Raw genomic sequence first — 141,056 nt, 5'->3', positions numbered from 1 at the left:
CAGGAAGGAGTGACCTCTATGACAACTCACTGGAGCCGCCTATACTTCATGACCTTCTACATTGTCACCATGGTGAGAGTTGTGTGTGTGTGCCTGCGTGTGTGCGTGCGTGTGTGTAATTTTCTCTGTCCTCTCTAGGTGGTGATGACCATCATCGTTGCCTTCATCCTGGATGCGTTTGTGTTCCGTATGAACTACAGCCGGAAGAACAAAGAACCACTGTTAGATCCTGAGGGTAAGTGTGTGCATGCGTGCAATGAAAAATGTTAGTAAAATGAGAACGGTATAGTGTTTGAGATGTGTGTAACGATGGTGTGTTTGTGTGTTGTAGATGAGAACGGTATAGTGTTTGAGATGTGTGTTTGTGTGTTGTAGATGAGAACGGTATAGTGTTTGAGATGTGTGTTTGTGTGTTGTAGATGAGAACGGTATAGTGTTTGAGATGTGTGTTTGTGTGTTGTAGATGAGAACGGTATAGTGTTTGAGATGTGTGTTTGTGTGTTGTAGATGAGAACGGTATAGTGTTTGAGATGTGTGTTTGTGTGTTGTAGATCAGAACGGTATAGTGTTTGAGATGTGTGTTGTAGATGAGAACGGTATAGTGTTTGAGATGTGTGTTTGTGTGTTGTAGATGAGAACGGTATAGTGTTTGAGATGTGTGTTTGTGTGTTGTAGATGAGAACGGTATAGTGTTTGAGATGTGTGTTGTAGATGAGAACGGTATAGTGTTTGAGATGTGTGTTTGTGTGTTGTAGATGAGAACGGTATAGTGTTTGAGATGTGTGTTGTAGATGAGAACGGTATAGTGTTTGAGATGTGTGTTTGTGTGTTGTAGATGAGAACGGTATAGTGTTTGAGATGTGTGTTGTAGATGAGAACGGTATAGTGTTTGAGATGTGTGTTTGTGTGTTGTAGATCAGAACGGTATAGTGTTTGAGATGTGTGTTGTAGATGAGAACGGTATAGTGTTTGAGATGTGTGTTTGTGTGTTGTAGATGAGAACGGTATAGTGTTTGAGATGTGTGTTTGTGTGTTGTAGATCAGAACGGTATAGTGTTTGAGATGTGTGTTGTAGATGAGAACGGTATAGTGTTTGAGATGTGTGTTTGTGTGTTGTAGATCAGAACGGTATAGTGTTTGAGATGTGTGTTTGTGTGTTGTAGATCAGAACGGTATAGTGTTTGAGATGTGTGTTTGTGTGTTGTAGATCAGAACGGTATAGTGTTTGAGATGTGTGTTTGTGTGTTGTAGATCAGAACGGTATAGTGTTTGAGATGTGTGTTGTAGATGAGAACGGTATAGTGTTTGAGATGTGTGTTTGTGTGTTGTAGATCAGAACGGTATAGTGTTTGAGATGTGTGTTTGTGTGTGTTGTAGATCAGAACGGTATAGTGTTTGAGATGTGTGTTGTAGATGAGAACGGTATAGTGTTTGAGATGTGTGTTGTAGATGAGAACGGTATAGTGTTTGAGATGTGTGTTGTAGATGAGAACGGTATAGTGTTTGAGATGTGTGTTTGTGTGTTGTAGATCAGAACGGTATAGTGTTTGAGATGTGTGTTGTAGATGAGAACGGTATAGTGTTTGAGATGTGTGTTTGTGTGTTGTAGATCAGAACGGTATAGTGTTTGAGATGTGTGTTGTAGATGAGAACGGTATAGTGTTTGAGGCAGAGGTGAGTCGTGACGAGGCGTTGGCTACTCTGGAGCTTTATAAGCAGACGTGCCCTGGACTCTCCTCACTCAACTCTCTACAGGGAGTACTGGTGGCCATGGACCGCAGCGGGGTGAGAACACACACAGACCTACACTCACAAATAGACAGACACACACACTTACTCACACAGCTTCACAAACCTTCCCCGTCCTACACTCTCAAAAATATAGACTGGTGTGTGTGTGTGTAGAGCTCGTTTCTGGTGTACCTGGGTCGGAGGTCGCGGACCAAGAGTGACCTCAGCATGAAGATGTATGAGGAAGAGATCCAGGTGAGCCTCGTGCTGCCATGACAACCAGAATCCTGCTGACTGCTCAATGCTAGATTTGTCACTTTAAATAAGACTTTAGCTAACGTGACCTAGCTACAAAGGTGATGTTAATCTTGCCTTTTTATCAGAGGAGGCTGGTGGAACGATTACTAGGAAGACAGGTTCAGTGTAAAGACTGGAATGGAATGAATGGACCAGTATCAAACATATACTTTGTTCCATTACAATGAGCAGGTCCACCTAGAGTGCCTCCTACCAGCTTCTTCTGCTGTCTAGCAAATTGGATTACAAATTTGTATATTTCTGATGTCAGCTGTGACAAGAAAAATTGTATGATTAATGTGTTATTGGTGTGTGTACAGGAGTGGTATGCTGAGTACTCCAGAGAGAACCTACCCCAGTCAGACCAAAGCCTCGTAGAAAGAGAGCTGGAAATCCCTCCTCCCTGCCCTGACCCTGAACCTCAACCCAACTCACAAGGACCACTTAGTATTAACTAACACTCACTCACTGTTTCGCTCTCTCTCTCTTACACACACACACCTCTTTAACTTCAGTCATCATGTCACAGAGCACTCTGTGAACTTAATGGTGATTGTCTTCCACAATGACAAGACCGATAACCCCTCAAGTCTCTATGTCTGTCTCCTTCCCTTCTTCCCCCTCCTCCCATCCTGAGGAAGTGTACTCCAGCAGCTTGGTCGGACAGTTGTGATGTGGACAGATGTGATGGTGTCACTGAACTAGAGCCTGGATCCTGGACCTGTTGAGATGCAGCAGGGATTTATGTTGATATGAATCATGTTCTCTATCTGAATGGATCTGTGTTCAAACAGGTTTAACAGCATTATCTAACCCCAACCCTGACAGGACCTTAGTTTGCTGATGCATTGACAGTCGAAGCAGAGCATCGATTTAGGGGTTAACGGGCAGGGTTTTAAGGGTCAGAGTTAGGCCCTCTAGCTGTGAGACAGAGCTAATGTTCAAGGCCAACACCGGAGTACGAGGAGCCACTAGAATTTTGAATTTCACACTGCTCTTCTTCACTGCTCTGACCACAGAGAGTACACACGTCTGGACAGTGAAAGGACACATACCTGTAGGTGAATACCAGGCTGCCTGTAGATACGTACAAACTCACACGATCCAGCTCCGTCTGCCAGCACTAGGCTAAGCCCCCTCAACAGCCACTATGCCCACCCACCCAACACACACCTCAAACCCCTGCACATGTCCAGTAACCTATAATATCTCCTAGCCAGCGTTTGAACAAACCTAAGAGAAGACTTTACTTTTATAACTTGTTATTCTGTAAGTGTATTATAATGTATTTGGTGTATTAAATGAGGAATCATTTAAATACATTGTTCACTTTGCCAAGTGTATTTGTGTAGCTACCTTTGCTTTAAAGTGGCAGGGCTCAGAGTAGCCCTGAGATATGGCTATAGACACCTATGGTATTTTAACCATATTCTCTGTGTGGATGTTACAGGAAGGATTTTGTATGTTTTTATTTATATCTTAAACGAGTACAATACACAATAATCATCATCTCAGAACCTAGACATGAGTCTATGCATAAGTGCTTTTTACCCTGATATCACCGCATACACACACAGCCCAGACAGCTTCAACAAGAGAATCCTTTACCAAAGGTGCTTTTTATATGCAACAATTTCACCTGCAAATATCTATCAGGGACGATAATGTACTACCTCTATAGCTATCGTACATCTGTAGTAGTAAAATAATGCAATTCCTTGATAAAAATGGATAACATTGTTTGATGCAACTGCATAAAGTAGCTTGTTTAGGGCCGTCTTCAAATGATTTAAATAGCTGTGCCTTGCTGTTTCACGATTGGTTCCCCTTCTCAGAAGTTGGAACTATATACAGTGGGGCAAAAAAGTATTTAGTCAGCCACTAATTGTGCAAGTTCTCCCACTTAAAAAGATGAGGCCTGTAATTTTCATCATAGTTACACTTAAAATATGACAGACAAAATGAGAAAAAAAATACAGAAAATCACATTGTAGGATTTTTTATGAATTTATTTGCAAATGATAGTGGAAAAGAAGTATTTGGTCAATAACAAAAGTTTCTCAATACTTTGTTATATACCCTTTGTTGGCAATGACAGAGGTCAAACGTTTTCTGTAAGTCTTCACAAGGTTTTCACACACTGTTGCTGGTATTTTGGCTCATTCCTCCATGCTAATCTCTAGAGCAGTGATGTTTTGGGGCTGTTGCTGGGCAACACGGACTTTCAACTCCCTCCAAAGATTTTCTATGGGGTTGAGATCTGGAGACTGGTTAGGCCACTCCAGGACCTTGAAATGCTTCTTACGAAGCCACTCCTTCGTTGCCCGGGTGGTGTGTTTGGGATCATTGTCATGCTGAAAGACCCAGCCACGTTTCATCTTCAATGCCCTTGCTGATGGAAGGTTTTCACTCAAATCTTACGATACATGGCCCCATTCATTCTTTCCTTTACACGGATCAGTCGTCCTGGTCCCTTTGCAGAAAAACAGCCCCAAAGCATGATGTTTCCACCCCCATGCTTTACAGCAGGTATGGTGTTCTTTGGATGCAACTCAGCATTCTTTATCCTCCAAACACGACAGGTTGAGTTTTTACCAAAAAGTTATATTTTGGTTTCATCTGACCATATGACATTCTCCCAATCTTCTTCTGGATCATCCAAATACTCTCTAGCAAACTTCAGACGGGCCTGGACATGTACTGGCTTAAGCAGGGGGACACGTCTGGCACTGCAGGATTTGAGTCTCTGGCGGCGTAGTGTGTTACTGATGGTAGGCTTTGTTACTTTGGTCCCAGCTCTCTGCAGGTCATTCACTTTTTTGCTCACCGGTCTTGTGATCATTTTGACCCCACGGGGTGAGATCTTGCGTGGAGCCCCAGATCGAGGGAGATTATCAGTGGTCTTATGTCTTCCATTTCCTAATAATTGCTCCCGCAGTTGATTTCTTCAAACCAAGCTGCTTACCTATTGCAGATTCAGTCTTCCCAGCCTGGTGCAGGTCTACAATTTTGTTTCTGGTGTCTTTTGACAGCTCTTTGGTCTTGGCCATAGTGGAGTTTGAGTTTGTTGACAGGTGTCTTTTATACTGATAACAAGTTCAAACAGGTGCCATTAATACAGGTAACGAGTGGAGGACAGAGGAACCTCTTAAAGAAGAAGTTACAGGTCTGTGAGAGGCAGAAATCTTGCTTGTTTGTAGGTGACCAAATACTTATTTTCCACCATAATTTGCAAATAAATTCATAAAAAATCCTACAATGTGATTTTTCTGGATTTTTTTTCTCCTTTTGTGTCATCGTTGAGGTGTACCTATGATGGAAATTACAGGCCTCTCATCTTTTTAAGTGGGAGAACTTTCACAATTGGTGGCTGACTAAATATTTTTTTGCCCCACTGTAGGGGCAAATATTATTTCAAATTCAGTAGGAAATCAAAATGATCTAATGTGTTGCAAATAGCATTTTTTTGTTGTTTTTAAAGAAGGGGGAAAAAAATATATTTTCCCAATTGGTAGTTTAGTCTTGTCCCATCGCTGTAACTCCCGTACGGACTCAGGAGAGGCGAAGGTCGAGAACAGTGCGTCCTCTGAAACACGACCAAACTGCACTGTTTCTTGACACAATAATGCCCACTTAACCCGGAAGCCGGCCACATCAATGTGTCAGAGGAAACACTGTACACCTGGGGACCTTCTCCGTGTGCACTGCGCCCGTCCTGCCACAGGAGTCACTGGTGCGCGGTGGGACAAGGACATCCCTGCCAATTGTGCGCCGCCCCATGGGTCTCTCGGGTTGTGGCCGACTGCGAAAGAAACTGGACTCGAACCCAGAATCTCTAGTGGCACAGGTAGCACTACTGTGTCACTCGGGAGGCCCACAAAAGAGCACATTTTATACAATTGACTCACATCAACCATTCCAGACAGCAGTGTTTCTCACTACGAGACACTACATTCACATTAATTTAAAGGAGAAAATTCCCTTAAAGTGCTACTGCATCTTTTTTTCATTTTTTTTTACTCCTTGTCAGTACATGGGTTACTTTAAAACTGTGTGTTACTGTTATTTCTGTATATGTGTGTAATTGTTTTGTGTGGACCCCAGTAAGAGAAGCTGGTCCTTATTTAACAGCTAATGGCGATCTAAATATAAAAAATATAGTCAGTGTAAACAGACAAAAGTTAAATCACAGTGTGATTGGTTCCAACTCCGTTAAGGCACAGTGTGATTGGTTCCAACTCCGTTAAGGCACAGTGTGATTGGCTGTGAATCCATCTCTCCCAGGAAGAGGAAAGTCTCTCAGGTCTCGAACCCGTCTGGTCAGTGTTCACAGGTGGCTCTATCAGACTGGTCCAAACCATCTCGTACAGGCTTCAGGTGTGGATAAAGCCGAACTCTGTGAGCAGCGCAACCAGGAGGAAGACGGCATAGAAGAGCAGGAGGAAGATTCCATAGGCCCGGCCCAGGTGGAAACAACGCAGAGGAACTAGGATGAAGGAGAAGACCAGAGAGAGACCCAGAGAACCTGCTAGAACCCAGGTCAACAAACCCTCTGGTTCCAACTGGGTGGTGTAAAGGGGTGGGGGTTAGAGCGAGAGGGGGGGTGGAGAAAATAAATTAGAAACTAACCTTTGGCACATTTTAACACACAAATAAAATCAAGCTGTTGCAAGAGGGGAGTGCCAGTCCAATTCAATTCTCTGGTCACTACCTCTACAAAATGCTTATTTCAGACAGTTACAAACAGCTTATATACAGTACCAGTCAAAAGTTTGGACACCTACTCATTCAAGGGTTTTTCTTTATTTGTATTTTCTACATCGTAGAATAATAGTGAATACATCAAAACTATGAAATAACACATGGAATTGTGTAGTAACCAAAAAAATTGTAAAACAAATCAAAATATATTTTATATTTGAGATTCTTCAAAGTAGACACCCTTTGCCTTGATGACAGCTTTGCACACTCTTGGCATTCTCTCAACCAGCTGCATGAGGTAGTCAGTCACCTGACATGCATTTCAATTAACAGGTGTGCCTTGTTAAAAGTTAGTGGAATTTCTTACTTTCCTTAAGGCACTTGAGCCAAACAGTTGTGTTGTGACAAGGTAGAGGTGGTATACAGAAGATAGCCCTATTTGGTATCACATTATGGCAAGAAAAAAATCAAATAAGCAAAGAGAAACGACAGTTGATCATTACTTTAAGACATGAAGGTCAGACAATCTGGAAAATTTGAGGACAGCCACAGGAAAGGAAGACCCAGAGTTACCTCTGCTGCAGAGGACAAGTTCATTAGTTACCAGCCTCAGAAATTGCAGCCCAAATAAATGCTTCAGAGTTCAAGTAACAGACACATCTCAACATCAACTGTTCAGAGGAGACTGTAGACAGGTGGAAATCTGTAATTTGGTCTGATGAGTACAATATTTTAGATTTTAGGTTCGAAAGACTGTGTCTTTGAGAGACGCAGTAGGTGAACGGATGATCTACGAATGTGTGGTTCCCACCGTGAAGCATGGAGGAGGTGTGATGGTTTCGGGATGCTTTGCTGGTGACACTATCAGTGATTTATTTAGAATTCAAGGCACACTTAACCAGCATGGCTACCACAGCTTTCTGCAGCGATACGCCATCACATCTGGTTTGCGCTTAGTGGGACTATCATTTGTTTTTTAACAGGACAATGACCCAACACACCTATAGGCTGTGTTAGGGTTATTTGACCAAGGAGAATGATGGAGTGCTGCATCAGATGACCTGGCCTCCACAATCACCCTACTTCAACCCAAATTAAATGGTTAGGGATTAGTTGGACCGAAGAGTGAATGAAAAGCAGCCAACAACTGCTCAGCATATGTGGAAAATCTTTCTAGACTGTTGGAAAAGCATTCCAGGTGAAGCTGGTTGAGAAAATTCCAAGAGTGTGCAAAACTGTCATCAAGGCAAAGGGTGGCTACTTTGAAGAATCTAAAATATATTTTGATTAGTTTAACACTTTTTTGGTTACAACATGATTCCATATGTGTTATTTCATAGTTTTGATGTCTTCACTATTATTCTACAATGTAGAAAATAGTAAAATGAAAGAAAACCCCTTAAATGGGTAGGTGTGTCCAAACTTTTGACTGGTACTGTGTGTATATATACACTGAACAAGAATATAACTAAAATAAAAGCAATATGTAATGTTTGTCCAATGTTTCATGAGCTGCACTAAAGGATCCCAACATTTTTTCATACGTACTAATTTTGCTCACATTTCTTTGCACAAATTTGTTTACATCCCTGTTACTGAACATTTCTCCTTTGCCAAGATAATCAATCCACCTGACAGGTGTGGTATATCATGAATCTGATTAAACAGCATGATCATTACATGGTGCACCTTGTGCTGGGGACAATAAAAGGCCACTAAAATGTGCAGTTTTGTCACAAACCACAATGCCACAGATATTTCAAGTTTTGAGGGAGTGTGCAATTGGCATGCTGACTGCAGGAATGTCCACCAGAGCTGTTGCCAGAGACTTTAATGTTAATTTCTCTACCATAAGCCGTCTCCGACGTTGTTTTAGGGAATTTGGCCAACCGGCCTCAACCGCAGACCACGTGTATGGCGGCGTGTGGGCGAGCGGTTTGCTGATGTATACATTGTGAACAGGGTGCTCGATGGTAGGGTTATGGTATGGGCAGACAACGAACATAATTGCATTTTAATGATGGTCATTTGAATGCACAGAGATACTGTGACGAGATCCTGAGGCCCATTGCCATGCCATTCATCCGACAGGATGTTCGTGGCACCTTAATTGGGGAATGGGCTCGTGGTAATGACTGGTGCGGAATCAGTGGAATGGTATCCATTTGCTCCCTTCTGGCCATTATTATGTGCCGTTCTCCCCTCAGCAGCCTCCACTGCTCATGTTTCAGCATGATAATGCACGGCTCCATGTCCCAAGGATCTGTACACAATTCCTGGAAGCTGAAAATGTCCCAGTTCTTCCATGGCCTGCATACTCATCAGACATGTCAGCCATTGAGCATGTTTGGGATGCTCTGGGTCGGCGTGTACGACAGCGTGTTCCAGTTCCTGCCAATATCCAGAAACTTCGCACAGCCATTGAATAGGAGTGGGACAACATTCCACAATCAACAGCCTGATCAACTCTACACGAATGAGATGTGTCGTGCTGCATGAGGCAAATGGTGATCACACCAGATACTGACTGTTTTTATAAAGGTATCTGTGACCAACAGATGCATATCTGTATTCCCAGTCATGTGAAATCCATAGATTAGGGCCTAATTAATGTATTTCAATTGACTGATTTCCTTATATGAACTGTAAGAACTCAGTCAAATATTAGAAATTGTTGCATGTTGCGTTTATATTTTTGTTCATATATGTGGTGAATGGTACTGAAGCTAAGAGCAGACGTACCGTCACCACTGGCTCGTTGTTAAACATCTGTATCAGACAGCCAATGCCCACTCCAATCAGCATGTCTGAAAGGAACATGATCAAGGGCAGAAACATGATGCACAAATGACTGCATAGACCTACACGTAGCAGACACACACGCACTCGCTTTTAACTTGCACAAACACATCCAGCAGACACACACACACACTCGCTTTTAACTTGCACAAACACACATCCAGCAGACACACGCGCACTCGCTTTTGACTTGCACAAACACACATCCAGCACACACACACTCGCTTTTAACTTGCACAAACACACATCCAGCAGACACACACACACTCGCTTTTAACTTGCACAAACACACATCCAGCAGACACACACACACTCGCTTTTAACTTGCACAAACACACATCCAGCAGACACACACACACTCGCTTTTAACTTGCACAAACACACATCCAGCAGACACACACACACACTCGCTTTTAACTTGCACAAACACACATCCAGCAGACACACACACACTCGCTTTTAACTTGCACAAACACACATCCAGCAGACACACACACACACTCGCTTTTAACTTGCACAAGCACACATCCAGCAGACACACACACACTCGCTTTTAACTTGCACAAACACATCCAGCAGACACACACACACACACACTCGCTTTTAACTTGCACAAACACACATCCAGTAGACACATACACACACTCGCTTTTAACTTGCACAGCAGGCACACAAAAGGATACTAAAGATGATTCCCCCAAAGCAGGCTGATAATGCCATCCGTGGGTAGCCCTGGCGAGCGATGGTGATGTCAGAAAAACAATCTAGGAACCGAAACAAACAGATTCAACACCACAATAAGTAAGCAGTCTGTTTTGTCTTTTGTATATCTTTTGTATATTTAGTAGGTGAGGGCAGCGGTAACCGCAGTGTGTGTGTGTCTCACCCCCAATGCTATTTCCCCAGGCCAGCAGTGTGAGACCCAGTAAATTGTTGGAAAGACTAAGGACAACACCGAGCATGTGCAGGATACTGACCACCTCCGAGGCTGCAGCACTGATCCACATCGCACTCACCACAAAGCCCAACAGAGAGAACACCTATTGAAAAAAAAAACACACATTATACAAACACCACAACACCTAGCAGAAACAAAAACATTGACAGAGTGAACGAATGAGTCCGTGTGTCTTACTAAGTGGTATGCCGGTGGCTGGTCATTAGAAGTGGTGAGGAAGACTATGGCGGAGAGGAAGAGGCCAAAGAGCAACGTCAACGCCCAGACAGGAAACTGACCCTCGATCAGATACAAACCGTCTACAGAGAGAGAGAACACCAGTCCAGTCAGTTAACACACTTCCTCTGGATAGGAATAGAGATGAAGGTTCTTTGACCCCACACAGGCGTGCAGACTCACACTCTCCGGAGCTGAAGGTGAGCACGCAAACCAGCGGCGCAGTGATCAGGTGAAGGCAGTTTAATGGTCTTCTCCAGTTCCTGTCTTCTTTGTCAGGATCCACCACTGGAACAGTCAGCAGCAGCAGCAACTCCAGTGGCATCTATGGGGGGAACTGCAGCTCAGCAAACCACTCGCACTCAAACACACACTGATGCTCCTGTCAAGCTCTAGCTCTGTTTCCAACCCTTGTCCATTCCCCTTACCCTTAACCCTAATTCCTACAGATCTGCAAATGAAAAGTGCAAAGACACACATTCAGATCTGCAACCAGCAAATCGCACACATACATTCATGCACACACACCTTCAGTATTTTCACAGTCCTCCAGCGCCAGGTCTTCCTCCTCCAGGTCCTGCTGTCCACCGGGTTTAGAGAATTCAGCAGGATGGAACTGGTCGACTCACAGTAGGGGAGCAGGGGACGGTACTCACTGTCTATACACGCACACACACACACACTCGACTGAATTGGTTCTCGTAGCACACCCCAGAGGTATAACTTAGTGGAATGTGCACAGTGACTGTGGTTGTTACCATAGTCCTCCTGGATGCTGCCATTAGATAAAAGAGGAGCCTGGTCTGACTCAGACGTCTGGAGCTCTGCAGAGAGAATCAACTGTCAGACACACAGGGTGTAGGTGTGTGTTAGTTCTGCTATACTTGTGGGGACCTAAAAATCCCCCAAAGTCCCCACAAGGTTAGTAAAACAAGGAAAATTCTCCCTCTGGGGAACATTTCCCACGTCCCCATGAGTACAAAGGCTATTTTAAGCTTATGGGATAGGTTAGGGTTAGGGCTACAGGTTAGGGTTAGCATTTGGGTTAGGGCTACAGTTATGGTAAGGGTTAGGCTTAAGGGTTAGGGTAAATAGGACTTTGAATGGATAATACAGTTTAGGTCCCCACGTGGACATAAGAACATAATATGTGTGTGTGTGTGTCACCTGGTACGTGTGTGTCAGCTGGTGCGTGTGTTGAGCTCTGGATGGAACTTCTAGTTGCTGAGTGTTTCTGATGACTATAGATGTAGGCACTCACAATGACTGTTACCACATACACCACATACAGCCCAAGGTATCCTGCAGAGAGAAACAGACAAACACTTATTCCACCCCAACCATCAGCGTGACTAGTCTTCCTACCTTCTGAAGTACACGGAACACAGTGTCTATGAATCAAGAAACGTCTGGTGTTGTTTACTGACTGACTGACTGACTGACTGACTGTCTGTCTGTCTGTCTGTCTGTCTGTCTGTCTGTCTGTCTGTCTGTCTGTGTACCTAGTGTCTCTCCCAGTGATATAGTTCCTCTGTAGAGGATGATGAAGGTCCAGAAGACTGCAGCCATGTAGAAGATGACATCCCGCAGGAAGGGGCGGGACGCTACAGTGAAGGGTTTGACCAATGACACAGACCCAGCGACCACCGTGGTTACAAAGATACCCGCTCCTATGAACGAAGGGAGCGAGGGATTAAACTCTCTGTGTGTTTACGGAACAGTGCACCTATAGCCAGGCAGTGTGTGTGTGTGCATGTACCAAACAGTGCTCCTATAGCCAGGCAGTGTGTGTGTGTGTGCATGTACCAAACAGTGCTCCTATAGCCAGGCAGTGTGTGTGTGTGCATGTACCAAACAGTGCTCCTATAGCCAGGCCAGCGGTGTGTGGACGGGAGAAGGCCACAGTGGCACTGAAGACATCTGGAGCTCCGTTTCCTAGCGCCAGGAACGTCACACCCTGACACACACATTTAGGGAAAATACTTCTGGTACTGGAGTAGAGTTTGTCCATGAGTATGTGTGTCTGTGTGTAACAATGGTGATTATTTAAGCACATTTAAATCAGACTGCATGGAAATATGTTGTGTGTATGTTGTGTGTATGTTGTGTGTATGTTTGTGTGTGTGTGTGTGTGTGTGTGTGTGTGTGTGTGTGTGTGTGTGTGTGTGTGTGTGTGTGTGTGTGTGTGTGTGTGTGTGTGTGTGTGTGTGTGAGAGAGAGAAAAGAGAGAGAAGAGAGAGAGAAAGAGAAAGAGAGAGAAGAGAGAGAGAGAGAGAAAGAGAGAGAAGAGAGAGAGAGAGAAAGAAGAGAGAGAGAGAAGAGAGAGAGAGAAGAGAGAGAAAGAAGAGAGAAAGAGAGAGAGAGAGAGAGAGAAAGAAGAGAGAGAAAGAGAGAGAAAGAGAGAGAGAGAGAGAGAGAGAGAGAGAGAGAGAGAGAGAGAGAGAGAGAGAGAGGCCTGTAGAAGGATACAGCCACGTTGTGTGTGAGTCGAAGGCTGGAGGAGATGGCTGAGAGGTTGGGACAGAAGCTGCAGAGGGAATAAACACAAAGATACACCTTCAACCAATCAATAGCTAACATAGAACACACCCTGACAGAGTCCAAGCACTGTCCAAATATTTCTGTGCCGTTTACTTTCAATCAAACACTGCTCTGTTCATTGGTTGATACCACTGCTTCTGCTTTCACTGTTCAAACACAAAGAGCAGCTGCTTTGTCTGTGATACATGTGATCAATCACATGACCTGATCACAAACATTAGAGGTGAACAGAAACACTGCAACTCTTATCTCCCTGAGAGGAAAACAAAAGACACACACACACCTTAACCATGACACACTTATCTCCAGTGGTCAAGTGACTACTGGGTGAACTGCTGGAGATACCACTGTTGTAACTGCAGTCAGCGGAACATACCACTGTTGTAACTGCAGTCAGCGGAACACAATTACAAACAATTACCTATCTCTTTACAGCCAGTGTACAGGTAACGAGAGAGAGTGTTACAAAACTCATGTTCAGTAAAGATATGTTGGAAACAGAACATGTGAGAGAAACTTACAACTTTGACGCCGTCAGTCCGAGAACTATGAACAAGATTAACAACCAGATAATCTGTAGAGAGGTGGGGAAAGAGATTAGTTAGATTAGTTTTCTGACATGGCTGAAATATCAGTGTTTATAAAAATAACTTTCATATCGACAAGCAGGTATTGAGTCTCTTTCTCCCCCCCAAAATCACTAGTATATACGACTAGGTTTATGGGCTAAGAACAGTGTAAAGTGTGCAATATTGAGCCTATAAGGTGAATACAGTATGGGGAGTAAGTAACCCAGACTAACTCAGCTCTGTGAGAAGAAGTCCTGAATTAAACCCTGACTCATGAGTTTTACTGCATGGCTCAGTTTGAGGAAGCTCTACTCAGAACAAGGGGAAGTGACAGCTTTTATTCGTGTTCATGATACTAGCCCCGATTGAGGTTGCTTCAGATTCCTTATTTGAATTCATGTAGGTAATTCTGATTAAGAACACTTGCTAATGACAAATGTGTGTATAATGCATGTAATAACGCATGTAATAGTGGTCTACGCGCACGCGCACACACACACACACACACACACACACACACACACACACACACACACACACACACACACACACACACAGTGTGCTTACGCAGAGTGTGATAGTGAGGGGTGTTAGGTTGGGTGGTAGTAGACAGAAGGCCATCTTGAGGTAGTTGATGAAGCTGTCTTCCATACTGCAGTCTGGAGTGGCCTTCACAAACGCACATCGATCAGCAGCACTCAGGTTCATCACAATGTCACACTGAAAGACACACACACAAATACTTAATTACTACATCACACTGGAAGAGAGGGGAAGCTTTCAAATAAATACATCGTCATCAATGATCTACTGCACTGAGCAGAACACACTTGTACGGAGAAGAAAAGAAAAAGTATGAAAAGATTGCACTCACTACTGTAAATCGCTCTGGGTAAGCGCGTCTGCTAAATGACTAAAATATCAAATGTTAACGTAAAATATAACAATATGGTGGATGTCATGTGTTATTTCATTGCAGTGCAGATGAAGGAAATGAGAGAAGGATTTAAAAACTCGAAAAATAATATCAAATTGAACTTAAAGCAAAAAGGTTGCCCTCACAAACAACGGTCACGAGACCAGATACAACATGCGCATGCATGCCTACTTGAATAGTTGGCCAGTTGTGCAGCTATTGCTCAACACCACTAAACGTGGCAAATCAGATCAACAATATTTTTTTCTGAAGAAAAAATGGCAATTTCAGGGTACATCTGTCGGGAAAATTGAGTTACAAAGCTTGAGATTCAAGGTTGAAATCTAATTCGTTACCAGTCTAACCTCGTCTGTGTTTCCCTGACGTAACATCGCGGAGTGTGTGTCCACCATGGTCCCCATAGAGAGCAGATCAGCACCGTCGGCGGATCGGTCTGGAGACGGAACTATCCCGGTCCCAGAATCACCGGAGCCCAAAACATGGCGACAGTGACACCACAACAGCAGCAACAAGGATATAAATACAACCCGAGATGTCATATTTTACTCCGTCCAGGAAATACATCCATTCCGATTCCTTGCCACATCAGACTGGTGGGAGGTGGGTTTGGTGGTTTGGATTAGACCTGAGAATAGAATACTGGAGAATTGAAAGTGTTCCTTGTTGCTGTAAACTAAATGTTGCAATGACAGATTGAAGGCACCCTGATCAGCAATAATTCATAACAGAGCTTGCTTGACCAACCCTTTGTGACAGCCAACTCTTTATGTTGTAGGCTACTCGCTACAAATAAGCGCGGAAAGCTCGTTTTTTTCTAGTTGTTGACATTATATCAGTTCTAGTTTTCAGAAACGTCCGTGAACAATATGTACCAAAACGTCTGACTCGCGGTCACTCCTCCAAGGGTACGTCATCAGTTAGACTAAACTCTGACGTCCAAATATAAACCCATCCCACTCTTTTAATGAGGAGCCGTCCAGACAGACGACTTCGGGTGTGTGTGTGAATGGGCAGACTTGGTGATTTGGAGGCCCCAGGTAGAGGCCAGTGAGACAACCACCCATTTAAAGCAATCATGGCTACTGAATGAAGAGCTGTTCGGAGCCAGGTCTTTTCTTTGATGAACAAAGAAGAATGAAAATACTAACTGAAATTATCACACTTGTAAAGGTCTTTGCATTGGGGTGAGTCCCCTGTGGATCAGTTGGTAGAGCATGGCACTTGTAATGTCAGGGTTGTGGGTTTAGTTCCCACAGGGGACCAGTATGGGAAAAAGTACAAAAAGGCACTCACTCACTACTGAAAATTGCCCTAGGCAAGTGCATCTGCTGAAGTGTAAAAAAAAAAATATACAGTATATATATGTAATTCTGCGCGCCCAATTTTTCAGTTTTTGATTTGTTAAAAAAAAGTTTGAAATATCCAATAAATGTCGTTCCACTTCATGATTGTGTCCCACTTGTTGATTCTTCACAAAAAAATACAGTTTTATATCTTTATGTTTGAAGCCTGAAATGTAGCAAAAGGTCGCAAAGTTCAAGGGGGCCGAATACTTTCGCAAGGCACTGTAGCCTTGTCCTAGGTTCATTATCATTTCTAGCCTGCATATTTTCTATCCGTTTTTACACTTTCAATTTAGGGATTCTGGGCCAATACAGGCCTTTATCTGATATTGACTTTGCAATATCGACCAATACTAATATTATTTCATTTTATGAACTTTTCAACCATTCTCGCACAGATACAAACTGCAACCAGGTTTCTATGTTCATAAGGCTAATAAGATAGTTCAAATGACTTGAATATGGGAAAGGTGTAATTATTTTTTTATTTGCATCAGAAAGGTATTGGAAAGTTTGGGAAAACATCAGGGAGATAAGTGTGTAGAAAAAAGATCTGCATCGTTTTCTATTGCGGTTTTGTCATAGTTTTCCGGCATGGGGTAATAACTAATAGACCCAACTGTTCAAAAACTAGAGACAAATTAGATCAGTTTGTCATCGGTGGACTCACGAGTGGAGGAGGGCCAGAGGAGGAAGATAACCAAAATAATGAATTATTAAACAAAACGATGCCCAGTTCACAAGGCACCCTTGTGTTATGAGGCCCCAGGCAATTGCATTAGTTGCCTAATGGTACTGTAAGTCCGACACCGTGTGTGTGTGTTTGCATGTGTGCTCTCACTGTCTGATAACCCACTGACAGCTACAGGTCAAACAGAAATGAGTCTGGGTGGTGATTCATGTCTTCATCAGAAAGTCTTTATTCTTCAACAGGTCAGGACATAGCATGCACTCATACATAATGGATAATTACAAGGTACAAATACATAAAGACACTTGTATGAAAAAAACATTCACATACCACATTCTGAAATTGGCAAAGACCCTGGCTGCATGGCAGACTTCCTTATTGACTTTTCGTAGGCTCAGTGTCCAGGGGCAAAGTCTCCTATGGCCCCCTTTACTGAACACAAGTCCTGCTCACAGCACAGCAAACACAGTCACAGATACAGACAGATTACAAATATGAAGTAACTGTAATCAGCCAGGATTGTAATTAGATTAAAATTACATTCTTAAACAGTTGATTACATTTGGGATCGAATTAATCTAATATAAAGAGGAAGAACTGATATATCTTTGTCAGCATTGCTGTCATTTAGCTCAAGTCCTCTCACATGCTCTCTAAGATGCTATTGTTCTGCTGATAGCCCATTAAGTGTGGATGGCTTCTTTTGTATTCAAACTGGTTGAACAAAAAGGTAAGGCTTCCAAAACATTTACCCCTGGCCTTCTGGTATTCCACAGAGTTCCTGCTTGCTGCTTTGTAGCAGTACACTTTCACTCTCTTCTTTGTGTGCTCCATAGAAAAAAAAGAAGAAGAAATGCTTTCTGATTGCACAATAAAAAACAAAATGCAACCAGGGGAAAAACACAGTCACATTATGTTAAAGGTTCCCAAAGCACACACATCCCTGGGTTGCTCATATTTTCAGTTCGCTGCAACTAGCAACTGGAACAAGCTGCAACAAACACTCTGACTGAACAGTTTTATCTCAATCTCTTCATTGAAAGACTCAGTCACGGACACTTACTGACAGTTGTGGCTGCTTTGCGTGATGTATTGTTGTCTCTACCATCTTGCCCTTTGTGCTGTTGTCTGTACCCAATAATGTTTGTACCATGTTTTGTGCTGCTACCATGTTGTGCTGCTGCCATGTTGTGTTGCTACACTGTTATTGTCATGTTGCTACCATGCTGTGTTGTCATGTGTTGCTGCCTTGCTATGTTGTTGTCATAGGTCTCTCTTTATGTAGTGTTGTGTTGTCTCTTTTGTCGTGATGTGTGTTTTGTCCTATATTTTTGTATTTTATTTATTTTTTAAATCCCAGTCCCCATAGGAGGCCTTTTGCCTTTTGGTAGGCCATCATTGTGAATAAGGATTTGTTCTTAACTGACTTGCCTAGTTAAATAAAGGTTAAATCAAAATTTAAAAAACACTGTCTTAAAAGAACCACTATTTTACTGTAGAAGAGAAGAGGGTCTTTCTGTAGGTCTGAATTGGATTTATCAACAAATATTGAACAAAGGGCACTCACGTCAGGGTTGCAATTCAAGGTGGGTGCATTGAACTTTAAATGTACTAATATTAATTACACGGCAAACTATCTGTAGCCTAAATATTAGAAATGAAAGTAATCAGATTACGTTACTCTTTTTGAGTAAATTATTACATTACAGATTATTTTTCATGTAACTATAACAATCGGTAAAGGATTACATTTTTCACGTAATCCGCCAAACACTGCACACACACAGTTACTGCTAGAACTATTAGCCAACAAGAAGTAAGGACGAGGGACTGATGTGTGGACAGGTAGTGGGGACTGATGTGTGTTCACATTTACATTTTAGTAATTTAGCAGATTCTTTTATCCAGGGTGACTTACGGTTAGTGCATTAATCTTGAGATGGTTAGGTGGAACAAGCACATATCACTGTCCCAGTAAGTACACTTTTCCTCAATGAAGTAGCTATCAGCAAAGTCAGAGCTGGAAGGTGGGGGGGGGTCAAGTGCAAGTGTTGGCCCAGGAAAGTTTTTGTTTTGTTTACCGGAGAACAGCATAGATGTCAGAGTGAGAAGCTCCCTCCCATGAGGCAGGGTCAATGAGCAGAGCACCCGAAACACACACAGCAGGAGTCACAATACATCCTCAGGGCAAGCTAACTGTGACAATGGTTAAGCCAGGAGATGGGCTATAAGTGCTACTCCTGTTATGCCAATGCTCAGAAATGATCATGAATTGCTCTGCTGTGTGTATAGTACCCATATAGATGCATGCCAGGCTGTATGGCCAGTCTCGTGATGCCAGGTGGTTTGAGAGCTGAGGCCTGCACAAACTTTCTCAGACCAGAGAAGGTGCGGTCTACTGATCTCACAGACAGGAAAGGAAGGCTGCTGCCAGGAAGGTCTGTGGGGGCAGTTAGATGGAGAATGTCAGAATTTATTTTGCAATTATATCAACAGAGGTTGTAATGGCATTTATAATTGTATTACTAGTAACAGTCTGTCCTGGCTACCATTCATTGTTGTTTCAAGGAAGACGATACTAGACAAAGGCTGCGGAAACTAACTTAATTATCCAAAATCTGATTTCAATGGTCATAGTCAGTTAACAACTAAACTCAGTAGACATGTATTTTAGATTGCTCTGAATGACTCTTTATCCCTTTAAGGGCCCCTAACCTGGATGTGTGTGACGTAGGCCTGAGCTCCGAGAGACGCACATCCAAAGACAGAATATTAGTGGTCCCCTCCCAGATACTCAACACCTAGAGAGAGAGAGAAGGTACTCTTACACGAAAATTAACTATTGCCACTCAGTTGTTGTTGAGTAACAAAGAGTGAGAGTAGGAAACCACTTCATCCATTAAGAGCAACATATTTACTCCATAACGTAAACCAGTAAGTCTGCCTTTAGACAGACAGATGTGTGTCATGTGATCACCTACCTGAGCACCTCTGAGAATTGCAGGTAGTCCTGTATCCTCGATGTAGCCCTGCCCCACACACAGACAAGCTTATGAATCCCAATATCACACCCAAATCAATCACATCACCTATTCCAACATGAGCAGTAATAATCAGTTCCATGAAAGTAAATTCAGACAGACAGACAAAAAGATAGACAGACACACACACACCTGTATAACCTTGGCAGCTCCATCAGTCATTGCCAGAGGACAGGCGTAGAGACCAGGAGGGAGAGTACAGGTACAGCTTACACATCTGGTATACACGACTGGAACAACATCATCATTAGTGTATGAATATGTAACTCTCTATGCATGGAATTTTCATAATGCCATGTCACAAAATTCCAATGAGTAGCTTCTGAGATTACGGTTACTGTTTTTATATTCTCTGTGTTGGTGACCGTCAAGTGAGGGCAGCATTTCTTCATCCTTGTCCTGAGGACCCAAATGGGTACGCATGTTTGTTTTTGTCCTAGCATTGCATACCTGATTCCATAAAGGTTTGATGAGGAGTTGATAAGTGGAATCAGGTGTGTAGTGCGAGGACAAAAACCTAAATGTTCACCCCTTGGGGTCCACAGGACAGGATTGGGAAAAGATGGGTTAATAAGTGAGGTTTCAGGGTGTGTAAGGGTCAGGTATCTCCCAACACCACTCCACGTATGTCCTCTCGTATCTGATGGCGACCAGCCCCTCCTGTGCTGATAGGTCCTTCATGTGTAGCCAGGCGGGGGAGGTGACGATGCGTTCGACATGGCAACCCCAGGGATCATTGGTCACCAACCGACCTCACTCCCAACCCGACCCAAGCACCAACTGCTCCCCAAACACACACAGGTCTGAACACACCACCATCACATTAGTGACTAACAGATAAAGCATCATCATAATGTTTTATCCATTCTGAAACATTAGTATGGGATACACGCACACCTCACTGGGCAGGTGTCTCCTCAGGTATCCCTATAGCAGAGCATCCTCCAGGAAGGGGTTCAGGTCTCTCCTGGATGAACCCTCCTATCCAGGCCCGGGAGAACTCTGGCTGCCCCTCTGCTCCGTGACATCTTGGGGTGACCAAGCCAGGCCCCGCTAAACCAGCTTGCAGAACTGCTGCTTGACAGCAGCGAAACATTCTAATACACAGCCGGTAACAGCGTCTGGTGGGCTCGAAGCCATGGTCCAGGAGCTCAGACGTCACTGGCCTAAATATGACAAGTAAACTGATAATTTTTCAAAACCAGCAGCTGCATTTCTTTAGTTAAATTTAAAGGCCTACTCCTTGATTTGAAAAATAACAAAACGGCAGCCCTTGCACTTGGTTTGCTATAAAGCCAGGTAGAGAAACGACACTCAAGTTTAAGGATCGACATTTATAAGAATCAATGAATATACACATGATTATTTAAATGATAAAAACGGCTGTAAGTACAGCACGCCCAATTTTTCTGTTTTTGATTTGTTAAAAAAGTTTGAAATATCCAATAAATGTCGTTCCACTTCATGATTGTGTCCCACTTGTTGTTGATTCTTCACCAAAAAAAATACAGTTTTATATCTTTATGTTTGAAGCCCGAAATGTGGCAAAAGGTTGCAAAGTTCAAGGGGGCCGAATACTTTCGCAAGGCACTGTATCACAGTGGGCCGTTAATAAGAAATCTTATGGATGTGCAGTAGTAGGAAACCTTAAGGATTTGCAGTAGGAAATCTTAATGCAAAATGCAAAAAAAAGAATTTATGTAACAGTCAACGCCTTTCATTTATGTGGTCAAACAACTTCAACATTGGGTTTAGTAATGGTCCTAATATGCAAATAATTGTTTGAAATAAAACATTACGCAATGCCAACATTTGTGATCCAAAAGTGTGTTAAAGTTCAGGCACTGTAGCAACAGAGCAATCTCTATGCTTCACGTTAGTCTGGCACTGGTTGTCAAAGAGTAACGTTTACAAATATCTGGTTTGGAAAGCTTAAAGGAAAACGTAGGTGTCTTAATCAACAATAACTTCTAGAATGTTGTTTTGTTTACTCACCTAGTTCCGACTTCCAAATCCCCATACTTCGTCTTCAAAATAACAGTCAGGAGTAAACACTGGCGTTAACATAAACATCTAGATCGACCTTCAAAGTAAACGACTGGAACATCAGACTAGACACCAGCTTTGTCCTGACTACTTTTGGTAATAAAATACACATAGCTTATGAAATAAAATAACAGTGACGGTCTACCCTAGTAAACAGCTAGATCTCTCAGATGAAAATCAACATGTGGCACAGGATACCTATGACTTCTAGACTTTGTGTAGCTTGATGAATAACCATGCATGTGGTGCACAGGGCCGGTTTAATGCAGGGGCTTACAGGGGCTGAAGCCCCTGGGTGACCCAAGAGGCAGCAAAAAAACAAACATATACAGTACCAGTCAAAAGCAGTAGTGGAAAAAGTACTTAATTGTCATACTTGAGTAAAAGTAAAGATATCTTAATAGAAAATGACAAGTAAAAGTAAAAGTCACCCAGTAAAATACTACTTGAGTAAAAGTCTAAACGTATTTGGTTTTAAATATACTTAAGTATCTAAAGTTAATATAATTGCTAAAATGTACTTAAGTTGAAAAGTAAAAGTACAGGTATAAACCATTTAAAATTCCTTATATTAAGCAAACCAGACAGCACAATTTTATTTTTCAATTTATTGGCAGATAGTCAGGGGCACACTCCAACACGGAGACATCATTTACAAACTAAGCATTTGTGTTTAGTGAGTCCGCCAGATCAGGGATGTTCTCTTGATAAGTGTGTGAATTGGACCATTTTCCTGTCAAAATGTAACAAAAATGAAAAAAGTATGGAGTAAAAATAACATTTTTTTTAAAGAATGTAGTGAAGTAAAAGTAATCAAAAATATAAATAGGAAAGGAAATTACAGATACCACAAAAAGCAACTTAAGGAGTACTTTAAAGTATTATTTCTTAAGTACTTTACACCACTGATCAAACATTTGGACACATAATAATTCAAGGATTTTACTTTATTTTAAAATATGAAATAACACATATGGAATCATGTAGTAACCAAAGTGTTAAAAAAAAAAAAAAAAATCGGAATATTTTTTTTTATTTGTGATTCTTCAAAGTAGCCACCCTTTACCTTGATGACAGCTTTGCAACACTCTTGGCAATCTCTCAACCAGCTTCATGAAGTAGTCATCTGGAATGCATTTCAATTAACAGGTGTGCCTTGTTAAAAGTTAATTTGTGGAATTTCTTAACTTCAGTTGTGTTGTGACAAGTTAGGGTCATTATACTGAAGATAGCCCTATTTGGTAAAAGACCAAGTCCATATTATGGCAAGAACAGCTCAAATAAGCAAAGAGAAACGACAGTCCATCATTATTTTAAGACATGGTCAAAGCGGAAAATAAAAATAACGAGGAGCACCACAGGAAAGAGTTCTCTGCTGCAGAGGATAAGTTCATTAGAGTTACCAAACTCAGAAGTTGCAGCCCAAATAAATGCTTCACAAAGTTCAAGTAACAGATACAAGTAACAGATACATCTCGACATCAACTGTTCAGAGGAGACTGCGTGAATCAGGCTTTCATGGTTGAATTGCTGCAAAGAAACCACTACTAAAGGACACCAATAATAAGAAGACTTGTTTGGTCCCTTCAGCCGTTTCCAGCTACAATAGACATTTACAACACTAACAATGTCTACACTGTATTGCTGATCAATTTGTTATTATAAATGGACAAAAAAGCATTTTTTCTTTCAAAAACAAGGACATTTAAGTGACCTCAAACTTCTGAACAGTAATATATATATATATATATATATATATATAAACAATTACAATAAACTGTATAATAAATAAATGTGACTGGTCAATTGAGTCAAGGTATTTCCGAAACGTAGCAATGTTTAAGACATGGACTTCATGTTTAAAAAAATATATATTTTACCTTTATTTAACCAGGTAGGCCAGTTGAGAACAAGTTCTCATTTACAATGTTAACAAATTGTAATGTTAACAAGGCATCCAAAAGTAGTTCCCCAATTAACATTTTCATTTTATTAGCTAAACAAAACTTGTTTAAACAGCAAAAGCAGAAATAAGCCTTGTTTGCATAGCGATGGTGAAAATAACGTAATTTAGGCTGTAATGATTTCAAATTCTAATCATTTGGGCATCACACCGTTGATATAGCAACGGATGCCAGTAGTTTGAATCCCATGACGACGTAGAAGGGCACACTATTTGGCCGGGGGACATTATTTGGCATGACAGGCCCAGGAGGCAAAAAATATATATAATTTATCCAAACCACAGGAGCCCGCTCTCAATGTTCAATAGTTTATAAAAAATAACTGTGGATTAAGTTATCACAAGCACATACAGGTATCTGCCAAAATTAAATCAACACCAACATAAACTGTCTTAAAAGGGTGTTGCGCCACGACGAGTTGCAAGCACAGCATCAATGCACCTTATATTTTATATTATATATATTTTACAAGTATACCTAAACATGCCAGGAAAATGCACCCCACACCATAACATACAGTGCATTCGGAAAGTATTCAGACCCCTTGACTTTCCACACATTTTGTTACATTACAGCCTTATTCTAAAATGGATTATCAAAAAAGTATCAATCTACACACAATATCCCATAATGACCATTTTTATATTTAAATAAATTCAGACCCTTTGCTATGAGATTCAAAACTGAGCTCAGGTGCATCTTGTTTCCATTCATCATCCTTGAGATGTTTCTACAACGTGATTGGATTCTACCTGTGGTAAATTCAATTGAAAGGACATGATTTGGAAATGCACACACCTGTGTACATCATATAAAGTTCCCACAGCTGACAGTGCATGTCAGAGCATAAACCAAGCCATGAAGTCGAAGGAATTGTCTGTAGAGCCCCGAGACAGGATTGTGACGAGGCACAGATCAGTGTAAGGGAACCACTTTTTTTCTTTTTTTTGCATTGAAGGTCCCCAAGAACACAGTGGCCTCCATCATTCTTAAATGGAAGTGTGTAACTACCAAGACTCATCCTAGAGCTGGCCATCTGGCCAAACTGAGCAATCGGGGGAGAAGGGCCTTGGTCAGGGAGGTGACAAAGAACCCGATAGTCACTCTGACAGAGCTCCTCTGTGGAGATGGGATAACCTTCCAGAGGGACAACCATCTCTGGAACACTCCACCAATCAGATCTTTATGGTAGTCTAGACGGAAGCTACTTCTCAGTAAAAGGCACATAACAGAGGGACATCAGAGACTGTAACGTTCTTTGCTTCACGGAAACATGGCTCACTGGAGACACGCTATCGGAGGCGGTGCAGCCAGCGGGTTTCTCCACGCATCGCGCCGACAGAAACAAACATCTTTCTGGTAAGAAGAGGGGCGGGGGCGTATGCCTTATGGCTAACGAGACATGGTGTGATGAAAGAAACATACAGGAACTCAAATCCTTCTGTTCACCTGATTTTAGAATTCCTCACAATCAAATGTCGACCGCATTATCTACCAAGAGAATTCTCTTCGATTATAATCACAGCCGTATATATTCCCCCCCAAGCAGACACATCGATGGCTCTGAACGAACTTTATTTGACTCTTTGCAAACTGGAATCCATTTATCCGGAGGCTGCATTCATTGTAGCTGGGGATTTTAACAAGGCTAATCTGAAAACAAGACTCCCTAAATTTTATCAGCATATCGATTGCGCAACCAGGGGTGGAAAAACCTTGGATCATTGTTACTCTAACTTCCGCGACGCATATAAGTCCCTGCCCCGCCCTCCTTTCGGAAAAGCTGACCACGACTCCATTTTGTTGATCCCTGCCTACAGACAGAAACTAAAACAAGAAGCTCCCACGCTGAGGTCTGTCCAACGCTGGTCCGACCAAGCTGACTCCACACTCCAAGACTGCTTCCATCACGTGGACTGGGATATGTTTCGTATTGTGTCAGATAACAACATTGACCAATACGCTGATTCGGTGTGCGAGTTCATTAGAACGTGCGTTGAAGATGTCGTTCCCATAGCAACGATTAAAACATTCCCTAACCAGAAACCGTGGATTGATGGCAGCATTCGCGTGAAACTGAAAGCGCGAACCACTGCTTTTAATCAGGGCAAGGTGACTGGTAACATAACCGAATACAAACAGTGCAGCTATTCCCTCCGCAAGCCTATCAAACAAGCTAAGCGTCAGTATAGAGACAAAGTAGAATCTCAATTCAACGGCTCAGACACAAGAGGTATGTGGCAGGGTCTACAGTCAATCACGGACTACAAGAAGAAAACCAGCCCAGTCACGGACCAGGATGTCTTGCTCCCAGGCAGACTAAATAACTTTTTTGCCCGCTTTGAGGACAATACAGTGCCACTGACACGGCCTGCAACGAAAACATGCGGACTCTCCTTCACTGCAGCCGAGGTGAGTAAGACATTTAAACGTGTTAACCCTCGCAAGGCTGCAGGCCCAGACGGCATCCCCAGCCGCGCCCTCAGAGCATGCGCAGACCAGCTGGCCGGTGTGTTTACGGACATATTCAATCAATCCCTATACCAGTCTGCTGTTCCCACATGCTTCAAGAGGGCCACCATTGTTCCTGTTCCCAAGAAAGCTAAGGTAACTGAGCTCAACGACTACCGCCCCGTAGCACTCACTACCGTCATCATGAAGTGCTTTGAGAGACTAGTCAAGGACCATATCACCTCCACCCTACTTGACACCCTAGACCCACTCCAATTTGCTTACCGCCCAAATAGGTCCACAGACGATGCAATCTCAACCACACTGCACACACCCATCTGGACAAGAGGAATACCTATGTGAGAATGCTGTTCATCGACTACAGCTCGGCATTCAACACCATAGTACCCTCCAAGCTCGTCATCAAGCTCGAGACCCAGGGTCTCGACCCCGCCCTGTGCAACTGGGTACTGGACTTCCTGACGGGCTGCCCCCAGGTGGTGAGGGTAGGCAACAACATCTCCACCCCGCTGATCCTCAACACTGGGGCCCCACAAGGGTGCGTTCTGAGCCCTCTCCTGTACTCCCTATTCACCCACGACTGCGTGGCCACGCACGCCTCCAACTCAATCATCAAGTTTGCGGACGACACAACAGTGGTAGGCTTGATTACCAACAACGACGAGACGGCCTACAGGGAGGAGGTGAGGGCCCTCGGAGTGTGGTGTCAGGAAAATAACCTCACACTCAACGTCAACAAAACTAAGGAGATGATTGTGGACTGGGCAGTATGCCTGCCAAATATAGCCTACAGCTTGTTGCATTGTGGCCAGGAAAAAGGCAGTTTGGAAATCAAATGCCTACTGCTGAAAAAGACTAATGCTTGTAGAACCAATAGAAAAAAATCAAAAGCCCCAGGGCCTATGATTTCTGAATCCAGCGGTGCAGTTGTCTGGGAACCCAATTTGTTTCTCCATATAGACAGACAAAAAATGAGAGTACACACACCAGACAATAACATACACCATTTAATAAAACGTTTCCTTGACATGTTAAAAATACCCATTAGAAGAAACATGACCACTGAATAATATGAACAGAGAACTTTAGATAACTAGGAACTCAATCACCTTTGAGACCAAAATGAAAACATTGAACTATCATGTCACAATGGCAAGAAGAAACAATAGGGACACAGTTGTATTGAGGAGACGTAAGAGATAATCGTACTGATAAAACCCAGTAAGTACTTCAGTCTCCAGGGCGTTGGGAGGACCAAACACCCTCAATAGTCTGGCTGGTAAACCCCATGGCTACACTGTCAGAACAGGATGCATGTTGACATTTACTGTCATGAAACTTGCCTTTGAGGCATAACTGAAAGATTTCTGCTAGATGGGCCAGCTGCAAAGTCAAAATGATCTAGATTGTAAAAATTCATGAAAACAAATGTGCTTTTTGGCTTTAAGGTTAGGAGTAAAATCAGATTTTATGACTTGGTGGCTGTGCCAGCTAGTGACCACTCTACACAGCTGCCTCTAGAACAAGATTCATGGTCAAACACACTGAGGAGGCTAGGGTGTGAGAGAGAGAGGAGGCTAGGGTGAGAGAGAGAGAGGAGGCTAGGGTGAGAGAGAGAGAGGAGGCTAGGGTGAGAGAGAGAGGAGGCTCGGGTGTGAGAGAGAGGGGAGGCTCGGGTGTGAGAGAGAGGGGAGGCTCGGGTGTGTGAGAGAGGGAGGCTAGGGTGTGTGAGAGAGAGGAGGCTAGGGTGTGAGAGAGAGAGGAGGCTAGGGTGAGAGAGAGAGGAGGCTAGGGTGTGAGAGAGAGAGGAGGCTAGGGTGTGAGAGAGAGAGGAGGCTAGGGGTGTGAGAGAGAGAGGAGGCTAGGGTGTGAGAGAGAGAGGAGGCTAGGGTGTGAGAGAGGGGGCTAGGGTGAGAGAGAGGGGAGGCTAGGGTGTGAGAGAGAGGGAGGCTAGGGTGTGAGAGAGAGGGGAGGCTAGGGTGTGAGAGAGAGGGGAGGCTAGGGTGTGAGAGAGAGGGAGGCTAGGGTGTGAGAGAGAGGGGAGGCTAGGGTGTGAGAGAGAGGGGAGGCTAGGGTGTGAGAGAGAGGGGAGGCTAGGGTGTGAGAGAGAGGGGAGGCTAGGGTGTGAGAGAGAGGGGAGGCTAGGGTGTGAGAGGGGAGGCTAGGGTGTGAGAGAGAGGAGGCTAGGGTGTGAGAGAGAGAAGGCTCGGGTGGGAGAGAGAGAAGGCTCGGGTGGGAGAGAGAGAAGGCTCGGGTGGGAGAGAGAGGAGGCTAGGGTGGGGAGAGAGAGGAGGCTAGGGTGGGAGAGAGAGAGGAGGCTAGGGTGGGAGAGAGAGAGGAGGCTAGGGTGGGAGAGAGAGAGGAGGCTAGGGTGGGAGAGAGAGAGGAGGCGAGGGTGGGAGAGAGAGAGGAGGCTAGGGTGGGAGAGAGAGAAGGCTAGGGTGGGAGAGAGAGAAGGCTAGGGTGGGAGGGAGAGAGAGGCTAGAGGGGAGAGAGAGGCTGGGGGGGAGAGAGAGGCTAGAGGGGAGAGAGAGGCTAGAGGGGAGAGAGAGGCTAGAGGGGAGAGAGAGGCTAGAGAGAGGCTGGGGGGAGAGGTGATTGAAAGCAGCTAGGCAACACTGATTCGTTTTTTCAACACTGGGTTAAACATAACGCTTTAACACAGGGTAGAAAAGGCTTGACCATCTGATGGCAACTATAACATCAAATCTGGCACTCAACGGGACTGGATTTGCATCGGACTGTGACTGGTGGTAAAAGGGGTTATGGGTCAGGACGCTATTATGGGCTTATGATTCATGTAATTTCTCTCCACCTGATCACAGATCAATATGGAGAATACATATGAATCTTACCTGTTCCATAGTTTAGATTACCATCAGACCCTCTTCTGAAATCACAGAATCGCCCGTCATCTACATCACAGGAACTTTGATCGGAGACGCTTGGTGCCGTACTTGGACTGGCGTGCGTATGTATGTATGCGTGTACACGGCACATGATCAGAACATAGCAACAAGAGCAGAATCTGATCCTCACCTACAGATTGAGAAGAGTTCAGTTCGGCAGTCAATCAGGACTGGTTGGTGTAACCTACAGTATCTTAACAGAGCTTGTAAATAACATAATAGATTGTTGATATAAAAGGACTAAAAAGAGATGTCCGTTACGTGCTATTCTCAGAATGGACCATCCAAAACCAGAGCATGCTAATGTTAAATAAACAAGAACAGACAGAGAAACAGAAAACCATACTGCAGTTTTATAAAAACAAACTTGGGGACCAAACGGCAACAGCAGTAGGTCAGGCAGCAGCTGCCTCTCTCCTCTCCATCTGCAGAGCGGGGCGGGCACGAGGGAGGGTTATGGGTAAAGGGCGTCTGTAGAGGAGCTACAGAGCTACAGTACTTTGGGAAGTACAGACGGACAAATGTTCTGAGAGCAAGACAGGGTTCCGAGAGCCTGTCTCCTCACTAGTCCCCCTTGGTCAGCAGGTCTTCTATGTAGGCATCCAGTTCGTCATCGGTGTTTATGTCAATGTCCTGCAGGAGGAAAGGAGCGACATTCCTTTTCAGTTTGTCTGTGTGTGTGAGTGCATGTGGGTTATCGTGTCTTCTCCGTAGCTAAGCTTCGATTTTGGTGCGTCTTACCTCCTGTACTTTCTGCAGCAGTTGTACGATGTTGGTTCGTAGTTTCTGTAGCTTCTCGTCTGCCTCCCTGAGTTTGGTCTCAGCGCTGGTACTCTTCTCCTCCACAGCTTTGGCTCTGGCGTCAGCTCTGCTCTGGTATGAGTTACACAGAGACTGGAGACCCAGCTCATACTGCTGGAAGTACTCCTTCTGCAGACACATGCATAGATATAGATCATATAGATATATACACTACCGGTCAAAAGTTTGGGGTCACTTAGAAGTGTTTTTTTTTGTTTGTTAAATGCAAAAAGACAGTCCATTGAAATAACATAAAATTGATTAGAAATGCAGTGTAGACATTGTTAATGTTGTAAATGCCTATTGTAGCTGGAAACGGCAGGTTGTTTATGGCCCATTATCAGCAACCATCACTCCTGTGTTCCAATGGCACGCTGTGTTAGCTAATCCAAGTTTATCATTTTAAAAGGCTAATTGATCATTAGAAAACCCTTTTGCAATTATGTTAGCGCAGCTGAAAACTGTTGTTCTGATTAAAGAAGCAATAAAAATGTCCTTCTGTAGACTGGTTGAGTATCTGGAACATCAGCATTTGTGGGTTCAATTACAGGCTCAAAATGGCCAGAAACAAATAACTTTCTTCTGAAACTCATGTCTATTCTTGTTCTGAGAAATGAAGTTTTATTGCTTCTTTAAACAGAACAACAGTTTTCAGCTGTGCTAACATACTTGCAAAAGGGTTTTCTAATGATCAATTAGCCTTTTAAAATGATAAACTTGGATTAGTTAACACAACGTGCCATTGGAACAAAGGAGTGATGGTTGCTGATAATGGGCCTATGTAGATATTCCATTAAAAATCAGCCGTTTCCAGCTACAATAGTCATTTACAACATTAACAATGTCTACACTGCATTTCTGATCAATTTGATGTTATTTTAAATTGACATTTTTTTTGCATTTAAAAAAGAGAAAAAATACATTTCTAAGTGACCACAAACTTTTGAACGGTAGTGTATACACACATACATACGATTTTGCTATGGTATGATTTACAATGATATGACTGCAGCAGACTCCAGGGCAGGTCTCTAGAAGACATGGGTTAAAGTTAGAGGTCAGGAATTAAAGGTCAGTCTCACCATAGGGAAAGCCACTAGCTCTTCTGCGGTCATGCTGTTGACATCGTCCTTCGGGATCCGGAAATCAGGAGGGAAGAAATAACGCAGCAGCGTCCTAAAGAGAACACACAAAATTAGAGTTGTGACATCCACATTCCATTCTCCCTCTGAAAAAAAGGCAATTGGAGGCCAAAAACCAACAGACAGAGTATCGGGTAGTCATGGTTACCTCATCATGTTGACCAGATTGTCAGTCACCTCTCGACTGGTTCCTGGTTGGGTGGTGTCAGGTTCCATGGGGGCGGGCCCCTTTTCAGTCCCCTCCCCTTGCTGTGTGTCAGGGGTCTGGGAGAGGGGAGAGGGGGGTCGCATCAACCTCACCTCCTCACTGCCTTTGAAAACCCTAATAACAACAACCATAAATTATACCAACAACCTCACCTCCTCACTGCCCTTAACCACCAAAATAACAGCACCCCAAAACTCCTGAGAACACTAACTTATCAAAACAGTTGGAAATTAAATAGAAACTGACACATCATTGGCCACTGGTACAGCATACTGATGGGGGGGGGGGTCTGTACAGTTCCATATTGCAATATCATTTTTTTGACAATACTATACTGATATTTTACTCCAAGTAACCGATTTAAATAAATAGAATAGCTATAACTTATTCTCTATGTTTAAAAAAAATAGTGAGCCAACAGGTTCAGCACTTATTTGCCTGACTGATCAAAACTTGTTTTCTCATGCCCCTCTTGTCTCTCTGCAGCAGACATAGTTCGCAATGTAATAAAATTGCAGTATTAAATCACAATACATATTAAACCGTGAGAATCGCAATACATATTGTATCGGCACCTAAGTATTGTGATAATATCGTATTGGGAGGTCCATAGCAATTCCCAGCCCCAGTACAACACACACATAAACGTAAGACAACAAAGCACAAAGACTGAGTTGGTGAGCCTACCATCGGTCCTTGGGGGTGGATCTGGGGACGTAGTCAAACTTCACCTTCCAGCGAACGCTCTGCTTGCTGGTTTCCACAGCAACCACTTTGCCTGTGAACCATTCCTTATTCACACGTACCTCCACCAACATACCCTTATCTACAGGAGACAACACAGAGGAATTGTGAAGCTTTGTCCTGTCTATGTCATTGCTGATAGAAAATCTTCTCAGCAAATCAACTATCATCAAGAACGTAATAAAAATCACCTTTCTGAGCATTCTTCGGTTCATTCTCTGGGTGCTCGTCCTCTGCGCTGCCTGTCACCTAAAAACATTACACACAGAAAACACACTGATCAAATTGTCTAGTAGTAAGTGTGTGTGAAGAAATACAAGAGTGGTGTGTTATTGAGAAAAGAGAGCAGGAGAGAAAGAAGAAGCAGGAGAGCAGAATATAAGCAACTATATATAGAATAGTTAAGAGACAGATAGGACCCAACACAAAGGTTCCCAGGTTTGCTTGTCAGTATTCCCACACCACACACTAGACTACTGCAACAGTTTCCCCTGCCATAAACCCTCACATTGGTGCCACAACAGAGAGATGTGCAGATACATTGAAAAAACATGCAATTTTTGGATATTGATTAGAGATTGCCATTGATGCACACAAACTCCAAAATATTAGTTCAGATTATTTGGCTTGCAATATGTGATCTATAGGTTGAGAGCTTCGAAAACTGTATATTCGATTCTGGGATTTGAATAGTGACAATATTTGGTGAGAATCCCAATTTGGGGTGCAAAATCAATTCTAGCTCTTAAAGGGGCAGTAGCCTACATTAGCATGATTTAATCTGCAGTTATTCTTCCGCCATTTATTCTGTTAATAATAATACATCAATGTTAATAATATCTTCAGATTACAATGACGTCTCTTAACTAAATGCAATCTATTAGCTTCCAAAATTTAAATAGATATATCTAGCTGTAATATAACACATTCTGATGGAATGGCTTGTCCTGCACTTCGTAAAAAACTCACAGTGCATTGAGTGAATGTTGGAAAAAGATCTTGGTTCCTTTCTAATCACAGCAATGTGAATGTAGAGAGGAAAAATAAGTGAAGTGGCAAAAGAGTTGAGTCCTCATTCAAAGGCAAGATAAGAGTTTTTTTTGTTTCTTAACCCCAAAGTTCACTTTAACAAAGACTGAGATCAGTTATTTTAAAGAGGACTATATGCGAAAACACCCTTAAGAGTAGAGTAAGGAGACAGACAGGACCCATTCCATTCAGAGTAGAGAGAAGGGGATAATCTATTCTATTATGATTAGAGTTAGGAGAGAGGGATAGGACAGATAACATTATGAGTGGAGAAGGTGTAGCCTCTTGCGCCGTGGCTGGTGGGTACCTTGGCTCTAGCCCCACCCGAGGGCTTAGGCGGGGCGGGGATGGGTTTGGCTGGTGGTGGTGTTGCAGGGGGCAGCCGTGTTGGTATGGTAGCACTCCTCTTCTCAGGCGGTGGGGGTTTGGTGCTGAGTGGGGGGGTGGGGACCTGTGGGGTCGATGACATCACATGACCTCTGAACTATGGGTCAACCTCTGACCTATGGGTAAACTCTTTGTTCTTCCTCCAAAAGAGCTTTCCCCCTCTCCGTACCTAACATCACCTCTCTGTCCTCACTCGTCTTCAGGAAACATCCATCTGTCCTCTTCTTCCAAACATCCCTTCCCCTTTATCTTTCCGTTCCCTCTCCTCTTACACATGCAGTGCTTTCCTGTGTCTGTCTGATACATTGTATACATATATTCTATAGATTGACAGATTGATAGTCTGAGCAGTGAAAATGTATATGTGAGAGTGTACCTCTGTCACTTTTCCCCGCTTGAGTGGAGCTTTCTCAACATTTTTCCCACGATTCCCCACTGCAGCTGCCATCTTGGATTTCTTGGGCTGAGGCTCCTTCTCCTCCTCGCTGTCCTCTTCTTCTTCTTCTTCTTCCTCCTCCTCCTCCTCACTCTCCTCCTCCTGCTCCATCACTCTCTTGCGCTGGCTGCTAGCAGGTGTGGTTGCTTTGGCAGTGGACGATTTGGCTTGAATCTGTAGAAACACCATAGATATTACTGATACTGGACCCTAAAATTATTTTGCGATTTGGCAATTAACTCATGGATAGCATTTTTATGTCTCTGCATCCAGTATGAAGGAAGTTAGAGGTAGTTTTGCGAGCAAATGCTAACATTTACAAACATTTCTAAAAATCTAAAAATCTGTTTTCAATAGTGCAATGACAAAGTCTACATCAGACTCTGGGTAAGTAGATAAATGGCTTAATTGCCAAAGTCTCACACTATCCTTTTAACATAACCGTAATATATTTGATAAAGGACAACACACAAACATACTCACCCGTGAGCTGCGGCTTGGAGGGGTGGGTTTGGTGGGGATTTTGGCTGGGGCTTTGGGGGAGGGCTTAGCTGGAGGGGGTGATGGCTTCGCTGCAGCTCTGGCTCTAGATTGGTCGATTCTGGAGGCTGGGGCAGCAGGCCGGGTGGTCGGTCGAGGGGAATTGGTGAGTTTGCGGTTGGGGGCTGGCGGCTGGCTGGGGGCGTTCTTGAGGAGGGCGGGGAGAGGGGGGGAGCGAGGACGTGAAACACGCTCTGAAGACCTGGTTGCCTAGGAGACAGAGAGACCATGAAACATTATATTCAGATATCAGGAGACAGTATGTGTTATTGTGTAAAACCAGTAGAGGGTAAGTATGTCTGTATACATGTAGTGTATGTTTACCTGTAGATGGGGAGTATTTGTGACTGTGTGTGCGTGTACCTGGGAAGAACTGTCATTCATGGGTCTCATGCTGACGTCCAGAGGCAACTTCTTCACATCTGCTGCTGATTTGATGGTGCTGGTTTTCTGCAGAGCCTCTAGTTTCTCCTGCTGCTGTCTGATCTTCTCTGTCAGTTCTTTCTGTTTGTCCTCTGCTGTCTGTCTGTCCTTCTTCAGAACTCCACATGGAAGGTTCTGTTTCTGCTCCGCTGCATCACACCTACAACACACACAACATTTGAGATATACTGTATGTGGTGTTCCTGCAGGTGTGTGTGTGTGTGTGTGTGTGTGTGTGTGTGTGTGTGTGTGTGTGTGTGTGTGTGTGTGTGTGTGTGTGTGTGTGTGTGTTTACCTGTCCTGAGTGCTGTCAGGGTTCATCAGACACACCCAGCTGTCCGGGTAACGTTTATCCACCGCATCCATCTGGAATGGCAGAGTCCTCCACTTCAGACATTTATCTACAGAGAGAGAGGGATTGAAAGACAACTCTGAGCTTGTCTATTTATTAATTTATTTATTTGTGTGTGTGACTTGACACACTTTAAAGTGTCTCTGTATGTGTACAACTCACCACACTGTATGGTGAGGGGTATCTCCATGGCGCGGCGTCTCTTGTATCTCTGCTCAGCCGAGGGGAGTGAGGACCAGCTGGCCGACAGGTACCCAAATTCATCCCAGAACTTCACTATGCCCTTCTGAGCTAAAAGTGGGAAAAGCAGAAACATGCTAGACATATGGACTAAGGCTGTTGTAGTAGCTATACAACCACGTATAACTATGCACATTAACAGTAGTGTGTCTAACTAGAGCTATACACAGATTTAATAGTTACATTATTTTGCTACCGTTTTAGCCTACTAAACATAAACAACCTGCCTACATTCATTCATTGTTGTCCCCCCCATGTTGCACCCTAGACAGGGTGCGCAAGGAGGAGGGGCATGGTAGACAGAGCGAGGGGCATGGTAGACAGAGCGAGGGCGAGGGGCATTGTAGACAGGGCGAGGGGGCGGGGCATGGCAGACAGGGCCAGGCATGGCAGAAAGGGCCAGGCATGGCAGACGGTGCGAGGGGCGGGGCATGGTAGACAGGACGAGGGGGCAGGACATGGCAGACAGGACAAGGGGCGGGACATGGTAGACAGGGCAAGGGGTATATTGTAGCATACACTTGGGTAGGGAATTAACTGTATTCCTTTAAGAAGTTTTTGATATTCTTTCAATGCTTTAGCTTACAATGTTAGTTGTATACTGTAAAAAAGTGGAGAATGTCAACTGTAACGCTAGAATGACTAATTTAATGTAACCCTGAAGCTATATTTTTTATTTAACTAGGTAAGTCAGTTAAGAACAACATCTTATTTACAATGACGGCCTACCAAAAGGCCTCCTGCTGGGACGGGAATAAAATAAAATAAATTATGAAAATATAGGACAAAATACACATCACGACAAGAGACACCATAACACAACATAAAGAGACCTAAGACAACAACAACAGCATGGGAGCAAAACATGGCGGCAGCAGCATAAAACATGATACAAACATTACTGGGCACAGACAACAGCACAAAGGACAAGATGGTAGAGACAACAATACATCACGCGAAGCAGCCACAACTGCCAGTAAGAGTGTCCATGATTGAGTCTTTGAATGAAGAGATTGAGATAAAAAGGTCCAGTTTAAGTGTTTTTGCAGCTCCTTCCAGTCGCTAGCTGCTGCGAACTGAAAAGAGGAGCGACCCAGGGATGTGTGTGCTTTGGGGACCTTTAACAGAATGTGCCTGGCAGAACAGGTGTTGTATATGGAGGATGATGGGGAGTGAGGCCTAAGAGGGTTTTTATAAATAAGTGACGTGTATACAGAGATGACCAGTTTACAGAGTGCAGTGATGTGTGCTATAAGGAGCATTGGTGGCAAAACTGATGGCCGAATGGTAAAGAACATTTAGCCGCTCGAGAGCACCCTTACCTGCCGATCAATAAATTACATCTACATAATCTAGCATGGGTAGGACGGTCATCTGAATCGGGGTTAGTTTGGCAGCTGGGGTGAAAGACGAGCAATTACGATAGATGAAGCCAAGCCTAGATGCAACCTTAGCCTGCAGCTTTGATATGTGCTGAGAGAAAGGCAGTGTACCGTCTAGTCATACTCCCAAGTACTTGTATGAGGTGAATACCTCAAGCTCTAAACCCTCAGGAGGTAGTAATCACACCGGTGGGGAGAGGGGCATTCTTCTTACCAGTCCACATAACCTTGTTCTGAACACCTCCAAAACAAAAAGGTAAAGGGCAGAGAAAGCTTGTTGGACAGTAAGAAAGCTTTGTTTTAGAGTGTTTAACACAAAATCTGGGGACGCGCCAGCTGAGTATAAGAATGAATAATCTGCATATAAATAGATGAGAGCTTCCTACTACTTGAGCTATGTTGTTGATGTAAATTTATCAGAATGTGGGGCCTAGGATCAAGCCTTGGGGTACTCCCTTGGTGACAGGCAGTGGCTGAGACCGCAGATGTTCTGACTTTATACACTGTACTCTTTGAGAGAGGTAGTTAGCAAACCAGGCCAAAGAGCCCTCCGAGACACCCATACTCCTTAGCTGACCCACAAAAATTGAATGGTCTACCGTATCAAAAGCTTTAGCCAAGTCAATAAAAATAGCAGCACAACATTGCTTAGAATCAAGGGAAATTGTGACATGATTTAGGACCTTTAAGGTTGCAGTGACACATCCATAACCTGAGCAGAAACCAGATTGCATACCCGAGAAGAAACCAGATTGCATACCCGAGAATACTTTTGATAAGCAGAGCAAAATAGAAATGGGCCTATAACAGTTAGGATCAGCTTGATCTCCACCTTTAAATATAGGACACACCGTGGCTACCTTCCAAGCAATAGGAACCTCCCCCGGAGGAGAGACAGGTTAAAAGGGTCAGAGATGGGCTTGGCAAAGATAGGGGCAGCAACCTTAAAAAAGGGTCTACTCTAAACCATCTGACCCAGCTGTTTTTTAGGGGTCAAATTTAAGGAGCTCCTTTAGCACCTCGGACTCTGACTGCCTGAAGGGAGAAATTTTGTAGCAGGGCAGGGGAGAAAGAGGGAGGAGCGTCAGGGATAGTCACATTAGAAGGGGTGGGAGAAGAGGAAATCTTGAATGGGCAAGGAGGCATGTAAGAGTCAAATAGGAATCCTGACTTAATAAAGTGGTGATTAAAGGGCTCAGCCATGTGCTCCTTGTCAGTAACAACCACATCATCAACTTTAAAGGACATGGGCAGCTGTGAGGAGGGTTTATTCTCCAGACCTTTAACTGTTTTCCAGAACTTCTTGGGGTTAGACCCACAGAGAGAAAACTGCCCCTTAAAATAACTAACTTTGGCCTTCCGGATAGCCGGAGTGCACTTATTTCTAATTTGCCTGAACGAGAGCCAGTCAGCATGAGTTTGCACGTGCCGAGCGATTTGCCAAATGTAATTCTTGAGCTGGAGTAACTCTGCCACATCACGGTCGAATCAGGGGCCGAACCTGTTTTAAATTCTTATTTTCTTTATGAGTACGTATTTGTTAACGATACCACTGAAAATATCAAAAAAGGGCAGGTCCAAGAGACTTCGTCAGAGGGTATTAAGTTGATTCTACACCAATTTATGGAGGACAGGTCATGAAGGAAATCTGCTCGTTTCACTGAGCAGCCTTTATGAACACAGGTTGTACAACAGTGATCACTAAGGTCATTACAGAAAACACCAGACTGATAACCATCAGGATTATTTGTAAGGATAGCATTGAGGAGAGTAGCCTTTTCTGGGTGTTTGGAGTCATATACCACCCTGCATACCACTGCTAGCTTGCTTGTAAAGCTAAGCAGGGTTGGTCCTGGTCAGTCCCTGGATTGGAGACCAGATGCTACTGGCAGTGGTGTTGGAGGGCGAGTAGGAGGCACTCTTTCCTCTGGTCTAAAAAAAATATCCCAATGCCCCAGGGCAGTGATTGGGGACACTGCCCAGTGTAGGGTGCCGTCTTTCGGATGGGACGCTAAACGGGTGTCCTGACTGAGGTCATTAAAGATCCCATGGCACTTATCGTAAGAGTAGGGGTGTTAACCCCGGTGTCCTGGCTAAATTCCCAATCTGGCCCTCAAACCATCACGATCACCTAATAACCCCCAGTTTACAATTGGCTCATTCACCCCCCTCTCCCCTGTAACTATTCCCCAGGTCGTTGCTGTTAATGAGAACATGTTCTCAGTTAACTTACCTGGTAAAATAAGATACATTTAAAAAAAATCAAATATAATATGGTAATAATCTGAGGAAGAGTTAGGGAGTCCCATTACTTTAGGATTTGCAGGGTGGTTTAAGCATGTCCCAGTTTGTCACCTAGCAGGACAAATTCAGACTATGTGTAAGGGGCCAGGAGAGCGCTTAGGGTACAGGCCGGTGCTGATGTTGGCCGATAACACCCAACAACAGTCAACAAAGAGCTATTTGAAAGTTTACTGCTTAATACCAGCAAATCAAATTGTTTGGGGACAGACTTGGAGGAGATAACAGAGCACTGAAGGTGATCCGTGGTAAATATTGCCACCCCCCCCCCCACCTTTGGATCTCAGTAATCTCGCTTTCAATTGATCAATTTTTGGTAACAAGCTTCTAGTGTTAACGTGCAGAAAACCCAGGCTTTTACGAGAGCAGAAATCAGTGAAGCAGATATCAGAGCACAAATCAGATTTGGGGCTAGCAACAGTAGATGGGCCAGGGTGTACATGCACATTTCCAGATATAATCAGCGGTAATACAATCAGAGCACAGTAGAGGACAGGGAGAGCTCTGCAGTGCTGATTTATAACATTTGAATGTGCATTCGATGGCAACAAGATCATATTGTAATGCAATTCCACCATGAATACAAAGCTGGCAAGAGGTGGTTAGAATAGGATGGAAGGTCAAGAGTCCGTGTAACCAATAGAGAGTCAGAGTCTGGGAACAAACAGTCTGTCCCACAGTTGGGTAAACAAGCAAGTTCCTAGTCAACAAAGCACAAGAGAAAAATATAACAACTTGGGGCTAGCCATTGTAAGTTCATTGTCACTTGCCCCAACAGTGTGTGTGTGCTGGAGGCGAACGAAAGCTCGGAAGAGAGGCAGAGGTATCTGTACCAGACAGAAGGAGACAGGCCAGGGCGGACGGTGAACAGATCACCAGGTGGAATCCAAGCAGCAGTGCAGCAGGCAACGGGAGTAGGTATCACACCTATGTGGGAGAAGCTTTTTTCGGGAGATAGATTCCTTGTAGAAAATCTAGCATGTCTCTGTCCACCATCTTTTCCACGTGGAAAAGAAAGTTGGTTGTTAGCTGGCTATATATTTTCAGTTTCGGCAAATGACCCTTTACGACCTACAAACAAAGTTGTCCTGTGGCTGTTGTATTTTGTGGATTCTGAGGGTATCTTCTGATGTGATCAAATCAACAATATTGTTTCTTATTGAGGTCATTTACAATTGAAGTGTTCTGGCTACATCTCAGTTAAAAATAGAGATGAATCCAGGGGGTTCTGTATTGTAGTTACCTCTGCACAGATCGAAAGGGCTTCGAAGGCCTCTGCATTTGGGTGGGGAGGGAGGCTGTGAAACTCTCCTGGCATTGTTAGGCTCAAGAGTTTTCACACCTTACTTCACACTTCAGTGCTAATTTTAGTCAGTTTCTTTCCTAGCAGCTTGGTAGCTTAGTAGCTTTCTTTATTTATTTAAACAATAAAGCCCGAAGGGGTGTGGTATCTGGCCAATATACCACGGCTATGGGCTATTCTTAAGCATGACGCAAAGTGGAGTGCCTGGTTACCAACGTAATTAGAGCAGGAAAAAGAAGTGATTTGTCATACCCGTGGTATATGGTCTGTGAGCCAATCAGCATTCAGGGTTCAAATTACCCAGTTTATAATGAATCAATAAGGCACGGGGGGTGTGGTATATGGACAATATACCACAGCTACGGGCTGTTCTTAGGCACGGCGCATAGCAGAGTGCCTGGACACAAACCCGAGGTGCCTTATTGCTATTATAAACTGGTTTCCAACATAATTAGAGCAGGAAAAATAAATGTGGCATACCCGTGGTATACGGTCTGATATACCACGGCAGTCAGCCAATCAGCATTCAGGGCTGGAACCACTCAGTTTATAATAAGCTTTAAACAACAAAATTACCTAGAGATGATAGGTTGGTTCAGGATGGTAGGTTCAGATTCAACATTACTCACTCACTTTTGTGTTAGATGATATCTCCATGTTCCGCTGTGTTTCTTCTGCACGTTTTGGTTTGTTAGAAGTTTTGTTCTTGATAATCCTTGGTAGCAATAGTCCATTCGGGTAAATTTGTCCCAAATCAAGGTTTTAGGTATGGAATTGTGATTTGGAATGAAGGTTTTGATGTTGAGGTTAGTGTTGTGTATAAATCTTTGCGAAACAATTCAAGTTAATCTACATCATTTATCCAACTGTAATTCTATCTTTTCACAGAACTCAGGAACCAATAGCTCTCTGTCTGTTTGTGCTCTTTCTCGTTAGCTACCCCCTCCTCCCCCCTGTAACTATTCTCCAGGTCGTTGCTGTAAATGAGAAAGTGTTCTCAGTCAACTGACCTGGTAAAGTAAGGGTTAAATTCCACTATCGTGGTAATATAATCAAATCAAATTTTATTTGTCACATACACATGGTTAGCAGATGTTAATGCGAGTGTAGCGAAATGCTTGTGCTTCTAGTTCCGACAAAGCAGTAATAACCAACAAGTAATCTAGCTAACAATTCCAAAACTACTACCTTATAGACACAAGTGTAAGGGCATAAAGAATATGTACATAAAGATATATGAATGAGTGATGGTACAGAGCGGCACAGGCAAGATACAGTAGATGGTATTGAGTGCAGTATATACGTATACATATGAGATGAATAATGTAGGGTATGTAAACATTATATGAGGTAGCATTGTTTAAAGTGGCTAGTGATATATTTGACATAATTTCCCATCAATTCCCATTATTAAAGTGGCTGGAGTTGAGTCAGTGTGTTGGCAGCAGCCACTCAATGTTAGTGGTGGCTGTTTAACAGTCTGATGGCCTTGAGATAGAAGCTGTTTTTCAGTCTCTCGGTCCCAGCTTTGATGCACCTGTACTGACCTCGCCTTCTGGATGATAGCGGGGTGAACAGGCAGTGGCTAGGGTGGTTGTTGTCCTTGATGATCTTTATGGCCTTCCTGTGACATCGGGTGGTGTAGGTGTACTGGAGGGCAGGTAGTTTGCCCCCGGTGATGCGTCCAATTTGTAAGTCGCTCTGGATAAGAGCGTCTGCTAAATGACTTAAATGTAAATGTAAATGTTGTGCAGACCTCACTACCCTCTGGAGAGCCTTACGGTTGTGGGCGGAGCAGTTGCCGTACCAGGCGGTGATACAGCCCGACAGGATGCTCTCGATTGTGCATCTGTAGAAGTTTGTGAGTGCTTTTGGTGACAAGCCAAATTTCTTCAGCCTCCTGAGGTTGAAGAGGCGCTGCTGCGCCTTCTTCACGATGCTGTCTGTGTGGGTGGACCAATTCAGTTTGTCTGTGATGGTACGCCGAGGAATTTAAAACTTACTACCCTCTCCACTACTGTTCCATCGATGTGGATAGGGGGGTGTTCCCTCTGCTGTTTCCTGAAGTCCACAATCATCTCCTTAGTTTTGTTGACGTTGAGTGTGAGGTTATTTTCCTGACACCACACTCCGAGGGCCCTCACCTCCTCCTTGTAGGCCGTCTCGTCATTGTTGGTACTGAAGCCTACCACTGTTGTGTCGTCCGCAAACTTGATGATTGAGTTGGAGGTGTGCGTGGCTACGCAGTCGTGGGTGAACAGGGAGTACAGGAAAGGGCTCAGAACGCACCCTTGTGGGGCCCCAGTGTTGAGGATCAGCGGGGTGAAGATGTTGTTGCCTACCCTCACCACCTGGGGGCGGCCCGTCAGGAAGTCCAGTACCCAGTTGCACAGGGCGGGGTCGAGACCCAGGGCACTATGGTGTTAAATGCCGAGCTGTAGTCGATGAACAGCCTTCTCACATAGGTATTCCTCTTGTCCAGATGGGTTAGGGCAGTGTGCAGTGTGGTTGAGATTGCATCGTCTGTGGACCTAAGACATTAATTTTTGTAATCCGTGATTGACTGTAGACCCTGCCACATACCTCGTGTCTGAGCCGTTGAATTGAGATTCTACTTTGTCTCTATACTGACGCTTAGCTTGTTTGAGTGCCTTGAGGAGGGAAGTTACACTGTTTGTATTCGGTTATGTTTCCGGTCACCTTGCCCTGATTAAAAGCAGTGGTTTGCGCTTTCAGTTTCACGCGAATGCTGCCATCAATCCACGGTTTCTGGTTTGGGAATGTTTTAATCGTTGCTAAGGGAATGACATCTTCAACGCACGTTCTAATGAACTCGCTCACCGAATCAGCGTATTCGTCAATGTTGTTGTCTGACGCAATACGAAACATATCCCAGTCCACGTGATGGAAGCAGTCTTGGAGCGTGGAATCAGATTGGTTGGACCAGCGTTGAACAGACCTCAGCGCGGGAGCTTCTTGTTTTAGATTCTGTCTGTAGGCAGGGATCAACAAAATGGAGTCGTGGTCAGCTTTTCCGAAAGGAGAGCGGGGCAGGGCCTTATATGCGTCGCGGAAGTTGGAATAGCAATGATCCAAGGTTTTTCCAGCCCTGGTTGCGCAATCGATATGCTGATAAATAATAATAATAATATATGCCATTTAGCAGACGCTTTTATCCAAAGCGACTTACAGTCATGTGTGCATACATTCTACGTATGGGTGGTCCCGGGGATCGAACCCACTACCCTGGCGTTACAAGCGCCATGCTCTACCAACTGAGCTACAGAAGGACCACTCTATAAAATTTAGGGAGTCTTGTTTTCAGATTAGCCTTGTCAAAATCCCCAGCTACAATGAATGCAGCCTCCGGATATATGGATTCCAGTTTGCAAAGAGTCAAATAAAGTTTGTTCAGAGCCATCGATGGGTCTGCTTGGGGGGGAATATATACGGCTGTGATTATAATCGAAGAGAATTCCCTTGGTAGATAATGCGGTCAACATTTGATTGTGAGGAATTCTAAATCAGGTAAACAGAAGGACTTGAGTTCCTGTATGTTGTTGTGGCCACACCACGTCACGTTAACCATGAAGCATACGCACCCGCCCCTTTTCTTACCAGAAATATGTTTGTTTCTGTCGGCGCAATGCGTGGAGAAACCAGCTGGCTGCACCAACTCCGATAGCGTCTCTCCAGTGAGCCATGTTTCCGTGAAGCAAAGAACGTTACAGTCTCTGATGTCCCTCTGGAATGCTACCCGTGCTCGGATTTCATCAACCTTGTTGTCAAGAGACTGGACATTGGCGAGGAGAATGCTAGGGAGTGGTGCACGATGTGCCCGTCTCCGGAGTCTGACCAGAAGACCGATTCGTTTCCCCCTTTTACGAAGTCGTTTTTTTGGGTCGCCGGCTGGGATCCATTCCGTTGTCCTGGGTGAAAGGCAGAACACAGGATCCGCTTCGCGAAAGTCATATTCTTGGTCGTACTGATGGTGAGTTGACGCTGCTCTTATGTTCAGTTGTTCTTCTCGACTGTATGTAATGAAACCTAAGATGACCTGGGGTACCAATGTAAGAAATAACACGTAAAAAAACGTTGTGTGTGTTACCTATGTTGCTGTCCTTCCAGTACTGGGCTAGGTGTTCTCCCATGGCTCTCAGAAGGTGTCTGTATTCTTTAGCGTCCGCAAAGTCCTGCTTGTTGTGAGTGGGCTCCAGAACCAGGTATGGAACATCTACTACCCCCACAACACCTCCACACGCCCTGCACACACACACACTTCATTAGAAAGCATTTCTGGTCGTCTCACTGGTCACTGACTAGCCAATAAGAGGACAATCGAAGGGAGTGTATGTGTGTTACTCACATTCCTCCCTCCAGCTGAGGTCCAGTCTTCTCGTACATCTTAATGAGGCGAGAGCAGTTATACACAAACATCCCATCCAGGTCTCTCTGCTCAATGTTCACCCCGAAGATAAAACTCAGTTCCTTAGGCTCCTTCAATGCTCTGGGGGAAGGAGAGGGAGCAGTGTTAACGTTTTATTGTTTGGTTTGACTTTCATTTGTTTGTAAAGTTAACATTTTTATTTTGACTGACTTCTGTTTGGACTCCTGAATCATCTTTTTCACTTCCGCCTCCCGTCGAAGCATCATGGACCCATCCTGTGCCTTACGCAACATGACCTGGAGCAGAGAGAAGAGAATTTGAATAAGGGAGGAGAGGAGTCAGGCCATTGGGTCAATATATTGCTAATCTTGCCGTGTGTGTTGGTTCTTACCCGTGACTCTTTGGACAGGTCGTCTCCCAGTTTGGCCTCCAGAGACAGACTTTTGCTCTCCGCCTCACGAGCCTTCTCCTCCGCTGGAACACACACACAGAGAGGGGAGCGGGTTCTAAAGGCAGAACTGGTTCTGTGTGTGTGCGTGTGTCTTATCCATCTTGGCCAGGTGATGTGTGTGTGTGTGGGCAACTCACCTATCTTAGCGAGGTGATCAGCCTTTTTTACTTCCTGCTCAGCACGGGTTTTGAATCGAGTCGATGTGTATTTATATACCCTGAGAGACAGACACAGACTTAGCTGAATGGACACAAACAGGATTTAGGATTTTAGTCTCAGTGATGTCTCTAGACAGGAGAGTCTCTGGATGCAGTAGTGTGTATATATATATATAGTGCCTTGCGAAAGTATTCGGCCCCCTTGAACTTTGCGACCTTTTGCCACATTTGAGGCTTCAAACATAAAGATATAAAACTGTATTTTTTTGTGAAGAATCAACAACAAGTGGGACACAATCATGAAGTGGAACGACATTTATTGGATATTTCAAACTTTTTTAACAAATCAAAAACTGAAAAATAGGTGTTCAAATTTATTCAGCCCCTTTACTTTCAGTGCAGCAAACTCTCTCCAGAAGTTCAGTGAGGATCTCTGAATGATCCAATGTTGACCTAAATTACTAATGATGATAAATACAATCCACCTGTGTGTAATCAAGTCTCCGTATAAATGCACCTGCACTGTGATAGTCTTAGAGGTCCGTTAAAAGCGCAGAGAGCATCATGAAGAACAAGGAACACACCAGGCAGGTCCGAGATACTGTTGTGAAGAAGTTTAAAGCCGGATTTGGATACAAAAAGATTTCCCAAGCTTTAAACATCCCAAGGAGCACTGTGCAAGCGATAATATAGAAATGGAAGGAGTATCAGACCACTGCAAATCTACCAAGACCTGGCTGTCCCTCTAAACTTTCAGCTCATACAAGGAGAAGACTGATCAGAGATGCAGCCAAGAGGCCCATGATCACTCTGGATGAACTGCAGAGATCTACAGCTGAGGTGGGAGACTCTGTCCATAGGACAACAACCAAGTCGTATATTGCACAAATCTGGCCTTTATGGAAGAGTGGCAAGAAGAAAGCCATTTCTTAAAGATATCCATAAAAAGTGTTGTTCAAAGTTTGCCACAAGCCACCTGGGAGACACACCAAACATGTGGAAGAAGGTGCTCTGGTCAGATGAAGCCAAAATGGAACTTTTTGGCAACAATGCAAAACGTTATGTTTGGCGTAAAAGCAACACAGGTCATCACCCTGAACACACCATCCCCACTGTCAAACATGGTGGTGGCAGCATCATGGTTTGGGCCTGCTTTTCTTCAGCAGGGACAGGGAGGATGGTTAAAATTGATGGGAAGATGGATGGAGCCAAATACAGGACCATTCTGGATGAAAACCTGATGGAGTCTGCAAAAGACCTGAGACTGGGACAGAGATTTGTCTTCCAACAAGACAATGATCCAAAACATAAAGCAAAATCTACAATGGAATGGTTCAAAAATAAACATATCCAGGTGTTAGAATGGCCAAGTCAAAGTCCAGACCTGAATCCAATCGAGAATCTGTGGAAATAACTGAAAACTGCTGTTCAAAATGCTCTCCATCCAACCTCACCGAGCTCGAGCTGTTTTGCAAGGAGGAATGGGAAAAAATGTCAGTCTCTCGATGTGCAAAACTGATAGAGACATACCCCAAGCTACTTACAGCTGTAATCGCAGCAAAAGGTGGCACTACAAAGTATTAATATTAATTAGTTAGTATTAATTTACAGAGGTTAGCTAGCCAGCTATTTGTCGTCCTTAACGTAGGAGACACTGCTAGCTAGCCAACAGCTAGCCAACTTCTACCGAATAGAACTTCCGCACTCAACAACCCGGTCGCATTCCGCTTCGCTCCACAGGTAGTATCACATTTTCATTTCATTTCATTACAGCACAACGGTTTGATTTGTTTGATCGTAGCTAGCTACATAGCTAGCTACATAGCCGTCTTTGTATCAAAGATAATTGTGTAGTCTAGAGCGATTTCCTAGGTTAGCTAGCCAGCTATTGTCGTTCTTTTAACGCAACGTAACGTAATCAACACTGCTAGCTAGCCCCCGAATAGCAGCACTGTAGAAACTATTACACTCAACGGAACGACTTGATTAGTGTAGTGTCAACAACGCAGCCACTGCCAGCTAGCCTACAAAGTCAACAACGCAGCCACTGCCAGCTAGCCTACTTCAGCAGTACTGTATCATTTTAATCAATAAGATTCTTGCTACGTAAACTTAACTTTCTGAACATTCGAGACGTGTAGTCCACTTGTCATTCCAATCTCCTTGCATTAGCGTAGCCTCTTCTGTAGCCTGTCAACTATGTGTCTATCTATCCCTGTTCTCTCCTCTCTGCACACACCATACAAACGCTCCACACCGCGTGGCCGCGGCCACACTAATCTGGTGGTCCCAGCGCGCACGACCCACGTGGAGTTCCAGGTCTCCGGTAGCCTCTGGAACTGCCGATCTGCGGCCAACAAGGCAGAGTTCATCTCAGCCTATGCCTCCCTCCAGTCCCTCGACTTCTTGGCACTGACGGAAACATGGATCACCACAGATAACACTGCTACTCCTACTGCTCTCTCTTCGTCCGCCCACGTGTTCTCGCACACCCCGAGAGCTTCTGGTCAGCGGGGTGGTGGCACCGGGATCCTCATCTCTCCCAAGTGGTCATTCTCTCTTTCTCCCCTTACCCATCTGTCTATCGCCTCCTTTGAATTCCATGCTGTCACAGTTACCAGCCCTTTCAAGCTTAACATCCTTATCATTTATCGCCCTCCAGGTTCCCTCGGAGAGTTCATCAATGAGCTTGATGCCTTGATAAGCTCCTTTCCTGAGGACGGCTCACCTCTCACAGTTCTGGGCGACTTTAACCTCCCCACGTCTACCTTTGACTCATTCCTCTCTGCCTCCTTCTTTCCACTCCTCTCCTCTTTTGACCTCAACCTCTCACCTTCCCCCCCTACTCACAAGGCAGGCAATACGCTCGACCTCATCTTTACTAGATGCTGTTCTTCCACTAACCTCATTGCAACTCCCCTCCAAGTCTCCGACCACTACCTTGTATCCTTTTCCCTCTTGCTCTCATCCAACACTTCCCACACTGCCCCTACTCGGATGGTATCGCGCCGTCCCAACCTTCGCTCTCTCTCCCCCGCTACTCTCCTCTTCCATCCTATCATCTCTTCCCTCTGCTCAAACCTTCTCCAACCTATCTCCTGATTCTGCCTCCTCAACCCTCCTCTCCTCCCTTTCTGCATCCTTTGACTCTCTATGTCCCCTATCCTCCAGACCGGCTCGGTCCTCCCCTCCCGCTCCATGGCTCGACGACTCATTGCGAGCTCACAGAACAGGGCTCCGGGCAGCCGAGCGGAAATGGAGGAAAACTCGCCTCCCTGAGGACCTGGCATCCTTTCACTCCCTCCTGTCTACATTTTCCTTCTCTGTCTCTGCTGCTAAAGCCACTTTCTACCACTCTAAATTCCAAGCATCTGCCTCTAACCCTAGGAAGCTCTTTGCCACCTTCTCCTCCCTCCTGAAGCCTCCCCCCCCTCCTCCCTCTCTGCAGATGACTTCGTCAACCATTTTGAAAAGAAGGTCGACGACATCCGATCCTCGTTTGCTAAGTCAAACGACACCGCTGGTTCTGCTCACACTGCCCTACCCTGTGCTCTGACCTCTTTCTCCCCTCTCTCTCCAGATGAAATCTCGCGTCTTGTGACGGCCGGCCGCCCAACAACCTGCCCGCTTGACCCTATCCCCTCCTCTCTTCTCCAGACCATTTCCGGAGACCTTCTCCCTTACCTCACCTCGCTCATCAACTCATCCCTGACCGCTGGCTACGTCCCTTCCGTCTTCAAGAGAGCGAGAGTTGCACCCCTTCTGAAAAAACCTACACTCGATCCCTCCGATGTCAACAACTACAGACCAGTATCCCTTCTTTCTTTTCTCTCCAAAACTCTTGAACGTGCCGTCCTTGGCCAGCTCTCCCGCTATCTCTCTCAGAATGACCTTCTTGATCCAAATCAGTCAGGTTTCAAGACATTCAACTGAGACTGCTCTTCTCTGTATCACGGAGGCGCTCCGCACTGCTAAAGCTAACTCTCTCTCCTCTGCTCTCATCCTTCTAGACCTATCGGCTGCCTTCGATACTGTGAACCATCAGATCCTCCTCTCCACCCTCTCCGAGTTGGGCATCTCCGGCGCGGCCCACGCTTGGATTGCGTCCTACCTGACAGGTCGCTCCTACCAGGTGGCGTGGCGAGAATCTGTCTCCTCACCACGCGCTCTCACCACTGGTGTCCCCCAGGGCTCTGTTCTAGGCCCTCTCCTATTCTCGCTATACACCAAGTCACTTGGCTCTGTCATAACCTCACATGGTCTCTCCTATCATTGCTATGCAGACGACACACAATTAATCTTCTCCTTTCCCCCTTCTGATGACCAGGTGGCGAATCGCATCTCTGCATGTCTGGCCGACATATCAGTGTGGATGACGGATCACCACCTCAAGCTGAACCTCGGCAAGACGGAGCTGCTCTTCCTCCCGGGGAAGGACTGCCCGTTCCATGATCTCGCCATCACGGTTGACAACTCCATTGTGTCCTCCTCCCAGAGCGCTAAGAACCATGGCGTGATCCTGGACAACACCCTGTCGTTCTCAACTAACATCAAGGCGGTGGCCCGTTCCTGTAGGTTCATGCTCTACAACATCCGCAGAGTACGACCCTGCCTCACACAGGAAGCGGCGCAGGTCCTAATCCAGGCACTTGTCATCTCCCGTCTGGATTACTGCAACTCGCTGTTGGCTGGGCTCCCTGCCTGTGCCGTTAACCTCTTAGTCCGCCCCATCCCGCATGCGGGATCGTGACTACAGCCTCAAGCTCATTACCATAACGCAACATTAGCGATTTCTAAAAATTGCAAATGAAATTAAATAAATATGCCTGCCCTCAAGCTTATCCTTTTCTTAACAATCCTGTCGTCTCAGATTTTCAAAATATGCTTTAGAACCAGAGAAAATCAATAATTTGTGTAAGAGTGGTGATAGCTAGCTTAGCATTTAGCACGCAACATATTCACAAAAACCAGCAAAGGGATCAAATAAAATAATTTACCTTTGAAGAACTTCAGATGTTTCAATGAGGAGACTCTCAGTTACATAGCAGATGTCCAGTTTTTCCTGAAAGATGCTTGTGTAGGACACAACGTTCCGTTTTGTTACTATGCATTTGGCTACCGAAACTAACCGAAAATTCAGTCACCTAAACGTCGAACTTTTTTCCGAATTAACTCCATAATATCGACTGAAACGTGGAAAACGTTGTTTGAATCAACCCTCAAGGTGTTTTGTCATATATCTCTTCATTGAAATGCCGTCCCTGGAAGCGTGCATTCTTCTCTGATTCGGATGGAAAAATACTGGTAGCTGACTTTTGCGCACCAATTTCCACGCAGACACCGTGCGGGACACTTGGCAATTGTAGTCTCTTATGGTCAATCTTCCAATGATATGCCTACAAATACGTCACAATGCTGCAGACACCTGGGGGAAACGATAGGAAGTGTCCGTTCATTCCTGTCGCATTCACAGCCATATAAGGCGATCATGGAAAACGTGCCTCCAGAAATCCTGTTGATTTCCTGGTCGCTCAAACATCTTGGTTTTGCCTGTAGATTTTGTTCTATGGCACTCACAGTGAAAATCTTTGCAGTTCTGGAAACGTCAGAGTGTCTTCCAATTCCAAGCATAGTCGAGCATCTTTTCGTGACAAAATATTGCGCTAAAAACGGGCACGTCTTTTTATCCAAAAATGAAATACTGCCCCTATAGGACTAACAGGTTAAACCCCTACAACTCATCCAGAACGCCGCAGCCCGTCTGGTGTTCAACCTTCCCAAGTTCTCTCACGTCACCCCGCTCCTCCGCTCTCTCCACTGGCTTCCAGTTGAAGCTCGCATCCGCTACAAGACCATGGTGCTTGCCTACGGAGCTGTGAGGGGAACGGCACCTCAGTACCTCCAGGCTCTGATCAGGCCCTACACCCAAACAAGGGAACTGCGTTCATCCACCTCTGGCCTGCTCGCCTCCCTACCACTGAGGAAGTACAGTTCCCGCTCAGCCCAGTCAAAACTGTTCGCTGCTCTGGCCCCCCAATGGTGGAACAAACTCCCTCACGACGCCAGGACAGCGGAGTCAATCACCACCTTCCGGAGACACCTGAAACCCCACCTCTTTAAGGAATACCTAGGATAGGATAAAGTAATCCTTCTCACCCCCCTTAAAAGATTTAGATGCACTATTGTAAAGTGGCTGTTCCACTGGATGTCATAAGGTGAATGCACCAATTTGTAAGTCGCTCTGGATAAGAGCGTCTGCTAAATGACTTAAATGTAAATGTATTAACTTAAGGGGGCTGAATAATTTTGCACGCCCAATTTTTCCGTTTTTGATTTGTTAAAAAAGTTTGAAATATCCAATAAATGTCGTTCCACTTCATGATTGTGTCCCACTTGTTGATTCTTCACAAAAAAATACAGTTTTATATCTTTATGTTTGAAGCCTGAAATGTGGCAAAAGGTCGCAAAGCTCAAGGGGGCCGAATACTTTCGCAAGGCACTGTATATATATATAAACCTGGGTTTGTAGAGGCAGCAGGACAGTCTCTTGGTCCTGACTTTGTGTCCCTGTATGAAGATCCTCATCCTGGGGTCGATGTAGAGGACAGCTGCGTATGCTCGGAACGACCGACGTTCTGGCTTCCTGTATGAGGGGAAGTGATATCATCAACAAACACACAGTCCTAGGTAGTCTTCAAGTCACACGACACAGATTATATATAATATATATATTACACACAGACCCCATACTTACACTCCCTCTGAAGGAGTCCCAGCCATCAGGATATCCTGGTGGTCTGTCTCTACATCCAGCTCTGGTTCTCTGGTGTCCATCAACTTCAGGTTATAGATGATCACCAGAGTACCTACACACACAGTTCAGATTATAGATTATCACCTCTCTCTACACACACACACACACACACACACACACACACACACACACACACACACACACACACACACACACACACACACACACACACACACACACACACACACACACACACACACGCCTCACCGCTGCTGCCCTCCATCTTGTTAAACTGTTCCATCAGCTGCTGTTCGTTTTTAAAAGGAGAGTATTTGTAGATGAGCTCCGTCTCTATGGCAAACTTCTCAGGGTCGCCTGTGATTGGCTGTCTGGTCAGTAGGTCCCAGGTGGGCAGGGGTACGATCACCTGACAAGAGGAGACAAACAGACAACCTTAAAATACATACTGACACACTTCTCAAGAGGTGATGTTATGTGTTGTTTCAAATAGGTGGACATAGTCAATAAAGGCTCTTTCAGTAAATCAGAGTATAACACGACAGCCACAAAATAAAACAATGTTTTAAGCTACCGGACATATCATCAGTGTGTCTGCTGGATGGGAGAGTGCCTGCTGCAGCTGACCCCTGATCCCTTACCTCGTCAAGCCCCTCCTCCTCGTGGAACGTTCTAGACAGGAACAGGCAGGACAGAGTGTTGTCCTTCTTAGTGAACAGAACAAAGTCTTTCCCAATACGCATGGAGCCCCTAGAGAGAAACACACACACAAACGATGTGGCTCACTTGATGAGAGCGTGGCGCTAGCAACCCTAAGGTTGCATGTTCGATTACGAAGAGGACCACATACAACCACTATAAATGTATGAACTAAATGTATGTACGAAAGTGTCTGCAAAGGGGTATATATTATGTGTGAGGGGATTAAAGAGTCTTACGATTTGAGACCATTTCCATACTGGCCGATGTGAGTAGAATCTGGTGTACGCTTAGTGGACTTCCCAAATTGGATCACATGGGTCGCCTCGTCTGAGAGATAGGAGGGAAATATAACCATCATATATGGAATTTCTTATAGCTCATATATAGACTTGTGGATCAACTTAATTACTACTTTAGTCATTTCATTTCATTTGAATGGAACTCACTGGGGTCCATTCCTGTGCCGTCGTCTAAGAAACATAGCATGTAGCCTCCACGCAAATCTGGTCTCTTCTCTGTTGGCCACGAGGGGAAGAGAGGTTAGACACACGTTACAACAGGAGGTGGATGAGATAGAAAGCCACACACAGGTTAGATACAAGAGGGGAAAAGAAAGCATAACACACAGAACTACTACTGAAATAGATGGCTTTTTCAATAGCTGAAACTAAGCTTTCTAAAAACCTAACTAGTCAAATTCTGGGTGTAGCTTATAATTATAAATCAGTAGTCCGGTAACCATTGGCACTGTAGGTATTCTAGATTATTGATAGGCAGTGTGATCTGTATAGTAGTGTCAGAGGGGTGAGACACAAATCTATGTACTGGTGTATGTGAAGCAATATGTATGTGTGTGTGTACCTGTGTAGATGTCAATCCGGGTGGCATTTGCATCCCTGTAGGAGATGATTGGCAGGTGACAGACCAATCAGAAGGCAGATAAACCAGTTTGGTTAGATGCGGTTCCAAGTAGAATGATTTTACCTTTTATTTCAGAATACAGAGAATACTAACAAATACATTTCCCACTGGTTTAATCCTGAATCAGTTCAGTATAGTTTTGCTGCCATTGTGATTTACTAACACTTATGCATGATGTCCCACATAGATACAAACATTTTGGATGGGTAGAGATAGAAGAACAAAGAATTGTGAGTAAGAACAGAGAGAAGTGCATTGTTGGTACCTGGAGTTGTCCACCAGCTCAGCCAGAGCTCCAAACAGGAACTCATGTGTCGTTCTGGAAACAAACAAACATCCAACCAATCAACCTACAGTTCTGGTCCTTAAAACAAGTTACATTTCTAAAACTCTTTGCTGAGGTAAGGAGTGTGTGCCAGCGAGCACAATTTCAAGTCAGTGTAAACATCAGTGCGTTTAATGTGGGTGGGGGTTGGGCCCTGTGCAATCATCAGGCCAGGGTTGGGTAACAATGGGAGTTGTGGGGTGTGGCCGACCCATTGGTGAAAGTTGACAGCTGGGGTAATGGGGCAGAATGGAACCTGGTGTAGATTTTAGGTGGGACACCATGTGATACTGGAGTCAACCAGCCCTAGCTAGTTGAATACAGTGGGGCAAAAAAGTATTTAGTCAGCCACCAATTGTGCAAGTTCTCCCACTTAAAAAGCAGGGAGATGCCTGTAATTTTCATCATAGGTACACTTCAACTATGACAGACAAAACGAGAAAAATCCAGAAAATCACATTGTAGGATTTTTTATGAATTTATTTGAAAATGTATGGGTTAGGCCAGAGCCAGGGGTAAGGCAGCATTTTGAAAACGTGTCATTGACTTTGATACTCTGACTGGTTTGAAATGATCCAATCGCCGATGACTTTGTTTTGTACAACACCCCCCATTTTGAGATGACCAAAAACGACTTCAATGATGGCAGTGTCAGACTGAAGTATATAGCGAACATAGAGCAGCGAAAGAATTCATTATGTGTCACCAGGCAATGTGTAGCAGAGGTGTTCTGGTGAACTAAGTAACCTTGCTTGAGACCTGAACACGCATGCTAGCTCCCAGAAAGAATGCCAAGGCTTTGGCACTGTGGGCCAACATGGTCGATCCAGGTTTGAATGCAGTTTGTATCCCTTTTCCTCTTTAGCTGTTACATTCATTCATCTCAGTAAAGGTAACACATTATCCTTTCCGTTTGTTGTTTGAAAGGAAATACCACAGGAGAGGGTGGCATGCATTAAGTATTAACCTCAGGCAGCAGGTATAAGAGGCTTAGGAAGCTAATAGTTTTAACCTTATTTTTAGAATACCTTGTTATACCTGTTATGATCTCTATCCTCTCCAAACGTGAGAACATAAAAATGCCCCTGTGGGGATAGTATTCCTTGCTCTGGCAACCCATGAACGTGGCGTTATTTACATGTGGCCAGAGTTCAACAGCACTCTGCATGAAGAAGCACAGTATGTGTGTGTGAAAAGGTGTTACAATTCTCACGTTGGCTGCATCATCATCAAGCATCACGCAGTTGGTCTCTGGTGATTTCAAGAGTGCTACATAGTCGGGCTGTGCTTAGACTCATATCCAATATTATTAATTAATGCCCATTTTATGTAAACAGGGCTTTATGTGTTGAAGCACCCAGGTGAAATATCTTCACGTCTTAAGGGGAGAGCATTGATCTACAAGTTGCATCAGCTATTTATGGTGTGCTATTTGATGGCGTTAGTCTCTCTCCTCTTGGCCTTAGTCCAAAGTGCATTGCTCCTATCCATAAATTACTTATGCCACTGGCCTTCTCTGAGCCCTTCGCGGTCAAACTGTAGTTGTTTATATAGTGTTTTCAGGGAGATAGCAAAGGTTCAGACACCCTGGACAGCCTGTCATGTATCAGCTGGATCCATCAATGACTTGGTTATGTGGGCATCATTAGCAGCCATTTTCACATTTTTAGTACACCGCGTTTTGCTCATGAAGGTCTTTCAACCGTACAATGCAGCAATATATTTTGCAGTGAAGAGGCATTTTAGCATAACCATTCCTTTTTATGTAGTCTATTCAACCATCTTGTGAGATTTTTAAAAGGCACAATTTTAGTCCCTCATGTTGTTGACTGTCAGCGTCCAAGGAATGCAATGTCCTGCTCTATAATGTGGCCAGTCTGTAAATCACTCTCTCACTTGCCAGCCACAATAACATTCCTCTCCTCTTTACAATGTCCACATTGGAAAAACTTGTGTCTTTTGTAATTTGTGACCTCCATGTGATGTGTGTAGCTGTGAGATATATATATATATATATACACACACAGTGGGGCAAAAAAGTATTTAGTCAGCCACCAATTGTGCAAGTTCTCCCACTTAAAAAGATGAGGCCTGTAATTTTCATCATAGGTACACTTCAACTATGACAGACAAAATGAGGGGAAAAAATCCAGAAAATCACATTGTAGGATTTTTTATGAATTTATTTGCAAATTATGGTGGAAAATAAGTATTTGGTCAATAAAAAAAGTTTCTCAATACTTTCTTGTATACCCATTGTTGGCAATGACAGAGGTCAAGCGTTTTCTGTAAGTCTTCACAAGGTTGTCACACACTGTTGCTGGTATTTTGGCCCATTCCTCCATGCAGATCTCCTCTAGAGCAGTGATGTTTTGGGCTGTTGCTGGGCAACACGGACTTTCAACTCCCTCCAAAGATTTTCTATGGGGTTGAGATCTGGAGACTGATAAGGCCACTCCAGGACTTTGAAATGCTTCTTACGAAGCCACTCCTTCGTTGCCCGGGCGGTGTGTTTGGGATCATTGTCATGCTGAAAGACCCAGCCACGTTTCATCTTCAATGCCCTTGCTGATGGAAGGAGGTTTTCACTCAAAACGACGAGTTGAGTTTTTACCAAAAAGTTATTTTTGGTTTCATCTGACCATATGACATTCTCCCTATCTTCTTCTGGATCATCCAGCAAACTTCAGACAGGCCTGGACATGTACTGGCTTAAGCAGGGGGACACGTCTGGCACTGCAGGATTTGAGTCCCTGGCGGCGTAGTGTGTTACTGATGGTAGGCTTTGTTACTTTGGTCCCAGCTCTCTGCAGGTCATTCACTAGGTCCCCCCGTGTGGTTCTGGGATTTTTGCTCACCGTTCTTGTGATCATTTTGACCCCACGGGGAGCCCCAGATCGAGGGAGATTATCAGTGGTCTTGTACATCTTCCATTTCCTAATAATTGCTCCCACAGTTGATTTCTTCAAACCAAGCTGCTTACCTATTGCAGATTCAGTCTTCCCAGCCTGGTGCAGGTCTACAATTTTGTTTCTGGTGTCCTTTGACAGCTCTTTGGTCTTGGCCATAGTGGAGTTTGGAGTGTGACTGTTTGAGTTTGTGGACAGGTGTCTTTTATACTGATAACAAGTTCAAACAGGTGCCATTAATACACATAACGAGTGGAGGACAGAGGAGTCTCTTAAAGAAGAAGTTACAGATCTGTGAGAGCCAGAAATCTTGCTTGTTTGTAGGTGACCAAATACTTATTTTCCACCATAATTTGCAAATAAATTCATTAAAAATCCTACAATGTGATTTTCTGGATTTTCCCCCCTCATTTTTTGTCATAGTTGAAGTGTTCCTATGATGAAAATTAGATGCCTCTCATCTTTTTAAGTGGGAGAACTTGCACAATTGGTGGCTGACTAAATACTTTTTTGCCCCACTGTATATATTTACCACAGACGGTACTTACGAGTTGGTGTGCAGATACTCAAAGGTGAGCTGAGCCCTGTTCAGGGTGCTGTAGTTAGAATAGGCCATCGCCACTCGTTAAAAGCTACTTCCTGGTCTTCTTTCTGACTTCCTCTCAGTCCAGTGTGGCTTTTCAAGAGCTTCATGCACCTACAGAATCACAGCAGCAGTCAGCTCCACTGGTCAAATGTATGCATAGTGTCAAGGATATTATGAATGTGTGAAATAACCACAGCCTGGAATATAATGAGCTTTCATAAAGATCAACGGGCAATTCCACAGTAACGTAATTACGCAGATGTTTTTCACTTTTAAATGACAAACAAAAAAAACATTGATTTCAAATAACCATACAACCCTATGCACAATAACTACTTTGAACACAGTAAAAGTAGTCCTTTGAAATCAATGGTTTGTGTTTGGTATACTATACATCTTAAAGTTAATCCGAGTGTCAGCGTAATTCCATTACAATGGGATTTCCTAGAACAAATACCACCGGAGGAAAAGCCTCTAGATATCTGATACCTCATCTGAAGTTCAGATACTTCATCATTAATCAAATGGCCACCAGACTATTACATTGAAACCCCCCCACCATATGTTTTGTACACTGCTGCTACTACTACTCGCTGTTTATTATCTATGCAGTCACTTCACCCCTACCTACATGTACAAATTACCTCAACTAACCTGTACCCCTGCACACTAACTTGGTACCGGTACCCCCTGTATATAGCCTCGTTATTGTTATGTTATTATGTTACTTTTTACTTTAGTTATTTGGTAAATATTTACTTAACTCTTCTTTAACTGCACTGTTGGTTAAGGGCTTTGTAAGTAAGCATTTCACGTTAAGGTCTACACTTGTACTCAGTGCATGTGAAAGATAAAGTTTGATTTGATCAGAGGGAATAAGTCTGGTTGAAAAGTATGCCTGTTCAAACTTGGAAATAAGTCCTGTGGTGGTTGGCAACCCCTGTTAATTCATGACTGGATTTGAGTGCTTTTTCTAGAGGCAAAGAGGTGGTATTGCGATCACAGTCTATCACACAAACAAGCCCCCACTCTCTCTGCTCCTGTCCTGTTTAGAGCTTGCCAGCTTGTAGTCCTAAAAAGCAGAAACGAGTTCGTTCAGCCATTCCTATGGGGAAAGAACCGAGTTTTGGGATAAACGCCCAAAAATAAGGTCTGACGTTACAGGCTTAGATCGTATACGGTTTGTTCTATGAGATAATATCATTGAAACCTTTGTGCTTTTTCTGATTACATAAGTGTTTCTTCAAAATTCAGATTTTTTTTACAAAAATATATATAAATTGTTAGTTGATTAAGATCTCATAGAACAAAACGTAAAATACCTCCTAAGCCTTCGTTTGCCACAGACCTTATTTTGGGCGTTTATCAAAAAACCGTACAAAAACTCCATTCCTTTCCCCATAGGCTTTGTCCAACGAACCAAGGCGGAGCTATTGCCTAGAAAAAGATGCCATTACTAATTTCTCTCTATAGACCACGCGCCAGGTAACACTCCACTTTCAAACTGGCCCGCCGAGAAGAGAACACTCACGTGGGAGGCCTGTTAATGCTGTTTATCTGGATCATTCCATAAGACTCATCTAGGCTAAATATTGACGTTATTTTTATTATCGAGTATGGATGAGTAAAGAGACGAGGATATTGTCCAGTTGCAATGTCCAGTCACGCTTTAACAAATGGTTAGTCTACTGACCAAGTTAACTAGCAACCTATATTGGCTCTCACACCCACCATTTCTGGTAGCTACCCTCCCTGTGTAACGTTAGCTAGCTAGTTTAGTTAGTAAACACTTGTAAAGAGCACATTAGCATGTATATTTATCCAATATGCAAACCGTTTAGAGCGCCAGCAGCTTCAAATTGACTTTAGGTCCGTGTAAAACATCCGTCGAAGCGATAACTACGTTACATTTCTGAAACCAACTCTACAGGCCGCGAAAACCTCATCCTTTCTCCCCTCCCTCACAGTACTGCGCACAGAGGAGAGGAAGGTCCGAAAGGTACGCCCGCCTCTGCCGTTCATCTGAACACCAATAGAAACACGTCATTTATTTACATTACTGTAATTTGTCAAGCCTCATGCCACGTAAATGATCAGGAAGTAGAACGTCTCGATTCTAGAGATAAGCAAATATAATAACGATGTTCAAAGACTGATGTCATGTAATCAATATGTTTTAATGTGAGCATTTGGCCTGTTAAAGTTTTGTTTATTATTATTGTAATATGCGTAATGAAGCCCAGCACACGCTAGTGATGAAAGCCGTTAATTACTAATTTCCCTAAGTATCTCTGTCTTCTCAAACTCAGCCTAGGCTAGCTCTAAAGTTGAACTCTATTAGCCAAAACTAAACGGTTATCTTTGTTTTGGACATGCAGTTCGACTTTGCTCTATTATCCCCATGGTAAGTTTGTTTAATTAGTAACGTTAGTCGCCTGCTAACTGCTAGTTAGTTGACGGTTTATACACCAGTAAAGAATACCCAATAGGTTTTTGCTAATGGAACAGCTTTTACCTTATTTCCAGAATATTCCGTTTGAATCCTTTTGCTTGTTCATTTAGGACCTAGATTTAGCTTTGTGTGTTGTTGGTTACTACTTGACAGCCATGTTGAATGTCAAATTCTGAAATGGCTGCCAGTGTCCTTGTTTTATGCAATAGTTAGTTGACCCATGCATGCTTGTACTTTTATTTAGGTGAGTACTGCACCCATATCTACACAACTGTGTATTTTAAGTAGGCTACTGGGATAGTTTAGCTACTGGAAAATGTAAATGGTCAACTCCCCAACACTTAATTCCAACCTTCCTTGATTGTAGGGGGAATTCAGACCTGAGTCACTCGCACTAAAATGCACTTTTCTCCCCACTGTACACTGACATTGAACTTAAGCATGGGGAAACGCATGTGCCAGCCAGGTATTCGTTTGGGGTGGATATCACAGAAATAGAGTCAAAAGATATTCCTTATTCTGACCTTGACTTAATTCCCACACCAGAAAACCATGAATAAGGTCAAGTGAACCTGTCTGTTCCAAGTGGAAAAACATACTGGCCATGTCCAAATACCCATACTTGCGCCCTAAATAGTAGGTTGTTTGAGTATGCAAATGTTTTTTTCGTTTATTAAGGTGATCAATTAGATATGGGGATGCGCTACCGTAATCAACAAATAGCGGGAAATAACTAAATCACGCATGACACATTCTCAGTATTCAAAACTAGAATGTTTAATATGCAAAAAGCATATCAACATGACAAGCATTTCTACCCCTTTCCCACAGTGAAGAATAAAATGTTGTGCCCTTGTGCATTATTTGTTTTATTTTATGGCCTTTTACCTTGCAGTGATTAAACTTGGAGATGTAACCAAATGGGTACTGCAGCCTAGAGCATATGATGACGATGTAAAGCATTGCACAATGACAGTCACATCAAATTTAACCTTTGGGCACTCTCAAATGTTTTAATTATTTGCACCAACTTTCTCTGTTTCCTACTATGTCATGTTAAATATTAGCCACTAGTATTGACTGAAGTAGCTCAGGGCTGGTGAAAACTTCTTTAAACATACATTGTGAAATATCAGTGTTTTGAAAACTAAGCATGGGTTCTGAAAAGGAGATAAATATCCATACATTTGAATGGCTATCTTTCATTGATCTCCATTCTGAAAGCATTCTCCATAGGTTATTCTGTTGTGCCAATCAAATTGAAATTAAACAGGTACACATTAAAGGGACTGCTTTAGATAAATTAACATAATAAAATATTTAACTGATCAAGTTGATTGGCCACCCAGTGGGTGTGTTTTCTGGTATTGAATGATATTTATTCAGTGCATGCAAGAGAGCTACAACCACAAACTGTGCATGAGTTAAGTCTGAATACCAAATACTGAAGTGCATAAATCAAAATGTGAAAAAGGCATTCCTTCCCTAAGTCTGAATCGGCGCCTATGTGACTACCCTTGAAGAGCTAGGGTGAAAATAATGGTTCACCTCTACTGCTGGGATCCCATCCATGGATCAATAGCCACATGGTCAACAATATGATCAGGTTGGCAGGGTCTCAGTCCAGTACTACAGACCCATTAAGGTCATGATGTCTGTATGATGGAATCCTACATCTTCCAGTATTCCATTGACATAAACCAACCATTTCGTGATAGATCTGCATCTACAGTGAGCTTCAAAAGTATTGGAACAGTGAATTATTTGTTTTGGCTATGTACTCAAGAAGTTTGAAATTGAAATAATACAATGACTGAGGTTAAATGGCAGACTGTCAGCTTTAATTTGAGGGTATTCTCCTCCATATCAGGTGAACCGTTTGGAAATTACAGCACTTTTTGTGCATTTTCCCATTTTAGGGACCAAAAGTATTGGGTCAAATTCACTTACTGTATATGTGTATTAAAGTAGTCAAAAGTTTAGTATTTGGTTCCATATTCCTAGCACGCAATGATTATATCAAGCTTGTGACTCTAGAAACACGTTGGATGCATTTGTGGGTTTTGTTGCATTTCAGATTATTTTGCACACAAAATATCATACCCCCAAGACATGCTAACCTCTCACTGAAATGCAACAAAAACCACAAATGCATCCAACAGGTTTATTGTTATTGTAATGGTGAGAGGTTAGCATGTTTTGTGGGGGGGGTATGATATTCACAATTCATTCAAGACTATCTGTAATCATGGTAGCATCCACATTAATGTAGAAGTGTTTAGAAACATATTCTACTCTTATTTACAATAAGTGACTCAAATGACAATACATGATTTACCATTGTTTTCTATTGGATATAAAATAACAAGCTTGATGTAATCATTGCATGCTAGGAATTTGGGACCAAATACTAAACTTGACTACTTTAGTACATAAGTGAATCTGTCCCAATACTTCTGGTCCCCTAAAATGGGGGGACTATGTACAAAATGTGCTGTAATTCATTAAACTAATAAACTGTGCAAGATTCAACACAAGTGAACTTTGTAGAAGTGATAAGAGAGGGAAGACAGTACTGGAATCAAGGTGCAGGATGAATAGATGGTTTTTCAGCCTGCTGCAGAAGATGGGCAGTGGTGGGGAGGACGCTCCAGAGAGAGGAGCTGGACTGGGATGAACAGCTGCAGGCGGCTCAGATGGATGGAAGTGCCAAGAGGCCCGACCAGATTAAAACCACTTTAGGATGTGGCAACGTGTTTAAATAAAATGTAAATATTTAATAACGTGCCCATTCACCCTGCAGTCATAACATGACAGAGTAGAACATCAGAAGTCTACCAGAGGGCAATGTTTGTGGACAGAGCATGGGTTGAGATCAACAACAGCAGCTACGCAGTTTGAAATGAGATGATCCATCAAACTCTGACCCCAACAGCAGAAGCAGCAGACTCTCAGAAAGAGTCCTTTATTCGAATCATCCTCCTTTCTTCCTTCTCTAGCTGCATGCTGTGGTGGAGACTGGTTCAGGAGTCAATCAGTGGCTCCTGTCACGGGGGGAAGCAGTGATAACGTCTTGAGTTAAATAACACTCACATAAACAACATGCCACTTAGATTGCAGAGCTGTAAATACTTCAACCCACTAACTGTATATTAGTTATATTATTATTAAATCAGAAACCTAACCCTTTGCAGTTCCAGGCCGTTGCTGTGGTAACGCCGTACGTGTGAGTGTGTGAGACTGGCGGAGAAGCATAGCAGCACACACACCCCCAGCAGACACACACTCACCTGGATCAGATGCCTACTCGCCAGACCCAGCTCCTTCTGCAGAGTTACACACAAGTTTAGAGGGACTGACCTAGGGCAGTGTGTGTGTGTACCTTTGACAGCATGTGTTTGTATCTCAGGGATTATTGAAAGACCGAACCATCAATTTTTTCTTCAAATATTTTTCATAATATTAACATTTGAAATATACATTTTTGTACAACAAAGTATCAGCTATCACACCATGTAAAGGAACAACCCAATTACATTGTTTTTCTTCCATAAAATGCACCTAACTGGATTTATCAATTCCATCAGCCACCATAAAAGGCCATTTCTTATTTAATTGTGAAACACGTGTTTTAAAGTCGTTGTGTTTCATTCTAACAGATTATTCAAATTCACACCGAACACTTGTCGGTTTTCATCAATGATCTCTTTGTACTTTCCCTCGATCCTGACTAGTCTTCCAGTCCCTGCCGCTGAAAAACATTGCCACAGTGCGATGCTGTCACCACCATGCTTCACAGTAGGGATGGAACCAGGTTTCCTACAGATGTGACTCTTGGCATTCAGGCCAAAGAGTTCAATCTTGGTTTCATCAGGCCAGAGAATGTTGTTTCTCATGGTGCGAGAGTTCTTTAGGTGTCTTTTGGCAAACTCCAAGTGGGCTGTCATGTCTAACTGAAGAGTGGCTTCCGTCAGGCCACTCCACCATAAAGGCCTGATTGGTAGAGTGCTGCAGAGATGGTTGTCCTTCTGGACGGTTCTCCCATCTCCACAGAGGAATTCTGGAGCCCTGTCAGAGTGACCATTGGGTTCTCAGTCACCTGACCACGGCCCTTCTTCCCCGATTGCTCAGTTTGGCTGGGCAGACAGCTCTAGGAAGATTGTTAGTGATTCCTAACTTCTTCCATTTAAGAATGATGGAGGCCACTGTGTTCTTGGGGAATTTCAATGCTGCAGACATTTTGTTGGTACCCTTCCCCAGATCTGTGCGTCGACACAAACCTGTCTCTGGGTTTTCCGAACAATTCCTTCGACCTCATGGCTTAGTTTTTTCTCTGACATGCACTGTTAACTGTGGGACCTTATATAGACAGGTGTATGCCTTTCCAAATCATGTCCAATCAATTGAATTTACCACAGGTGGACTCCAATGAAGTTGTAGAAACATCAAGGATGATCATTGGAAACAGGATGCACCTGAGCTCAATTTCGGGTCTGAATACTTCTGTAAATAAGTTTTTTTTTTATACATTTGCAAACATATCTAAAAACCTGTTTTTTGGTTTGTCATTATGGGGTATTGTGTGTGTATATCAAGGGGGGAAAACTATTAAATACATTTTACAATAAGGCTGTAACGTGACAAAATGTGGAAAAAGTCCAGGGGTCTGAATACTTTCCGAATGCACCATATGCCCTCACAAGTCCACCCATAGCTGCACCCCTGCCCAGTCATGTGAAATCCATAGATTAGGGCCTAATTTATTTATTTCAATTGACTGATTTCCTTACACAGTGGCAAGAAAAAGTATGTGAACCCTTTGGAATTACCTGGACTTCTGCATAAATTGGTCATCAAATTTGATCTGATTTTCATCTAAGTCAACAAAATACAAACAGTGTGTTTAAACAAATTATTGTATTTATCTTGTCTATATTGAATACATTATTTAAACATTTACAGTGTAGGCTGGAAAAAGTATGTGAACCCCTAGGCCAGGCATTCTCAAACTAGGGTACGTGCAATGTATTCGGGGGGTACGCCAAATAAAAATGTGATTTACATTTCTTTTCTCTTCCCATTTTCAAACAGTCCATTTATATTTTCGAACGGGCAATACATTTGGGTGAGGTTTTTTTACTCGCCTGAGTAGCCTCGTTTCATTGCCAAAAATAAAATTAAACCATCTAGTGTTCAGCGAAATAACAACAATGTCAAATACAGGTAGCCTAGTCAAATAATTAACATCCAATCACTTTAACCGTTAATCTATAGCGGGAATTCCACTAACGGTCCGTATGTAGCCAAACGTAGCTGCTGCTCATGTTGGTATCTGTACTGATGGTGCAAAAGCCATGACAGAGAGACATAGTGGAGGTAACGCACGTGCAAGCAATTGCTCCCGACGGAGGTTCTTGGCTGCCAAAGGAATGCCTGACAGCTTGAAAGACATTTTGGATAGTGAAAATGGCTAACTTTGTGACAGCAAGGCCCCTGAACTCTCGTGTATTTTCTGCACTATGCAATATGGGCAGCAACCATGTAACGCTTTTACAACAGACAGAAGTGCGCTGGTTATCAAAGGGGAAAGTTGACACTTTAAAAAAAAAATTGAGACGAGCTTAAAGTTCTCTTTACTGACTATAATTTCCACTTGTCTGACCGCTTGCATGATAACGAGTTTCTCACACAACTGGCCTATCTGGGTGATGTTTTTTCTCACCTGAATGATCTGAATCTAGGATTACAGGGACTCTCCGCAACTATATTCAATGTGCGGGACAAGATTGAGGCTATGATTAAGAAGTTGGAGCTTTTCTTTGTCTGCATTAATAAGGACAACACAGGTCTTTCGATCATTATGATTTTTCGTATGCAAATGAACTCATGCTTACGGACAATGTCAAATATGATACAGCGAAGCACCTGAGTGAGTTGGGTGCGCAATTCCGCAGGTACTTTCCCGAAACGGATGACACAAACAACTGGATTCGTTATCCCTTTCATGACCTGCCTCCAGTCTACTTACCGATATCTGAACAAGAGAGCCTCATCGAAATCGCAACAAGCAGTTCTGTGAAAATGTTATTTTATCAGAACCCACTGCCAGATTTCTGGATTGGGCTGCGCTCAGAGTATCCTGCCTTGGCAAATCACGTTGTTAAGACACTGATGCCCTTTGCAACCATGTACCTATGTGAGAGTGGATTTTCGGCTCAGATTAGCATGAAAACTAAATACAGGCACAGACTGTGGGAAATGATTTAAGACCCTCTCCAATACAACCCAACATTGCAGAGTTATGTGCATCCTATCAAGCACACCCTTCTCATTAACCTGTGGTGAGTTATTTGTTCATCGAAAATTGTGAATAAGGTTTAATATATATGATGGTCAAATATAGAGCAGAATTATTGTTTATTATTATATTATTATTTGTGCCCTGGTCCTATAAGAGCTCTTTGTCACTTTCCACGAGCCGGGTTGTGACAAAAACTCACACTCATTCTTATGTTTACTGGGATACCCATGGGGCGGCGCATAATTGGTCCAGCGTCATCCGGGTTAGGGGAGGGTTTGGCCGGCAGAGCTGTCCTTGTCCCATCACGCTCTAGCGACTCCTGTGGAGTCACGCTGACACGGTCACCAGGTGTACAGTGTTTTCTCCGAGACATTGGTGCGGCTGGCTTCCGGGTTAAGCGGGCATTGTGTCAAGAAGCAGTGCAGCTTGGCTGAGTTGTGTTTCGGAGGATGCAAATAGAAAATAAATGATAACATCCGGAGACATCATGCTTCTCATGGTATAGCTGGCCCTGCTAATTTTGGATTAATTTATGATTTTAGATAAATCTGATGCTGATCCTGACAAATTTGATAGGAATCACAGTTTTGAGAGAAATATTCCTTAAAGTCAGAGGTGGCTATTGCAAGAAACTAGATGTGATAATTTCTCAGAAAATATGTGGAAAATTACAAAAACAAATCTTTCCATAATAAAATTCCCCTATATGTATTTTTTAAGATCAAATGAGATTAATTTTTTCAACTATTAAAATGAAATTTCCCTGTCGGACAAAGATTGCCCTGACTTTCAAGAATCCCTGACCTGTAAGCATGGCGGTGTGTAGGTTGTGACTCAACTGAAATTTTAGAGCATGGCTGTGAGTGTGGGGTCGTGTGTACGTGTACCTGCGTTAGCATGGCGGTGAGTGTAGGATCAGGTGTGTACTGTAGACTGTAGCAAGACTGTGACGCTGAGGGCTTCTGGCTGCTTATCTCCATTGCAATCGCTCTGACAGGAGAGGATGTCCCTTCATTGGCAGGGCACACAGGTGGCAGCCTGGACATACATACACGTTACAGAAGACACTATAATTTACGCAGAGACACTCCAGAGGAGATAAGGCAGAAGTGCCATCTAGGTACTCTGTGCAGAGCTGTATGCAACAGGTGAATGAACCAGTATATGGAAGACTAGGTATGTATGTGTGTGTGTGTGACTCACAGGACTGGAGGTAGGATGTGTGTAGGTGCGCTAACGCTAAGGCAGGCGTGCGAGTTGCCACCCACAGATGGAGAGGAGAACATCAGTGTCACGTTTACAGCCTCGTTACCTGAGCAGACCGAGACAATTTCAACTTTTACTGCTGCTACTGTATAGTTATTTCACCATGGCACATAATTCTCATTTATGTATTATTACGCATGGTTTCATCATAAAACCAATTAAGCATAACATGAAATGTGCACCATTTGCCTATCGAGGACAAAAACTGACCTGTGAGTCCCAGCTGACTGGCCAATAACGTTCCATGGAGGCAAAGGTCGCTCAGGGATTGGATGTTTGAGCTGTCCATCACGGCCAGTGGCACCCAAAGGGACAACTGTGTGATGGATGGTGGGCTTTGGGTGGAGTTCAGCAATACTGTTCCACATACCTCCTCTTTCGCAAATGGAGGAGAGGAAACCATCTCCATTGCTGTACCATTGGCTCTCGCACACAACTGGAGGTTGGCCAACGACGACAGGAAGTGGTTCCAGTCCTTTGAAAGAAAATATGCATTTCCCATTTCTCTGTACATCTAAAGTGGTCTGCACTCATCTAGCCCTTAAAGCATTTTTTGGCCTGCATGCCCAAGATGCATTGAGCAGACAGCTGAGCCAAAATCCAAAAGCTGTGCTCTGCAACACCTAGCAGTGTCACACTTTTGCCCCAGCTAACACAACTGACTCCAATAATCAACTAATCATGATCTTCAGTTTAGAATGCAATTCATTTAAATCAGCTGTGTTTGCTAGGGATGGGGGAAAATTGTGACACCTATCAGGCCCCCGAGGACTGGAATTGCCCAGGCCTGCTCTACTGTATGGACAAAAGTATAGGAACAACAAGGTAAAGGGGCAGTTCCCCAACCTCCGGCATAATGGTATAAGTTACCATGAATATTGTTCTTCACCTATTGGTCTGTGTGTTGTATCTGGTTTGTCAAAATTGGGCAAGCGGTGAGTGTGGCATAACTGTGTGTTAGAGTTGGGCAGGCATTGTATGTAGTGTGTATGGCTGGGCAGTATACTATATTATTTTACTATAGACCGGTATTGATGCATGGACCAGTTTGGGTTTTTACTTTACCTTTTAAAACAGCACTTCAATGTTTAGATTGTTAAATGTGATACGCAATTCTGGTGCGTGAAATGTGTGTTTTTATAGTTTACTCTGTTTGCTACTTTACTCTGTTTGCTACTTGCAAGTCGTCTCTCTCGCTTCCCACACCAAGCCCTGCCCACTGTCACTCAAGGAGAGCAGTTGTTGCTCGACCATGAGTCACGAGCACTTCACTTGCCGTTCACTTTGCAGTCTGCATGGTCAGCCGCAAAAAGATGTTGGGTGACAATGAAACTGCTTCCTATAATTACACTATTTGTTTGTGCATCTTAATGTATACAAACAGCTTTCTTTTCTTAGCAAGTTGTGGCTAAAACAAATCATATTAGCCACTAATGTTAATCGCTAGCTAATTGCAAAGAGAGAATACTCATCATTGTATCTGTGACAGTGCCATTGAAGAAATCTCCATTTTGAAGTAGTCAATTTTCTTCTTCACGATTGGCTGATCCCTCCTGACAACCCGGTTGGACATGAAGTCGGAGGTCCCACCCAGTTGACTACATTAAAATGGTGGAAGCCCTCAATGGTGCTGCCCATGCTAATATGGCCTTTTGGCCACTGGAGGCCTCTATCATTCTCTATGGCTAAATGTAATCAGTCAGAGCAAACATAGCTTGCTTATATACAGCCTGATACCAGTGCGGGGGGAGGCCTAGATCAATATGTTGTTTGTCCAACGGTATCTTCTAAATCAGCGAGGAATAGGCAAAGCATGAATATTAGCTAACTACATGAAGTGAATATCATAGAGATAGATACAGACGAGTCCTTTATATCTGTACCATTAGTCTGTGACAGCATGGGCAGCGCCATTGAGGCTACAACCCATAGGAATCCCTACCAGTTGACTACTTTAAAATGGTGGAAGCCCTCAATGGCGCTGCCCATGCTAAAATGACCTGTTGGCTCCTAGAGGCCTCTATCATTCTCTATGGAGAATACACATGTACTGTAACATCGTATAGGGTCCCCTAAAAAACACTGACAATCAATTTGGTTCCGACCCTGTCAAAATAATGACTCCCCGGCTTATTCCTTTGTTGTCATTTCAAACAGCAATGTATTCAAAATGCTGCCCACTATATTCTAATTGTTGAACTACAACAATAATTTCCATGATTTCAACAGCACCAATAAACTGTTCTAGGCCTAGATTTTTGGCCAATATCTATCATACAGCCCTACTTAGCACTACCTGACATAGTGTAGAAATGCTAACAAAAGTGCAGGAAATGTATAAATCAAACAGAATGGTGAATGCCCCATTGAAAACACATAATGTATTACCACTCTAGGGTCGTGAATATTTATCACTTTTATTATTCAAAAACACAACATACCGTCAAATGTGAACAATATCATAATATTATATTTTGGCCATATCACCAAGCCCAAACTCTGTATGTAATGTATGTTGTACCTGCGTATCTGGATTTGGCAGGCGGTGTGTGTGCGTGTATAACCCGAGGCTTAGGAAGGTGAGGGCAAGGGTCAGCACACAGAAGAAGAAGGTGACCCCAGGAGGATGCTGGGCAACATAGTCCCTTAGATTAGCAACTGGCTGCCAGGAACCCATCACACACCTGTAACACACACAACAGGGTGCTGATATAAAAATAACTGACCACAACACAGGATTCTGGCAAACATTCCATAAGCCATTGCATTCGCCACAAAACGATTTAGCAACAACATACGTTACCTGGCTTGTGGGATCATCACACAGACAGGTCCACAGGGGTGACTTGGTTTAGTCCAACGTCGAGCCGTTCTCTGTAATGCTACCTCGCGTTGCTTGCCATGTCAAGACAACGGAATTTACCAGTCAAAGTACAACTTTTGTAGCTGTCGTTGCTTTTCTTAATAGCTAAAGCCAAGCCCCTAGCTAGCCATACAGTTCCGTACAATCTACAACTCGCTAACGTTACTATAGTTAAACCGGTTCGGTAGAAAGTTAATCAGCTAGCAAGCCGCTTTTGTTTAAGGCAAACTAAATCATTATTTTCCTAAGCTAGCTACATCTAAAGTATGCAGTTCACATGAGAAAACTAGCTAGTACAAACAAAGCAAGTTAGTTCGTTACATTTCTAACCTATGTCTGAGAATTTGGACCATATTGTTTTGAAAGAGAAAAAACTAGTATTCTACCAGCAGCACAAACAATGACGTCAATTTGTATGGTAATGATGAATCCTTCAAAATAAAAATCCGCACATTATATTCTTCACATGCTTCGTAAACAAACAGGTTAAGATTAACAGTGAAATGCGTACAACACATAAAATAAATGACAATGACTTGGCTATATACACGGGGTACCAGTACCGAGTCGACCTGCAGGGGTAAGAGGTAATTGAGGTAGATGTATACACTGTACAAAAATATAAACGCAACATGCAACAATTTCAAAGATTTGACATAATTCTAGTTCATGTAAGGAAATCAGTCAATTGAAATACATTCATTAGGCCCAAATCTATGGATTTCACATGACTGGGAATACAGATATACATCTGTTGGTCACAGATACCTTAAGGGTAGGTGATAGGATCAGAAAACCAGTCAGTTTCTGGTGTGATCACCATTTGCCTCATGCAGCGCGACACATCTCCTTCGCATCGAGTTGTTCAGGCTGTCGATTGTGGCCTGTGGTATGTTGTACCACTCCTCTTCAATGGCTGTGCAAAATTTACTGGATATTGTCGGGAACTGGAACATGCTGTCATACAAGTTGATCCAGAGCATCCCAAACATGCTCAATGGGTGACAGGTCTGGTGAGTATGCAGGCCATGGAGGAACTGGGACATTTTCAGCTTCCAGGAATTGTGTACAGATCATTGCGACATGGGGCAGTGCGTTATCATGCTGGAACATGAAGCGATGGCGGGGGGTGAATGGCATGACAATGAGCCTTAGGACCTCATCACGGTATTTCTGCATTCAAATTGCAAACGATAAAATGCAATTGTATTCATTGTTCACTATGTTCACAACATTGTTATCAGCAAACCGCTTGCCCACACGACGCCATTCATGCTGTCTGCCATCTGCCCGGTACAGTTGAAACCGGGATTCATCCGTGAGGAGTGAGGAGCACACTTCTCCAGCGTGCCAGTGGTCATCGAAGGTGAGCATTTGCCCACTGAAGTCAGTTACGTACCAAACGTGCGGTCAGGTCAAGGACCTGGTGAGGATGACTAGCACGCAGATGAGCTTCATTGAGACGGTTTCTGACAATTAGTGTAGCAATCCTTCGTTTGTGCAAACCCACAGTTTCATCAGCTGTCCGGGTGGCTGGTCTCAGACAATCCCACAGGTGAAGAAACCAGATGTGGAGGTTCTGGGCTAAAGTGGTTACACGTGGTCTACGGTTGTGTGGCCGGTTGGACGTACTGCCAAATTCTCTAAAACAACATTGGAGGCAGCTTATGATAGAGAAACGAACATTCAATTACCTGACAATAACTCTGTTGGACATTCCTGCCGTCTGCATGCCAATTGCACACTCCCTCAAATCTTAAAAAATCTGTGGCATTGTGTTGTGTCCACAAAACTGCACATTTTAGAGTGGCTTTTTTATTCCAGGTGACTACCTCATGAAGCTGGTTTAGAGAATGCCAACATTGTGCAAAGCTGTCATCAAGGCAAGGGGTGGCTATTTGAAGATTCTCAAATAAAAAATATTTTGATTTGCTTAACATTTTTTGGTTACTACATGACTCCATATGTGTTATTTCATAGTTTTGATGTCTTCACTATTTTTCGACAATGTATAAAATAGTAAAAACAAAGAAAATCCCTTGAATGAGTTGGTGTTCTAAAACTTTTGACCGGTAGTGTACATATAACTAGGAATAAAGTGACAGATAATAGCAGCAGCATATGTGATGCAATGTTGATAAATATTCTAAATATATTACATTTGAATCAATGACCATTGTTATTGTGCTCTTAAGCAAATTGAGGACTTTATGTAAATAATTGCAAATATGCTTCTATTTGGGTTTTTTAAGAGCACTATCAAAAATACAATGTTTAGATTGGTATGTTCACAACATTAGGCTGTATAGAAAAAAAATGATTTTATGTGCCAAGGTAAAAGTGGAGTTGGCAATACTCAGTAGGGTCTCTAGAGAATCTATATATGGTGTTATTTCTTGGTGGATTGAGATCTAAATATCCAGCAGAACTTTCTACTCCAACCATTCCATTCACTGCAGTGCAATACAATACAGTGAATGGATATGTGCCAAAGTAAAGGTGGGGTTGGGAACACTCAGTTGGGTGTGTAACACAGGAGGTTGGCAGTACCTTAATTGGGGAGAATGGGCTCGTGTTAATGACCGGAGCGGAATAGGTGGAATGGTATCAAATACATGGTTTCCATTCTATTCGCCATTCCAGCCCTTATTATGAGCTATTCTCCCCTCAGTAGCCTCCTGTGGCCTGTAATCTATATATTGTGTTATTTCTTGAGGTCCTGAGGTGTAAATACCCAGAAGCCCTTTCTACTCCATCCACTGCATTGCAATACACTACTCCATGCTAAAAAAAATTAATATTGGCTTATAGAGAAAAAATATTCTATGTGCTGAGTTAAAAGTGGGGTTGGTATTAGTCATTATGTAAGGTCTGTAGAATCTTTATATGGTGTTATTTTATGGAGAACTGTGGTCTAAATCCCCAGCAGCACTTTAATTCATTGCCCTATAAATACTACAATATTAAAAGTAAAATTATCCATAAATTTTTTTTTTCAAAGGTGGTTGCAAATCTGTGAGAGTTGAACTGCACTCTAGTGATAACAGCAAACATTATTCCCAAAATGTTGCCCGTTTTTTGCAGGGGGACTCTTATTTTAAAATTAAAATAATCTGCGATCGAGTTGGCATCATAATATCCTGCTGCTAGGAGAACGGTAATAAGGCAGAAGAACAAGACGTATAGTTAAAGAGTTCTGATTGGAGGAAAGCAGAGCCACGTGCATTGTCATGGGATTTGATCATGTGATGACTATGTCCCTCCCCTTCTTTCAAATCAGTTGTGTTTCGCTTTCAGGAATGTTTTTTAAAAGTCTGGGCCATCAGTGACAACAGTGTACGACACCAAAAGACAGAACGCCAGCTTCGTATTTCTAAATAAGCTACACATGACATGGCTATAAAGTAAAGTTTAAAACAAAATTAATTCCAAAAACCATTGACCGTATTAAATCAGATCTGTCAAATGCTAACAAATGTAATACATGTTTTTATGCAATTACTGTCTAATAAAGTCAACATGAATTGAACAAATTGACCAGTGTCATAGCAGCATGGATCAAATGGTAGAATACTTCAAGTAGGCACATAGGCTACACTAAACTGTTTTATTAAATATATATATATCTTTTTTTAATCATTCTCTATTGGCCAAACGAATGGTGCATTTTTCCCCCAGTACAATTTCCTACCTCTATATTGTCATTTGTGGAACTCCAGCCCCATTTAAAGTTTTCCCATCTCACATCACATTCAATGATAGCCAGTACGAGCAAAACATAAAAATTAAAAAATTCAAACCCAGTTAAAACCCACTTCCTTATCTCAAGATTGTTCACACAACAGAGCAGTAAATATACATGCTAACCCTGAGCTTACTGTTGTACTGTATACTTAATACATTACATTACTTTTGTAATCATTTCACTTCTGAAATGAAACCCATCACCCCTTAGTTTATTCTCTGAGACGGAGGGGTCTAGGTGCGTGTAGGGTGCGTGTAGGTTTAATGTAAGGGGTATATTTCAATTTTAGTCAGTTAGCAGACGCTCTTATCCAGAGCGACTTACAGTTAGTGTATTCATCTTAAGATAGCAAGGTGGGACAACCACATGTCACAGGCATAGAATGTACATTTTTTCTCAAGTAAATAAATCAGTAGTCAGAGCTAGAACGGGAGGTGGCAGAATGGAGTTCTCAGGTTGGGGTGTAGGATTTGAGTATAGCCTGAAGGTAGGGAGGGGCAGTTCCTCTTGCTGTTCCGTAGGTAAGCACCATGGTCTTGAAGTGGACTTGAGCTTTGAGTGGAAGCCAGTGGAGTGTACGAAGGACTGGGGTGACAATAGAGAACTTGAGAAGGTTGAAAACCAGGTGCGCTGCAGTGTTCTGGATAAGTTGCAGGGGTTTGATGGCACAAGCGGGGTTTTCAACCTAGAACCAAGCCCTGGGGAACACCAGTAGTGACAGTACGTGGTGCAGACACAGATCCTATCCACGTCACCTGGAAGGAGCGGCCTGCCAGGTAGGATGCAATCCAAGAATGTGCAGAGACGCCCAGCCCTGAGAGGGTTGAGAGGAGGATATGATGGTTCAGTGTCAAAGGCAGCGGATAGATCTAGGAGGATGAGAACAAAGGAGAGATAGTCAGCGTTGGCAGTGCGGAAAGAAGAGCAGTCTCGCTTGAGTGACCTGTCTTAAAGCCTGACCTGTTAGGGTCAACAAGATTGTTCTTAGAGAAATAACGAGAAAAAGATAAAAGAATAAATAAATAATAAAAGAAATAAGGGATACAGGTCTATAGTTTTTGACGTCAGATGAGTCGAGTGTTGGTTTCTTGAGGAGGGGAGCGACTCAGGCCATTTTGAAGTCAGAGGGGACTCAGCCAGTAGTCAGGGATGAGTTGATGATGGATGTGAGGCACAGGAGAAGATCTCCAGAGATAGTCTGGAGAAGGGAGGAGGGGAACAGGTCGAGTGTGCAGGTTGTTCTGTCGGCCAGACCTTACTAGTCGCAGGATGTCATAGAGAGGAGGTTGGAGGGAGTGAAAGGATGATAGGTCCTCCTGAAGTTTAGTTTTCCTCAATTTTCGTTCAGCTGCCCGTAGCCCACACTTATTGCTGTTATAGATAAATAGCCCGCTCACCACAGCAGGAAGAACACACAAAACCTTTCTCCAATGTGTGTGTGTGCTTGGGTTGTAGCGATACCAGGATCGCAGTACTACGATACCGGATTTTCTTTTGGCAAAACAAATGTTACTTTATGGTCCTTTAAAACCCTACTTTATGTAAAAAATATATGTGTGATATAGCTTGCAAAATAAACAAATGTGACTCTGGATAACAACATGAGGACTGTTTTCATCAAGAAATTAATTAAGGTTTTGTTTCCTTTCATTCCTAGTACCTTAACACTGGTATCGTGGCCACCCGTGTGTGTGTTGACTCTTACGGGAGCTGCTCCAATACAGTAAACAGCTGCTCCTTGGTCTCTGTCATCCCCGGAGTGAAATGCCTGTATTCCACTATCATCCACTGGTTATTATACCTAACACACGCACAGATACCTACAAGTGAGGGAATGCATTGATTCCAAAGGTAGACATTCTACGTGGTCTGGGGGTCTGTATTGAGGCCATTTGTGATGATTGATGAGACACTAGTTAGTATTTTAGGTTCCAGTGTAACTCCCCTCTGGTGAGTAACAGAGGCTGTTAACCGACAGACTATATATAGATATGCTAGAGATTGGCTAGAGAAGTAAAACATCTCAGAGACTGAGATGAACTGTAGAAGACAGATTAAATAGCCCTAACTCTAACCCTACAAATCAACATTAGTAACCTTTGATTTCTGGGGACTTTGGCCTGAGTCGGCGTCACTGATAAGTCCCACGCCTGCCTTCCCAGCAGAGTTGGGGTCAATTCGAATGTAGGAATTGAATTCAATATATGAATTGGCCCCAACCCACGCCACAGAATGAAGAATTTTAATTGAGTTTGAATTGAAGGAAGTAGAATTGAATTAAAACCAATTAAACTCAGATGTGAAACATGAAAGGCTCATTAATTTGACATATGCCACTTATTCATGCAAAGAATACACAATTTCAAATATTAGTTTGATTATAACTCAAAGATGTCAAACAATATTTTTCTTTGTCGTGAGATGTTTTTTTTCTTCAAAAATATAAAAACATTAAGGGAATTATGATTATTATAGATAACACACAACACAATCTTAGAATATTTCCAGACCAGTGTAATTATTTAAAATTGTTTTAGGAAAATGAGTTTTAAAAATTACATGTTTCAACCTTATGCTACATGGTATTGGTAACCATACATTTTGTCAAAATAAACATTACTATTGGCACGTTCTGACCATAGTTCTTTTGTGTTTTCTTTGTTTTAGTGTTGGTCAGGACGTGAGCTGAGTGGGCATTCTATGTTGTGTGTCTAGTTTTCCCATTTCTATGTTTGGCCTGATATGGTTCTCAATCAGAGGCAGGTGTTAATCATTTGTCTCTGATTGGGAACCATATTTAGGTAGCCTGTTTTGTGTTAGGTTTTGTGGGTGGTTGTTTCCTGTCTTCTGTCTTTGCACCAGGACTGTTTTGGTTTTTCACATTTGTTGTTTTGGTATGTTGTAGTGTTCACGTTTATGGTCTTTATTAAACATGTTGAACTCTAACCACGCTGCATTTTGGTCCTCCTCTCCTTCAACGGAAGAAAACTGTTACAACTATGATGATGTGTAGAATAAATAAGCCATTTTAATTTCATTGAATTAAATTCTACTTCCTTTAATTCAAATTTAAATCAAATTCTGCTACTTTTGGGGGTGGCCAATTTCAAGAATTGAATTGGATATAAAGAGAAATTTGCAACTCAGTACAGAATTGACTTAACTCTGCTCCTCCCTGAAAAAAAAATCTCACTCAGGTCACCTGACCACTTGATGTTATTTTTACTTTACTTAATTCTTTAAAGGGATAGTTCCGTTCACTCTTCATCTCCTAGTGTCCTTTAAATGGACAGTTAAATATCTTGTTGAGGGTTTGTTTTCGGATCTCCAGCTCTGAACTGACAGATCTGGCGAGATAAACAACATGGTAGACATCCATAGGTCAAAAGAAAATGCCGCCCAGATGGCCTGCAGAGAGACATGTCTACCTGTTGTGTTTGCAGAAAATCTCTGCCCACTCCTTGACGGATGCAGCCAGCCTATTGGCTACGATGTTCCTCAGCCACTCCATCACTGATCCGGTTGGTTGAACAAATTTCCAGAGGGCGGGGTTACTGTTGTCAATGCTTGTCTCCAAGGTAACCTGTGGAGGGAAATCTTTAAAAAAGAAATACTACACACACACATATACTATGTACACACATATTACACAAAGCTCTCACCAGCCCGGTGCTAAGGATGTAGAAGTCATCTCCAGAGAAAATGGACCCTGGGTAGGAGGAGAAGGCCTGGGTTCTGCCAGGGATCGGATCACTGTCTGAGAACAACAGAACACAGAAATCAAACTCAGAACCATAAAATATAGAACTCTGAACCACATAACTTTCCCAGTGTTCACAAGCAGAGTTTCCAGGAGTGTTTCATTAAGAGTGTGTATGTTAGGGGGGAAAGGGGGGACATTAGGAGACACTGTAGGCAAAGTTAACTTATCCTTATGAGAGTTCTAGGGGTCAAAGGTTACCTGTAGGAGAGACACGGTAGGCGAACTGGTACTTCTTTAAGATGCGCAGCATGGCCTGGTAAATGTTCCAGGTATCATGAGACACCAGCAGATCCTTGTTGCCAGGCAATAGCTTGATGAGGGTGGAGCAGGAGCCAGAGCCCAGTGTCCATGATTGGCTAGATTTGTTTAGGTCCCCCTCAAGATCCACCAGGCCTCCTCCCATCTGGAAAAGTCTGAATAGCCCACAGAGACATGTGACAGCATGGGCAGTGCCATTGAGGCCATCTCCATTTTGAAGTAGTACATTTTCTTATTTGTTACGATTGGCTGATCGCTCCTGATGACCTGGTTGCACATGACTCCAGCAGCGTCACCAGGAGGGATCAGCCAATGAAGTTGGAAGTCCCACTAAGTTGACTACATTAAAATGGCGGAAGCTCTCAATAGCTCTGGCCATGCTAAAATGGCCTTTTGGCCACTCGATGCCTCTATCATTCTCTATGGGATAGCCACAGAAAAATAGGGGTTTTGGTCATAGCTGTATAGCAAGGTGCACTTGGTTTAGCTCACCCTAAAAAAAATCCCCATTGGAACCCCTCACATTATTCCTGAGATGGGTACTCTTGGTGATTAAAATCAGGGGTGCTTACAGTAACTCACTGCTGCGCTGATCTCATAGAGAATGATAGAGGACTCTTCTTTGTATCTGTCTAATTATGCAGTCTGTGAGTGGACGGGCAGGACCATTGAGGCCATTTCCATTTTGAAGTAGTCAATTTTCTTATTCTACTACTTCTAAGAGTTTGTAAACAAACTGAAAGGATGCATGCCACTTGCAGTGTGTTGTTTGAACAGATAAAGCTAAGATTGGCGATTTACTGCCACCTGCAGTTATGGAATGTTTGCTCACAAGTATTATTCATTGGCTGACCCCTCCTGATGACCTGGATGGAATTATGTGATGGAATTAAGTCCCACCCAGTTGACTACTTCAAAATAGTTTAAGTCATGAATGGCGCTGCCCATGCTAAAATGGCCTTTGGGCACTAGAGTCCTCTATCATTTTCTACGGGGGAACTCTAACCCATCAGAGGTCACAGACCACACTTACAGGAAGCCGAAGGGGTTGAGAGTGAAAGGGCCTCTGGGAAATGACAGCTGATCATTGTAGCCATCTTTCAGACCTTTCAGCTGCAGCAACACCAACCACACCTAAGCGAGAGAAAGTCTAAATACAAAACGTCCTCTACTAAGGCGTTCTTATTAGATCCCAAGTGTGTACTGAATGATCCACTCTAGTAAGTTATTTACTGTTTAGACACAGAGAAAAAGGAGTAGATACTTGGTGATTTAGCACATTGGCTGACACAGACTCAGCAAATACCTGGTGCCAGTAGGGACAGTGTGGATGCTCCTCTATCTGCTGTCTGACCCACTGCAGGTTGGTGGTGATGTAATCCTTCAGTCTGTGACATAATCCTGACTCAAATGTAAATGGACTGCAGTACCCCATAAGTGTGTTCATCCAGTGCTTATAGATCAGCTATGACACAAACACACAAATAGATGAACTATAGATTTGGGTCGTGTTCCCCTGTTCAGATGTTGCATGGATCAACCAATGGTTGCTGTGTCATCGATTGTGCTGTTGGGCAGCAGACTGCTCTAATGTTTGTAAGATCTGTCATTTGTCAGCAATGTCAACAATGTCTGAGCAAGGGAACATGACCTTAGACCCCACTACCCCAGCAGGGTTAGGTTGACTGTCTCTCTACCTTACCTCAGAGCTGACTGCAGCTTCAACAGCCCCGGCAGCGTACACTTGGATGCTATCATTATAGTGCCCGCTAGTGGTCACTTCCAGATATGACCAGCTGAGGGAGAGAACACTTAGTGAATATACATACACATGTATTTGGGTAAGGAGTTCTACCCTGATCACAACCTGACTTGCTAGGAAAGTCTTTGGGTGTCTACTCCAGCGGTTCCCAAACTAAGGGTATGAAAACGGGGTCGCAGACAAATTTCCACCCCCCAAAAATGTTATGTATCTCAAAATCATTGTAATGTGGTTAACCTTTCAAAATGTAAAAGAACATTTTTGAAATCTAAAAGATGAAATTCAACTAGAGAATGCCCTTAGATCGTAGGAAAAGGTCGCACTTAAACGTTGCACTTGAATTGGAACGATACAAGTGCAACAGTCAACTGCAGCCTTTTGATCTGTCATGTGACCGAATGCTGCAGAGAACGCAATCTGCAGAGAACGCAATCACGGGTTACTAGGGAGGAGTTTCGGTCGACTCAAAGGGAATACCCTGCCATCTCCCTCAGAGCATTAAAACACAAGGTAACCTTTGCCAGCTCATATCTGTGTGAAGCTGCAGTCAACAGTGCTCTCGTCTGCATTTAAACCAAATATCAATCCAGGTTGGATGTGACAGCAAAGATGAAGTGTGCACTGTTTACTACTCCACCTGCCTTTGAGAAGCTCCGAAGTGACATGCTTCATGCATATCCATCTCATTAGTGGTGGTGAGATAATGGTGCTTTCAAAATTAGGTCAAATCATGACGTCAGTGATCTTCAGGTCGGAGCTTTAGAAAGAGGCAGAGTTCCGACTTAGAATTCCGAGTTGGATGACCTAACAATGATTTCAGTCTGACCAATTTTTGTTCCGAGTTCCCAGTTGTCTTGAACGCAGTGAAGTCTGAGATTTCCGAGTTCCCAATTGTTCTGAACGCGGCATTAGACATGTCAGACTAATTTGCATTTGACTGTCATAGCCCCACATTAAAAGTATGTGATCTTGAGTTTAGAAGACAATCCGAAATACTGTTAGAATGTTTTTCAATTGACTGCTTTAGCCCCAAATAAAAAAGTAAACATTGGCTGTTAATTACATACTTTTTTTTCACATGGTTAAAAAAGTGATCAGATGAAGCAGATGCTAAGCTACAGGAATGTTTTGCTAGCACAAACTGGAATATGTTGCGGGATTCTTCCGATGGCATTGAGGAGTACACCACATCAGTCACTGGCTTCATCAATAAGTGCATCGATGACGTTGTCCCCACAGTGACTGTACGTACATACCCCAAACAGAAACCATGAATTACAGGCAACATCTGAGCTGAGCTAAACGGTAGAGCTGCTGCTTTCAAGGAGTGGGACTCTTAAGTTTATGAAAAAATCCCGCCTTGCCCTCTGACGAACTATCAAACAGGCAAAGCGTCAATACAGGACTAAGATCGAATTGTACTACACCGGCTCCGACGCTAGTCGGATGTGGCAGGGCTTGCAAACTATTACGGACTACAAAGGGAAGCACAGCCGAGAACTGCCCAGTGACACGAGCCTACCAGACGAGCTAAATGACTTATATGCTCGCTTCGAGGCAAGTAACACTGAAACATGCATGAGAGCATCAGCTGTTCCGGACGACTGTGTGAACACGATCTCCGCCGCCGATGTGAGTAAGACCTTTAAACAGGGCAACATTCACAAGTCCGCAGGGCCAGACTGATTACCAGGACATGTACACCGAGCACGCGCTGACCAACTGACAGGTGTCTTCACTAACATTTTCAACCTCTCCATGTCTGAGTCTGTAATACCAACATGTTTCAAGCAGACCACCATAGTCCCTGTGCCCAAGAACACTAAGGTAACCTGCCTAAAGGACTACTCACATCTGTAGCCATGAAATGCTTTGAAAGGCTGATCATGGCTCACATCAACACCATTATCCCATGAACCATAGACTCATTGCAATTTGCATACCGCCCCAACAGATCCACAGATGATGCAATCTCTATTGCACTCCACACTGCCCTTTCACACCTGGACAAAAGGAACACCTATGTGAGAATGCTATTCATTGACTACAGCTCAGTGTTCAACACCATAGTGCCCTCACAGATCATCAATAAGCTAAGGACCCTGGGACTAAACACCTCCCTCTGCAACTGGATCCTGGACTTCCTGACGGGCCGCCCCCAGGTGGTAAGGGTAGGTAACAACACATCCGCCACGCTGATCCTCAACACGGGGGCCCCTCAGGGGTGCGTGCTCAGTCCCCTCCTGTACTCCCTGTTCACTCATGACTGCACGGCCAGGCACGATTCCAATACCATCATTAATTTTGCCGATGGCACAATAGTGGTAGAACTGATCACTAACAATGACGAGACAGCATATAGGGAGGAGGTCAGAGACCTGGCCGTGTGGTGCCATGACAACAACCTCTCCCTCAACCTGTACAAGACTAAGGAGATGATTGTGGACTACAGGAAAAGGAGGACCGAACACACACCCATTCTCATCGACGGGGCTGTAGTGAAGCAGGTTGATAGCTTCAAGTTCCTTGGTGTCCACATCACCAACAAACTAACTATGGTCCAAGCACACCAAGACAGTCGTGAAGAGGGCACGACAAAACCTATTCCCCTCAGGAGACTGAAAAGATTTGGCATGGGTCCTCAGATCCTCAAAAGGTTCTACAGCTGCACCATCGAGAGCATCCTGACTGGTTGCATCACTGCCTTATATGGCAACTGCTCGGCCTTCGACCTCAAGGCACTACAAAGGGTAGTGCATACGGCCCAGTACATCACTGGGGCCAAGTTTCCTGCCATCCAGGACCTCTATACCAGACGGTGTCAGAGGAAGGCCTTAAAAATGGTCAAAGACACCAGCCACACTAGTCATAGACTGTTCCCTCTGCTACCGGAACGCCAAGTCATACCAGAATGCCAAGTCTAGGTCCAAGAGGCTTCTAAACAGCTTCTACCCCCAAGCCATAAGACTACTGAACATCTAATCAAATGGTTCCCCAGACTATTTGCATTGCACCCCCCCCCCCACACTATTTTACATTGCTTCTACTCTCTGTTATTATCAATGCATAAGTCACTTTAATAACCTACATGTACAAATTACCTCAATTACCTCGACTAACCGGTGCCCCCGCACATTGACTCTGTACCGGTACCCCCTGTATATAGCCTCGCTATTGTTATTTTACTACTGGTCTTTACATTTTTGTTACTTTTATTTCTTATTTTTCTTTAGATATTTTTCTTAAAACTGCATTGTTAGTTAAGGGCTTGTAAGTAAGCATTTCACTGTAAGGTCTACCTACACCTGTATTCGGCTCATGTGATTTGATTTGATACAGTATATGTGTCACATCCTGACCTTAGTTCCTTTTTTATGTCTCTGTTTTAGTTTGGTCAGGGCGTGAGTTGGGGTGGGCATTCTATGTTTTTGTTCTATGTTTTCTATTTCTATGTGTTTGGCCTGGTATGGTTCCCAATCAGAGGCAGCTGGCAATCGTTGTCTCTGATTGAGAACCATACTTAAGCAGCCTGTTTTCCCACTATGGGTGTGGGTAGTTATTTTCTGTTTAGTGTTTTTGTTGCACCTTGCAGAAGTGCTTGTTTGTCGGTTTGTTCGAGTATTCATCTTAATTAAAATTATTATGAATACGTACCACGCTGCACTTTGGTCCTCTTCTACAGGCGACAATCGTTACAATATGTGCGTGTTTGTACATACCATGCTTTGTGAAGAAGTCTTGGAGCTCCTCTTCTGTGCAGGTTTAGGGCAGGTTCCTTGTGAAGAGTCTTCCTGTATTCTTCCTCCTCTTCATCTTCTTTCAGCTCCCTGGTGAATCTCCCTTTCTCCCACCTCTCCACCTGCCCATCACACTTGTCCGAAACACCTCAATATAGAGCAACCTTTCGGACAAACACAAACAGTACATAACTTTTTATTCTCAGTGAGGATTACGAACACACACACACACACACACACACACACACACACACACACACACACACACACACACACACACACACACACACACACACACACACACACACACACACACACACACACACACACACACACACACACACACACACACACACACACACACACAGTCTGATTCTCACCCATGTAATCTTTGTTCTTCTTCAGAGACTTTTTCACCTCCTCTTCTGAGCGCAGATCCACATACATATACTCAGTTTTGTTGCCGGTGGCATTCTTGATGATTCGAATGGCTGCAGGCTTCAGAGTAGTCATGAACTCTCGCACTTGTTGCTGTTTATATCACATAAACAACCAAAGATGTCACACATAAATATACCCTTTCCCCACCTCTGAACTCCACATCAAGCAACACACACTCACCTCTTTGACGTTGAAGGGACATTCTCGCAGTTTCACTGTGAATTCAGTCTATGGTGCACAGAGAGATAGGGACACACACACACATTACCAAAGGGGATATGGCAATGAAAGCTCTCAACCCTAATTTCACTGTCAGAATGATACACAATATGCCGTTTTAAGTGCTATCCTCCATCAGTTCAATGAAGGTAGGATTTCAGTTTAAATCTACAGTCCCAAGGTTTGTGGATCAAGGGTGCAGGTCAAATGCTAGGTGTTAAAGGTTAGGCATTTGCCCAACCTCCTGCTGTTTGACAGGCTTGCTAAGTTTGCCCTGGCTTTTATCCAGTGAAGGGACTGGTGCTTTGGCCCTCTGGATACCATCTCTATCCCCACTCTCATAGGCACTGTCTGTCTGCTGCATAGGGGCAGGCTCATCTTCCTCATCATCATCTTCATCCTCCGCAGTACCCCGTCTCTGTGCCACAGGTACTCCATATCAGACAGGCCAGACTTCAGAGCCTCTTTATTAGCACCTGACAATGAAAACACACTGTTTACACACACACATTTACCAGCATCTGTCAAACAAAGGGTCTATGTAGGCATGTGTACCTAACCTGGTCTTCTTCCTCATCTTACTCCTCATCCTTCTTCTTCTCGTCTGACTCAAAGTTGAGGTAATCAGGCTTCTTCTTCTTCTCCTGACTGGCCAGTCTCGGGGGCTGCTGATTGGAGCAGAGAGTCATTGGCCCAGGTAGGCAACTGGCTGCGGTTATGATGCACCAACACAAACTCCTGGAAAGCCTCGTCACCCTCCAGCTAACACATACACACACAAGATAAAACAGAAACAAGATTAAACAGAACATCAATGTCAAGGAAGACAAGAAATAATTCAACACTGTGCATTTGAGCCATCTTACATTCCATCCATATGTATCTGCCAGGCAGATATGGAGAGGACCATGGCGTGATCTGTCAGGCAAGTGAATCACAATTAATTAAATGTTGGTATAGAATCTGTGGTTGGCTATCTATCCATCTAACTTGTACAAAGAAGTCTGGATGGCTAACTGTCTCAACGTTACTCTGGCCGTGTCCACAAATCTTTTATTGAAATGCTTCAGTGACTTGTCCGCATCTTCTTCAGTTTTGAAGCACACAAATCAGAATTTGTGAACTTGCCATCCTTAGTAAACTTCATGCTGCAGTGTTTCAACGTTCTGATTGGCCAAAGTGATCAAGCCTCTGACGGGCCTCCGCAGTGCACACCAATGACGTACATTATAAAAACCCTGTATTGCTGATGCTATGTATTGGCCATTGAGAGGCTAGCACTCCCTAGAAGGAGCAGTCCATCATAGGAATGGATAGATTGGAGTGAATCTATTGTAGCACAAAATAATGATTCAATGATGTCATCATTTCCTCAAAGTTTGTACTGACCAATGAGGTGTATAAACCCTGGATTACTGATGTATTGTATTGGCAAAGATTATGGATATACTGTACTGACAATATAGTTTGTTTGTGTTCTTTTAAAACCAGGCAAGTCAGTTTTAAGAACAACTTCTTATTTACAATGACGGCCTTCTCCGGCCAAACCTGGACAATGCTGGTCAAATTGTGTGCCGCCCTATGTGACTCCCAATCACGTCCGGATGTGAAGCAGCCTGGATTCGAACCCTAATAATGGGAGTCATTGTCCACAAAGAGGCACAGCGGGCTGTCTAGCTCCCGCCAATCCTTTCTTTGTATTGGTGGATACATCTCATTATTGTAATCCTTTTTTGAATATTCGATGAGGGTTAAAGATTTGTAATAATAATTGTAAGTGATGAGTAGGACTATAAGGCATAGGCAACAGATCTTGGTTGTGTTAAGTTAAGCAATTGGAGTGCCCTTCGTGTTGCTGAAAGGACAGCGCCAGAATCGTGCAATGATATTAAAGTTCAACCAACTTGTGGTGCTGAAGGATAGCTCTGCCATTAGGCCAGTTCAGGAACAAACAACATAGGCCTACGACTAAGTGGTTTTTGCCTTTAGATTTAGAGAAAATTAACAACTAAGGAAGAATATATAAATTCTCCCATTGACTTGTCTAACCCCAAACACAGTCTTGGTCTGCTTCGCAAGCGTTTCTGGAGGTCTTGTGATGTTGCACCTCTTTCTATTTAGAAACTCTGTGCTTCAGCCTTCAAAAAGTCCGAAAGATGTATGTTGTGCTGTGCATTCTCATTCATAGGTTGAATTCACATCATTGGCTGTCCGTGGGAAACTGTAGGCTAAATTACGTATATTTCATGAAACATACCATAACAAAATCTATAATCTATTGTTAAATTGGGAAAAGTCCAGCCCGAACAGGGACTTGAACCCTGGAACCTCAGATTAAAAAGCTGATGCTCTTCCACAGTTCTTCACCGGTGTAAAATTAGTTTTATATTCAACATTCAACAGACATTCGCAAAATGATTTAAAATGCATATAATTTTATTTTCTGCAATAACCTTTTCATAGATTGTTTTAGAGACATTAAACAAAATGCTAATTGTTCTAAAAGGCCCGCTTTCACAACCTTTGATTTGCATGAAAAGTAAAGTGTTGATTTGATAGAAATGCATCTAATCATAAAAAAATCATTTTAAATATCTTGTTTCAAAAACTTTTTCACAGATTGTCATAGAACATTAAACAAAATGCAAATTATTCTAAAAAGGTCTGGCTTACTTTCACAACCTTTTATTTGCATAAAAAAGTGTTGTTTTGAAATAAATATTTTAAAATATAAAGAATACATTTCAATGTCTTATAAAATATTTTATTCGAAATGTAATAGAAGCATCAAACAAAATGGAAGTGATTTTAAAAACATGTGGCCTTATTTCATAATGTTTGATTTGCATAAATAGTCGTGTTGATTTTGTCCGTGTAGAAAGCATCTTTTCTGTTTGATTGAGGTCAACCATGAAAGTAATTTTACAGTCAACAGAGAAGATCCTTGACAAAGAAAATTCTAGGGAGAATCTCAATTGAATACTCCTCGCGTCACCTCCTTCTCAAAACCCATTGTACGAGAAAGCCAGAGGTCCCGTCCCTCTGACTTTCTCCTCCAATGGGTTTTGAGAAAAAGCCAGTAGTAATGTAATTGATATTCTCCCCTACTAGACTCTGCTAGTTAGCCAGTTAGCTGTTGACTGATATTATTTTTGAGTTCCGGGAATCAACGGAGACGCTCATAAAATCTAGCTAACCATTGCTTAGTTTACTAAATTGACTAGCTAGCGACGCACAATTTCATTGTGATAGGAATTGCATAGGCATTTGCAAGCTAGCTACATTAGCCAGAATAACATGTATGTCGTAGTGAATTATGCACGAAGGTTACAGACCCTAGCATTTAATCTCGTGCCTTCGTGCTACCACCAAGGCGTCACAAGAGTTTCCATAACGTCACAGGACCGAAAATCCAAGCAAAACTTTAGCTGCTTTCGTTGGACTCATCTGATAACTTTAGTACATCAATATAGTACCCGAATTAGCAACTCTAAGGTAGGCTAACTAGCTAGCTAATGTACAGTACAGCATATCGTACACATGTGGACTGTGGTTGCAGTTCCTTGTTGTATTGCCCATGTTAATTTTTAAATCCTAGGTGCCCAGGGTAGCAACATGGGAGCCTGTATTGGAGAACCAGCTACCCCCAGTTAGTATACTGTACTTTGTTAATGAAGTCATTTTTATTAGCTTGTAAATTAAGCCAGATCAAATGGCTAACTGTTAGTGACATTGATAAGTTCTAACATCTAATAAGCATTTTCTTACAGCCTTGCCAAGTTCCTGTAGACCTTGTTGACAAATTGGAGCGACTAGCCCTGGTGGATTTCCGCAACCAGGAGGGGCTGGCCTGTCTGGAGAAAGCCATCCGATTTGCAGATCAGCTCCATGTTGTTGACACAGATGGGGTTGACCCGATGGATTCAGTTCTGGAGGAAAGGTTAGACTCAGGCCAGGCAGATCCTGAAGCAGCCCCTAGCACTTCAGTGTTTGATCTGAAGGAATTGGGTAGTGGTAAGCCATTGAAAGTGTTTAATGGAAGGTTTGGTGGAGCAATCACATTTTGCTTACTGCCCTATCCAATTGCTTCAGATCTACAAAGACTGGGTAATTTTTGGAGAGGGAACCAATAGTTACCTACCTAACCTTAAGGTGACTTGTTTAGTCTCTCAGATTGAAAACCCTCCGTTCTGTAGGGCACTGTATCTGAGGGAGGATGCCGTGGCAGAGGGGGACTGTGCAGAGGAACTGCTCCAGCTCTCCAAAAACACAGTGGAGGAGTACTTTGTGGCACCGCCAGGTGAGCATCTTGGCTACTGTTTTATCAGCCCATGAATTAGTTACTATCATTGTTCATTCTGAAGGTGGCAGTGCCCCATTTTGTATATCATGAAACTTAAATGGCTCTTTTCTCTGCAGGTAACATTCCACTCCCGAAGAGAGAGGAGAGAGCTGCCATGTTTAAGCACTCCGAGTTCTGATTCAAAGTATGTGCTCCGACTTTGCTGACAGCTACATTTGACTGGTTTTCCCACCCATGTATCTTAAGATGAATGCACTAAGGAGCTCTGGATAAGAGCATTTGCTAAATTAATGACTGGATACTTTATTTCATTTGACAGACCTCTGCAAAGAAATGCATGGCTAAATGATAAAGATTCACCAACCATCAAGAGGGTCAGGGCTTGGCATGTATTAAGGCACCTTCAAACCAGACAAACTGAAGCTCAATCAAAGAAAGATGATCCAGTGTTGTTGATCTGTGTGTGTACTCCATGTATGCACTGTATTCTCTGAACAATATGTAGTGTCATTATGTTGAAAAAGCAGAACCATAACTCCCAATGGTACATACTTTGTGGTTGCTCTGCAAATGATTATCAAGGACTAAAGAGGCAACCAATGAATGTACAATTCATGCATTCAGGAACTAAAACAAATAAACATACTAAGAGTCCTCACTTTATTTGAAAAAAATAACACTTTTTACAAAGATTATTTTGAGAACGGGGCAGGAGAAAGAAATAATTTCATTCTCACGTAAAATAAGAGGAACAAAACTGAGAACACTTGCGAGGCAACCATCTACAAGGCAGGGCAGGCTAGACAGGCTCTTACAGAAACATGATAAAAATAAAAAATAAACTACATTAAAGAGCTGTATTATGTTGTATTCCTCTAGTATGCAGTCTCCTTCACAAATATCCCTAACCAGCCATATCCTAGGTCTGAGAATGAATCAATGAGAATGTGAGGCAAATGCAGATCTACCCATCCGCTCTGTCTACACCATTTAAAAAGTCCTCTGGAGACAGTCCTCATAGTGGAATGCACATGACATACTTAAAAAGCAACACAAAATAAAGTAATCGCCAGTCTTGGCGCCCTCCTGTAGGTAGACTATCGGTAGTGACGAGGGGGTGGGCTGCGGCTTGATGGGCTACGGTGTGCTGCAGAGGGGCGACGTGGAGGGGGGCTATGGCGAGACAATCTACGAGCAGGGGGCGACTGATAACGAGGGGGTGGAGAGCCGCGACCTTGATAAGCGGGTGAGTACCGTCCCCTGGATCTGGAACGGGACCGCGAGCGTCCTCTGCTGCCCCCCATCTCTCCATGGACTCGGATAGATGAAGTCTCCCCCTGAAAGATGTCCATGTCAGAGAATGTCCTGAAAACGCATTCTTAAACACTGTATAGCTGAGGATCTGAGTGTTTAGTTACCTGGTGTGATCTGAACTCTGTCCTGTCCAGGCGCCGCATGGCATACTCCATGTCCTCTCTGCGCAGGAACTCCACCACCCCTTCACCATCCCGCTGAACATCTGTGAAACAAACATCTCCAGCCTCCCTCATGTGATCTTTCAAGTCTTGCCAGCTCCCAGTCGGAGGCAGGCCTGTGGGAACAGAGACCAAAACATTGAGAACTTTGGCCTTTCTAGGCAACGGTCAACAATACCAGTGTACATCCAACCTGCTGTAAATGGAAGGAAGAGGAGCTTTGAATAAAAAAACAAAAGCACAGACTTTATCCACTTACCAGTCACAATAACTCTGAACTCTGATCTCCGAGTAGGAGGCCCAAACCTCCCTTTAGGACCACCAGGACCTCCGTCCCCACTCCCTCGACCACTACCGCCCATAGAACCGTTGAATTTAGAGGAGGCAGAGCGAGGGTGCTCAACACGAAGCTTGCAGTCTCCAAATCCATAACCATTCCTCCCATAGACTGCATCCTCGGCATCCCTGATACATAAGGACATGTCAATTTGATTAACACATTGCATATGTGAGTCAGTCTATTTATCTTAGCTTCCCACTGGTGGAACGAGCTTCCCCTAACGTCAAGACATCAGAGTCCCTGCTCATCTTCCAAAAATGTCTGAAACCCTACCTCTTCCAAAAGTATCTTACATAAACTAGATAGACTTTTCCACTTCACAATAACAGCACTTACAGTTGAACAGGGCAGCGAAGTCCCTGCTAGAGCAGCCCCGGTCAACTGTAAGTGCTGTTATTGTGAAGTGGAAACAATAGGTCCATCTATGAGTGGAAGGGGAGAGAGGGATGGGGCGAATATGCATCTTGACTGACAAACAAAACGCAGATTTAGCTTATTATTACGCACAATTCATCAACTGTGGGAATTAATTAAGATATACAGACACCCACTCATTCCAGGGTTTTCCTTTATTTTTACTATTTTCTACATTGTAGAATAATAGTGAAGACATCAAAACTATGAAATAACACATGAAATCATGTAGTAACCAAAAAAGTGTTAAATCAAAATGAGTTTCTTCAAAGTAGCCACCCTTTGCCTTGATGAATCATGCCTTCATGGTCGAATTGCTGCAAAGAAACCACTACTAAAAGAACACCAATAAGAAGAGACTTGCTTGGGCCAAGAAACACAAGCAATGGACAGACCGTTGGAAATGTGTCATTTGGTTGGATAAGTCCAAATTTGAGATTTTTGGCTCCAACCACTGTCTTTGAGATGCAGAGTAGGCAAAAGGAGAATCTCTGCATGTGTGGTTCACACCGTGAAGCATGGAGGTGGTGGTGTGGCGGTGCTGTGCTGGTGACACTGTCAGTGATTTATTTTGAATTCAATGCACACTTAAACCGCATGGCTACCACAGCATTCTGCAGCGATATGCAATCCCATCTGGTTTGCACTTAGTGGGACTATCATTTATTTTTCCAACAGGACAATGACCCAAAACACATCTCCAGGCTGTGTAAGGGCTATTTGACCAAGGAGAGCAATGAGTGCTGCATCAGATGACCCGACCTCAACCCAATTGAGATGGTTTGGACCGCAGAGTGAAGGAAAAGCAGCCACCAAGGGCTCAACATATGTGGTAACTCCTTCAAGACAAAAAGCATTCCGGGTGAAGCTGGTTGAGAGAATGCCAAGAGTGTGCAAAACTGTCAAGGCAAAGGGTGGCTACTTTGAAGAAACTCATTTTGATTTAACACTTTTTTGGTTACTACATGCATGTTATTTCATAGTTTTAAACGTCTTCGCTATTCTACAATGTAGAAAACAGTACAAATAAAGAACCCTTGAATTAGTTTTACTGCTATTTTATGTACATATACACATTGATCAAAAATATAAACGCAACATGTAAAGTGTTGGTCCCATGTGTCATGAGCTGAAATAAGATCCCAGAAATGTTCCATATGTGCAAAAAAGCTAATTTCTCTCAAATTATGTGCATAAATTTGTTTACATCCCTGTTAGAGAGCATTTCTCCTTTGCCAAGATAATCTATCCACCTGACAGGTGTGGCATATCAAGAAGCTGATTCAGCATGATCATTACACGGGTGGACCTTGTGCTGGGGAAGGTAAAAGGTTACTAAAATGTCCAGTTGTCACAACAATGCCACAGATATGTCAAGTTTTGAGAGTGTGCAATTGGCATTCTGACTGCAGGAATGTCCACCAGAGCTGTTGCCAGAGAATTTAATGGTAATTTCTCTGCCATAAGCTGCCTCCAACAGTTTCAGAGAACTTGGCCGTATGTCCAACCGGCCTCACAACCACGCCAGCTCAGGACCTCCACATCCGGCTTCTTCACCAGCAGGATAGTCTGAGACCAGCCACCCGGACATCTAATGAAACGGAGGAGTATTTATTTCTGTAATAATGCCCGTTTATGGGAGGGGAAACTAATTGGCTGGGCCTGGCACCCATGGCTGGCCCCCTGCCCAGTCATGTGAAATCCATAGATTTGGGCCGAATACATTTATTTTAATTAACCGATTTCCTTATATATCACCCTTTCCTATATGAACTAAAGTAAAAATCATAGAATTTGTTGCATTCATATTTTTGTTCCATATATATATACAATGCTCCAAAAAATAAAGGGAACACTTAAACAACACAATATAACTCCAAGTCAATCACACTTCTGTGAAATCAAACTGTCCACTTAGGAAGCAACACTGATTGACAATACATTTCACATGCTGTTGTACAAATGGAATAGACAACAGGTGGAAATTATAGGCAATTAGCAAGACACCCCCAATAAAGGAGTGGTTCTGCAGGTGGTGACCACAGACCACTTTTCAGTTCCTATGCTTCCTGGCTGATGTTTTGGTCACTTTTGAATGCTGGCGGTGCTTTCACTCTAGTGGTAGCATGAGACAGAGTCTACAACCCACACAAGTGGCTCAGGTAGTGCAGCTCATCCAGGATGGCACATCAATGCGAGCTGTGGCAAGAAGGTTTGCTGCGCCTGTCAGCGTAGTGTCCAGAGCATGGAGGCGCTACCAGGAGACAGTACATCAGGAGACGTGGAGGAGGCCGAAGGAGGGCAACAACCCAGCAGCAGGACCGCTACCTCCGCCGTTTTGCAAGGAGGAGCAGGAGGAGCACTACCAGAACCCTGCAAAATGACCACCAGCAGGCCACAAATGTGCATGTGTCTGCTCAAACGGTCAGAAACAGACTCCATGAGGGTGGTATGAGGGCCCGACGTCCACAGGTGGGGGTTGTGCTTATAGCCCAACACAGTGCAGGATGTTTGGCATTTGCCAGAAAACACCAAGATTGGCAAATTCGCCACTGGCGCCCTGTGCTCTTCACAGATGAAAGCGGGTTCACACTGAGCACATGTGACAGACGTGACAGAGTCTGGAGACGCCGTGGAGAACGTTCTGCTGCCTGCAACATCCTCCAGTATGACTGGTTTGGCGGCGGGTCAGTCATGGTGTGGGGTAGCATTTGTTTGGGGGGCCGCACAGCCCCCCATGTGCTCGCCAGAGGTAGCCTGACTGCCATTAGGTACCGAGATGAGATCCTCAGACCCCTTGTGAGACCATATGCTGTTGCAGTTGGCCCTGGGTTCCTCCTAATGCAAGACAATGCTAGACCTCATGTGGCTGGAGTGTGTCAGCAGTTCCTGCAAGAGGAAGGCATTGATGCTATGGACTGGTCCGCCCGTTCCCCAGACCTGAATCCAATTGAGCACATCTGGGACATCATGTCTCGCTCCATCCACCAACGCACGTTGCACCACAGACTGTCCAGGAGTTGGCGGATGCTTTAGTCCATGTCTGGGAGGAGATCCCTCGGGAGACCATCCGCCACCTCATCGGGAGCTTGCCCAGACATTGTAGGGAGGTCATACAGGTACGTGGAGGCCACACACACTACTGCGCCTCATTTTTGACTTGTTTTAAGGACATTACATCAAAGTAGGATCAGCCTGTAGTGTTGTTTTCCACTTTAATTTTGAGCGTAACTCCAAATCCAGAGCTCCATGGGTTGATAAATTTGATTTCCATTGATAATTTTTCTGTGATTTTGTTGTCAGCACATTCAACTATGTAAAGAAAAAAATATTTAATAAGAATACTTAATTCATTCAGATCTAGGATGTGTTATTTTAGTGTTCCCTTTATTTTTTTGAGCAGTGTATTTTTTAGTAACTAGATGCGGTACGAGGCAAAGGCATTAGAAATGTTGTTGGCTGTGATTCTGTGTTTAAAGGATAGGCCCCTCTCTCTTAAAGGCCCTAGGATCCATGTGTACAAGGGTGGTTAGCCAGTCACTGGGACGACGACCAACTTGGAATGGGGGAGGTTGTAGCGGGTGGAGTATAGGAAGACAATTAGAGGCATACTTAGTTGCAGCTACAGTATGCTTAACAGTGCAAATATCATTGTATAGCTATATGGACACTCAATTATCATGGTACGTTTACAAACATTATTATGATAAGTATAATCTAAACCTGTATCTCATTATGGTAAGTGGTGAAAGGTATAGCTAGTAGTAATTGTAATGGCTTAGCAGATAAGAAAATAATCAGTATTTATCTGGATAAAAGAAGGAATGTAATATATTGTTTACAGGAAACTCATTCGACACCTTTAGATGAAGTTGTTTGGAAAAAGGACTAGGGGGAATATTTATCTCCCATGGGAAAATAAATTCAAAAGCGGTGATATGAATGAATAATTTTGATCAGAATGTGCAAACTGTTCAAACAGATCCTCAAGGAAGGTGGATCCTTCCAAATATGCTATTGGACCAGTAACATACTTGGCTCATTAATCTATATGTTCTAAATAATGATCCAGGCTTCTTTGAAAATATATAACAATTTATCGAGTTAACAAGCAATACGACTCAGTTATTATGGTTGGAGATTAAAATACGGCTTTAGGTACCTCGATGGCCCATAAAAAGGTAATCGCACTACAAATTATCACCCCCATGCACTTAAGGAAATCAAATATTATGGATATATTGGAACTAGTCAATATATGGAGGCTTAAATATCCTGACCTAGTGAGATATACATGAAAGAGGCTCAATTAAGTTGGTTGTCTTCACTGTGATTTTCTCTAGCACCAAAAGTTTTAAAAAGTGTTGATGGGGAAAGAATGCGGTCAGACCGTCAAATAATTGGTGTACAGATTAATCATACAGAACATCCACGAGAGTGGGGATATTGGAAATGGAATCAAAGCCTACTGGATGACAACTTTTTTCTCACCAAGAATTTATAAGACTTTATTCTACATAACATAGGTACTAGAGGTCGACTGATTATGATTTTTCAACGCCGATACCGATTATTGGAGAACAAAAAATATATACAGATTAATCGGACAATTTTTTTTTTTACATGTATGTAATAATGAAAATTACAACAATACTGAATGAACACTTATTTTAACTTAATATAATACATCAATAAAATCAATTTAGCCTCAAATAAATAAACACGTTCAATTTGATTTAAATAATGCAAAAACAAAGTGTTGGAGAAGAAAGTAAAAGTGCAATGTGTGCCATGTAAGAAAGCTAACGTTCAAGTTCCTTGCTCAGAACATATGAAAGCTGGTGGTTCCTTTTAACATGCGTCTTCAATATTCCCAGGTAAGAAGTTTTAGGTTGTAGTTATTATAGGAATTATGGGACTCTCTCTCTCTATACCATTTGTATTTCATTAACCTTTGAATGTTCTTATAGACACTTTAGTATTACCAGTGTAACAGTATAGCTTCCATCCCTCTCCTCGCTCCTACCTGGGCTCGAACCAGGAACACATCGACAACAGCCACCCTCGAAGCAGCGTTACCCATGCAGAGCAAGGGGAACATCCACACCAAGTCTCAGAGCGAGTGACGTTTGAAACGCTATTAGCGCGCACCCCGCTAACTACCTAGCCATTTCACATCGGTTACACTAGCCTAATCTCGGGAGTTGATAGGCTTGAAGTTATAAACACAGCAATGCTTGAAGCATTGCAAAGAGCTGCTGGCAAAACGCACTAAAGTACCGTTTGAATGAATGCTTACGATCCTGCTGGTGCCTACCACCGCTCAGTCAGACTGCTCTATCAAATTATAGACTTAGTTATAACATAATAACACACAGAAATACGAGCCTTAGGTCATTAATATGGTCAAATTCGGAAACTATAAAGCTCAACAAGACGTTTAATCTTTCAGTGAAATACGGAACCGTTCCGTATTTTATCTAACGGGTGGCATCCATAAGTCTAAATATTCCTGTTACATTGCACAACCTTCAATGTTATGTCATAATTACATAAAATTCTGGCAAACTGCTACATATATACTGACTGTGTGCAATGAACGCAAGAGAAGTGATACAATTTCACCTGGTCAATATTGCCCGCTAACCAAGATGTTTTTTTTTGCTAAATATGCAGGTTTAAAAATATATACTTCCGTGTATTGATTTTAAGAAAGGCATTGATGTTTATGGTTAGGTACACATTGGGGCAACGACAGTCCTTTTTCGCGAATATGCATCGATTATATGCAACGCAGGACACGCTAGATAAACTAGTAATATCATCAACCATGTGTAGTTAACTAGTGATTATGATTGATTGTTTTTATAAGATAAGTTTAATGCTAGCTAGCAACTTACCTTGGCTTCTTACTGCATTCACGTAACAGGCAGGCTCCTCATGGAGATGGTTCGAGCGTTGGACTAGTTAATTGTAAGGTTGCAAGATTGAATCCCCGAGCTGACACGGTAAAAAAAAACATGTCGTTCTGCCCCTGAAAAAGGCAGTTAACCCACCGTTCCTAGGCAGTCATTGAAAATAAAAATGTGTTCTTAACTGACTTGCCTAGTTAAATACAGATTAAATAAAAGGTGTAAAATAAAATATATATATATATTTTTTTTAATCGGGCAAATCGGTGTCCAAAAATACCGATTTTCGGTTGTTATAAAAACTTGAAATCGGCCCCATTTAATCAGCCATTGCGATTAATCGGTCGACCTCTAATAGGTACAGAAGATCACCTTTAAGGTACAGGACACTTTTAAATGTGCCTTTAGGGGCCAGAATAAGTTAGAGGAAAAGAAATGGGGGAACTTATTCAAAAATATCAAGTGTAATACATTATACAAACAAGGTGAACTGGATGGAATATGGGGAAAAATGCACCAACTAATTTTTTCATCGTCAACATAGAAATGCTACCAAAATTATTTACAGAAACTTGTTACAAATGATTTTCTGAAAGAGGAGGCAAAGTACTTTAAGCATGTTTTCATTTCAGGTTCCTCAATCTCCACCAACTGAAGTTAATTGTAAGGATTTGTTTCTATTAATAGTGTAAAAATGAATAGCTGTATAGAAAGACTGACGTGAAGGAACTTCAAGATGCAATTAAAGCCTCCAAGTCAGGGAAAACATCAGGGTTGGTCCGTTAACATGATTGTGAAAGTCTGATTTCACAATTACTGAAACAGGACCCCATGTGGCAAATATCCAGTCTACCTAAAAAACTGGAGACCCCTTACACTTCAGTGTTGTGATGCCAAAATTCTAGCAAAATGTTGTGCTTAGAATTCAAAAAGGTATTGTTGTATATTATGTATCCTAATCAGACAGGTTTTTACATGGGCGATACATTGGAGATAAAGTACTGGAAACAATCGAACACTTAAAAAATATATAGAAAACCAGGCCTGGTATTCATTGCAGATTTTGAAAAGGACTAGAATGCATTGTATAAGAGAATCTCCTATACAATGAGTTATGTATAGTAACCCCGGGTGTAAAATAGTAAATATGGCTGCTTCTCATAAAGTATTCAACTGTCAAGAGGAGTAAAACAAAGCTGTCCATTATGGCCATAGAAACATTAGTTATTAAAAATCAGATCCAACAGTAATATTAAGGGACTAGACATCCAGGGCTTAAAAACAAAGGGGTCATTGTACGCAGGCTCATGTTTTCTTTTAAATCCACAATATGGATCCCTCCACAGCCCCAGAGGACCTAGATAATGTCTTTAACCTCTATGGATAATAAGTGTACACACTACGTATTGGATCACTAAAAAATACAACTTTTACATTACAGTGTAGTTTACCATTAAAATGGTCTGACGGTGAAGGGGACATAGTCTGTCATATTGCGAAATAAATTAATTCTATACATTTTCATAGAAAGTTAGCTAAAATAAACGATCTTGCTTCCATGGAAAGGTAAATACTTGTCTACAGTACTTTCAGAAAGTATTCAGTCCCCTAGACTTTCCCCACATTTTGTACCGGTACAGCCTTATTCTAAAATTGTTTAAATGACACCTTTTCCTCAAATCTACACACTACACCATTTAAGAATAATGGAGGCCACTGTGTTCTTGGGGACCTTCAACGCTGCAGATATCGTTTGGTACCTTTCCCCAGATCTGTGCCTCGACACAATCCTGCCTCAGAACTCTAAGGACAATTCCTTTGACTTGAATTTCATTTACTTTTTTGATTGAACCTTTATTTACCTAGGCAAGTCATTTAAGAAGTAATTCTTATTTACAATGATGGCCTACCCTGGCCAAACCCTAATGACGCTGGGCCAGTTGTGCGCCGCCCTACAGGATGCACCCAAGCTCAATTGAGTCTCATAGCAAAGGGTCTGAAAATGCGATTTTTATTTATTAATACATGCACATTTGCAAAATATTCTACAAACTTATTTTTGCTTTGTCATTGTGGGGAATTGTGTGTAGATTGAGGGAAAACACATTTTAATCAATTTTAGAATAAGGCTGTAATGTAACAAAATGTGAAAAAGTCAAGGGGTCTGAATGACTTTCCGAATGCACAGTATTTGTGAGAAAAATAAAAATGATGAATTGTTTAAACATTTCCCAGTTTAATTTTGTTATTCATTTTTTAAATCCCAGCCCCGTATGAGGCCTTTTAGTAGGCCGTCATTGTAAATAAGAATGTGTTGTTGACTGACTTGCCTAGTTAAAAAATAAAAAAATACCCATTCACTGATGGCCCTGCCTACACTGGAATACTTTATTTTTATTATATGAGCAAAAGATATTCCACTTTATTTGGCAAGCCAGACAAAATTAAACCACCCTATTTATAAAATGAATATATATTTGGAAGACTAAAATGATTTTATATTAAAGCATTGAACCTCTCACTAAAGGCTTAAAAAAACATACTTAAATCCAAACTGGTTCTCCAGTAGACTAGTAAGAAAGGCTGTTAAAAAAATTGCATGTTTCTATTTATTCAGATAACACCCTGTCACTTTCGGTCATTTGAAACTGAAATAATCTCCAAACTATCACTTTCTAAAACAAGCCATAGAAATCTGGTTGCAATTTCAGTTTAACCCACACAAAAAAAAATCAAATAAACAGAAAAAATATTTCAAATAATATTCTGGTTAAACTCGAAAATACTAATTTATAGAACATACATACACAAAAATTGTTTTTGTGTGTGTTTTTAAAAAAACAATATCTTTGTTAATTAATGATAGAAAGGTTCAGAACTTTTGTGAATCATCCCACCACAGTTGAAAAATATTTGTCAAGTAGAAGTCAAGATGGGATGTTTTTTTTAGATAGATGGGAGGGGTTAAGGGCAGCTGAAGGGCGGGATATAAAAGGGAAAAAATAACTAATGTAAAATGTACCGTGTCTGTAAAATGTATATAGTATGTATAAACTCGAACTAGAAGCCTAAGTATTGCTGTCCTTTAGTTTAGGTAGGGTTAGGGGGGAAAGAAATAGTAAAGACATGATCTGATTTAACGAATGGCGGATGAGGGAGGGCCTTGTATCTTGTTTGTGGGTAGAGTAACCGCGGTCTAGGACTTTATTGCCCCTAGTTGTGAAGGAGACGTGCTGATGAAAGTTGGGAATCGTGTGTCTTAATGAAGCGGAATTAAAATTGCCAGCGACAAGAAAGGCAGCCGCTGGATGCAAGTTTTCCTGATTGTTTATAGCCTCTTCCAGTTCATTAAGTGGCAGCATGTTATATTTCATGATAACATCTAAAATATTTTGTGAAAATAAAGTAAACGCCAAAAGAATCACAAAATAACAAAGTCGGGTCGGAGTTCGCAAAACGGTGGCAATCCAGCCCGCTGCCATCTTTTCATTACTACCGAGTTCAGGGAAAGTACTTGCTTTGACTATGATATGTGGTTGTCTCATCTAGCTATCTTAAGGCGAATGCACCAATTCAAGTCACTCTAGATAAGAGCATCTGCTAAATTACTAAAATGTCAATGTAAATCTGGTCTTATTGGTCAACGAGTAAGAATGCCATTCATGGACATGGACGTTTATCTTACCGTGGATCTTCAAAGCGCACAAAGGCAAAGGGAATAGTGCCTCTGTTGTTCTTCAACTCAATGTCTCTGATTTTGCCATATTTGAAGAATATATCCTCAATGTCCCTCTCTTGCACATCAGCTGGAAGGTTACCCACGTAGATCCTGCCATCTGCCATGATGTTAACAGAACTGATCCTGATGGAAAAAAGAGAGCCTTATCAATACTGAACACTCCCTGAACTCAAATGTATGTTTTGACCCCTAATTTCTGCCATTAATAAATGTCAAAAAATAGATTACCATTACAAACAACCCCCTACAAGTACATGTTATCAAGACTGCAACATATACACAACTCAAATACAGAGCTAGCTATTAATCAAACACCAACCCACACCCAATGGTTCAACCACCAAGGCCCGGTTTCCCAAAAGCATCTTATGACGAAGTTCATCGTTAGAACCTTCGTAGGAGCATCGTTAAATATCGAAGCTTCCACAAAACCATCGACATTAACTTTGCACTTAAACGCTCGTAATCTAACGCCTGCCTCAGACCACTCGTAGAAACGCTAACTACAGTGGGGCAAAAAAAGTATTTAGTCAGCCACCAATTGTGCAAGTTCTCCCACTAATTTTCATCATAGGTACACTTCAACTATGACAGACAAAATTAGAAAAACAATCCAGAAAATCACATTGTGGGATTTTTTATGCATTTATTTGCAAATTATGGTGGAAAATAAGTATTTGGTCACCTACAAACAAGAAAGATTTATGGCTCACAGACCTGTAACTTCTTCTTTAAGAGGCTCCTCTGTCCTCCACTCGTTACCTGTATTAATGGCACCTGTTTGAACTTATCAGTATAAAAGACACCTGTCCACAACCTCAAATAGTCACACTCCAAACTCCGCTATGGCCAAGACCAAAGAGCTGTCGAAGGACACCAGAAACAAAATTGTAGACCTGCACCAGGCTGGGAAGACTGAATCTGCAATAGGTAAGCATTTTGGTTTGAATAAATCAACTGTGGGAGCAATTATTAGGAAATGGAAGTCATAAAAGACCACTGATAATCTCCCTCGATCTGGGGCTCCACGCAAGATCTCACCCCGTGGGGTCAAAATGATCACAAGAACGGTGAGCAAAAATCCCAGAACCACACGGGAGGACCTAGTGAATGACCTGCAGAGAGCTGGGACCAAAGTAACAAAGCCTACCATCAGTAACACACTACGCCGCCAGGGACTCAAATCCTGCAGTGCCAGACGTGTCCCCCTGCTTAAGCCAGTACATGTCCAGGCCCGTCTGAAGTTTGCTAGAGAGCATTTGGATGATCCAGAATAATATTGGGAGAATGTCATATGGTCAGATGAAACCAAAATATAACTTTTTGGTAAAAACTCACCTCGTCGTGTTTGGAGGACAAAGAATGCTGAGTTGCATCCAAAGAACACCATATACCCACTGTGAAGCATGGGGGTGGAAACATCATGCTTTGGGGCTGTTTTTCTGCAAAGGGACCAGGACGACTGATCCGTGTAAAGGAAAGAATGAATGGGGCCATGTATCGTGAGATTTTGAGTGAAAACCTTCCATCAGCAAGGGCATTGAAGATGAAACGTGGCTGGGTCTTCCAGCATGACAATGATCCAAAACACACCGCCCGCGCAACGAAGGAGTGGCTTCGTAAGAAGCATTTCAAGGTCCTGGAGTGGCCTAGCCAGTCTCCAGATCTCAACCCCATAGAAAATCTTTGGAGGGAGTTGAAAGTCCGTGTTGCCAAAAACAGCCCCAAAACATCACTGCTCTAGAGGAGATCTGCATGGAGGAATGGGCCAAAATACCAGCAGTGTGTGAAAACCTTGAAGACTTACAGAAAGCGTTTGACCCCAGTCATTGCCAACAAAGGGTATATAACAAAGTATTGAGAAACTTTTGTTATTGACCAAATACTTATTTTCCACCATCATTTGCAAATAAATTCATTTAAAGAATCCTGCAATGTGATATTCTGGATTTTTTTGTCTGTCATAGTTGAAGTGTACCTATGATAAATTACAGGCACAATTGGACTTGCACAATTGGTGGCTGACTTAATACTTGTTTTGCCCCACTGTACATGTTAAGTGTGTTAGGTGCTTCCGCGTAAACATAAAATCACATGGTTTTACCCGTCTCTCTGTGACCGCTGATAACTTCAGAACAGAAGTTTACTACAATAGCGAAGTTGCAAATGTCGTTGCAATTGATACAAACAAGCGAAGTATAAAAATATATCGGTTCATTTGAAGCACGACTGCTTTAAAATAAACAGTAGGCTATAGGTTCTCAATAATATTGAAACGCACTTCATGTTAAATCAATTGAGTTTTATTTTGTTACATGTAGGCTGTTGTCTAATTTGTCACAATATCTTTATGTGTAGCCTAACGTATGCAATGTGAGCGTTAGAATAAGCCGCCTTAATATTTGCAGCCGTATGTAGTAATGTCTCTAGAAGCGGATCCGTCGTCAGTATTGAGAAATAACTATTATGTTAAATAATTATTTGAATCGAGAAAGCTGATCTGAGAGCAGCGCTCACCTTCTTTCGATCCTATCAGTATCAACAAATGCTCTTAACGACGCACAAGGCGACTATTCTCTCTTTTTTTTTTATACCACGCTAACGAGGTAAATCAGCGTGGTGCTTGGGAAACGGTTGTTACATTTTCGGCTGCTGTCGGAATGACGCAACGTTACGCCTAAATTCCATCGCTATCAGAAAACCGGGCCCCGTTGAGACGAAATCCTAGCCGGACAATAGTGTCTGGTTGCGGCACGCAATTCGAGGAGTTCCTGTATGTGGGCATTCATTCATCTGCAGGAACGCCCCCCACTCTATTGGTTCCGGCTTCAACAGGCTTCCCACTCCCTCGATCACGCAATCTTCACTTGATATTCTGGTTGTCAATTTGTCGCCCCGGTCCCCCGCCTCCTGTGGAAGTGCGGGAAAGCATTGCCCAACAGACGGAGGTGAAGGACACTACCTACCAGTCTACTCGACCAATAATGTACTAAAGAAGCCTAACGGGGTCTGTTTTTAAAGGATAATGGGCCTGTCAGCCAAATGTGGATACATTTTCAATTGCAGTACGGTTCTAAAAACAAATCTCTGCTTTCATATCACATCAAAAATGTAACAAAAGCTAAAGATACACTTACTGTTTTAACCAGTTTTAACACAGTTGCAGCAGACAGTATTTTTCAGTCACAACACGTTTGTGGCGTCTTTCTTCCATTTATACACACCGGTGTTCCGAGACACAGAACTAGCACCAGTACGCACGTCTTCCATAAATAAGCGCTGTAACGTGGAAATATGAGTGTGTGGGAACCCTAACCATATAAAAACCTATAGTAATTAAACATTTGTTACGATTTCTCGATAATATGAAAGATACGTTCCTTATGTTTCCAAACCGTACAATAAGAGATGTTTGGTAACGTTTACAGAAAGCGGGGAGCTCTTTAACGAAACTCCCCAGCCAGAAGATACGATCACCAATATATAGGCGCTAAAGGTAGTGTATGTGAATGGGCTACCGCCACCTAGTGTTTTGGCGCGCCCTCGTATGATGCCCATTTTTTAAAATGGACCAATAGAAGTATAAAGAGGGGTTCCTGCATATCCAGGAACGCCCCGAATTGCGGGACGAAATTACACCCTTCTCGGCTCAGGTAGCTTGCTACGCTAAAGCTAGCCTAGTTATTCATGTGATGTTTCATTTTAAAAATTGTAACATGGCTGGGGGCGGGATACAGTAGTCAGCTTACTAGTTTGCTAGTTTCAATATTTCAAACATAACGTTTCATATCGCCTCGTGGTAGTTACCAGCCTGGATTCCCAATCTGTACTCACATGTAAAACCCAGATTAGCCCATTCATTCATTACCTAGCCAGCAAGTTGTCGACAACAAATGGCTAGTAGCTAATGTAACGTTAGCTTCAGTTGCAAGTTAGCAGCTAGCTCGCTAACAAGTTAGCCTCGCTGACTCGTGTGCCATGTTTTGGGTTTGCAGAAGAGTACACGATAGCTCACCTACCTTGCTGTGTTGCTGACCAGACCTGCAACCCCGTGGTTGCTGTGATTATTTTATAAAGCTCGTATAATGTTATTTCTCGCTTATCTCCAGAGATCGGTACCCTCAAACCTTTGTCGGAAGATCTCTGCGCTTCTTTTAGCTAGTTAGGCTAGCCAGTTCCATCCACTGACTTCCGGTTCCGTCAAAAACCACCTACCATATCCAGCAGGTGGTGCCCCAGCACACAAATTGCACTGTTTTTTGTCTGCAGGTCTTCTTCTTCGTGTAGTTTTCCGGCAGACGATACGCATGGTTGATTTTTGGTGCCTTTCACAGTTCCGAAAATGCATTGCACATTTGTTCACAAAAAAGGGAAGTGGATGAAAAAAGAAAATGACCATAGCAATAAACGCTAAGAACCCAACCTTACCAATGCACAAACTGTACAGGTCACTCTGTACTGGCCTACTACTCACAGGGACCCTCTCAGGGACCCTCACCCTTTCCCCACCATCCGTTACTTTCCTCACTACCTAAGCATGACACTTTCTGCACTGCTCTCACCCTGGAAACTTCAACCTGTCTCACTCGCACAGGACATTTCTGATCCCCAACAAATATGGTCACCCTAAAAATTTAAACACTGCACTTTGAACACCAAAACCACACTCTCCTTTGAACTATGCTCTCCTGCACAATTCACACCTCAGAATCTCCCTCATTCATACTGCTGCAACATGACCATAAACTTGGCACCTGTAACACAATAGTGGGTTCGTGAAACACAATCTCTCACAGGATAACTTATACCCTAGCATGACTTTATCTGGCAAACACTTTACATCAAAACTCAGAAGAACAGAGAGGGTCTCCTCAGTCTGGCGCTCCCCACCAGGTCTGCGTCTCAGCAAAAGGCGTGCATCACAGACCAGGGATCCTCAACTTCAGTCAATCCACCTCAACACTACCCCTGTTATCACTCCTTTCAACTGCGCTCCGCTCCAGAGAGAAAAGCAGGCCACAGATTTCGTTCCGAGTCGGGAAACTTCTGGATGCTTTGACCAAATTGACAGAACCCAACTCCTTCTTTAACCAGCCTGATTCCACAAACTTTTTTGATGCCAAAAGGCATGGATCCACTTTGTCCATGAATCATACTCCTACGGGGCAGAGTCATCTCAGGCAATTTTCTGATCATTGGTGTGAGGCTTGGTAGCCTTCACCTCACCTGTTGGTGCAGGCTTTTCCTCTTCACTTTTGTTAGGTTCAATTTGAGAGAGTTCACTCTTCGTCGACTGCTCTAGGTTTTCAGGAGCGGAACATGGCATTATCTCTCCTGTACTTGACTCAAAGGAGAAAGTACTCTGCTTGTATTTCGCAGATTTATTTTGGTTTGTTTGTTTTTAGTTTTTGTTTCTTGAGGCCTGTCAATAAAAATAGCGTCCGCCTGAAAATTGTTGTCCTCCCCCAGGCCCCTTGAAATGTCTCTGAGACCCCCTGAGGCTCCCTAGTTGAGAATCACTGTTGTAGTGTAAGTATGCAATACATTTTCTTTGGTATACCTTCCCAATCTGACATCTTAGTTAAATTGGATCGTCTTACTGTAACGACTATAATGGCTGCTAAGTCATATGGCTAAAAATATAAACACCCAAGCGTTCTCTGCTCTCATTGCTTATGACAGAAATTAGAATGACCAATAATTCTGCCTCAAGGCACATCTGTAGTGTAAAATGACTTTGTATTTTACTAACAGGACATCAGCGGTGAAAGGTGTCCTCACATACTTAGTGAGAGAATAGGCTAAGCTTCATGGGTTGACACAGGAAACAACAACAAACACTAAACACCTATACTTCTCATAAGTCTACACCTGATTGAACTGCTTTTAACACCACTTTCCTCAGCTGACATGGCAGACATCAGTTCTGACTCATTAGAATTACATCAGTCAAATCCACAGAGGTCATTCACCCCTGGAAATATCCATAGAGGCAGAAATGAAAGAGGAGATCATAAGTTACTGGAGAATATAGAAGTAACTGTACATTCACTGGTTACTGTTTGTACTAGAGAACATTTGGTGACTAACTTTGGTTACAGTCTGACTAAGATGTGTAATCGGAAAGACATGATTCAACTACTGACAATATAAACATGTGTTGACATCATTTTAGGGAGGATGAGGCAGGGTATAGTATTTGATTTGTATTGCTGTTAAAATTCCCTCTGCACTCACAAAGGTATATGTCTGACGTATCACAAAATACCTGCAATTCTTCATCATTGTCTGTATCATCTGGGCCTGGGTTTTCCCAATGAGGTTGGGTTTCATTGATAATGACATTAGGTTTCTCTTTCCTTTCTGGTGTTTGACATATCTGTGTTGAAAAATAGGGAATGCCCTAGAATCATAGGGAATAATCTAGAACCTGGTTCAGTGGTAGGGAATGATCTAGAACAGGGTTCGGAAAAAGGCGGACTGCGGGCCAAACAGGGCCACTAATTGTTTTTGACTCCACAAAGTTTTAGGTCAAAATAAGACTACAATCATCAGGAACTATGCAAAAATCTGTTCACCAAATACTCCCACGAATAGATAACTACAATCTAATTTTTGGCTTAGTTGTGGTCAATTTGTGGTGTACAAATTATTATAATTATGTTCTGACATCTGGATCATCCCCTCCGACAAAAATCGTCCAGAGGCTGAATCTATATAGTTGCATACCCCGATTTAGAATAATGAATTATATGGAATGGTCTAGAGCAGGGGTGTCAAACTCATTTTACCCCGAAGGCCGGCTGACATCAAAAAAATATATTTCCATGCCTCAAAATTATGAATTGTCGATGCTCCCCGGCTCTCTAGTGATTATTAGAGAGCTGGACAGACAGTCAAGAAACTGTAGTTTCATTTTTCACCGGCGGGCAGGATTAGAACCCCTCGCGGTTCGAATGTTTGACACCCCTGAGCTTGAGTGATCTTTGTGAATTTCAGTGTGATGTGCATCAATTAAATCAATATTGGGCATACTTTGAATGGGGGCAAGTTGCCATTGGGCAATATCAAAGAAACAATTTATTGCACTCAACTTTCTGCAAACAGCAGCAGACTACATCATTATTTTATAATAGAAACCGAAAGCTGCGCGGCAGAGAGGGAAAAACGAATCTCAATTTGAGGGGCGGGGCAGATCAGATGTTATATATACACATAGACTGCTCAGATGTACACTGACAGAGCTATCACCATCTTTCATCGGATAAGTTTCAATTGTCAGCATACGGATTTACTAACAGTATTTCTTAAAACAAATTTGCAAGACTTCACAACAACAACTTCTCAACAATATCCACTGAACATGTAAGTCATTTTCCATTATTAAGCTACAACAGGCCTATTTTACAGAAATGTACTGGAGAAAAAAAGCTTAACAGCATATCAAGCAAATTATCTTAGAATTGGTTAGTTATTACAATGGGCTGAATAAATGGTAATGTTAAAGCCTGTATGTAAATATAAAAGTTGTAATGCATTGTACAGTATAACTTGTCATGAGTGTGTAGACTCCCTTATGTCTTTCAACCATCTCATAATGATTGTCATTATATACCAGACATTTCAGTCAACTGAAATGTTGGATAGAGACAAAACATTACATATTGTTAGCCTTATTATAAGGATCATACATGCTTTGAACAAGTTATAAAGCATTACACCTGTAGGCTTTAAGTAAAGTGTTACTAATTCATTCAAAACATTCAATTGAGCTATGCTAATGTAAAGCCAAATAAATAATACATGAAATCCTCTTTCAGATATCTATCATGGAACTCACTATAACGCTTTTGAACGGGAACTCACTTCCCCTGACAGTTCCGCCACACACCACCGTGGGGTCTCTCAAGAGTTTGATTCAACAACACTTTGAAGTGGCCACAACAAAGCAGAGGCTGTTAGGCGTCAATGGGAACAACATCAGTCTCAGCGATGATTCAAAAACTTTGAGCGACTATGGCCTGCATTCAGGATCTAAAGTGATGGTGCTGATTACGGAGCCCACGCCTATCCAGGTGTTCCTGAAAAACGAAAAGGGCCAGACACACACATATGATGTGGTGCCTGGTGAGACTGTAACCCAGTTCAAAGCCAAGGTACAAAACAAGGAGGCAGTCCCTGCCAATCAACAGAGGCTGATTCATGAGGGTAGGCAGCTCGAGGATGGCCAGAGGCTGGAGAACTACAACATCAGAAATCAAAGCATCATCTATCTGACGCTCCGTCTAAGGGGAGGCTGAAGAAACCCAGTATCGACCTGAAACCACCTGTCACATGAAGCCCTTAACTTATTATGCATTCCATGTCTATAGAGAAAAAGCAATCAATCTTGAACAAAAATGTGAATTGTCCTACATTTGTATTCAATTGTAAACTTTAAATTAAGCATGGCTGATATAGGCGTATATTAATGAGATTGTTATCAAGTAATAAAAATGTATAAAACTAAAACTGTCAACCATCATTGTCATGGCTCCAACTCAAAAGAAAAGACAAAGCAACATAAGGTACTGGTCAGTTTCTTGTCCGTTGTGCTATTGCTCTCTTATTTGACATGATAGAGACAGAGCAGTAACATTTACAGTTGAGTTGACTCAAACTGAGACAAGGCAGTCCACATGAGGAAACTACAGGCCGGCCTTGTCAGCAATATACACAATGTTTCATGGTCTGATGAAAATCCTAAACGTTGCACATTCAGATGGTTTTAAATTAGTTTGATTCAAGGCCGAAACAGTTACTATTATTCATTTCCTACAGCACTTTTGCTTTGCTTCATCTTAAATTGTACAAATATTAATGTGTATCCATGAAGAATAGGTAACATGTATTTACCATTGCTCAAACCAAAATACACTTTGGCACAAAGGAAGCATACTCAAGTGTTTCAATTCATTCAATATTTTAAATATCAGTAAGAATTAAATTAAGAATTATTATTTCCGTTATAAGTTATTTTGCATGTGAGCAACACATTGAATGTGTTAGGATTTCATTAGTTTAGCTCCTTGTGTAGCATTTGACCGAAGTCCTAAACACCCCACCCCCCCCAGTTAATTTGCCTGGTTGTACCTGCTTGCTGCACTGGCATTCACAGGCTGAAAAGACAGAGATAAAAGTGGAAAGGTCTTGGCAAAGGACACATTTACCTTGATATAGTTTGCAAATCAAAGTTGCCCCATACTCTTAGGAGTCAACCACAAACAGGGTTGGGGTGTAATTGATTACATGTAAACTGAAAATACAGATACTTTTGAAAAACTAGATGATTTCTTCTCAGATTACTTTGAAATTCAGAAAGGACATTAGCAAAAAAATACATTATGAAACCTTTATTTTCTCAATGACATTCAATTTAATATTGAAAAAAGGTGCATGTGGGGCCTCCTGAGTGGCGCAGTGGTCTAAGGCACTGCATCGCAGTGTTGCGGCGTCACTACAGCAAGGGATCAAACCAAGGCTGTGTCAATGCCGGATGTGACCATGAGTACCATGGGCGGCGCACAATCGGCCCAGCGTCATCCGGGTTAGGGGAGGGTTTGGCCGAGGGGGCTTTGCTTGGCTCATCGCGCTCTAGCGACTCATTGTGGTGGGCCTGGCGCCTGCAGGCTGACTTCAGTCATCAGTTGAACAGTGTTTCCTCTGACACATTGGTGCAGCTGGCTTCCGGGTTAAGCGGGCGGGTGTTAAGAAGCACGGCTTGGCGGGTCATGTTTCGGAAGCAAACACTCTACATCAAAACTCAGAAGGACAGACAGGGTCTCCTCAGTCTCGCGCTCCCCTCTGGGTCTGCGTCTTACCAAATGTCGTGCAAATTACAGATACTTTTGAAAAACTAGATAACTACTTCTCGGACTACTTTGAAATTCAGAAAGTACTTAGCAAAAAAATACATTATGAAACCTTTATTTTCTTTATTTTCTCAAAAAAAGATGCATGTTGGGCCTCCAACAGTTCTTATTGTACTAGTTCTTATTTCATCAACACTGTCAAGTACAAGTATATTAAGGTTATAATATTGTAGAGAACAATGTAATTATTAATTATATGTAATTTATAATGACCACGGTCACAGAAAACTACGTTTAAACATTCATTTCGTAGCACACTCTTGATTGCCCCGTTTTTCGCTACGTCATTGATAAGCAGTGAGTGAACGCCCAATTTACTTGGCTGGCAGCTAACGTTAATTACATTCATTGTCAAAGCACAATATTTGTTCAACAGTTGTGAAATGACAATTAGAACATCTATAAGAACAAAAGTTAAATTGTTCACATGTATCACCATTTAATCCATGCTTAATAACATCAACAATGGTCTATCGTTTTGTAAACTCGCTAGCATACCCTGACATTTGCTTACATGCGTTGCTATGGTTACATAGTACCACAAGTTGTCTTGAGCAGCATGTTTCTCAGAATAGACCAAAAAGTAAATGTTTTCCCCAAATAATTTTGATACTTAAATATGAAATGTCATCCCACATCCCAGGCTTGCATTGGTGCTGGCTGTATCCCTATTTCGCAAATTGTGGCGTTGTTGACAAGTTGGCTATTTTAATGTGTTCGGCCTATATTGTTTTTCCGTGATTCACTGCCATTATTAATCAAAGAACCGAAAGGAGGAGTATGATAATTCCGCCCCGGTGGCTTAAAGGCTCTTATTGGCCAAGACATAAAGTGTCAGCTGTCCAGGGTTTCTATACGTCATTGTTCCCGGCCCGCACGAGTGACCCTGCCGCCATCACTTCACAGTACCTTTTGGCTGGCACACTGCTGTGACACGACACAGGAAGCTGAAATAGTGAATAATCCAATGATATACATAATTCTGAATATCCCGTCCCTCATTGGCTCTCCGCTGAGAACCAGAACGGGTGGCTCTCCTCAAGCTTGTGGTGCTGAAATCTTGACTTGCTATGATAACGATGTAATGGCAATGAGACATTTCACTGTGGAACCCAATAAACACCACCAAAATGGACGATGATTTGTTCCAGTTAAGACAACTCCCGTGAGTGTATATCTACAAAAACGTATTAATTTCTCATTTGATCGTAACTGGATCATTTTGTTAAACCGACCCTTCGCCCACAGCCTTTCTTTCGTGATTGCTTGAATTGCAGCTGTTGGGTGACAATGATCTCTTGACATAATAATAGGTGCAACATTGTATTCCTATTTTGTGCTAGTCAGAGTACTCTACACGAATACAATGTGGCATGTCGAGGAACTGACGGGCGTTTTGTTTGAAAGCAAAGCATCAATGACCGGTAAACAGTAACCCTGACCCAAATGCTCATATGGGTGCTACAACAATGTCGGCTAGTATTTGTATTTCTTTTTTACTGGTAGTGACAGTGTGCATATTTCACAGGAGGTTCATTCACATCATTGCCTACTGTATATGCAGCTACTGCCTTGCCAACATCATTCGTCATGCCTTTGTTTTGGTCATGCATGAGTTGCACCAGTTTGTTAGAATGGGGTGGTTAACATCTAATATGTTACACAACATGTCGCCTATTTTCATTTTATTATAAATATTTATGCTAGCAATGGCCACACATTTAGCCTAAAAATGACTGTAGGTATACTGTAGGTAACAGATGTATATGTCAGCCTATTACTAATTATTTAGTAGCAGCAAATATAACCATGATTTGGAATGGTTTTAGAATATTCATACTACAATTGTATCTATTGTGCATGAAAATCTATTACGTTCATTTATGTTTATTGACAAAAATACACACTTTTCACTGAAGCTGGTTGACCAGAGTTGTCCACACCTGGCTATCACCATCAATTTCCAACTATGTTTCTATTGAGACTCTCCTTTTTATGTGTAATAAAAAAAGGCACAGCATTCTATTTACAATTGTTCCTAAGCCAGTAAAGCAGTGACTTGGCAGTAGGCCCAGTTACTACCTAAAAATTGTAGAACTGAAATTGTGCAATGTGACTGTGGCAGCAAACTGTCTTTCTCCCAGTGTGAACCTCAAAATAATATTTCCAAACAGGATCCATAGATCTTATGCTATTATGATGGTTGAGGTAATTAGGCCTCATTGCAACTTTCTTGCAGAAAGTGTTACGCCATCAACACAACGGTTTACAGAATCTGTCCATTGAGCAATGCCCTTCTCCAAGTCTATATGGGATAAATGTGGGATTGTTCTGTACAGAACTGAAAGAAACAGAACCACAGTAAGCAAGGCATGTTGATTTCTAGGCTCCTCACTGGGCGATCAGCTGTATTTCTTCTGCCCTTGGCAAATCTGTGTAGTAATTACTGTGATTAAGACATCACTGGGCAGCCTCCATGTTCCTTTTACAGTGTTCCACCCTCTATCAGCAGTCTGTCATCTTACAACATGTGGAGTTTATAAGCTTGATGTACAGATAACATACAGGTGTTTAAGGTATTGTCTAAATTTGAGAATTTTATTTTTCTTAACAAATCTATTTGTGGTCTACACACAATTATTAGGTGGCACACAAGTTTGTCAGTTGTGAACAGCAGTGCATAACTTACCTCTGTTTGCCTGGGAGGAACAGCTCATATCACCTAGGCAACAGCCTCTCATTCTCAGCTGCATTCAGCTGTGTTGGCACAAACTTCTTTACAGTAGGCTGGCAAACTGATCCAAGTTGATCTTCCTGGCTTTCTCTATTGCAGCGTGGTCAAGTTCCGTCGCACGGGTGAGAGCACACGCTCTGAGGATGACTGCTTGGGGAGAGACCAGGAAGTCCAGATCGATGGGAGGCAGGCTTACATGGAGTCTGTGGCACTTCACGATGGCGCACTAGTACCCCGGGAGTTTGCCAACCCAACTGATGGTATGACTGGGTCCCTCCTTAGCCATCACTCTGACTGTCCCATCCAAATTCAAAATAACTTCCATATGCATAAAATTGCCTTCCAAATCAAATCAAATCAGATTTATTTATATAGCCCTTCTTACATCAGCTAATATTTCAAAGTGCTGTACAGAAACCCAGCCTAAAACCCCAAACAGCAAGCAATGCAGGTGTAGAAGCACGGTGGCTAGGAAGAACTTCCTAGAAAGGCCAAAACCTAGGAAGAAACCTAGAGAGGAACCGGTCTATGAGGGGTGGCCAGTCCTCTTCTGGCTGTGCTGGGTGGAGATTATAACTTCCCCCTCTCTCCTTCCACCTACCCCATCAGGGGACCACTGGGATCTTTAATGAGATTGACTACAGTTACTCATTGCGTACACATTTATCATAGTAACTTGCAATCCATACTTGCAACTCATCATCTGTATCTTGTGTAATTTTCTACTTGAGTTGGTATAAAATGTATTGTTAATTGGTTTACACCTCTTATTCTCCTCAGACACTTTCATGGTGGAAGATGCTGTGGAGGCCATTGGTTTTGGGAAGTTCCAGTGGAAACTCTCCATCCTCACTGGTCTGTCCTGGGTGAGCAGCCATGCTTAAGACAGTCCGAGAGTAAAACATAACAGTTTCATAACATGTTGTGTTTGTGTTGTATTTCAAACCTGTACACGTGAGTATAATGTATATGAGCGCAATTCACTGTGTCTTCATTGTTTCCTGTCCCACCGGTCCTTATGGCCGCTGTTTGTTCAGATGGCTGATGCTATGGAGATGATGATTCTAAGCATCCTGGCACCACAGCTTCACTGTGAATGGAGGCTTCCAAGCCTGTGGGTGGCGCTACTCACCTCGGTAATGCCGGTCTCATTCTTACATTGATTACCAGTAACACTAAATGATGACTGGATTGGTGGGCTAACGGTAGTTAAAATCAAATTAAATGTTTTCGTCACATACACAGTTTACAACAGGTATAAAAGGTGCAGTGCTATGCTTATGTGCTAGCTCCCTCAACAATGCAGTACATTAATCAATAATAACAATGAGTTGTTGAGAAGGTGGTGCTGATTGTATGGACTAGTAGTGGTAGTGATGAGTGTAATAGCAGTAGCTGTTGATGTTAATGCAGTCTTACACTATCACATTTCATTACTGACAAAGCCTCTACATATGTGATATCCATTTCCTATGTTTTTTTAAATCCAGGCGGTGTTCATTGGAATGATGATCAGCTCTTCCATTTGGGGGAACATATCCGATAAGTATGGCAGAAAAACAGTGAGTTCAACAGCTGGGTTTATTGTGGTGGAGGTCTATATCGAGTTCTAATTGGCATTTCACACCAGTTGGGTCATTCCACTTATTCGGTGCCTTTTTAAAAGTGTAACTTAGTCCCCAAAAAACGTTTGATTTCACCTAAATTTTTACATTCTGTCTTACAAAAGCACATGTTCAACTTGATAAAAAAGAGGTTAAATAAAAAAAGAACTATAATAATTTAAGTTTTAATGTCACATGCACAAGTAGAGTGAAATGCTTTTTTTGCCAGCTCTAACCCAAACAATGCAGTTTTCAATAACAATGTAATGTAAAAATAACAAGGTACAACAAAAACACACAAGATATAGAAATAAGAAGAACATGATAAATTAAGTAAACATACTATATACAGGGTCAGTTCCAGCACCATATTTACAATGTGCAGGGATATTGGATCGATAGAGGTATATATGTATAGGGGTAGGGTGACTTGGCATCAGGATATATCATAAACAGAGTACCAGCAGCGTATATGATGATTGTATGTGAGTGGGTGTGTGTAGACTCAGTATAATATGTGCATATTATTTTTGCAAAGAGCCAAAAATATGAATAAAATACAAAGGTCAACTAAGATAGCAGTCTTATGGTATGGGGATAGCAGTGCCTTTTAAGTTCCAAATAAAGTCACATGGTTGACCATAACAGGGTTGATGAGAGGAGAGGAGGAGCTTGATTCTTATGAGGGGTTCATGGCTCTGTTTAAATTAATTTTTGATCATCCTGCGGAGGGCAGAGAGGGAGGTGAGCGTCTGCTTCAGCTCCAGCCGGGGTATCAGACGGCTGCTGAGTATGCGCTTACCTTCTGGACAGTAGCAGCTTCCAGTGGATGGAATGAGCCGGCGCTCAGCACGTTATTTAGAAGAGGTCTGCGCGAGGAGGTCCAAAAGGAACTGGCCTGCTGAGATGACAACCTCACCCTGGACGCAGCCATCGCGATGGCCATCCGTCTGGATAACCTCCTCCGGGAGCGTTGGCATCTACATCACTTCAAATCAAATCAAACGTATTTATATAGCCCTTCTTAGATCAGCTGATATCTCAAAGTGCTGTACAGAAACCCAGCCTAAAACCCCAAACAGCAAGCAATGCAGGTGTAGAAGCACTGTGGCTAGGAAAAACTCCCTAGAGAGGCCAGAACCTAGGAAGAACCTAGAGAGGAACCAGGCTATGAGGGGTGGTCAGTCCTTTTCTGGCTGTGCCGGGTGGAAATTATAACAGAACATGTCCAAGATGTTCAAATGTTCATAAATTACCAGCATGGTCAAATAATAATAATCACAGTAGTTGTCGAGGGTGCAACAGGTCAGCACCTCAGGAGTAATTATCATTTGGCTTTTCATAGGCGATCATTGAGAGTATCTCTACCCCTCCTGCTGTCTCTAGAGAGTTGAAAACAGCAGGTCTGGGACAGGTAGCACGTTCGGTGAACGGTCAGGGTTCCATAGCCACAGGCAGAACAGTTGAAACTGGAGCAGCAACATGGCCAGGTGGACTGGGGACAGCAAGGAGTCATCAGGCCAGGTAGTCCTGAGGCATGGTCCTAGGGCTCAAGTCCTCAGAGAGAGAGAAAGAAAGAATTAGAGAGAGCATACTTACATTCACACAGAACACCGGATAAGACAAGAGAAATACTCCAGATATTACAGACTGACCCTAGCCCCCCCCCCGACACATAAACTACTGCAGCATAAATACTGGAGGCTGAGACGGGAGGGGTCGGGAGACACTGTGGCCCCATCCGACGATACCCCAGGACAGGGCCAAACAGGCAGGATATAACCCCACCCACTTTGCCAAAGCACAGCCCCCACACCACTAGAGGGATATCTTCAACCACCAACCTACCATCCTGAGACAAGGCCGAGTATAGCCCACAAAGATCTCCTCCACGGCACAACACAAGGGTGGGCGCCAACCAATACAGGAGGACCACGTCAGTGTCTCAACCCACTCAAGTGACGCACCCCTCCTAGGGATGGCATGGAAGAGCACAAGTAAGCCAGTGACTCAGCCCCTGTAATAGGGTTAGAGGTAGAGAATCCCAGTTCTCTCCCTCTTTCGGCGAGTGTTCGGGATCAGAGCCTGAACCCATGGAGGTAGGGATAACACGCCTTCCCCGGGCGGAATAACGGGCTGGGGTTCTGTACTGTGGCCAGGGAGGGCACAAGCGCCAGCGGTGTCCCTTACTTCAGAATCTGGGATCCACTAGAGCAGAGGGACTGTTACGTGACATTACATCCCCTGGAACAGGAGTGAGTATTCCATCTACTGCTCTTCCTGTTAGACTCTTTTTAGTACCACCACTCTGGCTGACTGTCCCTCATGTCCCGTGTCTACAGCTTTAGGCGCCGTTGGGAACTTTATGGATCAGACCCTTGCCTGCTCTCTCAATATTACTACCTACCTGCTCTCTTCTCCTTTTCCGGTTCAAGGTCTTGACTGTCGGCCTCTAGGATCCGGAACCATCACACACATCACCCAACCACTCACCCTCACCGTGGAGCCCAATCACCAGGAAAACATCCCCTTCTTCATCACCAGTACACCCGTTCACACCCGTTCCTCGGCCTACTTTGGCTTCAGCGCCATAACACTACCATCTCATGGTCGAGGATGAGAATCACCGACTGGTCACCTGAATGCCGGAAGACCTGCTTTCCTGTCCCCTTTGGTTTTATGTTGGTTGAGAGTCTGGTTGCCCTCCAGCCCAACATCCCGGAGGAATATCAGGATCTAAGGGAGGTATTCTCCAAGACTAATGCTACATGTCTCCCTCCTCATCGCCCCCGAGACTGTGCCATTCACCTGTTTTCCGGTGCTACACCTCCGCACAGACACATTTACCCTCTGTCAGTGGCTGAGACCCAGGCCATGGAGAACTACATTCATGCTCCAACAGGGTTTCATCCGCAGGTCCACGTCCCCTGCGTCAGCTGGTTTCTTCTTTGTGGCCAAGGAGGGAGGATTACGCCCTTGTTTCGATTATTATGGACTCAGTGGCTGGTGCCATCAGTCATCGAGCAGCTCTGCGGGGCCAGGTTCTTCACCAAACTCATTCGCATCCGGGAGGGGGGATGAGCGGAAGACTGCCTTCCACACAATGTCTGGTCACTAAGGGTACTTGGTTATGCCCTTTGGCTTAGCCACTGCTCCGTAAGTGTTCCAGGCATTCGTCAATGAGGTGTTCAGGGACATGCTTAGACATCAGGTGGTTGTGTACATCGATGACATCCTGATCTTCTCGACCAACCTGGAGGATCACATCACTCACGTTTGAGCAGCACCACCTGTTCGCCAAGGCGGAGAAGTGCCAATTCCACCAGAGGGCTGTCTCCTTCTTGGGCTACCAAATCATCCCGCAGGGAGTGAGAATGGAGGACAAGAAGGTAGAAGCGGCCAGTCCCAACCACCATCAAGGGGTTTCAACGGTTTTTGGGGTTTGCCAACTTTTACCGCCGCTTCATCAGGAACTTCAGCGCCGTCGCTGCCCCTCTCACCTCCCTCCTCAAGGGTGGGCCTAGTAGGTTGGTTTGGTCTCCAGCAGCTGACAAGGCCTTTCATCTCCTCAAGGGGTGTTCACCCCCGCCCCCTTGCTAAAACACCCAGATCCGCTACCTTTTGTGGTTGAGATAGACGCATCAGAGGTGCCATTATTTGCAAATAAATTCATAAAAAATCCTACAATGTGATTTTCTGGATTTTCCCCCCTCATTTTGTCTGTCATAGTTGAAGTGTACTTATGATGAAAATTACAGGCCTCTCTCATCTTTTTAAGTGGGATAACTTGCACAATTGGTGGCTGACTAAATACTTTTTTGCCCCACTGTATGTGCTTTGACAGGCTTTTATGAGACATCAGTTTTATATCAACGTCTTGGGCAGAGATGGGGAATAGGGATATCCATGACAGTGTGATATGTGGTAGAGATAGTTAGGGTATTTTGCTGTCTGTGTCAGAGCTCACAGTTATGGGTGGGTGTGTGTGTACACAGGGTCTGAAGATGAGTGTGGCGTGGACCATGTTCTACGGTGTACTGAGCGCCTTTGCCCCCGTCTATGGCTGGATCCTCTTCCTCCGTGCCCTGGTGGGATTCGGCATCGGAGGAGCCCCACAGTCGTACGTATCCCTTACTGTTGGCATTATAGCAATAGCTACAGTATACTGTAGTAAGACACAGTAAAGGATTGGGTTATGTTATCTACCCAGTTATAAGTGGGCTACAGATTGACTCTATGATTCTAAATGACACACAATAATAGTTAATAGAAGTAGCATAATAGTCACATGTCCTTCTCCCTTCAGGGTGACACTGTATGCAGAGTTTCTCCCCATGAGGTCCAGAGCCACCTGCATCTTGCTAATCGAGGTATGACTTATCCTTTTCTATCACTTAGTAAGAGTTACACTCTAGTCTGTGGCCTGTCCAACTCAACTCCTCTCTCCTGTGCTTCTATCTCTCTGTCCAACTGTGCAGTCGTCCTGTGAGGTCCACTTTTAACTCTGTCAAGTTTGTCATTGATTTGAGACATTAGCAGGTCTGTGAGGTACAAATTGATCTACTTGTTTGTGAGTGATCCTCTTGATGCCACGGTTTTGGCCTTTCAGGAGCAGGATAGATCTCCACTGACCTGGATCAATGAAGCTGCTTCAATGTGCTAGGGAACTCATCATGCCAACCATTTGCTGTTCCCATTGCTGTGCCCCTGCAGATATTCTGGGCGCTGGGCACTGTGTTTGAGGTGCTGCTGGCCATCCTGGTGATGCCCACTCTGGGCTGGCGCTGGCTGCTCGGCCTCTCCACCATTCCGCTCTTCATCTTCGCTATCCTCTCTTTTGTGAGTATGCAGTAATGTAAAGTATTTATGTAAAAATACTTTAAAGTACTATTTAAGTAGTTGTTGGGGTATCTCTACTTAACTCTACTATTTTTGACAACTTTTACTTCACTACATCCTTAAAGAAAATAATCTACTATTTACTCCATACATTTTCCCTAACACCCAAAAATACTTGTTATATTTTGAATGCTTAGCAGGACTGTAAAATGGTCCAATTCACGCACTTATCAAGAGAACATCCCTGGTCATCCCTACTGCCTTTGATCTGGCGGACTCACAGATGCTTTGTTTGTAAATTATGTCCGAGTGTTGGAGTGTTCCCCCTGGCTTTCTGTAAATGAAAAAAACTATAATATGGCGCCATCTGGTTTGCTTAATATAAGGGATTTGAAAATTATTTGTACTTTTAGTTTTGATACTTAAGTATATTTTTGCAATTACATTTACTTTTGATACTTTAAAACCAAATACTTTTACTCAAGTAGTATTTTACTGGGTTACTTTCACTTTTACGTGAGTCATTTTCTACTAAGGTATCTTTATGAAATTGGGTACTTTTTCACCACTGGTATGACAGTAACAGCTACTACCAATTCACTTGAATGAATTTATTTTACACTATTAAACGACTGACCCTTTGGTTTTGTAAACAGTGGCTGCCAGAGAGTGCACGCTATGACGTGTTGACAGGGAACCAGGAGAAAGCTCTGACTACCCTGAAGCGCATCGCCAAGGAGAACGGAGTCCCCATGCCCCTGGGAAAACTAATTGCTGCCAGACAGGTACAGCCCAGCACATTAAGATATATTGTATGGAATACGTACAGGGCATACTGAAGTAGTTTGGCTTGTTTCAGTTGTTTATCTGTCATATTGTGTTTCTTGACTGTTTGTCAATTAGGAGGACCGTGGGAAGTTCCAGGATCTTTTCTCACCGCATTTTCGCTGGACCACAATTCTGCTATGGTTTATTTGGTAAATACATTACTTTACATTTCCTAATTTTTAGATACAGGTAATTAAAAGTTAGTAGATCACATCTGATGACTAATTTAAACTCTTACATACTTTGATTGAACATCTTCATACATTTTTTCAATGTAACCTTTATTTAGCATAAGAGTTGCATCTTTAATTATCCCAGTTTTCCTCATGGGAATCCTTAGATTGACTGTTTTATCTCTTAAGGTTCTCTAATGCATTCGCCTACTATGGCCTGGTCCTGCTCACCACTGAGCTCTTCCAGGAGGGGGGCGCCTGTGGGGGTGAGTTACTGCTCCTTCTCCTCTGACATCATCAGTAACACTCACACAAACATTCTTAAGGATAGTATTAACCTGCTGAGCCCAAACCATCTTATTCAACTAAAAATTGATATTTTTGTAACGCTTTAACCAAGAGTAACTCCAATTGACCGCAGGTTACATTAGCCTTTAAGTCTCAAGGTCATTTCAGGACCTTGTGATTCTGGAGGGTTGCAGTGAGCACTGCTAAGTGTGCATCACGTGTTTCTTGTGTTATGTCTCGCTCTAGAGTCAAAAGGTAGTAAGAGGGAGCCCAGGTGTAGCCTGGAGTGTAAATACCTGACCTCAGACGACTACAAGGATCTGCTGTGGACCACCCTGTCTGAATTCCCAGGTATACATCTTCGACCTCCTGCTTTCAACTAATAGTCATAATACTGTTAAACACAATTGCATGGGGAGAAGGGTACTGTGAAATAAAGTAGGTTGTAAATTGTTCTTATTGATTAAAAAGACTAGTAGAATATCTGAATAGATTGCTTGATGTATATTGTTGGGCAGGCTTGCTGGTGACTCTGTGGGCCATCGATCGGCTGGGAAGGAGAAAGACCATGGCACTGTGCTTCTTCGTCTTCTCTCTCTGCCTTGTGCCACTCTACGCTTGTGTAGGGAGGTAAAGACCATCCGATACAAAATTACAAAGTTATTACTTTTAGGATTCGCAATGCACTACTCTATGACAAACATAACACTGTGGTGGATCCGCAACTGACAACACAATAACAGTGTTGTTGTTGTTGTTATTAACATTGTTATTGTTGTTGTCTGTGCTTCAGGACGTGGCTGACAGTATTGATATTCATCGCCAGGGCCTTCATCGCAGGAGGTTTCCAGGCTGCTTATGTCTACACCCCTGAGGTGAGGTCATAGGCCATACAACCCCATGTACCCTGTGGCTACATTATCGACTCAATAGAATGCCAGCTCTTACTTTAAAAACAAAGATTATACTAAATCGTAGACGTCAGGTTTCTGTTCAGTTTAATTTCTTTGATAGATTTGTGACTAAATGAAGGGATAGTTATTTGGTTTGTGCTCTTCTTCTCCATTGGTTTCTAATAAGTATTACAGTGTCAATATGGTACAAAGTAAATCAAATCAAATCACATTTTATTTGTCACATACACATGGTTAGCAGATGTTAATGCTAGTGTAGCGAAATGCTTGTGCTTCTAGTTCCGACAATGCAGTAATAACCAACAAGTAATCTAACAAACAATTCCTAAACTACTTGTCTTATACACAGTGTAAGGGGATAAAGAATATGTACATAAGGATATATGAATGAGTGATGGTACAGAGCAGCATAGGCAAGATACAGTAGATGGTATCGAGTACAGTATATACATATAAGATGAGTATGTAAACAAAGTGGCATAGTTAAAGTGGCTAGTGATACATGTATTACATAAGGATGCAGTCGATGATATAGAGTACAGTATATACGTATGCATATGAGATGAATAATGTAGGGTAAGTAACATTATATAAGGTAGCATTGTTTAAAGTGGCTAGTGATATATTTACATAATTCCCATCAATTCCCATTATTAAAGTGGCTGGAGTTGAGTCAGTTTCAGTGTGTTGGCAGCGGCCACTCAATGTTAGTGGTGGCTGTTTAACAGTCTGATGGTCTTGAGATAGAAGCTGTTTTTCAGTCTCTCGGTCCCAGCTTTGATGCACCTGTACTGACCTCGCCTTCTGGATGATAGCGGGGTGAACAGGCAGTGGCTCGGGTGGTTGATGTCCTTGATGATCTATATGTCCTTCCTGTAACATCGGGTGGTGTAGGTGTCCTGGAGGGCAGGTAGTTTGCCCCCGGTGATGCGTTGTGCAGACCTCACTACCCTCTGGAGAGCCTTACGGAGTTGCCGTACCAGGCGGTGATACAGCCCGCCAGGATGCTCTCGATTGTGCATCTGTAGAAGTTTGTGAGTGCTTTTGGTGACAAGCTGAATTTCTTCAGCCTCCTGAGGTTGAAGAGGCCCTGCTGTGCCTTCTTCACGATGCTGTCTGTGTGAGTGGACCAATTCAGTTTGTCTGTGATGTGTATGCCGAGGAACTTAAAACTTGCTACCCTCTCCACTACTGTTCCATCGATGTGGATAGGGGGGTGTTCCCTCTGCTGTTTCCTGAAGTCCACAATCATCTCCTTAGTTTTGTTGATGTTGAGTGTGAGGTTATTTTCCTGACACCACACTCCGAGGGCCCTCACCTCCTCCCTGTAGGCCGTCTCGTCATTGTTGGTAATCAAGCCTACCACTGTTGTGTCGTCCGCAAACTTGATGATTGAGTTGGAGGCGTGCGTGGCCACGCAGTCGTGGGTGAACAGGGAGTACAGGAGAGGGCTCAGAACGCACCCTTGTGGGGCCCCAGTGTTGAGGATCAGAGGGGAGGAGATGTTGTTACCTACCCTCACCACCTGGGGGCGGCCCGTCAGGAAGTCCAGTACCCAGTTGCACAGGGCGGGGTCGAGACCCAGGGTCTCGAGCTTGATGACGAGCTTGGAGGGTACTATGGTGTTGAATGCCGAGCTGTAGTCGATGAACAGCATTCTCACATAGGTATTCCTCTTGTCCAGATGGGTTAGGGTAGTGTGCAGTGTGGTTGAGATTGCATCGTCTATGGACCTATTTGGGCGGTAAAGCAAATTGGAGTGGGTCTAGGGTGTCAGGTAGGGTGGAGGTGATATGGTCCTTGACTAGTCTCTCAAAGCACTTCATGATGACGGAAGTGAGTGCTACGGGGCGGTAGTCGTTTAGCTCAGTTACCTTAGCTTTCTTGGGAACAGGAACAATGGTGGCCCTCTTGAAGCATGTGGGAACAGCAGACTGGTATAGGGATTGATTGAATATGTCCGTAAACACACCGGCCAGCTGGTCTGCGCATGCTCTGAGGGCGCGGCTGGGGATGCCGTCTGGGCCTGCAGCCTTGCGAGGGTTAACACGTTTAAATGTCTTACTCACCTCGGCTGCAGTGAAGGAGAGACCGCATGTTTTCGTTGCAGGCCGTGTCAGTGGCACTGTATTGTCCTCAAAGCGGGCAAAAAAGTTATTTAGTCTGCCTGGGAGCAAGACATCCTGGTCCGTGACTGGGCTGGATTTCTTCCTGTAGTCCGTGATTGACTGTAGACCCTGCCACATGCCTCTTGTGTCTGAGCCGTTGAATTGATATTCTACTTTGTCTCTGTACTGACGCTTAGCTTGTTTGATAGCCTTGCGGAGGGAATAGCTGCACTGTTTGTATTCGGTCATGTTACCAGACACCTTGCCCTGATTAAAAGCAGTGGTTCGCGCTTTCAGTTTCACGCGAATGCTGCCATCAATCCACGGTTTCTGGTTAGGGAATGTTTTAATCGTTGCTATGGGAACGACATCTTCAACGCACGTTCTAATGAACTCGCACACCGAATCAGCGTATTCGTCAATGTTGTTATCTGACGCAATACGAAACATATCCCAGTCCACGTGATGGAAGCAGTCTTGGAGTGTGGAGTCAGCTTGGTCGGACCAGCTTTGGACAGACCTCAGCGTGGGAGCCTCTAGTTTTAGTTTCTGTCTGTAGGCAGGGATCAGCAAAATGGAGTCGTGGTCAGCTTTTCCGAAAGGGGGGCGGGGCAGGGCCTTATATGCGTCGCGGAAGTTAGAGTAACAATGATCCAAGGTTTTTCCACCCCTGGTTGCGCAATCGATATGCTGATAAAATTTAGGGAGTCTTGTTTTCAGATTAGCCTTGTTAAAATCCCCAGCTACAATGAATGCAGCCTCCGGATAAATTGTTTCCAGTTGGCAAAGAGTTAAATAAAGTTCGTTCAGAGCCATCGATGTGTCTGCTTGGGGGGGATATATATACGGCTGTGATTATAATCGAAGAGAATTCTCTTGGTAGGTAATGCGGTCTACATTTGATTGTGAGGAATTCTAAATCAGGTGAACAGAAGGATTTGAGTTCCTGTATGTTTCTTTCATCACACCATGTCTCGTTAGCCATAAGGCATGCGCCCCTGCCCCTCTTCTTACCAGAAAGGTGTTTGTTTCTGTCGGCGCGATGCGTGGAGAAACCCGTTGGCTGCACCGCTTCGGATAGCGTCTCTCCAGTGAGCCATGTTTCCGTGAAGCACAGAACATTACAGTCTCTGATGTCCCTCTGGAAGGCTACCCTTGCTCGGATTTCATCAACCTTGTTGTCTAGAGACTGGACATTGGCAAGAAGAATGCTTGGGAGTGGTGCACGGTGTGCCCGTCTCCGGAGTCTGACCAGAAGACCGCCACGTTTCCCTCTTTTTCGGAGTCGTTTTTTTGGGTCGCTGCATGCGATCCATTCCGTTGTCCTGTTTGTAAGGCAGAACACAGGATCCGCGTCGCGAAAAACATATTCTTGGTCGTACTGATGGTGAGTTGACGCTGATCTTATATTAAGTAGTTCTTCTCGACTGTATGTAATGAAACCTAAGATGACCTGGGGTACTAATGTAATAAATAACACGTAAAAAAACAAAAAACTGCATAGTTTCCTAGGAACGCGAAGCGAGGCGGCCATCTCTGTCGGCGCCGGAAGTATTAAGTAAATAAAAATAATGCGTAAAACTTGACAGTCCCTTTTGCGTAAACAGCATGAAGTGTCTGTCCTGAATGATAATAAATTATGTATTCCCATGGTGTTCTCCTGACTCCTCAGGTATATCCAACAGCAACCAGAGCATTAGGTCTGGGCACTAGTAGTGGAATGGCTAGAGTGGGAGCCCTCATCACACCCTTCGTTGCACAGGTAAAATAAAAAAAAGGTTACCACAACCAATATATAAAGAATGTTTGTACATAATGTGTACTGAAAGACATTCACGCCATCACATAGAGAGTTATCCTACCTAGGTTGGTGATACGGTTTTCATTCCTCCCCCTGTTCTGCAGGTGATGTTGGAGTCTTCTGTGTACCTGACTCTGTCAGTGTATAGCATCTGCTGCCTGCTGGCTGCCATCGCCTCCTGTGCTCTGCCCATTGAGACCACTGGTCGGGGCCTCCAGGAGTCCAGCCACCGCGAGTGGGGCCAGGAAATGATGGGCCGGGCCCCTGCCAACAGCTCTGGGGGCATCCCACACTCCGACTCTGGGTCCCAGGAGGACGGAGCACATGCAAGAGGGTGGTGAAGGAGGGACGCTGGAGTGGAAGAGAGAGACAATGAAGGAGAAGGAAGCTAGGCAAGCAGCCCTTGTCCATTCTCAGCTCAAATGTGTCATTACTGGTTTGTATATAGGCACCACAGTGACTTGAGAGAGAGCCTGCCACCAAAATGTTATTCAAAAACATTTCTCATTTTCATTTTAATCTTCAACCACTACCACTGTCATGATTTTTGCCAATGTAGGATAAACACACTCTGAGTGAGACAGAGCTCAATCGATTATCCTGAGTATACACTGGTAGCAGGGAGAGAAACTGTTCAGGGTGGGTTTGTCATTCTTATATCTCAGTATTTGAATTTCATATTATGAGGGAGAAGAACAGCGAGATTTATAGTAACAGTGAGAGTGATAGTGAAAGAGAGTGATAGAGGACAATGCTTTGTTGCATTGTTTCTATTAACCTGTTTCTTTTAAGAGAGCCTTAAAACAATGGTTCTACTCAGGTCCTACCACTCAGTTTTAGATAAGGGACACATTGAGGGCTTTTGACAGAGATGTGACGTCAAGGGCCCCAAAAAATCCATTATATTTTGCAAAGCTATAATGAAAACAATGACATGTAATGAATTGCTATCTAATGATACAATAATTACCCATTCAACATAATCAAATCTGTGCATCTGGGGTTGTTTGCAGATTCGCATCACCACGTTAACCATCCGACATGATGCACTTCATAGAGGTGTGAAGTCACAAATCTCAGTTACGCTTCAGTTTAGACACTTATATACTGAATAAAAATATAACGCAACATGTAAAGTGTTGGTTTCATGAGCTGAAATAAAATATCCCAGAAATGTTCCAAACGTACAAAAAGCGAATTTCTTTCAAATTTTGTCCACAAATTTGTTTACATCCCTGTTCACATCTGGCTTCTTCACCTGCGGGATCGTCTGAGACCAGCCACTCGGACAGCTGATGAAACTGTGGGTTTGCACAACCAAATAATTTATGCACAAACTGTCAGAAACCGTCTCGATGAAGCTCATATGCGTGCTCATCGTCTTGACCTGACTGCAGTTTGGCATCGTAACTGACATCAGTGGGCAAATGTTCATCTTCAATGGCCACTGGCACGCTGGTGAAGTGTACTCTTCACGAATGAATCCCGGGTTCAACTGTACCGGGCAGATGGCACCGTGTGTGCGAGCGGTTTGCCTATGTCAACATTGTGAACAGAGTGCCCCATGATGGCGGAGGGGTTATAGTATGGGCACTCATATGCTACGAACAACCAACACAATTTAATTTTATCAATGGCAATTTGAATGCAAAGAGATAGCGTGACGAGATCCTGAGGCCCATTATCGTGCCATTCATCTGCCGCCATAACCTCATGTTTCAGCATGATAACGCACGTCCCCATGTCGCAAGGATCTATACACAATTCCTGGAAGCTCAAAGTGTCAACGCTCTTCCATGGCCTGAATACTCACCAGACATGTCACCCATTGAACATGTTTGGGATGCTCTGGATCGACATGTACGACAGTGTGTTCCATTTCCCGCCAATATCCAGCAACTTCGCACAGCCATTGAAGATGTGTGGGACAACATTCCACTGGCCACAATCAACAGCCTGATCAACTCTATGCGAAGGAGATGTGGCAAACTGCATGAGGCAAATGGTGATCACACCAAATACTGACTGTTTTTCTGATCCACGCCCCAACCTTTTTTAAGGTATCTGTGACCAACAAATACATATCTGTATCCCCAGTCATGTGAAATCCTTAGATTAGGGCCTAATGCATTTATTTAAATGAACTGATTTCCATATATTAACTGTAACTCAGTAAAATCTTTGACATTTTCAGTGTAAATGAGGCAATCAAAATAATTACGTAAAGTCTCTGTGCAGCTGGCATAAGCATTCATTAGCACTCATATTCTAGACCTGTCTTGAGAAGGTCGTAATGTTATTTATCAGGATGACTATAGTTTATGTAAATTAGGAAAATTGCATATGAGTACTGATGAAAGTTCATGCCAGGGTTCATGCCAGGTGTTATAATGCTCATATATGCATTTCGAGGGTTTTATGTATATGCCATGAAACTGAAGTGCAACTGAAATATTTGAACTGTACTATACTTGATACTGTCACCTCTTAACGTAGTCACCCAAAGTTGTCAGTCTCGTACAGTAGTAATTACACTACATGGGTGAAATCATTCAAAGCAAACATAATCACATGGTTTTTCAGGATACACCCCATGACAGCTTTTGCTTACTGGGCAAAAGTCATCTCTGTATATACTGTACCAAAACCTGGGTTGGTTGTTGTTGTTTTTGTTTGTTGGTGGGGGGATGGTCTTTGTCCCCTTGTAAAAATAACATGTGAAACAAGGTGTTGTTAAAAATGTTAAAGAACCTTGGTCTCCTACATGCCTGCCTTTGCGATTTAGTGCTGCATTAAGTGTCTGTGCACAGATTCTTATCACTGGATGTAAGTAAATGTGTATGATACAATAATAAATTATGTTTCAAAGGAGAAAGAATGTTGAATTGTGGTGGTATTTATTTATTGATTCATTTTCAAACCTCATAACTTGTAGAACTTACGATAGTATAATGTTTTCTGCTAATAAGATGACTAATAATAACATTTTCGTTTGATATTGCAGTCCTATTCTTATGTCACATTTGTGAGATTTGCTTATTACATTTTTGGAAAACATTTTTATTGGTTTTTGTATGTGTCACGAGTCCGACCGAGGGTGTTTCCCCTTCCCGGGCGGTTGGCGCTCGGCGGTCGTCGTCACCGGCCTATTAGCTGCCACTGATTGTTTTTCCTCTCCCTCCTTGTATGTTTAGTGGTAGCACCTGTTCATGATTAAATCAGCTAATTAGTTTGTCTTTATTAGACAGCCGGCCCGCCTGGTTGTTGTGCGGGATTATTGCAGTGTAACCTTCGGCTCTGTTGTTAGAAGTACGTGTTAGTGCCTGGTCGTTACGTTTTCTGTTGTACATTCTCATTCCCTGTGTTTGGGGCCGTTACTATTGTGAGCACCCTGGGATGCGTTGGCGCTATTAAAGACGCACAGCTTTGCACTCACTGTCTCCTGCGTTTGACTCCACACACCTACGACACCTGAAGTGTTACAGTATGTATATCAAAATATATATATACAGTACCAGTCAAAAGTTTGGACACACCTACTCATTCATGGGTTTTTCTTTATGTTTACTATTTTCTACATTGTAGAACAATAGTGAAGACATCAAAACAATGAAATAACACATATGGAATCATGTCGTAACCAAAAAAGTGTTAAACAAATCAAAATATATTTTATATTTGAGATTCTTCAAAGTAGACACCCTTTGCCTTGATGACAGCTTTGCGCACTCTTGACATTCTCTCAACCAGCTTCATGAGGTAGTCACCTGGAATGTATTTCAATTAACAGGTGTTCCATGTTAAAAGTTCATTTGTAGAATTTCTTTCCTTCTTAATGGATTTGAGCCAATCATTTGTTTTGTGACAAGATAGGGGTGGTATACAGAAGATTGCCCTATTTGGTAAAAGACTGTCACACCTTGGTCTTAGTATTTTGTGTTTTCTTTAATTATTTGGTCAGGCCAGGGTGTGACATGGGTTTATGTTGTTGTATTTCGTATTGGGGTTTTTGTATTATTGGGATTGCGGCTGAGTAGGGGTGTTGTATGGGCTTGGCTGCCTGAGGCGGTTCTCAATCAGAGTCAGGTGATTCTCGTTGTCTCTGATTGGGAACCGTATTTAGGTAGCCTGGTTTCGCTTTGTATTTCGTGGGTGTTTGTTCCTGTCTCTGTGTAGTTTCACCAGATAGGCTGTAATTAGATTTCACGTTCCGTTTGTTGTTTTGTATTGTATAGTTATTTCATGTATCGTCATTTCATTCATTAAAGAACATGAGTAACAACCACGCTGCATTTCGGTCCGACTCTCTTTCGACAAACGAAGAACGACGTTACAAAGACCAAGTCCATGTTATGGCAAAAACAGCTCAAATAAGCAAAGAGAAACAACAGTCCATCATTACTTTATAACATGAAGGTCAGTCAATCCATGAAATGTCAAGAACTTTTACATTTCTTTAGGTGCAGTTGCAAAAACCATCAAGCGCTATCATGAAACAGGCTCTCATGAGGAACGCCACAGGAAAGGAAGACCCAGAGTTACCTCTGCTGCAGAGGACAAGTTCATTAGAGTTACCAGCCTCAGAAATTGTAGCCCAAATAAATGCTTCAGAGTTCAAGTAACATACACATCTCAACATCAAATGTTCAGAGGAGACTGTGTGAATCAGGCCTTCATGATCAAATTGCTGCAAAGAAACCAATACTAATCAAATGGCCACCGGACTATTACATTGACCCCCCGCCCTTCCCTCCATTTGTTTTATACACTGCTGCTACTCGCTGTTTATTATCTATGCATAGTCACTTCACCCCTACCTACATGTACAAATTACCTCAACTAACCTATTTTTACTTTAGTTTATTTGATAAATATTTTCTTAACGCTTCTTGAACTGCACTGTTGGTTTAGGGCTTGTAAGTAAGCCTTGCACGGTAAGGTCTACACTTGGTTGTATTAGGCACATGTGACAAATAAAGTTTGATTTGATTTAAAGGACACCAATAAGAAGAAGAGACTTGCTTGTGCCAAGAAACACGAGCAATGGACATTACACCAACGCCGTGTCGTTGTGAGATGCAGAGTAGATGAATGGATGATCTCCGCATGTGTGGTTCACACCATGACGGATGGAGGAGGAGACCCAAAACACACTTCGCATACACAAGGCTGTGTAAGGGCTTTGACCAAGAAGGAGAGTGTTGGAGTTATGCATCAGATGACCTGGCCTCCACAATCACCGACCTCAACTCAATTGAGATGGTTTGGGATGAGTTGGACAGCAGAGTGAAATAAAAACAGCCAACAAGTGCTCAGCATATGTGGGAACTCCTTACAGACTGCTGGAAAGCATTCCAGGTGAAGCTGGTTGAGAGAATGCCAAGAGTGTGCAAAGCTGTCACCAAGTTACTACATGATTCAATATGTCTCTTAATGATCGGCTATGAAAAGCCAACTGACATTTACTCCTGAGGTGCTGACTTGCTGCACCCTCGACAACTACTGTGATTATTATTATTTGACCATGCTGGTCATTTATGAACATTTGAACATCTTGGCCATGTTCTGTTATAATCTCCACCTGGCACAGCCAGAAGAGGACTGGCCACCCTTCATAGCCTGGTTCCTCTCTAGGTTTCTTCCTACGTTTTGGCCTTTCTAGGGAGTTTTTCCTAGCCACCGTGCTTCTACACCTGCATTGCTTGCTGTTTGGGGTTTTAGGCTGGGTTTCTGTACAGCACTTTGAAATATCAGCTGATGTAAGAAGGGCTATATAAATACATTTGATTTGATGTGTTATTTCATAGTTTTGATGTCTTAACTATTATTCTACAATGTAGAAAATAGTCCATATAAAGAAAACCCTTGAATGAGTAGGTGTGTCCAAACTTTTGCTTGGTACTGTATCTATTTTTAACATCACTTAAACAAAAATATAAAATTGGAACTTCTCAAAATAGATTTCACCGATTACCTAATAGTTACAACATTCAATAAAAGCTATCCTGATGGCTGGCATGTAACTATTTTAGGGCTGGCTGGTACTATTTGTGTTCCAAGTTAGCTGCTCTCGGGTTAATCAGGTACTTCACTATCTAAACTCTGATTTAGAGTTGTTCTCTTGCAAATATGAAATATCATCATTGTCGTCTGAAAGGCCCAGGAGTGTCCTCCTATTCGGGTTCCTCTGCAAACCGTTGTGATGTTAAAATGGTCTCATAAAGACATGTGAATGATGATGATGCCACTGCTGTTTAGATAAACCACTTTTTTACAAACAAGACCAGTTTCAATATCTCCCTGAAGATCCTAGCTGCCTCCTAGGCACAGCCTCAGTGGATGGTCAATCTGAACCCTCCATGGCCATGGATCACCTGAAAACAGCACATTCATATCAGTGTTATGTCTATGTACTACTTATCTGGAGCCTACAGGGTGCATAACACTAATAACCAGACAATAGATATTGGTTACTGAAGAAGTAGTAACCAGTATATTCTTGTTGGCTCACCTCAAATGTGGATTGTCCAGACTGCATTGTCTCCCTCTCCAATCAAACTTTACTGTGAACAGGCCTGAGCCCTGACCAGTCCTCCACTATCCGGGAATGCTGAGGAGACAGGGGAGGAGCCATGAATAAACAGGCAGGGAGGAGCTAATGTAGTTATTCTGTATCTGTACATTTATTTTGTCTACTCCATATCAACATAGGTGCTAGGATAACCCCTCTATTCAACATCTGTCAGAACAGGGATCAGGCTTGTTTTAGTGGTCTGTGACCTCTGACCTTGAGGCTGTGCTCCAGCTGGCACACCCCCTCCCAGACCTTCTCGTGGTCCTCAGAGTTGTTCCGCTTACTCCAGTTTCCCAGCTGGCAACACCCACCAACAACCACCGAACTTCTCCTACAGAGACAAGGCATAAGTGCAGTAGCCGCTTGCTGTGCAGTAGCAGAGAGAACACTCTATGACTTGGAGTCTTTGACAATTTTTTGGGCTTTCCTCTGACACCGCCTAGTATATATAGGTCCTGGATGTCAGGAAGCTTGGCCCCAGTGATGTACTGGGCCATACGTACTACCCTCTGTAGCACCTTATGGTCAGATGCTGAGCAGTTGCCATATCAGGCGGTGATGCAACCCGTCAGGATGCTGTAGAACTTTTTGAGGATCTGGGGACCCATGCTAAATCTTTCCAGTCTCCTGGGGGGGAAAATGTGTTGTCGTGCCCTCTTCACAAATGTCTTGGTGTGGTTGGACCATGATAGTTTGTTGGTGTTGTGGACACCAAGGAACTTGAAACTCTCGACCCGCTCCACTACACTTCCCGTCGATGTTAATGGGGGCCTGTTCGGGCCTTTCTTTTCCTATAGTCCACGATCAGCTCTTTTATCTTGCTCACATCTTGCTTGTTGTCCTGGCACCACACTGCCAGGTCTCTGACCTCCTCCCTATAGACTGTCTCATCGTTGTCGGTGATCAGGCCTTCCACTGTGGTGTCGTCAACAAACTTAATGATGGTGTTGGAGTCGTGCTTGGCCACGCAGTCGTGGGTGAACAGGGAGTACAGGAGGGGACTAAGCACGCACCCCTGAGGGGCCTCAGTGTTGAGGATCAGCATGGCAGATGTGTTGTTGCCTACCCTTACCTCCTAGGGGTGGCCCGTCAGGGAGTCCAGGATCCAGTTGCAGAGGGAGGTGTTTAGTCCCAGGGTGAGTTCTGCCCACTCTCCGCAAGCTGAACTCAACAGGCAAGAAGGAAGAAAATAAACTTGGTTTAAAAAACAAATAAACACTCCTGATATTCATGAACAACAGGGGGCTGTGAAAGCCCAAGCTCTCCCTCTATTTTTTATTTGACCTTTATTTAACTAGGCAAGTCAGTTAAGAACAAATTCTTATTTTCAATGACGGCCTGATCTGGTATATAGGATATTATTTACTGGATATGGAATATGAATACTTTCAGGATATTTCTCAAAAGTAAACACTGGGTAAAACTAATACGGTTGAGCTGCACTTTGAGAATAAATTCACTGTCCTGTGTAAGGCACTCCCATTGGGTAAGGAAAACACATGTGTGGATTAGATGGAAATTAAATAAGCATTGTACAATTACTGTCATTTGGACAAAAGAGGCCCCGAATTAGGGCCTCGGAATATACAGCACCATCTATTTTTATGCCCGTTGTAAGGTGGGAGTCAAACTTGCACTGTTCATTATATTAGTTCTGTCAGGGTTTTCCTGTGGTGAAGTAGAGGAGGACCAAAACGTAGCGTGGTTATATTGACTCATGTTTAATCAAAAACGGATAAACATGAACACTACAAAACAATGAACGTGGAAAACCAAAAACAGCCCTATCTGGTGCAAAACACAGAGACAGGAACAATCACCCACAAAACCCAACACAAAACAGGCTACCTAAATATGGTTCCCAATCAGAGACAATGACTAACACCTGTCTCTGATTGAGACCGATATCAGGCCAAACATAGAAATAGACAAACCAGACACACAACATAGAATGCCCACCCAGCTCACGTCCTGACCAACACTAAAACAAGGAAAACACATACGAACGATGGACAGAACGTGACAAGTTCAGAACTCTCACCTATTTTTACCTCTGGTAAAATGTCACCCCTCTTCTGTAACCTAGAAACAACACATTGCCAGGTTGACTTGTATAAAGGTATATAGAAAATGAAGTAATACAGGGAACCCAAATTGCACCTCTTTTTATGGTGTATAGACATTGGGCTGGGACCCAGCCGCTGGGTGTCAAAAGATAACATTCACCTTGAGAGATGATGAAACACCATAAGATATAAGTAGAACGTTCTCTTTTGCATCCCCTTCCCACCAGATAAACCAAGTTCATCCCACAGATTTGCCAATATACAGTTATTCTCAAAGAAATCATGTTTGAACATTTGAACAGCTGTCCCCAGGAGAACCCTTTTTGACATAAGGTGGAGACTTTTGGGTTCTTATATATATAATAATAATAGGGTTATCCTATGGGGACAGCCAAAGAAACCTTTTTAGTTTTTTTTCTAAGAGTGTAAGCTATCTAGAGTCCAGCACATTATTGTTAAAATAGGGATTGTGCAATAAAAGAGAGTGGATGTATTTGTTACTCATCTATTTTTATACCTTCCTTGACTGTGTTGGTTTACATTTGTGATGTAGTGGTTTCATTAATCCGTTAGCCGTGTGACAGACAGAGGGGCCTCAGTGGCCATGTCTTTTAATAATTCCATTGACCTGTTTGTGGTGCTGGACAGTAGACTATTCTGATGGGCTGAGTGAATTCAGACTCTATTCAGAACATGTAAACTGAGTCAAGCCACTGCTACGATGGACCATTGCTACGCTGTAATGACACAGATGGAGGAACAGGAATTTTGTCTCAAGTTGATCTACTTCAGCAAAGGGATTATACAGTAGTAGTTGGACATTATAAACCAGGTAGTTTGGGTCCTGGATGATGATTGGCTTTTCATTTCAGCTGTGTGCCTATCAGACAATCTACCACGGGTATGACGCAAAAATGCTTGTTTACTGTTCTATTTATGTTGGTAATGAGTTCATACTAGCAATAAGACACCTCGGGATTGTGGTATTTGACAAATTTACCATGATTAAGGGCTGTATCCAGGCAGTCTGCTTTGTGTTGTTCATAAGGACAGCCCTTAGACATGGTATATTGGCCATATACCACACCCCCTCGGGCATTATTGCTTAAATATACCACACCTCCTCGGGTCTTATTGTCACGTTCTTTCAAAATCGAACCCAGAAGCAGACCAGGGGCCTGTTGCACAAAACTAGGATAAGGGATTAAGCCAGGATATCTTGGTGATCCTGGCTCAATTGATCCGTAATCCGGTTGCACTAAAGATGGATAGGGGGCAGGAGGATATGTTATGGTATAAATTACCATGGAGATTTATTCTGTGGAGCTAGCCTGCTCCAGACCAGGCTAAATTCCAGGATCTATTTAATCTCATCCCTAATGTCAGTCAGCAGTCACCACAAATGGAAACCAATAGTTATTTCACTGCTCACTATACATTGTTATCACATAACTAGACCCACTGTCATTATTTAAACGTTTGTGATCATTAATTTCAATGATTTTGGATAAAAAATGATTTTTAGATGTTGCTATCATTAGATAATTTACAGTTTCCCATAGACTATATATAAAATGATAGAATATTAGGGCCACAGAGGGGAAAAAAAAAAAAAAGACAAGTCATAATATTGTAACCAGTTGTTTTAAAGGAGGACAGTTGTTAAAATGACAGATGCGGGGCATTTCGTGAAATTGTACTTCAGTATGGTTTCATAAACAAAGACATGCTGATGTGCCAGAATATTAAGTATCACATTGTCATAAGTATCAAAACTGTAAAAACAATATGTAGCTTTTCTGCAGAAAGAACCAGCCTCATAAATTTATGACTTTATCCTTTTTCTTCAGTGTGGCCCTAGTACTCTGTCATATAAACAAATACACATTCCATATGAATATAAAAACACAATGTGTAACATTATGTTCCTTTATTGAATAAGGACAAAACAAAGCAGGTAAACCATCAGCTCCTTTTGAAACTGAAGTCACAGTGACTCTACAAGATGGAAAGCACAGAATCCAAGCATATTATACAAAATGATACATACACATTCAAAGGTCTGTATATAACACACCCTGCATGTCTGCACACTAAAATAAATGCAGGACAAATCCATACACATCAACTGAACAGACAAATGAATGGATGCAGTAGCCTCCCTGCAGCCTTGTATTACACACAGTATACCGCACAAACATCATAAGAGGCCAAATTCGTAAAAAACAAACCCAAAAAAACCCAAATTCCTCTGCCACCGCAGGACATATTTAACCAAAATTGAAAGCACACATACTAACTAAAATAATTCAACACATATTGGTCCCTCAGCAGCCGACCACTGTCGTCATCAGGGAAGATTGCCGGATTGTCCCAGTCCATGGCTGGTGGCACTCTGGGGGCCCTCTCCTTCCTCAGGCAGGCCACATTGTGGAGGACAGCACAAGCCACAGTAATATCACATGCCCTAACAGGGCTGACCCTTAATTTGTGAAGGCAGTGAAAGCGTGCCTTCAGGAGGCCAAAGGTCATTTCAACTCTGGCCCTGGCATGGGCATGGTTGTAGGCCTGCTGTGCTTCCTGGGGGTCTGTGAAAGGTGTCAGGAGAAAAGGCTGGCAGCCATACCCCCTGTCTCCCAGCAACACACCAGAGAATTCACCTGTCAACACAAAATCTCATCATTACTACCTCATAAACAGTGATATTCTTGACACAGCCATGATGGTTATAAATAGGGGTTGTGTGGCTTACCTTGTGATAGATTTCAGAGGCCCGAAAGATTCTGGAGTCATGGACTGAGCCAGGCCATTTTGCCACAACATTGCTGATCACACAGTCAGCATTGCAGACCATCTGAAATCATAAGATGAGGAATATTACACCAATCAATGCACATCACTGGCAATGCAGAGTGTTCGTCAATGGACAATATCAAAAAGTTATGTTCACCTGAACATTAATGCTGTGAAAGGATTTCCTATTCACAAAATTGGCCTCATGGGCACCTGAGGGGGCTTTTATCCTTATGTGTGTGCAGTCCACTGCACCAATGACATTGGGGAAACCTGTCACACAAAGTAATGAGTATCCTACTATGTGTTAACAGTTGTCCTGTAATTTGTAGATCCTCTTACCTGCAATCCTATAGAACTCCTCTTTGATGTCACAGAGTCTTCTGTGGCCAGGGAAGGAGATGAAGACATCTGCTAATGCTTTGATAGCCAGACACACACTCCTTATTGTGCGGCAAATTGTGGCCTTGTTCAGCTGTTCTGCATCCCCCACTGAGTACAGGAAGGCTCCACTAGCAAAAAGCGCAAGGCCACACAAACCATTTGCTCCACACTCAGTGCATGGCTCCGTGCAGTGCGGTGCTTAATCCTGGGACCCAGTAGTCTGCATAGATACCTGATGCCATCTGCAGAAAACCTGTATCTTTCATATAGATGGTCGTCAGGGAAGGCCAGTGGGTCCAACCGGTCCCTGAAGACCCTTTCTCGCCTGAAGGCTCTCCTCAGCACAAGTGCTTCTTCATCCACCACATCTCGCACGAATGGGCATGCCATTGTCAGAGCAGAAAGGAACACACAATTTTGGGCCTTCATATAGGCTAGTGGCCACACCTGGTGCTGGGGGTGGGCAAAAGAGGGCGATGCCTTATAACGATGACTTGGTTGTACTGATTGCTGGGAAAATAAAAAAACCTTAGAAAGATGCCACCGTCCTGTGTGCTCACAATAAGAGCTCATATGTCATGGCTCACTTGACTTTACGAGAATATACCTAATTTTTATTTTGAGCTGTGTCATCTTCTTGGAGCTGGGGGAGGAAATACAAATAATGATTAATACATTTGTGTTACAGTTAGCATACAGTGTACATTGAAGGCATATCTCACCTCCCTCTCAAGTTTTTTTATTTCAAGGTCCAGTTTCCTAATTGTCCTCTTTTTTATTTCGGACTCCAGTGCAAGATTTTCCATCTTTTTCTTCTTGTACTGAATGTCTATGTCTGCCAGTTCTATTTGGCGCCGGAGGTGGTTGCCATACAACTTTCTGATAGCTTGTGAGCTCTGTGAACACAATACAATTAGCGCAGCTGGAATTTGGCAGGATGTGGTGTCCTTTTATTAATACGCACTATGTTGCCAGGCTGGTTTTCCCACTGTATAGCATCTGGGTCCTGTAAAATAAATTTTTTGATTTTGATGAGGACTCCTCACCATTGTAGAGTCAATAGTACTTTCACAGTCTTACTATGATACCTCATGCATTCTGGAATCCAGAGAGATGGTCTCCTCCTCATCATCATCGTCTCCATCATGTGCTGTTGCTGCTGCACTGGGGCCTTCACCCTATCACATTTAATCGGATTCATATTGAAGCTAGTAGACAAGACATGCCAGGCCTACAGTATGCCTTTGATGGAGTACTCACTGGATCAGCATCGTCTGGTGCTTGTGCTGGTGGCTCTAACAGGAACACAGTGCTGCCAGACACTGCAAGGCAATAGGTAAACCAAAGTCAGACAGTCCAAATTGATTCAATATGAATGTGGTTGTATCCCATGTAGAGATGGAAGGACATACCTTGAATGAAGCGGGTGGCATCTTGGGAGGAACCTATGCTCGTCTCTTTCCCCCCAGGGATCCCCTCTAAGACGGGCCTGCCTTTATTTAGCTCCAAGGCCATGTCCTCTGCTGGGGTAAGGTCAGCCTTTGGGTGACCCACCACCCGTGCCTTGTCTGTGGGTATTCTTTTTCACTGCTAAAACAGTACAGACAATGTGTGAGCAGGCACCTTCTGGGTACAATATATGCTTGTGCTTTGTTAAATATTAGTCAGGGACCATACCATTCTGCAGAATGTTCTTGTATTTGATTTTGACCTGCTGCCATGTCCGTTTTGGCCCGTTCATGTTTAATCTACACACACACACATTTAATGGAGTCACACTGCAAAAAATTACTTGGTATTTTTGTCTTGTTTTCAGTAAAAATATCAACAAAAAAAAAACTTTAATAAAGATGTATTTTCTTGATTTGCTAAATGACCTAGCAAAATAAGTATAGTTTAGACAAAAAATATAAACTTTAAGTAAATGTGTGCTTAAAACAAGCAAATAAAAAATCTGTCAATATAATAAAAATTCTCTTGAAATAAGTTTACTTTTTCCATAAACACTTAATTTTAGAAAAGTTCTCGTTTCACTGGCAGATTTTTTTGCTTATTTTCCTAGGTAATTTTGCTCAAGAAAATATTCAAGATGTTTTTTAGATATTTTTTTAAAACTGAAAACAAGACAAAAATACTAAGTAAGAAAGACATTTTTGCAGTGCAGTGAGCAACCGACCTTGGGTCCTTTGAAAGGCGCTATATAAATTAAAGTGATTATTATTATAGCTCATCTATTTATTCAATTAAATGTTATTTATATAGCACTTTTCACAATTGTTTCATTCTGTCAAAGCAGCTTTACATTAATGAAAGCAGGAGAAACACAAAAAAAACGGTGGACAACATAAGAAGCAGAGTACAACGGCTAAGATTAAACCGTACTGAGCGTAGTAACGTTAAATAATAATGTAAGGCTTTAATAATAATTTATCATAGCTTTATACAGTGTGATGGACTTACTTTACACAATTTCACTCATATCTGCAGTGCATTTCAATTAAAAATTTAACCGTTTCATAATTACAGTACAACTGCGTTTTTGGAGATGTGAATTAAATATTTGAATTGTAATTGTGATGTTTCAGCGGAGCGGTGAGTGTGTAATTGTGCACTACTTACGCATTCAGGCGGTCTGCAATACTTTGCCACGCTTTTTCTCTTTGCTTTATCACTGTGGCGGTGTTGCCTTTCTTCTTAATTATATATTTTACCTCCTCGTATGCCTCCATGAGGATTTGTGCTTCCGACGGGGAAAAGTACGCGGCTCTAGTTGCCATGGTAAATCAGTTAATCTGTGATCTGTGGCGGGGTCTATTTGAGTGAGCCGTGAGCGCGCACCTATCCAGGATTGGTTTCACCTGGCTTAATGAATCCGTGTCTGCTCATCCTGGCTTGGTCTTTGTGCAACCAATTAAGCCTGGACGCACATGTTTTGGCTTCATTGAGCTCAGCTTAGTCATTTATCCCGGATGTCTTAATTCTACTTTTGTGCAACAGGCCCCAGGACAAGTAGAGTAGGAAGAAGGTGAGTATTTATTTACAAGTGAATGTGAATGGGTAGATATATCCAGGTGGCGTAGCGGGCAGCGGTGGTGAGTTGATGGGAGTAAATAGGTGGATTCAATGGGGTAGCGGAATTCTCCGACGACCAGGCGGGAATGGGGTAAATGATCCGGGTGAGTAATGTTCATGGCTAACGATCCGGCAGGGAATGGATGTCAGGTCCGGGCTTATGAAGAGGAGAGATGATGCTCAGGACCAGGTGTGCAGATAGCTGATGGGATACAGGTGCGGGTAATCAGAACTCCCAACTGGCTACATTGCCCGGCAACCAG

General features: G+C 42.9%; 10 protein-coding genes and 1 pseudogene across 42 annotated transcripts in view; 4 read left to right on the top strand and 7 right to left on the bottom strand.

Moving 5' to 3' along the window:
- The window catches only part of LOC118393288 (two pore channel protein 1-like), a 27,662-nt gene extending 24,305 nt beyond the window's left edge, over positions 1-3,357 (top strand). For 3 of the 25 annotated variants that reach the window (XM_035785836.2, XM_035785835.2, XM_035785841.1), the window contains exons 23-27: positions 4-72; positions 139-235; positions 1,646-1,785; positions 1,906-1,986; positions 2,349-3,357. In XM_035785836.2, the coding sequence (XP_035641729.1) occupies positions 4-72; positions 139-235; positions 1,646-1,785; positions 1,906-1,986; positions 2,349-2,486 (525 nt within the window). In that variant the 3' untranslated portion in view covers positions 2,487-3,357. The other 22 variants (XR_008063966.1, XR_008063965.1, XM_052461583.1 and 19 more) reach the window with 22 other exon arrangements.
- A 124-nt stretch (positions 3,358-3,481) lies between these two features.
- LOC118393287 (mitochondrial sodium/calcium exchanger protein-like) lies at positions 3,482-15,611 on the bottom strand. 2 transcript variants are annotated; one of them, XM_052461596.1, is made up of 15 exons: positions 15,085-15,611; positions 14,380-14,532; positions 13,765-13,817; positions 13,172-13,229; positions 12,554-12,659; positions 12,205-12,372; positions 11,870-12,004; positions 11,461-11,526; positions 11,231-11,361; positions 10,886-11,027; positions 10,664-10,785; positions 10,415-10,568; positions 10,212-10,292; positions 9,472-9,536; positions 3,482-6,590 (listed from the first exon to the last, which is right to left on the bottom strand). In XM_052461596.1, exons 1-15 carry the CDS (start codon positions 15,286-15,288, stop codon positions 6,402-6,404), a joined length of 1,827 nt encoding a protein of 608 aa, XP_052317556.1. In that variant the 5' UTR covers positions 15,289-15,611; the 3' UTR covers positions 3,482-6,401. The 2 variants fall into 2 exon arrangements, with proteins under 2 accessions (XP_052317556.1, XP_035641727.1); XM_035785834.2 differs by having other exon boundaries at positions 15,094-15,611.
- A 1,371-nt stretch (positions 15,612-16,982) lies between these two features.
- Positions 16,983-22,075, bottom strand: LOC127907270 (uncharacterized). Its single transcript, XM_052461597.1, has 8 exons — positions 21,820-22,075; positions 20,722-20,990; positions 20,157-20,627; positions 19,957-20,054; positions 19,765-19,812; positions 19,499-19,584; positions 19,079-19,223; positions 16,983-17,611 (listed from the first exon to the last, which is right to left on the bottom strand). The coding sequence occupies exons 3-8, from the start codon at positions 20,245-20,247 to the stop codon at positions 17,426-17,428; spliced, it is 654 nt and encodes a 217-aa protein (XP_052317557.1). The 5' UTR covers positions 20,248-20,627; positions 20,722-20,990; positions 21,820-22,075; the 3' UTR covers positions 16,983-17,425.
- Positions 22,076-27,295: 5,220 nt separating this feature from the next.
- LOC118394070 (ATPase MORC2A) lies at positions 27,296-67,496 on the bottom strand. 2 transcript variants are annotated; one of them, XM_052461581.1, is made up of 28 exons: positions 67,355-67,496; positions 60,230-63,210; positions 57,677-57,825; positions 54,160-54,213; positions 53,835-53,869; positions 53,420-53,488; positions 53,210-53,300; positions 52,913-53,021; positions 52,521-52,680; positions 52,254-52,365; positions 52,017-52,142; positions 45,479-45,558; positions 45,282-45,364; positions 45,101-45,186; positions 44,870-45,010; positions 44,612-44,766; positions 35,440-35,568; positions 35,221-35,326; positions 34,866-35,085; positions 34,446-34,712; positions 33,903-34,136; positions 33,447-33,590; positions 32,302-32,359; positions 32,054-32,192; positions 31,307-31,480; positions 31,099-31,192; positions 29,957-30,145; positions 27,296-29,848 (listed from the first exon to the last, which is right to left on the bottom strand). In XM_052461581.1, the coding sequence occupies exons 3-28, from the start codon at positions 57,742-57,744 to the stop codon at positions 29,780-29,782; spliced, it is 3,192 nt and encodes a 1,063-aa protein (XP_052317541.1). In that variant the 5' UTR covers positions 57,745-57,825; positions 60,230-63,210; positions 67,355-67,496; the 3' UTR covers positions 27,296-29,779. The 2 variants fall into 2 exon arrangements, with proteins under 2 accessions (XP_052317541.1, XP_052317540.1); XM_052461580.1 differs by lacking the exons at positions 60,230-63,210; positions 67,355-67,496 and adding an exon at positions 59,549-59,717.
- Positions 67,497-77,612: 10,116 nt separating this feature from the next.
- On the bottom strand, positions 77,613-79,490 carry LOC118394068 (putative phospholipase B-like 2). The gene is made up of 4 exons (XM_052460757.1): positions 78,303-79,490; positions 78,004-78,098; positions 77,770-77,924; positions 77,613-77,688 (listed from the first exon to the last, which is right to left on the bottom strand). The coding sequence occupies exons 1-4, from the start codon at positions 78,505-78,507 to the stop codon at positions 77,613-77,615; spliced, it is 531 nt and encodes a 176-aa protein (XP_052316717.1). The 5' UTR covers positions 78,508-79,490.
- A 184-nt stretch (positions 79,491-79,674) lies between these two features.
- LOC118394067 (probable RNA-binding protein 19) lies at positions 79,675-87,534 on the bottom strand. Its single transcript, XM_035787328.2, has 7 exons — positions 87,517-87,534; positions 85,152-85,283; positions 84,742-84,939; positions 84,483-84,530; positions 84,242-84,392; positions 83,844-84,025; positions 79,675-80,158 (listed from the first exon to the last, which is right to left on the bottom strand). Exons 1-6 carry the CDS (start codon positions 87,532-87,534, stop codon positions 83,991-83,993), a joined length of 582 nt encoding a protein of 193 aa, XP_035643221.2. The 3' UTR covers positions 79,675-80,158; positions 83,844-83,990.
- Positions 87,535-87,609: 75 nt separating this feature from the next.
- gatc (glutamyl-tRNA amidotransferase subunit C) lies at positions 87,610-92,098 on the top strand. Of its 3 annotated transcripts, none has more exons than XM_052461579.1 (6): positions 87,610-88,016; positions 88,120-88,170; positions 88,292-88,461; positions 88,718-88,821; positions 88,941-89,008; positions 91,732-92,098. In XM_052461579.1, the coding sequence occupies exons 1-5, from the start codon at positions 87,819-87,821 to the stop codon at positions 89,000-89,002; spliced, it is 585 nt and encodes a 194-aa protein (XP_052317539.1). In that variant the 5' UTR covers positions 87,610-87,818; the 3' UTR covers positions 89,003-89,008; positions 91,732-92,098. The 3 variants fall into 3 exon arrangements, with proteins under 3 accessions (XP_052317539.1, XP_035641722.1, XP_052317538.1); XM_035785829.2 differs by lacking the exon at positions 91,732-92,098 and adding an exon at positions 89,144-89,482 and having other exon boundaries at positions 87,611-88,016; XM_052461578.1 differs by lacking the exon at positions 91,732-92,098 and having other exon boundaries at positions 87,611-88,016; positions 88,941-89,482.
- LOC118393283 (serine/arginine-rich splicing factor 9-like) lies at positions 89,471-104,929 on the bottom strand. Of its 5 annotated transcripts, none has more exons than XM_035785824.2 (5): positions 104,724-104,929; positions 100,651-100,827; positions 90,559-90,764; positions 90,243-90,415; positions 89,471-90,161 (listed from the first exon to the last, which is right to left on the bottom strand). In XM_035785824.2, the coding sequence occupies exons 2-5, from the start codon at positions 100,806-100,808 to the stop codon at positions 89,922-89,924; spliced, it is 777 nt and encodes a 258-aa protein (XP_035641717.1). In that variant the 5' UTR covers positions 100,809-100,827; positions 104,724-104,929; the 3' UTR covers positions 89,471-89,921. The 5 variants fall into 5 exon arrangements, with proteins under 5 accessions (XP_035641717.1, XP_035641718.1, XP_035641721.1 ...); XM_035785825.2 differs by having other exon boundaries at positions 104,720-104,923; XM_035785828.2 differs by having other exon boundaries at positions 104,832-104,850.
- A 2,979-nt stretch (positions 104,930-107,908) lies between these two features.
- On the top strand, positions 107,909-109,222 carry LOC118393282 (polyubiquitin-like). The gene is made up of 2 exons (XM_035785823.2): positions 107,909-108,069; positions 108,525-109,222. Exon 2 carries the CDS (start codon positions 108,534-108,536, stop codon positions 109,002-109,004), a length of 471 nt encoding a protein of 156 aa, XP_035641716.1. The 5' UTR covers positions 107,909-108,069; positions 108,525-108,533; the 3' UTR covers positions 109,005-109,222.
- A 2,318-nt stretch (positions 109,223-111,540) lies between these two features.
- On the top strand, positions 111,541-129,449 carry LOC118393281 (synaptic vesicle 2-related protein-like). The gene is made up of 16 exons (XM_035785822.2): positions 111,541-111,780; positions 113,449-113,609; positions 114,130-114,215; positions 114,387-114,485; positions 114,840-114,911; positions 118,949-119,073; positions 119,260-119,323; positions 119,667-119,792; positions 120,449-120,577; positions 120,696-120,769; positions 120,983-121,059; positions 121,328-121,432; positions 121,600-121,711; positions 121,875-121,956; positions 125,776-125,865; positions 126,009-129,449. Exons 1-16 carry the CDS (start codon positions 111,746-111,748, stop codon positions 126,243-126,245), a joined length of 1,674 nt encoding a protein of 557 aa, XP_035641715.1. The 5' UTR covers positions 111,541-111,745; the 3' UTR covers positions 126,246-129,449.
- An 8,012-nt stretch (positions 129,450-137,461) lies between these two features.
- On the bottom strand, positions 137,462-140,716 carry LOC127907269 (putative nuclease HARBI1; annotated as a pseudogene).
- Between the last annotated feature and the right edge of the window lie 340 nt (positions 140,717-141,056).

Source organism: Oncorhynchus keta, chromosome 14 (genome assembly GCF_023373465.1).
Source record: "Oncorhynchus keta strain PuntledgeMale-10-30-2019 chromosome 14, Oket_V2, whole genome shotgun sequence".
NCBI lineage: Eukaryota > Metazoa > Chordata > Actinopteri > Salmoniformes > Salmonidae > Oncorhynchus > Oncorhynchus keta.
This window is presented reverse-complemented; position numbering and strand designations above follow the sequence as displayed.

What these genes read in the sequence shown, in the direction of transcription:
- LOC118393283 (XM_035785824.2), bottom strand. Translation starts at nt 100,808, where the DNA reads ATGGCAGATGGCAGGATCTACGTGGGTAACCTTCCAGCTGATGTGCAA. An exon ending in GTTCAGAGTTATTGTGACTG is followed by an intron (nt 90,416 to 90,558) that starts GTAAGTGGATAA and finishes CTGTTCCCACAG; the next exon opens with GCCTGCCTCCGACTGGGAGC. An exon ending in CAGAGTTCAGATCACACCAG is followed by an intron (nt 90,162 to 90,242) that starts GTAACTAAACAC and finishes GACATCTTTCAG; the next exon opens with GGGGAGACTTCATCTATCCG.
- LOC118394070 (XM_052461581.1), bottom strand. Translation starts at nt 57,744, where the DNA reads ATGGCCTATTCTAACTACAGCACCCTGAACAGGGCTCAGCTCACCTTT. An exon ending in TGCTGCCTCTACAAACCCAG is followed by an intron (nt 45,559 to 52,016) that starts GTTTATATATAT and finishes TCTGTCTCTCAG; the next exon opens with GGTATATAAATACACATCGA. An exon ending in ATTCAGGAGTCCAAACAGAA is followed by an intron (nt 45,011 to 45,100) that starts GTCAGTCAAAAT and finishes TCCTTCCCCCAG; the next exon opens with AGCATTGAAGGAGCCTAAGG.
- LOC118394067 (XM_035787328.2), bottom strand. An exon ending in TTGGGCAAATGCCTAACCTT is followed by an intron (nt 84,531 to 84,741) that starts TAACACCTAGCA and finishes TGTGCACCATAG; the next exon opens with ACTGAATTCACAGTGAAACT. An exon ending in GAAGAACAAAGATTACATGG is followed by an intron (nt 84,026 to 84,241) that starts GTGAGAATCAGA and finishes TTTGTCCGAAAG; the next exon opens with GTTGCTCTATATTGAGGTGT.
- LOC118393287 (XM_052461596.1), bottom strand. Translation starts at nt 15,288, where the DNA reads ATGACATCTCGGGTTGTATTTATATCCTTGTTGCTGCTGTTGTGGTGT. An exon ending in GGCTATAGGAGCACTGTTTG is followed by an intron (nt 12,373 to 12,553) that starts GTACATGCACAC and finishes CTTCGTTCATAG; the next exon opens with GAGCGGGTATCTTTGTAACC. An exon ending in ATCACTGGGAGAGACACTAG is followed by an intron (nt 12,005 to 12,204) that starts GTACACAGACAG and finishes TTCTCTCTGCAG; the next exon opens with GATACCTTGGGCTGTATGTG.
- LOC118393281 (XM_035785822.2), top strand. Translation starts at nt 111,746, where the DNA reads ATGGACGATGATTTGTTCCAGTTAAGACAACTCCC. An exon ending in TTCCAGTTAAGACAACTCCC is followed by an intron (nt 111,781 to 113,448) that starts GTGAGTGTATAT and finishes TCTCTATTGCAG; the next exon opens with CGTGGTCAAGTTCCGTCGCA. An exon ending in CACCCTGTCTGAATTCCCAG is followed by an intron (nt 121,433 to 121,599) that starts GTATACATCTTC and finishes ATTGTTGGGCAG; the next exon opens with GCTTGCTGGTGACTCTGTGG.
- LOC118393282 (XM_035785823.2), top strand. Translation starts at nt 108,534, where the DNA reads ATGGAACTCACTATAACGCTTTTGAACGGGAACTCACTTCCCCTGACA.
- gatc (XM_052461579.1), top strand. Translation starts at nt 87,819, where the DNA reads ATGTATGTCGTAGTGAATTATGCACGAAGGTTACAGACCCTAGCATTT. An exon ending in CCCGAATTAGCAACTCTAAG is followed by an intron (nt 88,017 to 88,119) that starts GTAGGCTAACTA and finishes TTTAAATCCTAG; the next exon opens with GTGCCCAGGGTAGCAACATG. An exon ending in GTACTTTGTGGCACCGCCAG is followed by an intron (nt 88,822 to 88,940) that starts GTGAGCATCTTG and finishes TTTTCTCTGCAG; the next exon opens with GTAACATTCCACTCCCGAAG.
- LOC118394068 (XM_052460757.1), bottom strand. Translation starts at nt 78,507, where the DNA reads ATGGGAGGAGGCCTGGTGGATCTTGAGGGGGACCTAAACAAATCTAGC. An exon ending in ACATCCTTAGCACCGGGCTG is followed by an intron (nt 77,925 to 78,003) that starts GTGAGAGCTTTG and finishes TTCCCTCCACAG; the next exon opens with GTTACCTTGGAGACAAGCAT. An exon ending in ATTTTCTGCAAACACAACAG is followed by an intron (nt 77,689 to 77,769) that starts GTAGACATGTCT and finishes TTATCTCGCCAG; the next exon opens with ATCTGTCAGTTCAGAGCTGG.
- LOC127907270 (XM_052461597.1), bottom strand. Translation starts at nt 20,247, where the DNA reads ATGCGTACCCATTTGGGTCCTCAGGACAAGGATGAAGAAATGCTGCCC. An exon ending in CAATTCTCAGAGGTGCTCAG is followed by an intron (nt 19,585 to 19,764) that starts GTAGGTGATCAC and finishes CTCTCTCTCTAG; the next exon opens with GTGTTGAGTATCTGGGAGGG. An exon ending in CCTGGCATGCATCTATATGG is followed by an intron (nt 17,612 to 19,078) that starts GTACTATACACA and finishes TTTTCTATGGAG; the next exon opens with CACACAAAGAAGAGAGTGAA.